Source organism: Crocodylus siamensis, chromosome 7 (assembly GCF_052110815.1).
Source record: "Crocodylus siamensis isolate JL-2025a chromosome 7, ASM5211081v1, whole genome shotgun sequence".
Taxonomy (NCBI): Eukaryota; Metazoa; Chordata; order Crocodylia; family Crocodylidae; genus Crocodylus; species Crocodylus siamensis.
The window spans coordinates 54,014,020-54,158,198 of record NC_143401.1 but is presented as its reverse complement, the minus strand read 5'-3'; the positions used below and the strand labels follow the sequence as shown (position 1 = coordinate 54,158,198).

The following is a 144,179-nucleotide window of genomic DNA, read 5'->3' as shown; positions in this document are numbered from 1 at the left end:
CGACATATCAGAGCAGGAACAGGGGAACAGTACTGTCCAGCAGAAGTAGACTGCACCAGAGGACCCCACCCAGGAATCTAACTGGACCTATGTGTGAAGTGTTAGATGGGTGGGGTTTGTGATGTGGAATGAAAGCTTTCTGGACCTTCATCACTGGGACAGTTATTACTTGGTACTGTGGGTTGGGCAAACTCCTGGTCTATTGATTTGTGCTGTTCATTTTCTGATATGTAATTACATGTTTATTTTACGTATCTTTTGATTGTTTTCTCCCTTTGTCCTCTGTGTGTGTGTACATTTACTTAGAGAGAGAGAACTCCTTTTTCTATTATAAAGCAGAGGAGAGAAAAAGGCTTTCACAAGAGTAGGAACAAAACACAACAGAAAGAGAATACAGAATAGGAACAAGAGAAATGGGAAGATAGAGATTACAAGCATTTGGCTTGACTTCTTACCTCATACAAGAGCATATTGTGGAGGGATATTTCTACTTGATTTCAACAACTTTAAGAGCCAGAGTGAACAAGTATCTCTTTCTAGCCATGGAATGTGGCTTGTAAGCAGGGCCACAGGTTTCCTTCGGGGTCACCAAGGTTTTGTGGAAGTTGGCCTCCTCACATAGGCTTTGGCTTTCAGATGTTTCAGAGTGCACTCAACCACCACGGACACTATCCCTTAGTTTAAACACTCTCTGGACAATGCTTAAATGTGGACTGCCATTAACAAGGCTCCCTCCCCGCACTTAGCTACTTGGCTAAACTGCCAGTGATCTTAATGAGTTGAGAAAAAATTGAAGCCTAATACAGCATAGCTTCCATCCTGGGTGTCCCCATTTCATGATCCTACCAATCTGCATTAATGAAAAGTCACCTCTGGTTACTTTTTGTTTTGTTTTGGCTCGTTGCCAAACATAGTAAAAATGACCACCCATGATTCACACAGCTGCACCTGAGAGGCAGGCTGTGTAAGACCCATGAATACATGTGATTTAGACTGCGGGTGTCAAAGAAATTGGCAGCCTTTTGGCAGCAAGGGCCAACACCAATGCTGGCACAGTACTGCTTGCTCCGTCACCACTGCTGTTGTTCACCCCTCACCCTGCTACCACCACATCCCGATCTGGTTTGTGGATCCAGCCCAGAGCACAGAGTAAGTTTGACACTACTGATATAGAGCAATGAAACCATATGGTCTTGTTTGTTCTACAGTAGGAATAAATGACTTGCCTACCTCTGGAATCCAGGAGGATGGAAAATAATGAGAACAGCAAGGTGCATTTTCTGCAAAACAAAGTACTGTACATGGGAGCCTTCCAGAGGTCACTAATAATCATGTGTTACATGTAATGAAATTTTACATCCTGATATTGCCAGGTCTAAGATGAAGATGCACATTAGGAAACAAAGACCAAACACCAGACAGGCACAGCCTGATCAAAACCAGATCCTGCTTCAGACTTTAAGCAGACGGGCAGTATTGAGCAGATGAGACACTTGTCCAATATGCTTCACTTGGTGGAGGATTTCTTTGAGCAGATGGTAGAACTTCACATATGTTTAGTATCCAGTCATACAGATTCCCACTGCTTCTGTGAGGAATGAGATGAGACTGTAGTCATCCACCCCTGTGAGATGAGTACAGTTGTGTCTTATTGTGTTTTCCTTGTACTGTCCCTTCAAGGCCAAAGCCCTCCTGTTCAGCACCGCAGGGTTCAGCTGCTTGGGGCAGTTTTGCAGCACTGGGGACTCCCTGCTGTCTGCCATGAGGAGCCAGAGGCACTCTTGGTTCCTCTCCCTCCACAGGACTCGACTGGGTCAAGTCAGAGGCAGAGCAAGTGTAAGTTCTACATACATCTACTGTGGGCAATTGTTACAATCCACCTTGGATATGATTCCAGAGAATTATAATAATAAATGTTAGTTCAACCCAGGAGTGTCCAGAGTGTTGTTGCTGGACTCACACCATATAATCTGGTGATGAGGATGGGATACTTTGCTGAAAAGACACCCCTACATTGTGAGGAAAACATTCTGAGACCAGGCTGTGTTTTGTGATCACAGGGAAGGTTTTTTTGTTCTTCTTTTCTCTCTATACGGCTGGTATTAGTTAAAATGGCTGCACTGGGGCATATAGAAGAATTTGATGTGAGCGAGCTGGCTTCTTGGGACTCTTATGCAGAAAGGCTATCCTATTACCTGGAAGCCAACAAAGTGGAAAAGCCAGACCAAAAGCATGTGATCCTCCTGACAGTCTGTGGTGCCAAAACATTTGTCATTGTTTGTTCCCTTACAGCACCTGTCTTACCAAACACTAAGTCCTATGCTGAACTAATTTCCCTGTTAAAGGCATATTTTTGCCCACAGTCTATTACCCTACAGAGATTTCATTTTTTTAAATGGGACCAAAAGGCCAATGAAGGCATAGCGGATTACCTGGCTGAGCTCCGTTGCCTTGCTGAATTTTGTGAGTTCGGTGATCTCCTGGATGGCCTGCTTCATGACTGTCTTCTCTGTGGGGTTCAAGATGAAGCAATCCAACGTTGCTTACTCTCTGAACCAAATTTGACCATGGCTACTGCACAAGAAAAAGCCTTGGCAGCTGACGCAGCATCCCATAATGTGAGAGAAATTCACCAGGTGTTCTCCAGCAATGTCCACTTACTCCAAAAAGATCAAGAATCAGATCATCACCAGCAAATTCAGCAGATTATACCATCATCAACAGCACCCCATAAACCAACTAATCCACAGACATGTTTGAGTTGTGGCGGCCAGCATAGACGAAGGCAGTGCAGTTTCAGGAATTTGGAGTGTCATGCCTGCAAGAAGACGGGCCACATAAAGAGGGCAAAATGGAAGTGGATTTGGGTTCAGGAGTATCCCTCATTGATGAAAACACATTCTTCCAGTTGTTTCAGCACTTTCTCCCCAAGTTATTGATACCTGGTTGCCTATATGACTACAATGGACAGATTGTGGAAACTTTGGGTAGCTGCAGTGTAGATGTCCAGTATGGATCTGTTAGACAGAGTCTACCCCTCATAGTCACTAAGGGTTCCCACAAAAATCTTCTGGGGAAAATTTGGTTCTCTCCAATGGGAATCAGTGTTCATGGCTTACATAGTCTCTGCACAGAAGATCTGGAAAGGTTTTCAAGAGAGTTTCAGGCCAATGGGCAAGCTGAGCGAATAGTGCAGACTACAAAAGATGTACTGAAAAGGATGGTTGTAGGAGACTGGTCTACCAGAGGGGCCAGATTTCTGTTTTCTTAATATGTAATTCCTTGCCCTACAACAGGGTCCAGCCCATTAGAGCTTCTTATAGGTTGTCATCTCAGGACATGTTTTGACCATATTAACCCAGACCTTCTGAACCATACAGTTCAGAAAAGAAAAGAAGCTGGACTCCACATTGGCATCCGGTACCTTACGCCTTTTCGTTCCACTGGAGACTGTTTTTGCTCAAAACTATGGGACAGGCCCACAGTGGATTCAGTCTAAAATTGTAAGCACCACAGGATGCGTATCATACACAGTCCAGACTGATGACAGGCAAGTTTGGAGACATCATGTGGACTGTGGCGGGCCAGTAGGGGGTGCTCCTGCGTTGAGCCATCCACCTCCCTGCGCCTGACCACCTTCCAGACTCCGAATGCCTCCCTAGGGGCGCCTTATGCTTGGCCGACCCCTCTCCCGGAGCACACTCGCTAGCCTGGGGATAACGTCGCTGCCACCACCCCGAGAAGGGACTGACTCGGCCCTGTGTCCTCGGGGAAACACAGGCCTAATAGTCCGACGGGTACTCGACCCAGTACAGGCACTTGGGCCACTTCCCCAAGTCAAGGGGGCAAAAAGTAAAGTCTCCCTTAGTCTGCAGACCTAAGGGGTCTCTTAGGCGTAATTTAGACCCACCCCTCAATAAGTCTCCCACACCAGTCAAAAAGGAGAACTTTATTGATTACAGGGGGGAGGGTAAACTAGGGTACAGGGTTGAGCAATATCTTAGAAATCCTAGAGAGCAAACAGTGTGGCTGAGGTAGCCTTTTGATTACGCATCTGTGTTACTGCCAGCTAGATATCTAATCCGATTGAGCAGCTTACTCACAAGCATCTTCCAGAGTTCTCCAGTTTCCCCTCTGGAGTCTTGGGGTGAGAGAGAGAGCTAGGTCCCGATGGCAAGGTTCCTCTGTCTCCCCTGCTTTGCTGCTGCTTCACCTCATGGCCGAAGAGGGAAGAGTGAGCCTCCTCCCCCTCCCACCCTATATAGCCCCTGTGACCTCATTCACCTGGGCCAGTGGAGGTCAGCCCCAGTTGGCTGTCAGCCAACCAATTCGAAATACATCACCTGTTACCGGGCAGATTCCAGCTCCCCAGGTAGAACCCCCCCCACCCAGGTAATTGATGCAAGTCACGTAGGCAGAGGGAGCAGGTTTCCCCCTCCCTCAGGAATGCAGCCAGCTCAGGTTACCTAAATAGACAGGTCAAGGGTGTGGTCCCCTCCGTGCTGGGCCCACCCTAATCAAATGGTTGCTGCTCAGAGATTTTAGTCACAGTGTCACAGGGCAGAGATTTTGGGGAGAAACAAGGTGGCTTTCCGCCACATGGACCAGCTGCATGGGCATTCTCCTACTGATAACCCTACACCTGAGCAATCTCCAAGCACCAATCCACCACCGACAGACATGGATTCATTGTGGAAGTGCCTGCCTGTTTCCACCAATGCAAACTCTTTTCCATCACCATCAGAAGGAAGCATCGCTGTCGAGTCTCCAGATAGGTTGACAGGGCCTTCATCTGCTGAACCCCTCACTGAGTCCGGTTGTACGGGAAGACCACTGCAGAAGCTGAGTCCTCCCAAACGGTTGGTTGACTATTATGTCTAGGGGGAAGGGGTGTTCTGTCTTATCGTGTTTTCCTTATTAAGGCCAAAGCCCTCGTTTTCAGCACTTCAGGGTTCATTTTGCTTTGTGGCAGTTTTGCAGCACTGGGGACTCCATTTTTTCTGCCATGAGGAATCAGAGGCATTTTTGGTTCCTCTCCCTCCACAGGACTGAACTGGGTCAAGTCAGAGACAGAGTAAGTATAAGTTCTGCATACATCTGCTGAGGGCAATTCTTAAGATCCACCCTGGATATGATTCGAGAGAGTTATAATAATAAATGACTATTTGTTCAACAACTAGTGTCCACAGTGTTGTTGCTGAACTCACAATATATCAAGTACCTCTTTGACCTATATGCATGGGACGAGCAGTAATTGTCTGAACATCAACAGCCACTGACCAATCAGGCAGGAAAGTCATTTTCCTGAGAATAATGAAAAACAAGTAAGAAGGACCTGACCTATTCCAAATCCAGGGCAATTTCCCTTCTATGCTCTCCCCTTCCCATGTTTTGAGCCGGCAGAACTGCAACAACTCAGTGCTGGCCAAGAGAAATAGTTGTACTGAAGGGGGCATGAGATCAATAAATGGGGTGCATATAGGCAGTTCTAAAACAAAGCGTGCAAAGCACTGATCACCACTACACTGCCACTCCATTTTATGGTGGATCCTAGTCCGAAACCCACATTTCAGAGGCTTCACAACTGCAGTTTTTGATAGCATGATACTGGTGCTCAGAGCAGCATTTTTACTTCATAAACTGTCCTTTGGAAAAAGATTGGCTTTGACAGATCATTTCTATAAGTCCTTTTTAACATGACACCTCTGTGTCCCTGCTAGTTTCCAGCTTGGAAGCCCGCAGAACCAACAGCAGAACTTGCAAGAGGGCACAAGCATGATTTGTATTCTTAGGTGTAGAAATCAGTCTCTGAAAACCCTTGCTCACATGAAAACCTAGCTAGAAGTGTTTTTTTTAACAATTCAACCTGTTCTAGTCCCAGAATACAGCCAAATCTGAATCTAGGGGACTAGGTACTCCTAATTATGAGCTGGAGGAACCTTTCAGGACAGCAAATTCTACAAAGGATGTTTTGGCAGTCCTTTGCTCTTTGACATTTGCAAGTACATCCTCAGTACACATTCAAAAGGCTAGAGAGTATTTAATGGTTCTCCTCTATCATGCAGAGACAGAGGTGGGTGAACCATATAGGTTCACCCACAGACCCTTTAACAAATTTCCCATCCACAGAACCTTTAACAAATTTTAGTACTGATCATCCCAGAGGTATTCTGTCATATGTACTTTCCTGCAGGGATTGGAAATACACAAGGTCTAAATGTCATGAGAGAGACTGTTCCCCCAATCTGCCTGACCAGTACCAACTTAGGGAATTAGCTGGAGTCACAGCAGACCCACTCTGTTTGAGCACTCGTTGTGCTCAGGACAGGTCCCAGAGGATTGGAAAAGGGTGAGTGTGGTCCCTATTTTCAAGAAGAGGAGGAAGGAGGAACCAGATAACTATAGGCCAGTTAGTCTCACCTCTATTCTTGGCAAGACCTTTGAGAAAATTGTTAGGGATCACATTTGATCAGCAGTGTGATGTAATAAGTAAAACTAACCACACCCTTTCTTGCATAAGAATATGCATCACAAACAGGTCCAGGGAGGTGATACTCCCCGTCTATGCAGCATTGGTCAGGCCACGCCTGGAGTACTGCATGCAGTTTTGGGCACTGTACTTCAGGAGGGATGTGGATGGCCTGGAGAGGGTTCAGAGAAGGGCAAATCGTTTGGTTAAAGGCCTACAGAAAAAACCCTATGTGGACTAACTGGGAGACCTGAACCTCCAAACTCATCGGGGTGAGGCAGCAAGAAATAGGGGATACAATGTTTACCAGGGCACCTGTTGAGGTAACTGGAAATAATGGCCACAAACTGGAAAGAAAGTAAATTAAGGTTGGACATCAGGAACAAATTCTTTACAGTGAGGGTTGTCAAAATATGGAATAAGCTTCTAAGGGAGGTGGTGCTGTCCCCTTTCTTAGAGGTGTTTAAAAGGAGATTGGACAGACACCTGGATGGGGTCATCTGACCCCTGCACTCATTTCTGCCCAGGGCAGGAGGTTGGACTTGATGATCTAATAGGTCCCTTCCAACCCTAACACCTATGAAACTATAAGTACAAATGCTGAAAAGCCCCCTTTGGCAGATTATTTTTTAAAGGTTTTAAGCCAGGTTTGGCTGACTGGCCATTCATGTCATATACCATCTCTATACCTATGAAATACTATTTATTTAATGGAGATGCCTCCTATTTAATACTGGTGTGAGTGACAGGACAACTAGGCTCAAGCTCAGAGAGCTTTGACAGTTTTCAAAATGACATCATGCATTTTAGGTACCATCCAAATCTGAATGCAAACTCTGAATATTAAGAGACTTCTCTAGTAAGCCTGGACAAGGCTCATGACATTCATATTCTCTCTGTCTGTGGATACTTATGTGGTGCACTTCTTTTGCATTACATTCTTGGGAGAAAAGAGCAGGGTATATTTCTTCTTAGTTAATTGCTAGAAATAGGCACTGCTCTGGGATCCCAGAAGCGATTGGTGATTTCCTTGATCTCTAAATCCTAGCAGATTCTCAGGAAAGGAGTTGTCTGCAACGTGTGAGAAGCTGTTTATATTCTGTCTGCATGTTCCTCAACAAAGTTCAGACACCATTCATTTAAATGCCTATCTCTGCTAGTTATTGATACACTTATTTGGGAGGTCTGGCATGAATGTAACAGGGGAGTCTGGCAAAATGTGTGAATGAGTGAAAATCCTCACAGAAAAATCAATGGAGATTTTCCAAGTCAAACAAGAAATATGATCGTTGCAAATGCTCCCTGCCTCTTTCTACCTAAAGTAGCTGGAAGGCTTATGCCTGCACCTTGGTCCAATTATGTAACCATTACTGATGCTTACAGCACTGGGAATAAGAGCTGAAGAACCGGGATCCTCTAAAGCACATTGTAGATAGTAAAAAAGGAGGATAGAGGGAAGTCACATACTCTCTATAGCTGGCTGGCTTTGAGAGTCAAGAAACCTTTTGCAGGAAGGAAAGTGTACATATTTTTGTTGAAGAATAATGCAGTGGAATCCCAGAGCCAACATCTAACAAAGTGCTGTGTGTATAACAGTTAGGGATGGCCGAAACAATGATTAAGAACATACCAGAATGATGTGCGTCTGAGGGCTAACCAGTGAGGGTTTTCGGAAATTGCTGTTACCAAATGGAAAGAAAAGGAAGAAAATTAATTTTCAAAAGGTTCAACACATCCTAGATTTTCAAATGGCTTTACCATGCCTCAGATTTTGCTTAGTTTGCCATATATCCAACACCAATCAATGTTTGAATTGATTTTGGTGGTGTGGGCAGTAGGGCTATGTGAAATTTCACTGGCTGTTTCATTTCAACACTGTTTCAACTCATTTTGAGCTTGAAACAATGAAATCAAAATGAAACAGAGGGCTTTGAAAGAGCCTAGACATGAAACGAGGCCAGTCGAAACATTTTGAAAGTTTCAAAATGTTTCGAGTTTCGAAGCAGCAGCCCAGCCAGGTGGTGGGAGGCAGGGGAGAGCCAGGGCTGGGCTCCCAGTGGCTCCACGCAGCCCCATGTGGCTCAGCCCAGTGAGGAGCACAGCCCTGGCTCTCCCCGCCTCCCACTGCTGGGCTGCGCTCCCTGGGGCTGGCGGAGCTGGTTGGAGTGCAGCACTAGCTCTGCCTGCCTCCTGGCACTGGGCTGCACTCTGGCTCCACCAGCCCCAGGGAGCTCAGCCCTGTGATGGGAAGCAAGCAGAGCCGGGGCTATGCTGCGCCTCCTGCCACTGGGCTGAGTTACACAGGACTGCAAGCCACTGGGAACCCAGCCCAGTGGAGGCGGGCACAGCCCCCCGGCTGTGCCCCACCCCTCTGCACTGGGCTTCAAGCAGCTGGGAACCAAGCCTGGTGCAGGTGGGCATGGCGCAGCCTCTGCGCTACGCCCTGCCTGCACCAGGCTTCAAGCCCCTGGGAACCCAGCCTGGGGGCAGCACCAAGCCTGCCTGCACCAGGCTGGGTTTCCAGCCACTTGAAGCCTGGTGCAGCTGCTTGAAGCCTGATTGCTTCAAGTTCCCAGACACCTGAAGCATGACCACAGCACTGGGGAGGGAAACTCAGCTAGGCTGAGTTCCTTTCCCCAGCCCAATCAAAACATTGAAACAGCATCAAAACAGTGAAACCAGTTGGACAAAATGGAATGGAACAGTGTTCATGAAACAAAACAAAACTCAAAACAAAACGCTGTTCCTTCCAAAGGGATGGCGACACGGGACGCTGCTGTTTCGCACAGCCCAAGTGGGCAGTAGTTAGCTCTTTATTCCCTCTTCCTTTACAATTCTCACTAAGGCTAGGTGGCAAAATGGAAAGCACATTATTAAATGAAGATTGAAATGATTTTTTATTATTATTAACTTATTACAGTAGTGTCTAAAAGTCTCAGTAAAAACTGAATCCTCACTGTATACATACATGATTAAAAACAGTCCTTGTCCCATGGTGGGATTTTACAAAGCACTTACAGAGCACTAAAAAGAGTTAGGGACACTAGTTGCTTTGCTCTTCAGAGGGACTTGTGCATTTGAAAATCCTATTCTGAAGAGACATGACAGAAAAAGTGAGAGCATGTTATAACTTTAGGAACCACCTAGTTCTAGCATGGGTGGTACTTACATGGCCAAAACCATGTATCCCTGAATAAGCAATTAAATGAAGCATTCCAGTCCTTTTTAAAAATAGAATGTCGTATTTCAGTCATAAATACAGGGTGAGTTATTGCTTGGGGTAAGTTGTAAGTTGTTTCTTAAATGTTTGTGTGTACAAACACACAACTGTGTGTGATGCAGAGTTCTCCCTAGTACTACCCAAATTGCCTTAGATGACAATAATTAAGCTGTAAATATGGGGGCACTTTTTCCCTCCATATGTTTTCACTTCAATCATACAACATAAATAGTCCCTGGCATCTGTGTTCAGTTGAGGGTAGGGAGAGATATAGGCTTGTGAGGAGAAAGAACAAACCTGGGAGCAAGTTCTTCCACCCCTTTTGAAAAAGTTATGAATGGAAAAGTTGGTGCTGCTCTACTTTTTATTAGGGCTGTGTGAAGCTTTGGTCCCTGATTCGATTTGGTGGAGATTCGGCCTGATTCAGTGACCGAATCTCTGAATCCAAATTGAATCAGAGGACCCTTTAATCTCTTTGAATCAAATCAGAACCCTCCTAATTGATTCAGAAAGATTCAGAGATTTGGACATAGAAACAGCTTTAAATGTTTTTTCTACATACCTCTAGGCAGCAGGGGCTTGTGATCGCTGTGATACTGGGGCACATGGAGTGTCCCACAGAAGCACGGGGGGCTGCCCAGTGCGCTTGGCAGAAGACCCAGAAGTGGACCAGAAGTACTTCCAGTCCGCTTCCTGGTTCACCGCTGAGCATATGGAGAGCCCCCCCCCCGCACTCCTATGGGATGCTCCATGTGCCCTAGCATTGCAGCAATCACAAGCCACACTGGTACCTTGAGGTATGTAGAAAAAACATTTAAAGCTGTGTCTGTGTCCGAATCTCTGATTCTTCGAATCAGCATCCAAACTTCAGATTTGGATTAGGCCAAATCGAATCAGGGACAATGATCTAAATCAACAAATCGAATCACTGCCTGTGATTTGGGTCAGATCTGAATCGAATAGGGCCTGCTTCACACAGCCCTACTTTATATTTCAGATTATATTTAGGAAGAACCATTCTGGGATTTAGATAGTAAGGATTCTGCTGAGTGATTAGCCATTGTGGCTAATTGTGGTTTAAGGAATGTACACAATCTATTAGGTGAGTTCACACTATCACAAGAATTTACCCATTCTGGGCTGGGCTAAACTGGTCAGTAGAGAAAGGAATTTTGTAGTGATGGATGCCGACTTCTGACTCTTCTGTTGCTGCCTGGTATTTTACTGGGTAAATGAATCCCAGAGACAATTCCATTTCTCCACAAAACTTTTGGATTGGAACCCTTTTCAATGGAAAAAAAATCTTGATGTTCTTCCCATTCACCATGGCAAAACTGAGATGGGGTCCAACCCTGAACAGCCATTGTTACCTTTAAGCAAATGGGATGCACATCAACAGAGACCTGCACTCTCACAGAGCCCCACAAAGATCATTTTTTTACAGGAACCAGGAGAATTTTAGCTCCAAGGGATTTCTTGTCAAACCAAACTGCCCAAGCTAATCCATGAGACTTGTTCTTTCAGTTCTCCATCAGGAAGCAAGCTTACCAATGTAGTTCACACACACAGCCTCTGTGCTTTCTTTACAAAGTTTTGTGTGAAGAACATGCATGGATCTGAAGCCATAAGGGGTTCATACAAAGTGGAGTAACCTGCTGAAGCATGCAGAACACCTCAAAGACACCTAGACTGGAGAAATGAAAAGCCACGAGAAAAGAAACACAATCATGTACAGCCTTAAAGTCCCAAACCTGCACACACTTTTGCATACCTAAAACATTAGGTATCAGTGATGACATTCTCTATTGTAGGAGAAATACCTTATCCTAATCTCAGGTCTTAGTAAATATGAAAATAAGGGTGTGATTTTCAAATACTTTATTTTAATGAAATGCAAACATTTTCTGTAACTTTTTTAGTCTTATGCCACTTTTAGTTTCCAGAAGTTTTTCAGTTCACTCTTAATACTTGGGAAATTAGCCCTTTATTGGCTCACCATTATATAGTATTTCAGTTCTGAGTGTACTATTCTGCATGGAAGGTAAAATAGAATGGTAAAGAAGAAAAAAGATATTGGGGAGAACCTGTGTATGAATGGCCCTTTATTACTCCATCTCCAGGCACAGAGATGGCTAACTGACAGATTTCGTCTTGAGCGTGACCTTTTGGCCTATTGTCATTGCCTGACTTTAAACTGGATTCCCTCTGCCACTGCTGTACAATGACAAGGACATGATTTCCTTAGATAAGCAATGCATGTCACTTGGGAATATGCTGCATACTGGATGTTTGTTAATTGTTAGGACATTAGCAGTAAATAGCATATTACAGAACAACACAACTGTTGAAAAACTCTTGCTTTTCACTGTGTGAAATTCTGTGGGCTGGGTTATGCAACAGGTCTGACTGCATGTGGTCCCATCTGGCCTTAAATTCTATAGAGCTATAAATCATGCTGAGAAATATTTCTAAGCCTATTTATAGCTTTCTAGGATTTTGTCACAGTTAATTTTTCCAGATCTTTTGCACTCCTAACCCTAACTCAGCTTCTGCTAATTTTGCAAACATATATAAAACTCCCTCCCCAAAACATAATTTTAACATAGTTCTCAGGATTTCTTTTTGTACATCAGTTGCCTCTATCCTCCACCAGCTCCAAAGAGTTAAAATAGAGCATCTATAAATGCAGCTGTTTTGTGTCATGAGCTGAAAGTTCAGTTTCACCAAGCCAGACTTCCATCTCTGTTGCTGGGCTCTTGCTCTACTTCCTTTGCAGCATTTTAATTTAAAGGCAGCTCTCACCTACCTTGCACTCACATAGCAGTGGGTGCCAAGGACTGCACAGGGTCAGGGAAATGGAGACTGAGGCTTATTCTCTTCATGAGTGTATTTTTCTGAATACCCTTCTTCCCTTAACACTAGACTCTCCTGCTGAACAGGACTGACATTTGCCAATCGGTCTTCTGCTGTCTCTAACAAAAGACACCTCTTTATTGCTTAATTTATGTTTTCCTTCTGTGTTTTGCAGTTCTTATTTTTTGTGTAATTGGCACATTCAGCTAAGATCACTCCTGAACCTGAAGAACATTTCCTTATCTTCACTATCAAATGTTCTTCACTGAAAAAATGAAAAGTCCCCCTCACTTAAAAAGTCCAAGTTCAGCAAGACCAAACAAACATCCAAACTGGGATCAATTGCCACGTTAATGAATATCTTGACTGACTTCAGTTGGACAGCCCTGCCTCTGAGAGGAAACTGGATTGGAGTTACTGCTTGAAGTGCCTCTCTCCAGATATACTTCACATGCGTGCTAACAAGGCTGGTGTGCAGGGATTAAACACAAATGCAAAATACAAAGAGAAGAAAAAAGGAGCCATGGGGTTAGAGAGAAAATAGACATTAGATGTGAGCTTAAGGCACAAAGTTGATATCTGGAACCACACTTTCCCTCAGCTTGGTAAGGGAAGGGACTTTAGAGGTGGGATTTGGGATGGACTAAAATAAAAACCACACCAAATTCTATTGTTGCCTTTCCACAATACTCTGAATACATTTAATTGTCCCCTCTCCTTTCCTTTGGGTGCCTTCTGCAAGATATCAGGTTTTCTCTTCAATATAATAACCCTTGCAACTGATCTGCTCATATTTTTTTTCATATCCTAGTTGGGACATATTAAACTAAAGCATGGCTTTCCTGCAAAACTGTTTTCCATAACTGCAGGCTATATTGCTTTGCACACATTGCTCTTCCCTGTATCCTTATCTCTCTTCCACATCTGCATTGTACCAAACACCAGTATCTATTTACATTTGGGGAGAGTTCCTGTTGTGCCATGAGCTCTTTGTTAACCCAAAGGGACAATAGCATTTTTAAAAGTATCTGCTAGCCCCAGTGGGAATGTCAGGCAGTAACCTGCTATTGAAGCCCTCGCCTGTATGGGTTAAATTTGAGCCAAGCCTTCCAACAAACAGACAAAAAGTGGGTAAAATAAGAGAAACAGCTGGGTCAGAAATAAGCAAAAAAGATCACAAAGACTAGGCCATCATTAGGGTGTCACCAAATTCAGTCTGTATGTGATAAATTGAGAAAATATTAAGAACTCTGGATAGAAGTGGGAAAGGAAATGAGAATGTTACTGATGTTTTCCTTTTAGCTGGTTTGACAAAAGCATTTCAAAACGTTAAATGGGACACACAAACCGAAAGACAGAAATCCACTGCAAATGAACCAAACAAAAGAAACTACCAGACATATGGACATAATTACCATAGGTGGAGAAAGGTCCACTGAAGGATGCATCTCTCTGCAGAATTAAGGTGGGAGGGATGAGATGAGATGAAGATGTTGTCTATAGAGCACATTCTTCTGCATGTGGTATTTATGTTCATACTGTTTTGTTTTTGTTTGCATTTTTTCCTGAACAGAGGGGTCTCTTCTGTTTCCAGATAAATAAGATTGAAAAGACATTCCCTCGGACCTAGATATACCCCTCTAGGCAATTTCCAAGCTCTTTGACTTCCAAAGCCTGATCTTGCTATTGATCACAATTCTTATTAACAGGAAGATCTCAAGTTTTGGTGTAATATTATGGCTGTACATAACTGGATAAATATGAGCCACAGATTACTTAAAATAATGTGAAATATTATTTGCTAAAGCAGCCAAAGCCCAGAGCACTACAGATCTATCCTGCTTCCTTAATCCATTTTTCCCAAATTTGCTGTGAACAGGTTTGTTAAGTTACTCAGGTTAAACCATGTTTTCAGGATTGAGTCCTACATTGAAAGTTGCTAGGTTTGTAAACCAACTAATTTATGCTGATCTCTGGTGACAATCCCCTTACTCATATTTGAAGCTAGTGTTGGAAAATTAGCTTGGAGATAGTTGTAGACTTATTAGGGAAGTTCCAAAAGGCTCAGAAAAACAGATGAGGATAAATCCCAAGTGGAATTTGTATAGCCCTGAAAGCAAGGGGGTCTGTGTTCTTGCCTTGCTTCCCAGTGGCTTTTATGGACCATGTATTTAATATTCATAGGAAAAACAACTGTGGGATAGTTTCTGCCTCGTCAGAACTAGCTTCAACCAATGAAATGAGGGTCTCTGCTCTTTCAGAGAAACAGCCATCTCATTGAGCTACATCCCTCCAGCCTGTTTTGCTTCTGGTCTTACCTTCTCCTCCTGACTGCCCAAAACACCAGCTTCAGGAGGAGGGCTGGAGCATACTCTGAGAAATGCCCAGTTCATGGCCTAGTGGTGAGAGCAGTTTGCTGGGAAACAGAAGTGGTATGCTCAGACCCCTCTGGGTGAGGGAGGACCTGGCACCTGGGTCTGTCTGTCTGCTGGTTCTGATACAGGTGTACTAGCCTCTGGACTAAGAGACGGGACAATCAGCATCCTTTCCCTCTGCTACTTGTGTTTTTTCATCACCTTGTTTCAAAACTTACCTGACATTCCATGTTTCTGGGTAAGTCTATTCTATCCTGGAGCCTTTGTGTCCATTGTGTAGCCTTCTAACCATGATCATGAATGTAGATGAAGGCAAGTGCAAATAAAATCCAACATCTCTGTAAGTGCCAAAACTTTCACTTATTTGTAGAGATGAAATAGAAGTTAGCTCATGACAGGCAAAGCATAGTCTGATTTTAGTGAAAATCTACCCCTTCATTCCCTAGGGATGAGGACACTGAGGGCATTTAATTATATGCAACATTATTATAAATACAAAGCCTGAGTCTCTTCTCGCATATGCTAGTATAATAAAAGAGTAAATCTTTTGAAGCCGATGATAAATCTGGCAAAAGTGAAAGCAGACTCAGACTTAGTAACCAATGAAGCCCTAAAAAATCATTCCAGAAACATCTGGCCTGATTTCATTGAAGTTCACAAATTCATGGTCATTGTTACAGTTCATTATTCAAGTGGTTAGTCACTGGCACATTTTGAATGCATAGGTATTTTAATTTGCAACAAAAACTGTATTGACAAAAATGGACTTATCTGCTCTCTGATATCTTTTCCACAAAGACAGCAACCCCCAAATCCAGATCCTCCATCGTGATTTTACAGAAAAACTTTTTAGACAGATTTAATGGAAAACAGGGCCAGAAGGAACTGTTAATTCACCTAATCTGTGCTTGTCTACTTCCTGGGCCATTAAGATTTATCCAATAACCCTATATCACTCCCCATAACTTAGTAATACCAAACATTTCAGTCTGCAAATTATAAACTATGATAGAGAATATGGTATACCAAGATAACATCACTGTCCACAGCCCATACCACAGCAGGGGATTGCCTTAGCCTTACAATATGGCTTTGTACCTTTCAGATTTCTATTCTACAGAGACAATAGCACAGGCTGTTGCTAGAGACAATGCCTCAGTGGGATCTGTAAAACCAGAACTACTGTCACACTACCAGGTGGTCCCAATTAATTCCACGGAGTCAGAATGCACTATGTAATCATGGAGTTAGTTTGCATGCAGTCAGCAAGTGGAAGTCACAGACTTCATGTATTTATTTCTAAATCAAAGTGAAGTTAACCAGCTCCAGAGACTCTGACAGCACTGATGTCTCCTCTAATGTATTACAAATGATTTTTATGACATATTATGCGTCTTTCTGTGTTAGACAGACGTTTTAATTAACAGTTTCTCCAGAAAGTATGATGGTATTAGCCTTCAGGTAACAGGATAAACTTAGGAGTAAATGCCAACATGTTTATTTTTTGTCCATCAAAAGACATTATATTGATGAAGAAATATGAAGTATTTAGCTAATAGGAGGCTTTTCAAAAGTTTCCCTTTTTTGGGTTTTTTTTTGTGCACAAAATGCCACTTGCAATTTCTCCTTGCTTTCTTAGGTAGCTGTTCTAAAACTTCTCTCCATATACAGTTCCTGGTGACCACACATTGTTTTCAGATACGTGACACACAGTTGCCATTGAAATTAATGATGGTTTGCATAAATATTGAAGGAACAAAACTGACTAGATGGCCAAAATGTTCAGAATAACCACAGGTTTGGGGTGCCTCTATTTTTAGGTCTCTAACCTGAGACACTCAAAAGTCTGTTTTTCAGAAGGGGCTGAATACCTAAAACTCTGGAGAAGTCAATGGAAACTTCCGAAAATCACAGTTATATTCCCTGTAAATGGACTAGCAGTGCTATTAACCACTCAAAACCACTTAAAGCTACTTGGCAAAAAAACCCATGAAGAACCTCTCCTTTCCATTTCCAAGTCATTCATGTTGATTTGGATGTGAATTTTGGCACAGGATTTTGCTTTGATTTGAAGTTGGTTTCTGGGACCCACTCAAATGCACCAGTGCCAGTAGGGTTATCCTTTCAGAGGCTTACAGTCCTTGGCTGAAAGTCTGATCTCATTTTACAGTTTTTACATGAGTAGCTAGGTAATTCCATTGACTTTGATCATATTACTCCTGCTTTACACTGACACAACAGAGCAAAATCAGGTCTGTGATGCTCTCAATCATTCTGAGATCATTTGTTTCCAAAATCTTTAATAAACTGAGGGGAGGTAGGAAAAGAGGGTGGAATCCAAAAGGAAGGGGAGTTCATCCACATTCCATGATGTCTGGGAATTCGTCCTGCAACAGAATGTAGGATGTCTGTAATTGTAATTTGAGACCAGTCAATCTGCATCTGGTGCCTGCAGCCCACAAATTTCAAGCTTTCCTGACATAGTCCCATCTCCTTTGAAAAGCAATTCACACAGTGGGAAGAGTCTGTCTGGGAAGTGGGGCTCTCCTGGGATGAGAAATATACATGATGGATTTGGATACTCTGTGGCTCATGCAAAGGAAGACATTGGTTACCTACCTCCTTGTTAAACCAGTCTTCATCCTTCCTAACTCTGAGACACACAACTGCTGCTCTAGCATCTATCCATACCTGAGCACTGGGGGCTGCTCTAAATTTCAGGAAGTCTAAGGATTTTACTGAATGCATGCCTCTTTTTGTTTCTGAATGGTTTTGCCAAACTCTGAGGCTTTTGTTGGTAGTGATGATCAGGGGAATCAAAAGGGTTATTTCTAAGGGATAAGACAAATAAAAGGAGGAACTAATTCCAAAACTATGCCCATAATTCAGACCAAACCAAAAATCCAATCCATTCTTTATGGTAAAATATGTGGCCTTTTTTATCAAATGAAATATAAATCTGCCATGCCTGATTTTGGTAAAAAGTAATTATGGTAAAGCTAGTTTCATATTTCTGATCCTGCCAAAACCAAGCTGAATTGGATGTCTTGAAAGAACGCCTCTACTTGAGATTTCCAGCCCATTATTTTCTCTGTGTGTGCATGTGGTGTGCTCACGTGCAGAAAGCTGCCATTACAGGGAAAATGTGGCAGAGGGGAAATACCTGGGTATAGGTGGCCATTGTGTTGTTTTAGTTGGTAGTAGGGCTAGAGGAATCCTGTGGGATTAGAAAGATTAGGAATCATCAAGATTAGTGAAAGAAATAGCAAATACATTTATTGAAGAGAGAAAGCAAAGAAAGAAACTGCCATCATGCTGCTTATGCATCTGTTTAAAGGGGGAAAATAATAGTTTTTGCCCTTCATTCATGTTGCTAAAAAGTGTAAGTCCTGTGTTTTTATTTTGAGATTTATTTATTTTTTTTGCTGCCACTATAGCCAGCCAGTGTTTGCAGGGGTGTTTTTTCTACTGGAACCAAAAAGCAAACCTGCATTTGATTTCAGATCCACCATCTTGCCATCTAGAGGACTTTTCTTATTCTTGTTCCTGCTCACTACTGCATTTTGAAAATCCTTCCTTCAACTCATGACAGGTAAATGAAAACAATGTTCCCAGGCCAGCACCCATGTCAGCATGCTTACACAGTCTTTGTTCCACCTCTCAAAGGGGAAGTCCACTCATGCAGGCACATGCGCTTGCAGCAGCTCAAATAGAAGCAGTGCAAATTTGAGCTGGGACTTTTTGCCTCCGTGCACATGCCTGGACATGCACTTTGGTATGGTGCAAGTTTTGCCACTTGGGGCAAAATAACCCTGCCTGGCTCCTGTCCCATCAGTATAAAAAGCTGCCCTGTCAAGTAGCTCATGGCTACCTGCCCTTCTGCACCTCCAGAACCTCCTCCTGAGGTTCTGGTTGAATTTCCCCACCCACCTTTTTGTTTTTGGTTACCCCATCCATGGCCCCATCAAGTCCCAGTACCTCCTGGTCAACCTCCTCCTGGCCCTGGCCAAGTGGGCCCTGTAGTTGGCCAGAAAGGAGGTTCTGGCTGAGAAGGTGCCCAGAGACTGTGGGACCACTTCCCTCTTTCTTGTCCGTGCATGCTTCTTGGCAGAGCACCAGTGGGCAGCATCCACCGATTCCTTGGATGCCTTTAAGGACCGGTGGATGCAGCCTGGGGGCCTCTGCTCGGTGTCCCCCTCAGTCACACTCATTTTCATGTTTTGACCCTTTGATCCTCACATCACTTCTGTCCTGTTGTTGTCCCAAGAGTTTTGTTGTATCATTCATCCATTATCCCCATACAGTAAGGGCTATTAGTTAGCAGGGTGGGCCTTAGGGCTCACAGAATTTGGATGACATAAATAGACAGGAGCTTCTGGGGGAGGAGCCTCTGGGAGGAAGTTGGCCATGCCCTTTCCTGTCCCAGGCTGTTGCTAACTTGGCCTCAGGAGCTTCTGGGGAGATGGCCAGGTACCTTCCTGCCTCTGACTACTGTTAGCAGCTAGCTTGTTCTCAAAGCTTTAAGGGGTAAGCTGGCCATGCTCCTTCCAACCTTGGGCTGCTGCTGCCATTGCTGCCCATGACCTGTGGGGGTGGTCCTCTGCTACATGCTGCTGCCCCCCTTCAGGGAGAGGCCCACTGTACTGCACCATGCCTCAGCTTCTGCACCCCTATTCCGGCCTGCTGCCCAACCCACCGCCAAGCTATGGTCAGGGGTCAGCCTGCAAATGGAGCCTGCGTTGCCTGCAGGCCCCTCCTCCACCATCGCTGCCAGAGCCTAAAGCTGCCTTGGTAGGCTGCCCCGCAACTTCACCTCCACTTTCACCTGAAGCACATCCTGAGTGGATGAACTGGATGGCTACTACTACTGCTGCTGCTACTGCTGCTGCTACCACTCAAGAGAGAGGGAGATTCCCTGCTGCACCACCTTGCACTACCCTCCACTGCACCTGCACTAGATTACCCCTTAATTGACTGATTGCTCCTGCATTCCCCTACAGCCTCACTGCATCTGATCCTGCTTTTTTTTCCTGCCTATTGCTCTGCTGCTGAGTGCCTGGCTGGAGGCCCAAGGGGTTCCTAGACTGATTTTCAACAAACAAAGTCCCTCCACTACTCCAGCCATCTTCTACATCTGCCTCTTTTACATCTTCCCTTATGTGTTTTTGCCCTTGTGTGGTAAGTCCTGTGATCCACACACCCTTTCCTGATGTTTGTTGTGTGGCTGAGTAAACCACCTCCCCCACATTCCCCAAGCATAGCCCTCCTGTTTTTTTTTCCTGTGGGGCTGTACCTCAGTGATCTTCAGCCCTCCCGCCCCATTTCCCCTACAACTCCAGTGTGCCCCTACTAGATTCACCAGCCCCACTGCATATTTTGGTTTTCTTTATTGTTTTCCCCTCCCTCATATGAAGCAATGGCAGGGCAGGAACCTTCTGGTGGGGCGGATGCCCCCACAGAGCTTTCTTCAGACCCCCCTATGGGGGCATATCCCAGCCAAGGCCCCCAAGGGGATGCATGCCCCTGCGGCCCCAACCCTGAAGGCAGAGTCCAACCAACCTCCTCCAAAGTAAAGAAGCCTGCAACCTCCACTGCAGTCGTAGGCAGGACTCCACCAGGTAGCCAAAAGAGCCAGGGGGTCTCCCCTGGCCAGATCCCACCCCCCGGAGGGGTTTCCAAGCCCCCTCCCCACCATCAGGGACCAAGGGCAAGGGCAGTGGGAAGGGGTTCTCTTCAGCCTCCTCCACAGCTGCGGCTGGGAAGGGCAAGGGCCCTGCTCCCAAGCCTAGACCACCAGGTCCTGAGGGGATCAGGTACACAACACCAGCCAGCACACCCACTCAGCCTGTCTCTCGCCCTAGTCCCAGCCCCACCAATGCAGCTCCCCAGTGGGGGAACTGAAGCTATGCACAAGTGGCTGTGGGATGACCCAAAGCTACAGAGCCTGGACACTCCACCACCAGCCCTTCCAACTCCAGTGGCGAGGCCCCCTTTCCATCACTCACCCACAGACATGGGGTGAAGTGCCAACTGCCCAAGTGGAAGAATCTGCACTTTGAAACCTGGGTGCAGGCCCTGCCTTGGGTAGTGGGGGCCCCCAAGATCATGGCGCCTTCCCAGTTTCATAGCAAGGGGATCTTTTTTCTTGCCTTGGAGGCCACCGCACAAAAGGCAGTGGAGAGGGGACTCATGGTGGAGGGCAAATACATCCCCCACAAGCCCCTAGAAGAACTGGGGACCAGGGTGGTCTTCATCTCCATTCCTCCCTATATCCCTAATTGGGTCCTGCTCCCCCAGCTCCAAACCCTGAGGAGAGTTCTCTCCCCAATGGTGGCCCTCTCGCTGGGGTGCCGAGATCCTGGCCTCTGCCATGTGTGCTCTTTTCATTGCCAGGTTATGATTCAGCTGACAGCAGAAACATGGCTGGAGGCAGAGGGGTGCCTCTTGATTCCTTTTCAGGGGGCCCAGGTATACTGGGGGACCTGCGATGCTTCCAGTGCCACGCCCTGGGGCACCTGCATCACAATTGCCCCATGGGCCAGGAGGAGGGGGCATCTGCAGGTCCCACTGGCAAGAGGGGTGCCCTTGCCACCAGTACCCTCCCCCAGCCACATCATCCAGCCCCTTCTGTGAGCTATGGGGACCCCGCTCCCAACCCAAGTTAGGTGGGGTCCCAGGGAGGGCAGCAGCAGCCAAGAGGAGAAAGGGAGTGGGGTCCCCCTGCCCCTAGTCATGCCCCCATTGTAGCTGCCCCAAGCCCAACCCTTACCATCTCCTACTGGGGCCTGTCTACCTGCGGACCACCCCATGGCTGAGTGGGAGCAGGTACCCTCTGGGTGCAAAGCCAAGAGGAAGGCACAGACACAGTTGGAGGCCCCTGATGTGGAGGACTCCTTCCTGCTTCCCAAGACCACCACACGGGGTGAAGGAGCAGCCCAGCTCTCATGGGCCTCCCTGGCTGTACCTGACACCCCACCCCCCAGAAAGCTCAAACAGGTGATCCCCATGGAGGAGGTGTTGGGGCTGCTGGACAGTCCCAAACAGGAGCCCATGAAGGCATCCCATCAGTCTGCTGGCCAGGGCCTACCTCCTGAGGCCATGGTTGCCACGGCTGAGGCTGACGCAAAGAAAGATCTGGCAGCGGAGCCCCCCCCCGATGATCTGGGGGAGACAGGGGCCCTGGGGCTCACCATAGTGAGTCCTGAGGAGGGAGGTCCCCTTTCCCAGGACCCTGAGGCAAACACTGAAGCCACCCTAGTGCCTGATGGGTCTCTTCCCTCCCCATCCTAGAACAACCTCTCTTCCAGCCTGCCCTTTGGTTCTGCACCAGAGGGGTCGGGTGGGGTCCCCTAATCAAAGAGCCAATCTTGTCAGGGACCTGGCACAGACCCCTTGGGGCTCCATCTCTACCCTACCATCTTGTGAAGGAGCCCCACCCCCACCCTTATCCCCACCCCATCCCAAGAGCTCTCCCAATCCCAACTGGAGTCTGGGGTCTTAGTGGACTGAGGGGTTCAGATGGTGCCCGGGACCAGGAGGAGGATGCCCAAGAACTGGCAGACTCCATGAAGCCTGCAGACCTCTTGGTCCCGGCAGTCCCCAGGGTGAGCTACTTGCATTTCTTGACTGTGACTTCACACAGTGTTCCACCAGCAAGGTACAGCTTCCCTTGGACCACTGGGGAAAATTTGACAGCCTTCTCACCACCGTGAGGGCACTGGCGGGCAAAGGCAAGGGACCCAAAAGGGGCCCTTTGACCCACATGACACTCCTATCCTGTTTTTACTTTTGTCGTCCCAAGAAATTAGTTGTATCTTTCACCCTTTGGCCTCACGAAGGGCTATTAGTTAGCTGGTGGGCCTTAAGGCCCACGTTAATATGGAAGATACAAATAGACAGGAGCTTCTGGGGCCTGGCCAATTGGTACCTGAGGTCACTATCCCTTTTGGTGGACTACTGCAGCAGCCCTGAAAGTTCCCTGCACCATCTACTGACTGCAGCAGTCTGGCAGTGGGGGCTGTTTACTGGCTGTGACCTGCTACATACCTGCCAGGCCCGAATGGGGACTGCACAGCCAATAGAAGCATCTGCCCCTCTGGGCCAGCTGCCAGCGGCCGTGATTGCAGAGCTGGCCTTTGTGTGGTACTACTGCCGTGCGTGCCCCTGCCCAGGCATCTGAACAGCTATCACCTGGAAGATGTTTCCAGTGTGGTAGCCTGCCTTGAACTGTCAAAGTATGTACTCCTGGCCCCAATTGACCAGGAGGTCCGCCACCTTGAGCTGAGTTTGAGGCAACAGCTCTGAGCAGGCTCCTCTGCCTGGGTCCTGTCATTTACCTCCCTAGCAGGAATTCTGGTGTTCCCTATTTGAAAAATGAAAAATCCCTGATAAAAAAATCCCAAAGTCACTTTGTAAAATACCCCAAAATCCATTTTCCTCCACAATTAAAATGAAAGACCACTATATATAGAGAGAGAGCGACAGAGACACACAGTGATCAGTTGGGCAAGGTTTTATTGATATATTTACAGTGTTAAAGCAATTTGGAAGCCTACCAGTGTCTATCATATAATAAAATGAATTCTAAATACCTTATTTTTTGCTGTTTGGCTTTGGTTTTCTTACCACAGAGCAGTTCATGAATGCCGTGTACCCCTGGAAGCTGGTGGGGCACAGCAACCACTTGCAGGTGGTGGTGTCGTGGCAGGGGCATGGCGGCAGTGAATGGGGAGCTCCCACAGGCACCTGTGGGGGTGAAGGCAGCGGGGCAGGCCAAACGGGGAGCTCCTGCAGGTGGCTGCAGCAGTGGTGGTGGTGGTGGGGGGTCTGAGTGCCAACTGGCAGTTGGCAACCACATGCAGATGCTTCTGGAATTGTCACCAATGATCAGCAATTTCATAGATTTCATAGATTTCATAGACATTAGGGCTGGAAGGGACCTCGGGAGATCATCGAGTCCAGCCCCCTGCCCAAAGGGCAGGAAGTCAGCTGGGGTCATAGGATCCCAGCAAGATAAGCATCCAATTTACTCTTGAAGGTGGTCAATGTAGGTGCTCGAACCACCTCCGATGGCAGACTGTTCCAGACCTTGGGGGCTCGGACAGTAAAGAAATTCTTCCTTATGTCCAGCCTGAAATGGTCTTGCAGGAGTTTGTGACCGTTCGACCTCGTCATCCCTTGGGGCGCTCTGGTGAACAGACGTTCCCCCAGATCCTGGTGGTCACCCCTGATAAACTTATAGGTGGCCATCAGATCACCCCTGAGCCTGCGCTTTTCCAGGCTAAAGAGTCTCGTGGCTCTCAGCCTGTCATCGTAAGATCTGTTTTCCTGACCTCTGATCATGCGTGTGGCTCTCCTCTGGACTCTCTCAAGCTTCTCCACATCCTTTTTGAATTGTGGAGCCCAAAACTGGACGCAGTACTCCAGCTGCGGCCTCACCAAGGCCGAGTACAAGGGGAGAATGACGTCCCAGAATTTGCTCGAGAAGCATCTATGGATGCACGCCAGCATTTTGGTCGCTTTACTAGCCGCAGCATCGCATTGGAGGCTCATGTTCATCTTGTGGTCAATGATGACCCCCAAGTCTTTTTCTTCTGTAGTGCTAACCAACGTAGCACTGCCGAGCCTATAAGGGTGCTGCAGGTTTTTCCTCCCAAGGTGGAGAACCTTGCATTTTTCGGTGTTAAACACCATCAGGTTCTCGTCCGCCCATTTGCTGAGCTTGTCCAGGTCAGCCTGGATCACCCGCCTATCTTCTGGCGTGGATGCTTTGCCCCAAAGTTTGGTGTCATCGGTGAACTTGGCCAGTCCACTCCTGACTCCAATGTCCACATCATTAATGAAGATGTTGAACAAGATGGGTCCCAGGACAGAGCCTTGAGGGACCCCACTGGTCACAGGGCACCACGATGAGTGACTGCCATCGATTACAACCCTCTGGGTCCGACCACAGAGCCAGCTTCCCAGCCAGCGGATCGTGGTGGAGCCAAGGCCACAACTGGACAGTTTGGCCAAGAGGTGATCGTGGGATACCAGATCAAAGGCTTTTTTGAAGTCAAGATATATGACATCAATCACTTCTCCCTTGTCCAGGTGATAGGTCACCTGGTCATAGAAGGAAATGAGATTGGTCAAACAAGAGCTACCCGCAACAAACCCGTGCTGGCTATCCCTTAGGATGTTAGCCTGGGCCAGTCCATCAAGGATGGCCTCCTTAATAAACTTTTCTAAGATCTTCCCCAGTGTAGAAGTCAGGCTAATGAGCCTGTAGTTAGCCAGATCCACTCTCCTCCCTTTTTTTGAAGATCGGCACCACATTGGCCTTCTTCCAGTCTTCGGGCACTACACCAGAGTGCCAGGAGTTTTCAAAGATCCGTGCCAGGGGCTGGACTATGACGCTCGCCAGCTCCTTGAGTACCCTGGGGTGCATATTTTCAGGGCCGGCTGACTTGAAGGTATCCAGCTTCTCAAGGTGTTCCTTCACGAGGTCAGCATTTATGGAGGGTAGGGGATCCCCATCACCCGGATCTCCCTGTCCCATAGCAGGCATGGGCGCCCCATGAGACTGATGAAAGACTGATGCAAAGTACCTATTTAATAGGTTGGCTTTTTCCTGGGCGTCAGTTGTCAGTTGCCCCAATGATCTGGGACTGCCTGCAGATACTGCCAGTGGTGTTGGTGGCAAGGGCGGGGGTATCGAGCAGTGACCACCAACAGGCGCCTCTGCTTTGGGCTACCATCCCCCTTGTTTTTTGCAGAGGGTGCACTGCCAAACTCAGGGGATGCACATGCACCCGTATGCACACCATACACATCGCCAGTGAAGCAGTTAGAACTCCCCTTGACTCCTTCACGACCCAGGATGTGGGGACAGCTGCCCCTGCAGCCATAGCTCCTGCCAGCAGGTTTCATCCTGTCTGGCAGCTGGGCATAGAGGGTGTGCTGGGAGGGGAAGTTAGGTTTGCAGAAGAGGGTGGGAAGAGGTATAGGGGGATGTGGATGGCTGTGGAGGGATGTTGGGGCCGATGGGGTGTTTAGCTAGGTATGGGTAGATCATGGGGGGACTGTAGGGCGGCAGCTCAGGAGGGGTGTGTCCCCTGCCCCTGAAGGGCACAGCCCCCCACAGCTCACAGACTGCTCCCCCACAGGGCCAGAGCCCCACAACAGGGGCTACAGCCCCCCCAACAGGGGCCATATAGCCCCTATATGAGCTACCACCCCCCCTGCAGGGCCCACATATCCTACCCCTGCTTGCTCCCTCAGTCCTCTGGATTCCTGCCCCACCCACCCCCATCCCCCTGCCAGCTCCTGCAGCTGTCCCCCCGCCACGGTTGGCTTCCAAGCCTGGCCCCACCATCCGCTTGCACTCCCAGCTCTGCGATGACTGCCCCACCCAGCCCCAGCCTCCGGCACTTAAAAAAAAACCAAAACGCACTCAATAGGAGTAGCAGCTCCTGTTGGGGCTCTGGGGCCACATGTCAGAGTTTCCCACCCAGGCCCCACTCCCTTATCACCCCCACCCCACTATATGGCCCTGCTGCTGATTGCCACCCTGCCTGGCCCCAGCAGTCCAGGACTTAAAAAAATACAAAAACAAAAAACAAACCCCACATTCACTGGCAGTAGCACCTGCCGTAGGGATCACTGGGACCTCGTGGCAGAGTCCACCTGCACAGTATGAAGCACTGGGGGAGAGTGGGAATTGAGCAGCAGGGACCAGCCCCGGCTGCCTGGCACCTGCACTGCCACTGCCCCATTGTGCAGGTATGGCCTGGTTGGCAGGGTGCCACGTGGTTCTGCACACTGTCGGGCAGCTGAGGTCACTGCAGCTATCATCCAGGACCCGGCACCACTAGGGTCCTCCCCACTTTTTTTGCTTAGGGTATTTTTTGGCTCCTGGATATCCAGGGATCTCATTTTGCCCACACAGGGAACGTTTTTTTGTTCCCGCACGTGCCTCTTGCAGCATCTCAAAGGACTTTGAGATGCTGCAAGAGGCACGTGTGTGCTCATCTGGACACAAGTAACCAAAGCCATTACAGTAAATATGAATTAAGCCAAAATTACAGAGGAATCTCCTATGCTAGCAGATCAGGATGAAAGTGAATGAAGTGACCTTTGTAAAGTTGCAGATAGATGCTAGCTTTTAATCAGTAACTGTGGCATCTCAACCCCGCTCTGGAGTAAACATTAGACCCTTGTTTGAGACATATCCATCTCCTGAGATTGTCATACTGAGGCTGCAAAGGATTTTCCATAAGTATTCCTTTGAAATGTAATCTTTTGTCCTGTTGAATAACTTATATTTATGTTGAATAACCTAGAAATAGTCCCACTGAAGTCAATGAGTCAAGTACTATATACCAGAAACAAGAGCATCAGAATCTAGCATAGTGGGAATACATGTAGACTGAGGAGTTATTGAGGTGAGTGAAAGCATCATACACTGATACTATACAAAATATCATATATTCACTTTGTTTTTCTTGTCCATTAAATATTTCTCAGTCTCTCCTGTTAAGCATCCACATGATTTGACACTATCCTGAATAGAACTTACTCTGCTGGGATCCAAGTAACTGGGCACATCTACACATGCCTGTGAGGGGTGCGGTTTGTCGACCGACCGTTTCACAGGGGACACCCGGTGGGAGGGGAATGTGTCATCCTCACTGCACCCATGCCAGTCTCGTCTGCCATGACTTTGATGGTAACTTGGGGTTCACAATATTGTGGCGCGTGCAGTTCGGAAACAGCACTCCGTCTCCGCTGAGTCCAGGGGTCCTGAGGGCTCCTCCTCCCCTACACCCTCGTCCGGTCCTCTGGGTAGCAGCCGCCCCTCGGCAGGCCACTCGTCAGGACGCTGGTCCCAAAAAGAATGCTCAAAAGGAAAACAAAGTACAGAGTCCAACACAAAGTTCCTCACAGGGATTCACGGGAGCTGGGGTTTGTTTGGCCCCTCGGCTATCCTCCCCGATATCCCTACCTGCAGCAGGGCTGACCCCCTTCCGGACTTCAGGCTGGGATCTTCCGCCCTCTCCCAGGGCCTCCTTCCACCCCTTTGTCCTCCCAAATTTCACAGGCGCAGTGACTTCCCCGCCTGTGGTTGCCCTTGTATTATAGTACTTACGATACCTGGCTCCTGCCGGGTGCTGTCGCTTCCCATGGCGCTAAGCCGCTTGAGTCTTCGCTGTCAGTTGGCCGGGCCTCCTCGCTGCACCAGGGCTTACTCCTGCCCTAGTAGGTCCTGCCGCATCTCCAGGCAGCTCGCACCCGCTCCAGGGTGCTTCTCCCGATGCTGGCTCTTCCCCAGCTCTCCTCCGGATCCGCCACTCCCAACTCCGGACCCGCCACTCCTGCCTCCGAATCCGCCGGGGCCCTCTCCGGACCCGCTGGGCTCTCTTTATCTGTCCGGGTAGGCCTCAAGCCAGGTGCTTCCGGGTTCCTGGAAGGGGGAAACTTAGGTGCTTGGTTTTCCGCCGGGACCCGGAAGTCGGGCCGGTCCCTGCCACCAGCGGCATCACCCTCGCCCCGCACCTTCTTCACCCCCTTACATATGCTAGGCGCTTCTTCACTCTGACCGTCACCTCCCCTGGCCTGCCCTTTCTGCAATGGGGGGCCTCCTTCTGTGGCTCTGGCTGCGGTCCCGTTCCCCCGTGCCTTGACAAGAAGTCTGCCACTGTGTTAGTACGCCCTGGTTTGTATCCAATCTGAAATTGGAACAGCTGAAGTGCCAGGGCCCACCTCATTATTCATGCATTTTCTGTTTTAGTGGAGTTAAGCCAGCATAGGGGAGCATGGTCCATTATTAACCAGAACTCTCGGCCTAACAGATAGTATTTAAAGTAGTCAATACCCCACTTTATAGCCAAACACTCCCTTTCAATGGTAGAATACCTTTGCTTGTGGTCGTTTAACTTACGACTAGCAAATGCCACTGGGCGTTCCGCTCCGTCCACCTCCTGGGTGAGGACTGCCCCCAGGGCATAGGCCAAAGCATCCGTCTGCAGAGTAAACGAGACATTGAAATTAGGCGTATGAAGAATGGCTTCCTGACATAGTGCTTTCTTAAGCTCTTCGAAAGCTCTATGTCTCTCCGGCGTCCATTTTACCTTGTGGGGCTCTTGGCCCCTGGTTGTCTCGACTAAGGGATTGGCAACCTCGGCAAACTGAGGAATAAATCAGCGATAATAACTGGCCAAACCGAGAAACGCCCGCATATGCTTCTTTGTCAGCGGCGCTTCATAGTTTCGGATGGCCTCCACTTTGTCTCTCAGTGGCTTCACCTGCCCATTGCCAACCAAGAAACCCAAGTACTTCGTCTCGCTTTTGCCCAGGGCACACTTCTTTGGGTTGGCCATCAGACCTTTTCGCCTCAGCTCTTGCAGAATCTCCCTTAAGGCCTTTACATGTTGCTCCCACGTCTGGGTGTATACAACGATGTCGTCTATATAGGCTGCCGCGTATTCCTGGTGGGGTGCGAGTACCCAGTCTATGAGTCTTTGAAACGTCGCTGCAGCGCCATTCAACCCGAAGGGCATCCTTTTAAACTCAAACAAACTCCACGACATGCCAAAAGCTGTTGTCACGGAGTCACGTAAGTGCCCCGTGACTGTGAGTATGATTGGCAGAGCTGCCAATCATCCAGGCAGCTCAGGTGCCGGTTACCAGGGCAACCAGGCAGGTCATGTGGCCAGAAGGGGGCAGGGCCAGGCCTTTATAAACAGCTTAGGCCGGAGCCTGCCTCACAGTTCCCTTCTGGCTGCCGCAGGAGCGGGAGCTCTGTGGCTGAGCTGAGTGGCCTGAGTTAGCGGTCACAACCTTACCACACTAACCGGCTGCGGTGATGCGGGGAACAAGATCGCCCTGAAGGGAGGTAGGACTGAGGGTCCTGGCGGGGCTTGGAGTTATGGTTAGGCGTACGGAGCCTCTGTGTTTATGTTACAGCCAGATGGCTTGAGCTTATGTTACAGTTTGCACCGGAGGACCGGGTGAGGCTGTAGGGGAGTGAGGAGGCCTCACGGGGGCTCCCCAGCAGCTTGGGGGTTCCCGGTGCCCAGTAGGGGCACAGTGCCAGCGGGGCACTATTGTCGGTGCCGGAGAGGCACCGTATTGTGCCAGGGAGGCGCGGTGTGTGGGGTGGCAGACCCCAGCCCATAAGGGCGGTGTTTTGCCCAGTGGGGCAACCGGACCCTGAGAAGGGTCAAGGAGACAGGCACGGCGGCGAGCGCCGTGCCCCGAGCGCGAGGCGCGCGGCATCAGCCCTAGAGAGGCAAGGCCCCAGAGCGGGGCAGAGATAGAGCGCGAGGCGCTAGGCGTCGGCCCTAGAGAGGGCAAGGCCCCAGAGCGGGGCAGAACGCGGCAGTAGTGAGCCGGCCCAAGGGCGCCGGTAGAGAGGGCGGCGAGAGCGAGCCGGCCCAAGGGTGCCGGTAGAGAGGGCGGCAGTAATGCTCTAGACCCAAGGGGCAGCCAGCGATTAGCTGGACACCGGCAAGAACCCGGCCCAGGGGGCGCCGGTATTAGGCGGCACTAGCGAGCCGGACCCAGGGGGCGCCAGCGATTAGCTGAACGCCAGCGAGACAGGCCCAGGGCGCAGGGAGCGGGCTGGAGATAGGAGCCCGGCCCAAGGGGGCGCCAGGTGGGCGAGGAGCCCCGGGGCCTGAGAGAGAACGAGGGCACCCAAGGGGCGAGGGACTATACAAATGTCCCCCAGAACAGCTGCGAGGCTTGGGGCGTGCTAAAGGGGAGGTTTGGAGGCATGCATAGCCCTTAAGGCGGGGCGCATATAGATACCCCATTCTGGAGTAGGGACAGGAACATCAGTACCGTCCACTAGGGAAACAGGCAGCCTCCCATACTACTTATTGATCATCAAAGTCGTGGCGGGCAAGATTCTGAGGGTGCTACGTTCACCCTAACATGACGGTAGGGGGCGTTAGGGAGTTCACGGCCATCCCTAGGCCCCGCTCCCTCACAGCTGTCTTTGGCTGATCTTCTGGCCGTAAGGGGATCTGCCAGTACCTCTCTGACAAATCTAAAGTGGAGATAAAGTTAGCTTGTCCTATCCACTCCACTAGTTCGTTCACCCGGGGCATGGGAAAGGCATCAAACTGTGTTATTGCGTTTAGCTTTCTAAAATCCACACACAGCTGCAAGCTGCCATCTGGCTTTGTTACTGCCACTAGCGGACTCCGCCAGGGGCTACGTGAGGGGGTAATGATCCCCTGCGCCAACATTCTTTCCAGTTCCTCCTTAATGGGTTGGCACTGGTAAAAGTGAATCCTCCGCCACCTCTCTCTTGCGACCTGGCCCCTTTTCCTCACGATAGCATGTTCAACTCCCTTCGCCTTCCCCGGGCTCTCTGTGAAGACATCTCTAAATTCATGGACCAATTCTTGCAGTTGTTGTTCCTGCCCATCCCTCAGTTGCCGATCCCCGGCACCGAAAACATCCCTCGGGTGGCCTGGCGACGGGTCCCGCCCTTGAGCTTCTTGTTCTTTGGCCTCCCAATCTGTCTCGAGCAGGAGCCCCTGGGGTTCCTGCCACTCCTTCAGTAGGTTGACTTGGAAAACCTGGGTCTTCTGACGTCTACCCTCCCTTCGGACTTCATAGTCCACTGGGCCCACTCGCCTCACCACCGTCACCGGTCCTTGCCACTGTGATTCAAACTTGCTATTGGCACAGGCAACATCACCAGCACTTTCTGACCTGGCTGTAATTCCCGCTCCTTCATCCCTCAGTCATACCGGTCCTTTTGTTGCCTCTGGGCCTCGGCCAGGTTATCGTGAGCCGTCTTCCGGGCCAGGCAGAGCCACTCCTGTAGGTCCTGTACGTATTCGGCCGCCTTATGGCCTACGCGACCATCATCCTCCCAGCCTTCCTGTACGATATCTAACAAGCTTCTGGGATGGTGCCCAAAGACCAGCTCGAATGGGGAGTAACCCGTAGAGGCCTGTGGGGCGTCTCGGACCGCAAATAAAAGTGGCGGCACTAACGAGTCCCATCTCTGGGGGTCATCCTGGGTGCAACGATGTAGCATCCCCTTTAGGGTAGCATTGAAACGCTCTACCAACCCGTTGGCCTGAGGGTGGTATACTGTCGTTTTGAGGTGGTGTATCCGCAACACTTTGCAAAGTGCCGCTACCACCACCAACATAAAGTTCCACCCCGATCAGTTATTATTTCCCTAGGGATTCCAAACTTGGTTACCCATTTCATAAGTTCTTCCGCGACCTTAACCCCCATCACCGCCCTCAAGGGTACGGCCTCTGGGAAGCGGGTGGCATAATCAATAAGCACCAGAATAAACTGGTGTCCCACCATGCTACGGGGTAATGGGCCCACTACATCTAAGGTGACCCTTGCAAATGGGTCCCGCACCACTGGCACCGACTGGAGGGGAGCCCAGGGGGGCTTGTTAGCGCTCACTTTTTGACATTTCTCACACGCTTTGCAGAAGTTTTCTACATCTTCATATAGATGGGGCCAGAAGCACCAACGCGTCAATCGAGCTTCCGTCTTACATTTTCCCAGGTGTCCCCCCATAGGATTCCCGTGTGCTAATCGCAATAGCTGGGCTCTATAGGAGCGGGGGATCAGGAGCTGCTCTACCTTCTCCTCCGCCCACTGACCCGGCTTAATGTAGTACAATAAACCCCGTCTCATTTCTACGTGGGGTCCCTTTGCTCGACTCACGCTGGGGCTTACCTGCAGCTGGGGCTGGGAGATCACCTCCTCTCTGAAGGGTTGCAGCTCTACATCCTCCTCTTGGGCCTCCCTGAACTGGTTGCTGCTGGCAAGATCTTCCAGCTTTTCATCACTTTCTCTCTTGACTTCCCCTCCGGCTAAACCCCCCAGGGGCTTATCCTGGGGCCGGAGTGTCACCAGGACCTCGAAGATCTCCAGCCAGTCCCTTCCCAATATCATTGGGTACAGTATCTCCTCGCTCAGGCCCACCGGCAGTCGCTGGGAGGTGCTTTGTACGCGTATGTCTAGGACCCTTCTTTCAAAATACGACCTCTGCTTGTGGAGACAAATGAGGTGAATTCCAGCGCATCGGGGGGCTTGCCTCCACTCAATCATAGACAGTCGGACCAGGGTCTGGGCACACCTGGTATCCACCATGGCCGTCAAGGGGCGTTGTCCCACCCAAGCTCGAACCTTGGGTAAAGGTTGGGGGGAAGTCCCCACCCCTGCGCAGACCCCACACTCCATGGGTTCCTCTCTCGTGAGCTCCCGCGCTCTCCCGGATCCATCAGGGTACTGTCTCCCTTTGGCGGGTTGATAGTCCGGGTTTACCGGACAAACCCTGGCCATCATGTCCTCTCCCTCCAAAGCGAAAACAAAAGAAATCCCTTCTTTCCAGTGTCCTTTCGTTTTTACCTCCCCTCCCCTTTTTGGGAGGGCCCTCTCGTCCCGACATACCACTGTCTAGGCACAGTCCCTTTTCATAGATTTCATAGACATTAGGGCTGGAAGGGACCTCGGGAGATCATCGAGTCCAGCCCCCTGCCCAAAGGGCAGGAAGTCAGCTGGGGTCATAAGATCCCAGCAAGATAAGCATCCAATTTACTCTTGAAGGTGTTCAATGTAGGTGCTTGAACCACCTCTGAGGTGCTCCTCCTCCCCTACACCCTCGTCCGGTCCTCTGGGTAGCGGCCACCCCTCGGCAGGCCACTCGTCAGGATGCTGGTCCCAAAAAGAATGCTCAAAAGGAAAACAAAGTACAGAGTCCAACACAAAGTTCCTCACAGGGATTCACGGGAGCCAGGGTTTGTTTGGCCCCTCGGCTATCCTCCCTGATATCCCTACCTGCAGCAGGGCTGACCCCCTTCCGGACTTCGGGCTGGGATCTTCCACCCTCTCCCAGGGCCTCCTTCCGCCCCTTAGTCCTCCCAAATTTCACAGGCGCAGTGACTTCCCCACCTGTGGTTGCCCTTGTATTATAGTATTTACGGTACCTGGCTCCTGCCGGGTGCCGTTGCTTCCCACGGCGCTAAGCCGCTCGAGTCTTCGCCATCAGTTGGCCGGGCCTCCTCGCCATGCCAGGGCTTACCCCTGCCCCAGTAGGTCCTGCCGTGTCTCCAGGCAGCTCGCACCCGCTCCAGGGTGCTTCTCCCGACGCCGGCTCTTCCCCAGCTCTCCTCTGGATCCGCCACTCCCAACTCCAGACCCACCGCTCCTGCCTCCGAATCCGCCGGGGCCCTCTCCGGACCCGCTGGGCTCTCTTTATCTGTCTGGGTAGGCCTTGAGCCGGGTGCTTCCGGGTTCCTGGAAGGGGGAAACTTAGGTGCTTGGTTTTCCGCCGGGACCCGGAAGTCGGGCCGGTCCCCATCGCCGCCAGCGTCGCCCTCACCGTGCACCTTCTTCATCCCCTTACAATGCCCTTATGCTGCTGTTGTGTTACTGTGTCAGCATTTAGTACTTCCTTTTGGATATTTCAATATGTAGAGTATCCAGGAATGTTCAGGAGCAGGTTGATTGATTTTAAATCTTCTGTGGAAACACGAAGAACATTAGACCAAAAAGAAGTACAATGACCAAAAAGAAGTACTAAATGATGGCACAGTAACAGCTTGTACTGCACCATGTGTGGTGGCCAGAACCAGAGGGGTTACTATCATGAGCAATAAATATATGCTTTTGGAGACATCCAGGCAATTGTCTAGCAGTTAAGATTAGCTAATGCAAAGCTTACGAGTTTGCAACCCGCAAGTGGAATTTGTCTGTCAAAGTGTTGAATGTAACTGTTTGCACTGATCAAGGGACTGACTGGGCCCCCAAAATAAGCAAAACTACAAGATTAGCTGATCTAACAGGTTTTTTTAAGGTCAGCCATAACAAGATCTGACCACCTATTATAATTAGCACATTCAAAGGAATCCAAGGAATAAGAAACCAAGGGGTTGAGCTTGGACAGAGTAATGCTAATTTCAGACCTCAAAGTAATATGGTGTAATTTGCTTATTGGGTGAATGCGAGTTCAGGCGGTAACCTTTCATGATAATTTCTAACATCTTTTAATCCCATTGGGTAACAGCTATAGGGCAAGATTGTGAGTGGCTCTAAAGCCAACAGATTAGCATAAGATAAGGTATAAAGGAACGTGCATGTCAAGTAACCAGTTTGAAGGACAGGACAGAAGGACCATCGCTGTACGAAGCCTGGACCCCAGACTCCCAGTGTGAGCAAGGACTGGATCCTGACCAAGGGACCTTGCCAGTGACCCCTGGACAGCATTGATTGGGAACACCTTACTTCGCTGGAACAACTTGGCGCGCACCTGGCATAGAAGGACTGTCAATAAGTTGCCAACCCCATGTGGGAACTCTGTCATTCTGTCTATCTGTTGTTATTATTTACTATTAGCTCTTTATTATTGTACTATTTGTTTGTCACTTTAACCTTTCTGTTAGCTGCTGTATGCTAAGCTATAGGTAAATTTGCCTTTACTTCACTCCCGACTCACCGCCTCGATCCTGAACCCAGCAGCCTAACAGCTGATACACTCACAGTGCCTAGCCAGCCTGTAACAACCATGCTGGTGGCACACAGTTATTTGTGCATGACTATATTGTCATCATAGCAGTGCACTATAATGAGGAAGCACATTGCCATGGTGATGTAGCTATGGCATCATAGTTTGCGACCACCAATGCTACATTACTGTAGTGCATTGCTGTGGTGACATAGCGTCATGTGTAGATGCACCCACTGGGTACTATATTATGACCAGTAATGAGGGACTATGTGCAACACTGAATGAAAACTCCTGGCACTCTGGTGTAGTGCCCGAAGACTGGAAGAAGGCCAATGTGGTGCCGATCTTCAAGAAAGGGAGGAGAGTGGATCCGGCTAACTACAGGCCCATTAGCCTGACTTCTATCCTGGGGAAGATCTTAGAAAAGTTTATTAAGGAGGCCATCCTTGAGGGACTGGCCCAGGCTAACATTCTAAGGGACAGCCAGCACGGGTTTGTTGCGGGTAGCTCTTGTTTGACCAATCTCATTTCATTCTATGACCAGGTGACCTATCACCTGGACAAGGGAGAAGAGATTGATGTCATATATCTTGACTTCAAAAAAGCTTTTGATCTGGTATCCCATGATCACCTCTTGGCCAAACTGGCCAGTTGTGGCCTTGGCTCCACCACGATCTGCTGGCTGGGAAATTGGCTTTGTGGTCGGACCCAGAGGGTTGTGATTGATGGCAGTCACTCATCATGGTGCCCTGTAACCAGTGGGGTCCCTCAAGGCTCTGTCCTGGGACCCATACTGTTCAACATCTTCATTAACGATGTGGACATTGGAGTTAGGAGTGGACTGGCCAAGTTCGCCGATGACACCAAACTTTGGGGCAAAGCATCCACGCCAGAAGATAGGCGGGTGATCCAGGATGACCTGGACAAGCTCAGCAAATGGGCAGACGAGAACCTGATGGTGTTTAACACTGAAAAATGCAAGGTTCTCCACCTTGGGAGGAAAAACCTGCAGCACCCTTATAGGCTCGGCAGTGCTACGTTGGTTAGCACTACAGAAGAAAAAGACTTGGGGGTCATCATTGACCACAAGATGAACATGAGCCTCCAATGCGATGCTGTGGCTAGTAAAGCGACCAAAATGCTGGCGTGCATCCATAGATGCTTCTCGAGCAAATCCCGGGACGTCGTTCTCCCCTTGTACTCGGCCTTGGTGAGGCCGCAGCTGGAGTACTGCGTCCAGTTTTGGGCTCCACAATTCAAAAAGGATGTGGAGAAGCTTGAGAGAGTCCAGAGGAGAGCCACGCGCATGATCAGAGGTCAGGAAAACAGATCTTATGATGACAGGCTGAGAGCTACGGGACTCTTTAGCCTGGAAAAGCGCAGGCTCAGGGGTGATCTGATGGCCACCTATAAGTTTATCAGGGGTGACCACCAGGATCTGGGGGAACGTCTGTTCACCAGAGTGCCCCAAGGGATGACGAGGTCGAACGGTCACAAACTCCTGCAAGACCATTTCAGGCTAGACATAAGGAAGAATTTCTTTACTGTCCAAGCCCCCAAGGTCTGGAACAGTCTGCCATTGGAGGTGGTTCAAGCACCTACATTGAACACCTTCAAGAGTAAATTGGATGCTTATCTTGCTGGGATCCTATGACCCCAGCTGACTTCCTGCCCTTTGGGCAGGGGGCTGGACTCGATGATCTCCCCAGGTCCCTTCCAGCCCTAATGTCTATGAAATCTATGAAATCCTAGCCCCATTGATAAAAAGCAGCAAACTTCTCATTGACTTCAGCTAGACCAGGATTTCATGCACTGAAAGGATTATAAAGCCAGCCTTCCTGAGGATCTAAGATCTCCAAGGAGGCTAATGTATTTTCACTGCTGGAAAACTCTTATTTTTCTCTTCTTTCTGTTTGCATAGATGATTGAAAATCAATTAACCTGTTCTTGGACATTGCTGGATATGCTACATATTGAAGTATTCACCCACCCAGTGTGAACCTGCTTATCAGATCAAACTGGTCTTATTTAAACTGTTTAGCTATAAAGCTCATTTTTAATACTTGTATAAATGACTAGATGGATGGCTGGCAGGATGAATGAACTAACAGAACAAACACATATGCATCTGATAGGAGAGCCATTCAAGTGCATTGGCTGCAAAATACAAATGCTGCATAATGCCTGTGTTAAAACTAACTAAACTTTGCTTGAGCCATTAGTGGCCCTAGGGATCTGGGTGGATTTTGATGACATCACTTTAGACTGCAAGACACAAAATACATGATTTATAATTCCTTCTTCCATTCTCACCCTAAAAGTCAGAAAATTCCTCAATATGGCAGTTACATTGCCCCATTCCTTACCATCGCACCCATTATTGTGCCTGTTTTTTTTTAACAAGGTAAATGAAGAATGCAATGGCTGGCAACAATCCTCAATTCCACATTTCCTATCATTGACTAATTAGAGATCTAATGGTATTAGACCAATAATTTCTTCTATATGCATCTTACCCATAATGCTGACTACTTGCTGTTATTTCCTGCAGTGTCTGGGAACAAGGAAACATTTCTTAAGAGGGCTGAGTCACCTCCCTCTTGTCTAATGTTAGCTACTCAGCTTAGATGAAGCTCTGTGAAGATATTCGTGCTTCTAAAAACAGGAGCCTCCATAAAGACAGAGTATGACCCTTCAAAGAAAACAAACTAGTAACAAGAAGCAGTGCCAACTGGGAGAGAGCCAAATGGAAGGAGTGAGTGGGTTGCAGGCAAAAAAGGAGAACCAGTCAGCAATTTAAACAACTAAATAAAATCAGATAGCTTTGAAGGGAAGATAACTCCCACTGCTTCTGTCTCATCATCTGAACAAAAGGATTTCATTCCTTCATATCACTGTTATAGGAGTTTCAGCACATTAGAGTTTTTTATGGTCACCCTTCAACAAAGCAGTGGCCCACGGATAACTTCAGTAGCAGGTGGCAGCTGAAAACAGCCTCTCTGATTTGTACGTTCCTCATGGTTCTCAAGCTCTGTGTGAAGTAGGACCTGCCCATGTGCGTCATACTGTCTGAAATGACAATTCCAGCCTTTGAATAGAGTAGAGCCAGGTCATTACACTAGTGCACAAGCAGTGGGGTACGCTTCCAAGTGCTACTTGATTTCCTTCTCTCATTTGCATATTCCAAGAAATCCAGAGAATTGTTATGGAAATTCCGTCCGAATGGCCTAACCTTGGCTCCTTTACACAAATATTTATGGATAGTGGTCTGTAAGTTCTACACCTAACTGTGATCCCTGTTGGAGCCAAATAGAAATTAAAAGATATACCACCAGTCAGTGGTCATCATTTGCATGGAATATATCAAAGCCCTCCCACCCCCCAGCTTTAGAGGCTCCCAGGGCCAATGTGATAAAGGCACACAAAGGAGTGACATAGCTAGGATCTCATCCAGCTGTCTTTCATAACCAAAGCCAAAAGACCAGATACCCGTTTCCAACTGGACCATCTGAGGGAAAGCTTTCAGCATCAGTCTGAAGTAGGGACTAGTCTCACACCTTTCGAGCTGAGCCATATCAATATCTCCTAACTACTCTGACTATATACCCTCTTGTAAAGCTAAATTTTTTTGCTAGCATAAAAAGACAGGGCATTTATACACGTGTTCTGGGAGTGGGCAGGGGCACTTCAATTAGAGCAGCTCCAAGAGTCTCACTTATTAAAGAGCCCACAGCGTCACATGTATCAGCATCTCCACACTGAAAAATGGTGGCGAGAGTGCTTTAACTGAAGTTAATTGAACAAGCGTTAGTTAAACCACCCCCATTACCATTTTTCAGCATGGGGACATTGATACATGTGATGCTAGAATCTGCTGGAGCATGGTAATTACCACAAAAAACAGACTCAGTTAATCAAGTCTGCTCTGACATGTTGTAATCACTAGAAACTTTCCATTCCAATCATTTTCTGGAGATAAGTGAAATAAGTCTGAATCCTAAAGGCTTTGAGTGCATATAGCTGAGCAGGAAAAGACTGGCAGATTTTCATACTTTTTCCATGGCAGGTATTGTAGTTATTCCTGGCCTTTGGGCCCAAGTCAAAAGCCAGTGAATCTAATGAGAAGTAATGTCTGTTCCATATCTACTCCACAGCCAAAGACAACCATTGTCCTGTTAATTGGTTACATGACCACAGTCATACTGTCACTTTTCTATCACCACAAAGAAATGAGGCTATTTTTGTTTTTTCTACTCTGTGTGGTAGACTTCTAAACATGATGTTGCCTGCACTTAAGACACCAAAGGGAGAAAGAAAGTGGGAGGGAGGTAAGCAGAGACACAAGCAACTATTGAAATACTTTCATTTTTTAAAGAATAATTAAGTAAAATGAGGACAGGGAAATGAAGTTGCAAGCAGGAAACCAAGCCTATTTTAAGTGTGGTGTAATGAACAGAAAATACCAATCCATGGAGCTCAGCATGGGGGTTCCAATCTCTGGCATAATGGAGCCATCAAAAATATTGTGTTTCTTGAAGTAACACCTCAAACCCAATTTACTAAAAAGGTGGAAGAAGCTGTTAAAGAGTACAAAGTCCCTTCATTTGCTGCTGCTTCTTGGGGAACCACATATGGTTAGTTCAATTTACACCTTTTTATCACTCCTGACTGTAGTTCATTGCCTTGCAGGAACATTCTCCCCAAGGCTGTAAAACCAAAATTACTGAAGAAAGCAGAACATGGAAATGTTCTGCTGGAGCCTGAAGGAGAATCATCGGTGTGATTGTTGCCAGGAGAAGTCAATGGATGCTGAGCTTGCTATTTAATGCTAAGTTTAGGGCAGCCTGTCATCAGAGTACTGGGCAGTGCAACACATGAAATTGCTCCACAATGCCAAAAAGGGAATATCATAATGTGACAAGATGTGCAAACTCTCCACCAGGCACAAAGGCTAGGGACAGAAATTACACATAAACTGGTATAAGTGATCAGAAACAGGTTCAAATCTGTAACACAACAGAAATTCACTGCATATAAACCACTTTAAAAATGGCTGAAACCAGTTTAAGATAAACTTGGATGGATGTAGTATCAGACTTAACTGATTTAGGTTAAAACAGTTTATTGAACTTGTGTCCCAGATCCTTCCCAGATTAAAATTCATGAGTAATCCCATGATGCTTTACACCTCCCCTGCAAACCACCCCTCCCCCCCAGGGTGGGAAGCTAGCCTTGACCCAAGCTGTCTGCTCCCAATGAGTTGGGAGACGTGCTCTAGCACCCTCCCCAGAATCAAAAGTGAATGCCTGTTCACTTGCTTATTGGTTCAATCTACACAGTTTAGACTAACCTGCAAAGATTGAATCGGTATTTTTGACTGTCTGTACTTAACCAAAGGAGTTAAAGAGCAGACAAAGGCTTACTTAGCCCCACCCTGCTACACCTGGGCTGTCTGTTAGGCCTGGGAGGTAAGCTTAAAAGAGGAGGAGCCCAAGAGCTGAGGGTTAGAAAGAATGAAGTGGCTGGGGTAAGCACTAGGTTAGACAGGGGCTCTACTCCTGCGTTCTTTATTAGAAGAGTTTAAGCCTGTTTTGACTAAAGCTCGGGAACCTGTAGTTAGCTGTGAGGGTAGAGTTTTTTGTAGCTGGAAGCTTCCCTATGAGGAAGGGGCTGAAAGCATAGATCAGTTAAACAAAATAATTCATTGTTTTGTGCTTCAGTTGGATTATAGGACTCAGTTGCCCTGGCCAAAGCTTGCACTTGATGTACTGATGGAGTGATAGGGGTGGTAGGCCAAGCCTTTTGTATAATGGGTATAATCTCAGGATCAGAAGTGGCTGCCTCTTTACAAAGAGGGGTTTGCATAGTAGGTTTGCACTTCTGCTATGATAACTGATGAAACATTCTTGATATTTAGATGTTCATAATAGGCTACATCCTCTAATAGCCAAATGAATTATTAGAAACTCTTACTTATTTCTTTCATAGATGAGTACAAAGAGTAGAAAAATGTGCCATGAAGTCCTGTCTCATCCAGTGAATCTGATGTGAGGAGTCAAAGAAATGCAAGATTTCTTTACCTTACAGCATTTGAATCCTATTGTTCCTATTTCCTTTGATTCCCACAGTGGTGGTCTGCCCCTGCAGTAAGTCCTGAGCCCCACATTGAATTGGTTGGGCTTTCTAGTTGGCTAGTAGAAGAAGGCAAAATGCATTAGAGTTGGTGGTAGAAGGCTATTCTTCTTCGTTACTTTCCTTGCTTACTCTTCCTGAAGGCAGATGGACCAAATGCCATTCTGTTATACCAAAGTTTGTGGCAGCTCTGCAGTGCTGTCTAGTTTTACTGATTTTTGCCATTGTCTTCAGAATTGTGGCTTACACTGTATTTCAAAGCTTAGTTGCTAACTGCAACAAGAAAACTTAGCTTTCATAATAAGAGCAGGGGTATGTACACAGAAGGGAGGAGGTAGTTTCCTATAAGCAGGACTACAGCATTTCTACCCATCACAAACATGCTCCTTTCTAAAAACTCTCCAGCCTTTTCTTCATCTCCCATATCCTGCTTCCTGCAGATGTAAGTCAGAAAAGCAAAATCGTATCACCTGTGCTGGTTGGCAGGAAGGTGTCAATAGCAAATGGGCCAGTTGTGCATTGGGAGAGAGTTGTCAGGCAAAGCATCATCACTGACAACTGAAAGTAGCACAGCTCTTCTTGATCTTCCTGGTCTAGCTTTGGTAATTCAGTCTGAGTCTGAGTGTGTCTCTGTAATAAGGATAGTCTCCAGGTAATTAAGAGGTGATGACTAATAATATAGTTGATTCCCCATTACCCAAAACCAAGCAAAAGAGAGAAATGACAGACTGCTTCTAGAGACTGTAATGAATTTATTATGCAGTCATAGGCAAACTAAAGGCTTTATGTAAAGTGCTTGAGGCTACAGGGTCTGTCTACAATCCTTCCATAATGGTGGTTTAGCAGTATGTTATTTAATATCAGATTTAGCTTCATTTCTTTCCTCATTCATTCTTTCTTAAGGCAGATGGGCCAGGTTTCCTTCTGTTATAGCAAAGCAATCCCAGTGCCTTTAGTATCACTGAGAAGAATATTTGCCTTTATGAATATAAACACAAGAGAAGTTTATATTTTCAACCATTTCAAATCTTACTTGGCCTTGCTGAAGTTAAACAAATGTTCGTATGTTCCCAAGGGGAATATACTTGCTATATGAATAAGCATGGGAAAAATATATTCAGCACAACTAAACAAAATGTTCAGAGGCCCTCCTTAACCCTTAGAAAGCATTGCAACATTTTAAGCAGTCTTTCAAGTAATCTTGAGTATCTGCTGGAACAGTTCAGTCAAACAGCTAGTTCCTACCCTACTCTCGCTCAGATACCTAGAATCTGGGTAGAGATCTATGAGCCCCAATTCCTTTGTCCAGTTTTCCAAGTCACTCCAGCCGTTCCACATCCCTCCTCTGCCAGGTCATGATTTGCACCATCTGGTCCAGTTCTCCCACCTACTCTAGTTCAGTTAACTGAGTTAAACAAGGCATTTTGAATTTAATTTCTGGTCCCATAGGATTAAGGCAAAAACACCTTTTGCACATTCAGCTATATCACCTGGAACTCTCTACATCACAACACTTTCTTGAAAACTGGGGGCTGGCAGGGAACAAGGGGATGTTTTCTTTTGTTGTAATTGTAACATTGTACTAATACTCTGGGCTGTAGGTCACAATGTTGCCCTGTGCTAGATGCTCTTCTCTAACACACAACCCAGCACACTTCTAAGCTTTGCCTTCTGGCAAACCTGGGCTGAATTTCAAGAAAACCTGGGCTGAGTTTCAAGTGATCCTGAGCCAATTTATAATTTATTATTTCAGTTTATTGTTTTGGGTCGAAACCATGAGAAACTCACTTAATTTTCCTTCAGCCTGAACCTAAGCAAATGTCAGACATTTTGGCTGAGTTTCATTTTCATTGTTTGCCTGAATTCAAAACATTAAAGCAGAACTCAGATGGAGGCAAAGGGGCTAAGCCCCGGTAAACCAAAACTGAGCAAAAAGTTTGCATGAATCCCAGCCTCTGAGTTTGTACGATTACTTACAACACAAGCAGACCCATGAAATTCAACAGAGGATCAGGTTCTGATACCCTTAAGCATTGTTTTACTCTGCAAATGTCTCCTTGACTTCAGGAGGCCTGCTTATGAAGTAGGATGGTGCCATACATGGAAACAGCAGCCAGAACTGGACCAATCACTTTTGCAGTATTATAGCTAAGAGAACTGCAGCATATGGATGAATTGTTTAACTGCCTTAACTGATCTCATATTCTCTGAACAGAGCAATAAACTGTTTATTTAGAAACCTAATCTGCTTGTATGCTGCCTGCAGAACTTCTAATGGGAGAACTTTCTGGAGTTTACTGTTGGGGGTAGCAATGACAAAAAGAGGTTTAAAATACCGGCATGAACTACAAACTAGATGTGCGACTTTACTACTCATTTTTAATGCATTTGAAGGGCATAACAGATATGTTAATAAGGAAAACATGCCTGTTAAATTCAAATCCAATCCAGATCTCCTGCTGATTCACACCAGCCCAAACATTTATGGAGAACAATACCTTATTTTGAAGCTTCTAATTGTAGGATTTTGGACGAGCAGATTACTTCTGCCAATAGAACTTACTTGTGACCACAGTGGCTAGAGGGTATAAAATGGGTTGGTTTCAGGGCAGAAGTATTACAAGCACCTATATTAGTCCATGATACTCATACTGAGGACTAGTTGTTTTGGCATACACATGCCAGTAGCTACAATGCAGAGGTACCTATACCATGTCACAGAACTGTTTAGAGAAAGAAAATGAAGGGCAAACATTTCAGTGCAGGAGAAATGAATGAAAACAGAATGTAAGTTCCTTAGCTGAAATTGTGACACCAGAGGTAGCACCCTACCCTGCCATCATTTGTGGGAAATGTTAAAGAGGGAAAATGCCTTCATAACAAAGCTGAAAGCATCACATCATGGGCAAGTTTGACTGTAAGAGTCCTGTTCTGCATATCCTTCCCTCCATGTTCAAGCTGTGATTACCAGTAGTGGCCAGGAAGAGATGAAGTGGCTTGCATATCAGAGCTAGGAGTTAAATGACAGAGGACTCTTCTCTACCTCATGAGATTGTCCTAGGTCACTAGGTTCAGTGGAACTTGGAAGGATCATCAGAATGGCATTCCCATATGGGAGGCCCAAGACATTAGATGTCAGACTGAGGAAAGGGGCACAGATATCCTCTGTGCCATTATTAGTTTTACCTTCTCTCCATTTCTTTTCACTGCATCATGGGCCCCTTAACAATCCCTGGCTCTAAATCTGTGTTGGTTGTTTTGGGAGCTGGGGTCAAAATTCATTATATCAGACCCTGAGGAGACGATGTCATTGTACAGATCCTGAAGGCCTTTCAGCAAAATGAATGCTCTGGCCCTGGTTCTGAAGTCCTTTTGGTGTGTGTACTGTAATAGAACTGCTCTCTAAGCAAGGTGGATATCATTACCTTAAAAATATCCTAAGTACAAATATTTCCTCCATTTTTTTATTGTCCTGTTTATAACCTAGTCTGTCCTGCAGGCAGACTGGAATTCACAGGTTCACACCTCATACTGGTTCAGGCCTGGGACTTTAATAATGAGCAAGTGCTGCTAGATGTTAGGCCACTTTGCAAACAGGATCTGTGTGTGGCCATGTTGTCAGATCAAAATAAGGACTCAAGCCCCTCACAATGGGCCAGACCTACAAACCCAGAGGTGAATGGCCCAAATATTACATTCCAAGCTCCTCATATGTTGGCTGAGCTCACTTGCACCTTTCTATTGCTGCCTGCTATGTTGTTAACCAAACATACAACAGAAAAGGAAAAAGACCTGTTTTATGTAACATATTTGCCAAGTTTGACTGCATGACCAGAACATATGGAAGAAGACTGAGCAATTTCTCTCAAGACCTGGCAATGCAGAGGATTAGTGAAAGAACCTATCTCCTCTGGAGACTTCTATTCAAATCCTATTTAATTTACAGAGAGATTCTGGCAGACTCATACTTGTTTGTCTGCATCACAAAAGAACGCCAGAATGTAGCATGACTGGTAGCCATGGAGTAAGAGGGGGAACAGTAGGTCAGCACAAAGGAAATGAGATGTGGCTGGGTGGGATATGAAGAATGGACCAGTGAGGTATGTTCAAAGTTTTCATTGGGAAGTATGGTAAGAATCATGCAAGGGACAGCTGACTAGCATCTTTGGCCAATACTATCAAAGAAGCACAAAAATTCACAAGCAAATGTAGATTACTTGCTATGTGTTGTGTCATTAAAACAAGAAAAGCAAGCAGCTCCCCATGAGCAAGCACAGTGTCTGTGCAACTTTTTTCTAAACCTGCAGCAGTTCTAAGAAAATTACTGCTGCCCTCTGCATGCAGGAAGGTGGCATTTAAAGAGGCAGTGTATAAAACTCATTCCACAGCAAATTTTTGCTTTCTTTTATTATAGGTTCAGTCTGGTTAGAAGTCTGCATTTAGACAGTGGCTGAAGGAATTTCTCCAAATTGGAGACCATTATCTTAAACAATCTCTTCAGTTTGCCTATTTGGAACAAACATGTTGCAGAGTTCCTCAGTAACCCTGGCAAGTGTGTCTGTAATGCACATTATTTCTGACCATCTGGAACAAGCATTAACCACAGTGAAGTAGATTTGCTTATTCTTTATTTCAAAATCAGTGTGTATCATTTGCCAACATAGTGGCTCATTGCGACTGACAACATGGAGCTGGTTCTGGCATTTCTGGTCAGCTACTATATAAAGGAGACATGCACAAAAACTAGAAGGTACCGTATTTCCATGGTGAACTTTTGAGGATGTTCTGGGTTTTACAAACTGAGATATTTGTCTTTAAAAAGTGTAAGTGTTTTCCGTCCTTTCCCTCATCCTTTTAGTAATCCTGAGGTGAGATTCTGCTACCATGCTCCTGTTGCTGAGCATATAAAAACCCAGTGCAGTGCTTCCCTTGGCCTTTTTTCTCCATCATGCCTATCAGTCCATTTTGTAGGCATATTATAAAATCTAAAAGCAATAATCCAGAATCATCAAATCTCAGTAGAAATTAATTTTTTAAAATTCCAAAGAATTAACTTTCAGAACATGCTCCTACTATTCATCACCTCCCTCAGTCTCCTATGACCCTGGATAAAGCCTGGAGAGAAAAAAAATGAGTTTTGCAGCATCTCCTAGAAGTCCACAAATCTGAGCACAAGGCCAGTTGATGTAAACGGCTATAACTCCACTCAAGTCCAAGGAGTTATGCTTATTTACCCAGGTTGAGTAAGGAAGTGCACAATTTTATGGGCAGAGAGAACTACATACTTCCATGTAAGTAAATGTACATGTTTCTTTCTCTCTCTCACCAGCATGGGTCACTTCAATTCCTACACAAGCTAGAGATGGAAAATGAAATCAACAGCCACTTGGTTGGTTCCTATATTTCCATGTAATTTGTCAGGATTTGATCACATAACTTTCATTAGCATGATTTAGCATCACCAAACAACACTCTGCCCCCAGTTGGGAAATTCTGAGGCTCAGTATGTAACAGATCTTTGCTGAAGCCCTCAAACATCGACAAACATTCTGCATTTCTTTGCCTAGTAAAGTCTTTTTGAACAGCAAGAGTCTTTCTAATTCAAAGAGTGGGTCTCATTTGTGAGCATGTTCCAAGGTAGAGATTAGGATTAGGACCAGTTCATGGGCCTTGACGGGAGATAACATGCAACTGACTGAGAAAAGGTCTAGAGCTAGGGACAGTTTTTGAGGCTAGGTAGCTTCATTGATCCTGTCTCTGGTTCAGGGTGGGTTCAGATTGTTGGCTCAGCCTATTGATGTATTGAAGTGGACTCACAGAAGCTCAGAGAAACCCTTTGTAAAGCTGTTGACAACACTAGGAAGTTCAGATGATTTCCCTACTTCTGATAAAGTCACCTCCTCTCTGAATACAAGGGCAGCAGTTTGCTCCTTTTTCACTTTGGAAAGGGCCAGACTGCACTGAAAAGCAGAGGGAAGGGGTTAAATGAAATATGCCATGAAGATGATCCCTTGATTTCCCTTCCCCCTCCCGACCCCTTCAAAATTTGTTTTGGAAAAAAAAGAAAAAAGAAAAATAGAAATATTTTAGCAAACTTTTTGGTAAATGTTTGCAGGCATTTGGGACCAGGAGAGTTGTTTGGGAGCTTTTCTGTCTCTTTCTAAATTTTCATTTCATATAATAAATGATCACTTTTCATGAAAAATCCATTATTTTAATTTTTTTGTCAAGAAAAACCTTTTAAACAACAAATAGAAGATGTTTGGGCCAGCTCTACTGAAATTGTTTTACCACATGTAAAATGGAGCATGCATCCTGCTGGCAGAGTTATTTCTCTGTGAAATTATCCCTCTGTTTTACTATCACTGAACAGGCTGCAAGTGTCATCTTTCCTCTGCTTTGCAGTCACTGCCAAGAGGGGGGTCTTGTCCTTGTTTGTTGACAGTCAGTAGGACACGTATAGCAAGACTAGTTCAGTATTAGTACAGCATGGCTCCAATGGAACTCCATTGCTTCCAACCTCCTGTCTGCCAACCCTATGAAGTAAGAAAGATATTGGGGTTGCCTATTAGCACCCTGATTAATTAAATGTAAAATCAATATACCTGGCTTCTGGAAATGGAGGGAGAAAAGGAAAACTGTATTAAAACAATGCAAGATTTTACATGACAGGTAACTTGTGTCTAGACTAAATCCAAGAGTTACCTTTGTAGATGTGCAGATGAACATACATGTATTCATGTACAGAAATGCATATATTCTCCCACAAACCCATTTTCACAGGAAATTAGGCATTACAACAGACACTTGGATATCTGTATGCAGACCCAATATGACTGCAAATACTACGGTATGTAAATGCACTATACATAAACATCTGTCCACATTTGCCCACTCACAGGGCATGTATGGACTTATACTAACATGTATCTGAAAGCTGTATTCTGCTACACATGCTGTCATGCATAAAAACATACATGAGTATCATTGCATAGATTCTATTAGCTAGGGCTCTCTCTCTTTTAGCATTGCCATAATATAGGGTTGAGGGTGTGGGAGCTGTGCGCCTAAAAATAGGCAGCAGGCTGACAGCTGATCTCAGCACAAAAGAAACTCCATATACTAAGAATTTCAGCGGCTGACAGACAGTGGATCAGTCCTGCTTTGTGCTCCCGTCCCTCTCCCAATGCATGACGCCTTCAGCATCCTCCCAGCAGAGCTCTCTGGAACCCACACAAACAAAGCAAGCCTCCCTTGGGTACATTTCACAGGAATTCTCTGCATTGGACTTGCAGAGAAAGCAAGAAAGAATTTTAAAAGGCAGAGCTAGTCTCAGGAGACTGGGCGCTCCAGCAACCTAGAATGGGCAGAGGGGAATTTTGGCTTTTTTTAGGGGTACTGATTTCAGGTGCATTGGCAGAGGCTCTAAGACTGAAATAGCAGGGAACTCTAAAGTTCAGACTAAGGTTCATTAGCACAGCTCTGTGGGGTATTTGGGACCAGAACAGCAGCTGATGCTGCAATTCAGGATCGAGGTGGCTTGGCAGAGAAGTTTAGGGAAACTTGTACAATGATTAAAACTCCCTGCCTGGTCATTCCAGCTCCATTCCTGCCTTCAGTTTGTACAAGATTTAAAAAGTTTTTGAAGTGCTTTGGACCTTTTGATCTTCACAACATTGATATTGGTTGTGCTCATTATAGAAATAAACGGTACTGAGGAGTTCAATGTTGGCAGCTCTCTGTCATGCTGACATGCAGGGAAGTGTGCAGGGGTGAGGTGGGGGCAAAGTGAGGGAGGGTCACATTGTAACTGCTCAGCATTCCACGGAGAATACGCGGTGCATAATGCTGCCTTTGCTAAGGAGAAGGCAGCAGGTTGTGGGGTGGGGTGGAGGAACGAGCTGGCAGATCCCAATAGAAACTATCCACTCTTTGGAGGGGTGGGCGGTTCTTGCCTTAAAAATGCAGACTTTTTTTTTTCTCCTTCACTTGTTCTATGTTGCTGTGATTTTACAGGGGTGACTTCATAGCAGCAGCACAAATTGCAATATGAGAGATATGCATGTTCAGGGAATTGAAACCTGAAGTTTCTCCTCCCCTGGATCCTGAGGCACAGCCTATGAAAGAAGCCCAGTCACCACAACTTGGTGAGGCACAGATCCCTCTGAAAGGCATGGGCCAAGAGTTGAGAAATGGAAACAGGTAGTCACCATAACATTAAGAAAATACCCTTAATATTTGAAAGGAATTGATTTCTATTAACCTTCCACTTCATGCATATTAAAATAAAGCTTTTGGCTCCTATGTCATATTTCCCAGTGAATAACTTGCTTCTATAGAGCAGCCTGTTGTTATCATAATATTATTAACATGGCAGTTTCAGCAATGCCTAATGAGGACACACTGAGAGCCCTAGAAAGTGGCATGTTGCTACCTATAACTCACATAGTGGCAAAGTAAGAGGAGCTTCATTCCATATAGTCATTTGATCCTTTACCTGTTGACATAGGTAGCAAACAAAGGTGCTGAAAATGGAAGTATTTCTACACTACAAAACCAAATAAAACTCTGAGTGTACAGAAACCACTTAAACAACTGGTAGATATTCAAGACTTCCAGTCAACACTGACTGATGATCATCTTTTTCTATATCAGTGCTTCTAGAGCCTCAAGCTCCTGCTTGAACCATTGCATTCTTCTTCGATGCCTCTACTTTGAAGCTATAATGAGAGTGGGGTGGCTTGTTACTCCAAGGGAACATACTGCAGTAATAATGGAGCAGCAGCATGATAGAGAGCAAAGCATGGAGAAATAAGCACTAGGAAAACCTAAAAATGTCTCCCCCTTTGAAGTGAAAGTGTTGGACATGGACGGACACAGGAGATCTAACAGATGATTTAGGAAGAAAATGACGACAAGGGGCAGCTTGTAGAATGTGAAGAAGCTAAAGGGTTGGTCATGTGGCAGAGCAGAGATTGAAGAGATTAGTATGGAATGGAAACCAACATATGGCAGGTGTAGCAATAAATTATCAGTGATGTAGCTCTGGAAGCTAACTGGGCACCTTTTTAGGATCTCTGCGAGGGCAGGGATTCTTAGTGGTAGAACAAAAATGAAGTCTTTTTTGTTCACAGTACAAATAGAGGCTGCACAAGAACACTAGTCTATAGATGGATATTTACTGTTTTGTCAGTATTCAAATACATGCAAGTGTGACCTGCTAAAGCAAAGTAGGAATGATCTGACATATGACACATTTTGGTGAAGGCAAACTGAAGAAGAGAAGTCATCTCTACATAAAGGGTGCATCTACATGAGACGCTGACTGTACTGTAGCCCAAAGCTACTGCACTGTTGTGTTAGGCTACTGCGCAGTCATATCAAAAAAGGCATTCACTGGTGCTACTGTGCAGAAACTTGGGTTACTGTACATTTATTTAGTACTTGTTTATAAAGTACTAAATAAATGCTCAGTAATGACTGTGCAGTAGCATCTCATGTAGACACACCCAGATAGATGTAAACCAGATTGGTAAGTGCTTCACTGAAGCATCACTTAGCTATGATTTCTGCTTCCTTATATCATCAATACAGATTAATTCTACCCTGAAGCAGACTTCTAACCTCCCTGTTTAGAAATAGAAGCTCTCCAAGCACTGCCAGTATCTCCTACTTCCTGGTTTCACCACTGTGTTACACTTTGCACTTCCTGGGTTTTAGGATGTGTAATTGATTGTATAGGAGGTTGGGGGGAGGGGAGGAGTGTAGAGTTGCAAGTGCTAGATTGAAAATAAAACTCTTTGTTGTCTATTTATGTCATACTCTCCAAAAGAAGCCTTCCTATCACTTGTCACTCTGTATCTTATCTTTTACTTTGTAAACTGTCTCCTTACTGCTGTGCATTACCCTCACACCCTTGTCAGACTGTCACCAGATAGACGGCCACATCATTTTGTGCCCCATTGTGAGCATTCAAAGAAGAATGAATCATTTAAGGAAAGCTTCAGGGATCTCATTAGTACAGCTTTAGATGACTTGAAGAAAACACACTCATTAGAATAAACAGTTGTGAAGCATTTTTTTCAGTTAATCTCCCTTGATATGAAATGACCAAATATGAAGTCCCTGGGAGCTGCCAAACTAATACCAGTAATAACTTGAGGAAGAGATGCAGCCTGTTTTGTGATGAAATACTAAATGGATAGAGGTCTCCTCAGTCTGGACCATTTTCACTCAAAGACCAAAGTACTCAAAACAATCATCCTTGACCATCAATATGCCAATGACTGCTCCATCCTTGCGCACACTTAAGAAAACCACTGGGCCACACTAGATCTTTTTGAGGAAGCCTACCCAATTTTGGGCCTCTCTCTCAAGATCAAGAAGACTAAAGTGCTCTAACAGGCTGCCCTGGACCATAAATATGACCCCCTTCCCTATTGAGGTAAAGACCCTGGAGGTAGCTGAGCCACTTTTCCTACCTTGGTAATCACCTGTCTCTGAGAGTAAACATTGATAAGGAGATTCAACACAGGATCCAGTGCACAAGCACCCCGGGAAGTTGCTTTGGCATGTCTTTATTTATCACAATCTCTAGAAAGACACCAAGATCCAAGTCTACAATGCAGTCATCATCCCCACCCTTCTCTATGGATGTGAAATACGAGTGACCTACCGTTGTCATCTCAATAGTCTGGATAGGTATTACCAACAATCCCTCTAGAAAATCCTTCTCGCCTAGTGTGCTGTGAGTTCAGCAACAACACTCTGGACACTCTTGTGTTGAACTAACAGTTATTTATTATTATAATTCTCTGGAACCATATGCAGGGTGGATCTTAAGAATTGCCCTTAGCAGATATATGCAGAACTTATACTTGTTCTGCCTCTGACTTGACCCAGTTCAGTCCTGTGGAGGGAGAGGAACCAAGAATGCCTCTGACTCCTCATGGCAGAAAAAATGGAGTCCCCAGTACTGCAAAACTGCTACAAAGCAAAACAAACCCTGAAGCGCTGAAAATGAGGACTTTGGCCTTAATACAAGGAAAACATGATAAGACAGAACACCCCTTCCCCCTAGACAGAATAGTCAACCAACCGTTTGGGAGGACTCAGCTTCTGCAATGGTCTTCCCGTACAACCGGACTCAGTGAGGGGTTCAGCAGATGAAGGCCCTGTCAACCTATCTGGAGGCTCGACAGCGATGCTTCTTTCTGATGGTGATGGAAAAGAGTTTGCATTGGTGGAAACAGGTAGGCACTTCCACAATGAATCCATGTCTGTCGGTGGTGGATTGGTGCTTGGAGATTGCTCAGGTGTAGGGTTATCAGTAGGAGAATGCCCATGCAGCTGGTCCACATGATGTCTCCAAACTTGTCTGTCATCAGTCTGGACTGTATATGATACGCATCCTGTGGCGCTTACAATTTTAGACTGAATCTACTGTGGGCTGTACCATAGTTTTGAGCAAAAACAGTCTCCAGTGGAACAAAAAGACATAAAGGTACCAGATGCCAATGTGGAGTCCAGCTACTTTTCTTTTCTGAACTGTACGTCTCTCACAAGGTCTGGGTTAACACGGTCAAGGCATGTCATGAGATGACATCCATAAGAAGCTGTAATGGGCTGGACTCTGTTGTAGGGCAAGGAATTACATGTTAAACAAATAGAAATCTGGCCCCTCTGGTAGGCCAGTCTCCTACAATCATCCTTTTCAGTGCATCTTTTGTAGTCTACACTATTCACTCAGCTTGCCCATTGGCCTGTGGCCTGTGAAGTTCAATGGTAACAGCTCAAATGAGGTCGCAGCTGGCAACATCTAGGAACTCTGCTGAGGTGACTGTACTGCCATTATCAGAAACAATAGTGTTGGGTACCCCATGGATTGCAAACAGCTGATGGAGAGTTGTTATTGAGGCAGTTGATGTAAAAGTTGAGACAGTAATCACTTCAAGCCATTTTGAGCATGAGTCAACAACAATTAAGAAGGTCTTACCTTGAAAAGGGCAGGCAAAATCAATGTGGATGCATGACCAGGGTTCCCTTGTATTCCCAAGGGAATACTGGTGTCTTCAGTGGACTATGATGGGTTGCTTGACAAATGCTGTACTCCCTCACAACCCTTTCTATGTCATTGTCCATACCTGTCCACCATACATAACTTCTAGCCAGTGCTTTCATCCTCACAATGCCTGGGTGTCCTGCATGCAGGGTTGTCAGTATGATTTGGTGTCCTACTTCTGGAATTATGACACAATTGCCTCACAGAAGGCGACCCTTGGAGGCAGACAGCTCATGCCGATGTGATGAAAATGGTCTGAATTCCTCAGCCAGTTTCTCTGCAGGCCAGCCCCTCCACACCCAGTTGAGGATACGGGTAGTCTGAACAGCAGCCTGATCAGCCTGAAGAGGGGCTTCTAGCGTGGATTCCAGCAAGAGGACTTCCACTGGTGGAGGAGTAGCACAATCAGGTATTTGTAGTCGTAGGCAGCTCAGTGCATCAGCATTTGCAATCATTTTCCCAGGCTTGTACATGAGCGTACAGTCATGTGTGTTTAGAATGATTCTCCAGTGCTGCATACGTCAAGACAAAAATAAGAGGAGTTGGTTTGTCCATAGTAAAAATTCCAAGAAGGTGTTTGTGGTCCATTTGGGTTTTGAATTTGCAGCCATAAACGTAACTTTGACATTTTTTAACTCCTGTAATGATTGCCAATGCTCCTTTATCAATCTGTGCATAGTTCCTCTCTATCCAGTAAGCAATGAAGGGGCTCTGCAATGATGGCTTTGTCTTTCAAGAAGATGTGATAAAAATTGAGATGTCCTAGGAATACTTGAAGATCCTGTCTGTATTTTGGTATAGGGACATCATGTATTGCTTTTACCATGTCTTCAGCTGGGTGAATGCCAGAAGCATCAATTTGATATCCCAGAAAGTTGATACTGGAAACTCCCAGTAGACATTTCTCTCTTTTTACATACCAGCTTGTGACGGGACGCGACCTAGGGGTGCCGCGAACTCCCCTAGCACCCTCTACCTACAGTGCCAAATCGGGTTCAAAGCACCCTCGCTATCTTGCCTGCCATGTCTTTGATGGTAATATTGTTAAAGGGAGGCTGCCTTTCTACCGTCTTTGGCACGGTGCCTTGAGATGTCCCAGTCCATGCCCTGCCTTCAGTGACACGGTACACCCTAACCTCTGGGGCCTGTCTCCCATGCTCCCGCCCTCGCACTGTGGCCTGTCTCCATGATTCCATGCCCACACTGGGCTCCTCACAATCGAGGCTCAGGTGGCTGTAACTGTGCCTGGCCTCTAGACCCTCTTTCCGGGTCTTGCACCCCACTGGGGCTTCTCACCTGAGCCCACACTGGGGCTTTTTACGTGCGATGCTGCCCACACCAGGGCCGGGGTCAATACACCCCCAAAACATGGCACCCTCTCCGGCACCAGGAACCCCCACGCTACTGGGGAGCTCCTATGAGGCCTCCTCCAACCCCTACAGCCTCACCCGGTCCTCCAGTCTTACGCAACTACAAAACAGAAAACTCACACTCCTGTGTTACAACATAAAATTCTAAGCCAACTGGCTAACCTTCATTCATATCCCTACTAGGGTTTCCTCCACCCTGTATCCTCATGCAGAAACTGCTCAGACCATCAGGCTGCTCTGCTTACTCCAACAGAGCTCCACCTTCCTCAACTGCCAGAAGGGAACTGACTTCCAGTCTCAGCCTGGCTTGTTTATATAGGCCAGGTCCTGCCCCCTTCCCATCAGCTGACCAAACTGGTTGTCTTGGCAACCCACACCTGTGCTGCCCTGGTGACTGGCAGCTGAGCCCATACTACTGTTTGTCAGTAGCAGGCACCTTAGTGCCCTGCTACATGCCTCCCCCACTCAGGTTTTGAACTCACCGAGCTGAGTTTTCAGTCTTATTCATGTCACCATCAGTCATCCATCTTTCAGGCCCAGGTTCTTGTTCTCCGGTCTTCTCCACCTCACATTGGCGGAGGTTTTGAGGCGCCTCCTGCTCACATTTTACCCAAGGCACAACATGTGAGATTTCTTGGGATTTGTCCCTGCCGCAGGCAGTCCCCCCACATTAGCCAAACCTTGGTAAAACTGCCTTCTCTGACCATCAAGACCCGGCCTACCCCCTAGGGGTTTCTTCCTCTTGTTCTTTTTGCCTGTCTTTGTTCTGTCCCCACATCTCCTGGTCTTCCCTTCTGAAGCCGTCATGGGGTCTGCCACCTCTCTATAGACCCTTGGAGATCCTGGATCCTTCCCCAGATCTCCCACTGCCCGTCTAGTGCTTTCTGGGCATACTCTTTCCTCCAGAATTCTACTTTCCCCTGCCCCGTAGACTCTCCTCAGGGTCCCTTATAGATTTTTACATAGGCTACCCCTCCTACCTTCTCTTCAATGATATCCCTCAACGACCACCATCTGACCAGCCTGGGGATGTTGTTTATATAAATCTCTGGTCTTTTCGTCCTGCTTTGGCTCCCCTTTTGGTAATGGCTTTTTATCCCTTGGCTCCTGCCCCTTGGTACCCTTTCTTCTACTGGACTCCACTTGTTCCCTTCTTGTCGGGTATACCTTAGATCTTTGCTGCATTGGGTCCCTGGCCACTTGCATTGCGTCTTGGCTAATTATGCGAGCAGTTTCACCCCCTGTGGGAACCAGTGCATTCTCTCCCTTTTCTTGAGGCAGGAGTAGCTCCCTCAGCTGATGTCTCAGCTGGTTCATTTCCGTGACATTCCACCTCTGCCACTGTTCCCATCTCTGGTCCCACTCTGTTTAGGAATGTTAACAGAGCCTCTTTATGTAGGGTCCCTGGTTCTTTCCCCACAGGTCTCTTTTCCCCTGTCTCGCTCTCTTGCGGCCCTGATCTCAACTCCTCCCTAGAGTCCTCTGGGCCAAGGTCACTGGGGACTTGCTCTGGCCCAAAATCTGTCCTAATCCCAGGCCGGGTGTTCCCCAACTGCACCTCTACCACCTTCAGGGATTCTTTCAGTGCTTCTCTATCTTGACGTTCTGTTTTACCTGCCCCCTTGTAATCTGCTAACTGGTTTACAAGACCCTCCAGCCTATCCTGGACTCTCTCAAGGGTCTACATCTGTTCTGTCTGGCGTTCCTTTTCCTCCGTTACAGTCTGCAACTGAGCCTGCAGTTGCTCGGTCTCCTGCTCTCCTTCGAGGGGCAACCCTTGCTCACAGACCATCCTACAATCATTCATAAATCCTTGCCCTTTCCCCAACTCCTGGTTGGGCTCCTGATCAGTTTCGACTGACCAGGTTAGGGCTCTCTATCCTCTTGTCCTTTATTCATTCTGTTCAGCTCCTCTGCATGCAAATTCCTCTGCCTCTCCGTCCTCTAGTTGGGCCCCTGCCTGCTTCGGGGACTTTGTGAGTATTTCCCCCAGGTCTTGTGTCTTTGCAGCCATCCGGTCAATTGCCTCCCGCAGTATCCCAATTTCAGTTTCCAACCTCTGGATCTCTCTCTGACTATTCTGCACTTCTGTTTGTAATCATTCCTTTCCCCTGTTCATCTCTACCCCCTTAGCCTGGCTATCTGCTAAGCGGATTTCGAGTGTTCGCACTTGGTGCGCCAACTTATCTCTTTCACTCTCCACCTTCTGCAACCGGGTGCGTATCTTCTCCTTTTCCTTCCCTAAGTCCTTTAGATCTCCCTCCAGAGATAGTCGCTGCTTTTTCAGCAGTTCAGAGTTTGCTTGGAATATCTTAACCTGTTCTACCTCCTGCAGGATCAGCTTATCCATCTCTGCAGTTTGGGCGTCACTTTCCCGCAGTTTGTCCTGCAATTCCCGTGCCAAGTCCTCTGCCTGGCTACCTCTCTGTTGCCAACTCTCTAATTTCTTCTGTAATTCCCTTACCCGATCTTCTCTTTCACACGCTCGGTCCTCTGCATTCACTCTTCAAGATGTTTCTATCTCTAGCTCCCATTCTAGCCGGTCTGTTTCATCCTCTAGTTCCTCTTTCTTTGTTCAGCGAATTGGCCAGCTCTCCGACCTCCCCTATTCCTTGCCTGCATCGTCTTTATCTAGGCCCTACCCTTCCTGGGTCGGCCTCAGTTTTTGTCCTCACAAAAAAAAATCTGAGCAGTGAGTATAAACCCTTTGGACCCACTTACTGAGTCGTGGTCCCACTGCCCTACTATCGAACCATCCATCACTAATTATAGCCCCTGGGTTCTTGCTGTCACTCCTTATTCAATGCACGGCTGAGCGTTTCCCGGCCAATGCACCACTGTGGCAAGGATGGGACCTAGGGGTGCCGTGAACTCCCCTAGCTACCGTGCCAAATTGGTTTCAATTGCACCCTCACTATCTCACCCACCACATCTTTGATGGTAATATTGTTAAAGGGAGGCTGCCTTTTTACCCTCTTTGGCACGGTGCCTTGATGTATCTTGGCTCTGTCTAGTTGGCCAGTGCACTCCAACCTCTGGGGCTACACGTGAGTCCTACAGTACACCCGTAACCTCTGGGGTCCCCGGGCTCGTCTGCGTTGCCCCCTGCGCCCTGCACTGGGCGCCCCCCTCGTCTTCCGCGATCGAGGCTCAGGTCGCCCGCAACCGTGCCTGGCCTCCCTGACCCTCTTTCGGTCTTGCGCCGCCACTGGGGCCTTGCTCACCTGATCCCCGCCCACACTGGGGCTTTTTATACGCGATGCTACCCACAATGGAGGCTTAGGTGGCCAATAGCCATGCCTGGCCCAAAATGTAGCGCTCCTTCTCTGGTGCCAGGAACCCCCACGTTACTGGGGCTTCTCACAGTCGAGTCTTCACAACCCCTTATAGCCGTCACCCGGTCCTCCAGTCCCCTTAAACAACAAGACAACAGAAAACTTCACACTCCTGTGCTTCCCACATATAAATTCTCAAGCCAAACTGTAGCTGTGCCTGGCCTTCAGACATATCACTACTAGGGTTTCCTCCACCCAGTATCCTCATGCAGAAACTGCTCAGCCCATCCAGGCTTCTTTGCTCCAACAGAGCTCCAACTTCCTCAACTGCCAGAAGGGAACTGACCTCTGGCCTCAGCCTGGCTTGTTTATACAGGCCAGGTGCCCCCTTCTGGTTAGCTGACCAAACTGGTCGTCTCAGCAACCCACACCTGTGCTGCCCTGGTGACTGGCAGCTGAGCCCATGCTACTGTTTGTCAGTAGCAGGCACCTTAGTGCCCTGCTACACAGCTTTATCAAACCTCTGTAAAACTTCTCTGAGTCTCTCAGTGAGTTTTTCTCTAGATGACCCCATGATCAAGACATCATCAAAGCATGGAACAACTTCAGGAATTCCTGCTAGCATTTTCTCCATGAACCGCTGGAAAATTCCTGGTGCCGCAGAAATTCCAAACTGGAGGCACCTGACACTGAACACTCCCCGGTGTGTAATTATTGTTTGGGCCTCAGCAGCCTTGTTGTCCACTATCAATTGCTGATAGGCTTGAGCAAGGTCAAGTTTGGCAAATCCTTCCCTCCTGCACGAACAGACAGTAACTGGTTAATGGCAGGCACTGGGTGTGGGTCCTGCTTAAGTGCTTTATTAACAGTGCACTTGTAATGCCCACAGATACAAACACTGCCATTAGGTTTTAAAACAAGAACAATTGGTGTGGCTCTGTTTGTATGTATAATTGGCTGGAGGACGCCTTGCAATAAGCCAATCTAATTCTGCATCAATTTTCAGCTGAGGTTCAAAAGGTACATTCCAAGCTTTCATAAAGATAGGGCCTATCACAGGGTTCATTTGGAACATCACAGGTGGACCAGAGTTAGTTCCTAATTCCTCAGAGAATACCTGGGGAAACTCCCTTGCAAGCCTTTCCAAACTTTCTGTGCAGAGACTGTGTATGTCTAGAATACTGATTCCCAATAGTGAAACCAATTTCTCCACAAAAGACTTTTGTGGGAGCCCTTAGTGACAATGAGGGGTAGACACTGTCTGACAGATCCATACTGGATATCTACACTAGAGCTACCCAAAGTTTACACAATCTGTCCATTGCAGTCACACAGGCAATCAGGTTTCAATAACTTGGGAAGAGGGTACTGAAACAACTGGAAGAATGTGTTTTCATCAATGAGGGATACTCCCGAACCCAAGTCCACTTCCATTTTGAACTTCTTTCCATTTATTACTAGATTTGCAATCATCTCAGAACCTTGAGTTTCAACAACACCAACTTTTTGAATCAAATATAGTTTTTGTACCTCACATTCTGGGGCGGACTCTAATCTGTGAGTGGTTTGCGAGTGAATACATTTGCCACAGCCTTTTGTCTCCTGGAACTGGCCTTCAAGCAGCACACCCTCTTTATGTGGCCCCTCTTCCTGCAGGCATGGCACTCTGAATTCCTAAACCTGCACTGCCTTTGTCTTTGTTGGCCGCCAGAACTCAAACATGTCTGTGGATTAATTGGTTGATGGGGTGTTATTGGTGAGGGTATAATTGGCTGAATTTGCTGGTGATGATCTGATTCTTGATCTTTTTGGAGTAAGTGGACTTTGCTGGAGAACACCTGGCAAATTTCTCTCACATTATGGGATGCTGCTTCAGTTGCCAAGGCTTTATCTTGTGCAGTAGCCAAGGTCAAATTTGGTTCAGAGAGCAGGCGATGTTGGATTGCTTCATCTTGAACCCCACAAATAAGACGGTCGCAAAGCAGGCCATCCAGGACATCACCAATCTCACAAAATTTGGCAAGGTGATGGAGCTCAGCCAGGTAATCTGCTATGCCTTCATTGGCCTTTTGGTCCCATTTAAAAAAATAAAATCTATGTGGGGTAACAGATGGGCTTGGGCAAAAATCTGCCTTTACCAGAGCAATTAGTTCAGCATAAGACCTAGTGTTTGGTAAAGCAGGTGCTGTGGGGATTTGGCACAACAGACTGTCAGGAAGATCACGTATTTCTGCCCTGGGTTTTCCACTTTGTTGACTTCCAGGAAACAGGATAACCTTTCCACATAAAAGTCCCAAGAAGCCAGCTGGCTCACATCAAATTCTAATATTATAAAAGCCTAAGTCTGTCTGTCTATCCATAATGCTTTATTTGTGCTATGATTGGCTGTCTAGGGCAGCCAGTCAGAGTGCCCTACACAGAGAGGGACAGTGGGGAATGAGGGGATGGAGGGAAGGGAGCGGGGGAAAGCCAGTCCCCCTCCCCTGCTCCTTGAAGGCAGAGGGGGATGACAGGAACTGGAGCACCTCCATAATAGAGGTGATGGAGTGGGGGGACAAGGCCAGCATTGTTGGCCTCGCCCCCCCAGGTCTGCTACTTGGAACCAGGGGCTGGCACCACCCCCCCAACAACAGCTGGCAGGGAGCGGGGGTGGCAGGGAACAAGGAAGAGAGGGGAGCAGGAAGGGGAGGTGGGGTTACTGGTGGCTGAGCCCTGCTGCCACCACAAACACTGCCGCAGTCACAGGCCATGGGCCCAGCTCCAGCCTGAAGCAGCAGGAGGAGGCAGGGAGTGGCCCTAGCCCCGTCCCTAAGTGGCAGGGGGGAGGCGGGGAATGGCCCTGCCCCTGGCCCTGGCCCTGTTCCCGACCTGAAGTGGTGGTGGGGGGGAATGGCCCTGGCCCCAACCCTGACCCAAAATGGTGGGGGGGAGGGGACCTGGCCCTAGCCTAAAGTGTGTGGGGGAGGGAACAGCCCTGGCCCTGGCCCCAACCTGAAACAGCAGGGGGGAATGGCCCTGGCCCCAACCCTGACCCAAAACAGTGGGGGCAAGTGGGGGAATGGCCCCAGCCCAAGCCCAAAGTGGCAGGGGGAAGCAGAGAGTGGCCCTAGCACCAGCCCGAAGTAGCTGGGGGGGGATAGCCCTGACCCTGTCCCACATACTGGGGGGGCTGGTGCCTGGGGGCAGGGGGCAGCAGGTTGGGAGTGTGGAACACTGGGTCAGGACCAGCTATCGATGTTCACAAATGGGTCCTGGTCCAAAAAAGGTTGAAATCTATGTAAAGGTGTAGCTGTTTCTTATAGAAACTGCTGCTTTCTTCCCTCTCTTTCTCTTTCTCACTCTCTATCTCCATAAATGTCTGAAGATTGATCTTTTCCCACATCCAGTGAATCTTCAGAGGTACCAAACCCAGAAAAACTGAAATTAAGTTTTGGATCAGGATGGAAAACCTTCTCATTAGAAAGTCTCTTTATCCACCCCATCCTTCAGACAGGTAAACTAATTAAGGGACAATAAGAGCCTGAAGGGTAAAAGGTCAAAAACCACAGCTCCCTAGAATCTTTTATAGAGGTCATCAGAAGGTGATCTGATTTCTTTACACTATCACATGTCACTTAACACAGGATATGGCCAGTTTGCAGTAATATAAGTTATAATTTAGAGACACTCCTTTACTTAGAAGTCTACAGAACCTGAAAATTGGGAGATGGTCCCTCAGTTAGAGCCAGGCAAAGGATCTGCAGAGTTGCTTACTGCTCAACAAATAATGTTGCTTAGTTCTTCTCATTGGGTGCATCTACACATGCAAATGCTGCAGGATGGGTTTACTGTAGAGTAATCCCACCCTGGGCAGGCATCTACACATATGGGGATTCAGGAGCAGATTTCCTGCTCCTGGCAGCAGTCTGCTCCTACCCCCTCCAGCCCTGCACCAGCCCCCTGCAGCAGCCAGGGGGAGCTCTGGGCTCCCCCTGGGTGCTGATCCAGGGGCTGGCAGGGAGCATAGGGCTGGGAGACTGCTGTCTCCTGGCAGGGGCCAGGAGATTGCTCTCTGCCCCCGCTCCCAGGAACTACTTGCTGCCAAGGCAGTGGCAGAGCCTGGACAGGGACAATGTCCCCCTACCCCAGCAGCAGAGAGCTTCTGCCCCCAGCTCCTCAACTGAGGGGCAGGGGGCTTGGAAAGAGCTTCAGGGAAGGGGCAGGTCCCAGCCCCCTGCCCCTATCCCCCAGTGGGGCAGCTAGCAGTGAACCCCTGGCTGGGCAAGGATTCCACCAGCCCCGCCAGGGGATCAGGGCAGGGCGCTGGGACCTGCCCCACCCCTACAGCTCTTTCCAAGCCCCACACCTCGATTGCCCAACACAGCACAGAAATGGGGAAAATCTGTGGGGCTGGGAGCTGCCCCTGACTGGGACAGTTCCCAGCCAGCCCCAGGCTGCGTGGGGAAGTTTGCAGGTGCAGCCTGGAGCTACCTGGGGACTGCCTGAAATGAGACAGTCCCCAGTCACCTCCAGGATGTTCATCCAGGCTTCACCATGCAGCCCAAGGCTGGCTGGGTACTGTCCCCATTCAGGAAGCTCCCAGCCCCTACTCCATGATTGCAGAGTAGAGGCTGGGAGCTCCCTGCTGCCAGGATAGGGGGACATTGTCCCTGCCCAGGTTCCAGTGGCAGAGCCTGGCTCAGCAGCAGACAGCTCCCAGGAGCAGGAAGCAATCTCCCACCCCTACTCCCCAGCTGACCTGAAGTAAATTTGCTCCCTGTCAGCTGTCTATATGTGCTGTACTGTGCAGTAATTACTCAGCAGTTAATTTGCTACTTGCATTTGCTGATTTGATAGTAGAGGGCTCTTCAGATATCAACACATTTGATAATGGAGGACTCTTCAGTTTTTGTAGACAAAAAGTCTAACAAGACCCAGTGAGTGGAATTTAAAGCTAAACAGAATCAGAGAAGAAGTAAAATACAGATTAACAGTGAAGGAAAGTAGCCATTGGGTGCCTAAAACTACCATGAGGCAACCAAATCACACTGTATCTCATGCCTGTTTCAAATAGGAAGTTGTAGAAAAATCATCTGTTGTCTCAACATGGTAGTATGATACAACCCCTTCTACACTCAGCCCCCTGTCTTGGGTAGTAGAGGGGCCATGAGTGAATCTGTAAGGACTCCCCTGAATTTGCAGGTCAAGAAAGCTTTTACTTTACCCCGTGACAGATTTGGGCTGCCAAGTGCCAGGTGCAGGCTCCCTTGACTTTTTCACCCTGTCCATTCTGTCCTCATCCCATAAGTACAGATTAGATTCCATATATACACAGAGCAAACTGATCTACAGGGTTGGTTTATGAACAATAGTTAGTGGCCTGCATATTTTTGTGCAACCCAGGGAGACACCCAGCTGTCTTTTGAAGCTTCTCACAAAGATTTTAGGCCAGCCTATGTCAGCTGGGGTTCTCCATGACTCTCCTCCTGTCTCACATTGCAGAGTCATCTGGCTTAGGAGTAGTGGGAGGAGAAGCAGGCTGCTGGTGCAAAAAGAGCAGTAGCAGGTGTCCTTTTTGACATGTTTATTGGGCTGCTAGTTATACTTTCAGGCAGAGTGGAGAGAGGGTGAGGAATGGGAACAGAGAAGGGGATTAGACAGAGAGAGAATAAAGGCCTGAGGAACAGAAGGTAAAAACTATGGGGTGGAAGGAGTGATAAAAAAGGAAAAACACTTTGGAGTGAGGAAAATGAGCCCATGGAAAGATGGAAAGAGGCAAGTAGACTGAGGAAGAGAATATGAGAGAGGAAGCAGAAAGAAATAAGACTGAGTGAAGTAAAGACTCAGTGTGAGGAGGAGATAGAGAAGTCATGCATGACTTTTCTTATCTGCAGCTGTAGTTTTAGTGGCATTGCTCCAGACAGAATTCCCTTCCTCCCTTCATCTTCCAAACAAATGCAAATTATAAAGTCTATAGCAAAAATACCAGCCTTTCCAAATGACCTCTCAAAAAGCCAAAAACTAGGCACAGGGTTTCAGGGCTTCTGAGAAAAAACTCCAGAAGAGCAGCTCCTGCCTTACCAATTTTGCTCCCAGCTGTGAATAACTTTCTCCACAGATTCACTTGTGGTTTTATAACTTCCTTTACATTTGCATTCTTTTTTAATCTGAAAAAGCAACATCCTCTGAATCCCACTTAAATGTAGACTCTGGGCACAGTTCTTCTTATCTCTACAAGCTCCTCTCAAGACCAGAGATAAAATAAGCAGGAGAAACTCCTGCCTTTTTTTACTATTGTACAGCTCAGAGTATAATGATATTCCAGGGGCGTAAGATGTGTTGTCCCTTTAAGGACTGACTAGGTATGTGACTGCAGCTGTGGGAAAGCCACCCACCTGCCTGCCCCTACCCTTCTGAAATGCTAGGGGACAGGTGCAGAGACACAAAATATCTCCAAGGGATGGTTGAGGCTTTCTGGCATGCTCCACCTTGGACTTCCAAAGGGCAGCTGAGACTTGATGGACTATGGACTTAACAAAGTGTTCCCTAGCAAAGAAGGCATGTTTAGGGAGCCAGTGTTAGCCAATCTCAGATCACAATTTGAATATCTTCAGCTTTGGCTGAGACTGGAACTGAGACCCAGACAGCATGTCTACACATGCATTTACTGTGCAGTAACTTACTGCACAGTAAGTGGTTTTTACACCGGTGTCTACATGTGATGGCATTAAAGCACAGTAACACTGTGTGTGGACTGACTTGGGACTAAAGTTAGTCCCAAGTCAGTACACACATACAGGGTTACTGCACAGTAAGGCATCTACATATGCCTTACTGTACAGTAACTACTCAGGTGTAACCTGGTTGTGCTTGAACCCAGCTCGGCATAAGTCACCATACTTACTACACAGTACGGACATGCATGTGTAGACATGCACTTGTACTGCGCAGTAATTTTTGGTTACTGCACAGTAACCTAAGTTACCATGCGGTAGCTGTGCATGTGTAGATGTACCCAGTCTTCACCAGGTTGCTCTTAGTAGCAGGCTAAACTCAAATTCCCTACCACTATGGACATGTTTGAAACCTAAAACTGAATTTGGATAAGGCAATGCCATGTATAACAGTATGGACAAATGAGCCAAAGAACACAAACCAAACAGCAACATTCTCTTTTCTATCCCCAACACTGTTCTTCTCATTTGCTGTTCTGCTCTAATTTAGGAGAAAGTGAGTGTCTCAGATTGGCAGCAATAGGAGCAAATTCAAAGGTAAGTAGGGTGGAATACATCAGACCTCTTGTTGTAAGCTGGCCTCTTTCAGCTACTCAAGCCCATTCTGCCCATCTATGAGAGAGGCTGAGTAAATGTCACATACCACAAGCTTCTGGGAGCAGGGAGAGGAAATAGGAATGGGCAAGAAGAAGGGAATACTTTAATTTACACTTTTAGTCCTAGCCACCCAGAGCCTAACTGAAAGGATTGAAAGTGAATTGAAAGACTCATTCAGGGAGCTCTGTGCAATCAGACCTTATATCCCCTTCACTTAGGCAGAAGAGAGAAGGTAGCCCTAAAATATTCTAAATTAGGTTAAGGGAGTCTATACTGGTGAAAACTGGCACCACTCAGGACATCGCCTATGACTTGGCTCCAAAGCATTGACTCTCCAGAGAATAAGGTTGCTCTTCCAATGGCAAGGTGGAAGGGCAAAATTGTTGAGAGGAGAAATTCTGAGTTGGTAAGGAAGCAAAACAAGTAAAAGACCAGATTTACACTGAGGCTGGCCAAACTAATTCCTCCTCGGCTCTTGAAAAATATCTGCCAAATTTTACCAGCTGTCTCTAGCACTGAAGACCAATGCATGAAATCCACAAGACTGGAGCTTTGACAGCCAGCCATGTTTGAGTTTATCCATCTCCTTTCCAAATGTTCCAGGCCTGACCTGCATTACTTAATATAGCAAAATATTCCACAGTTCTCTGCCTTCCTGTTTGAAGCCTTCTAGTAATGAAAAACATCTGTGGAGAGGGAGGAAAAGCAGAGTCACCTATAAGGCAAATGAAAAAGAAGCAGTCATTCACTACTTAAAGCCATCTGGCAGGCATGTGCAGTTGGGATTTCAGTAACTGATTCTTCAGGACAGCAGGAAGGACAAAGCCTGAGAAGGGTTGCAGGACTGAGTTATAAAAGAAAGGAGATGAATAAAAATTCATTGAAGACAATAAAGTAAATGGGTGAGATCTCAGTTTTGGCTCAGGCTGAGAAGGGCAGTGCTGTGGCTGAGTTTACCTTTCAGACAGCAGAGGACAAGGGAAACCCCTATCTTTATGAAAATATGCAACTGGGCTACCTTTATAGACCCACAGAGTCACCCTAACTCATAGGAGCAACCACCTGGCAGAGTCTGGGACTGACTTCAGAGTAACATACTACTCCACTGGTGTGAGGGCAACAGGATCTGGGCCCCTGGTGTTTTGTTTTTGTGTGCTACCTCCTTTTTTTATTCAAAGAATCTGAAAATGTAGAGTATAGAAGCCTGACAACAAGAGATTCCCTACCCCTTTTTTCCTTTTCCATTTGAAACCTTTCTTCCCTTGCCCCCTTTCAAAAAGAGAGATTTTCAACACCATTGTTTCTATCCTGTCAAGATGGCTTGTACCTTGGACTAACCTGTTCCTACATGAACTAACCAGACTTCTGTCCCTGAAGCAAAGGAGCCACAGAGAAGTAATTGCAATACTCTGAGCCCAATGCCTTCCCTCTACTGCTGCTGGTTCAAGCACATCCAGGTGCTGTCCTCTTCACAGGGCTGAGCAAAACATTATCTTAAAAACTTTATTTTTCATAAAAATCCCTGCCATCAGCCTTGTCGTCCTGAGGGAAACTCCAACATACCAATGTGTGCAGAAAACAGAAGTAAAAAATAGTTAAATGTAACAGATTTTGCATTCCTGCTTCCAGTGAATTACGTAAGCAAGAGTTAAGGGAAAGTGTGAGTTTTAAAATTGCACAGAGCATCTTGAAAATATTGTTTCAGGGTGACTGTTTTCTTTTCTTGTCTTTCTTTGTGTGCATCCAGCATTATCAGCCACACCAGGACAAATCTATGTGGGAACAGTGTTTGATAAGTAATTACTGTCTCAAAATCTGAGCCAGCAGGCACAAAACCATAAATAATAACACAACCAATCTCATAGGTCCTATAAAATAATTACTTTTAAAAAAGCCTGCTTTATCTGAAGATGGAGATATTTTAAACTGATGGAGGATCCATCATTCTGATTGTTACACTTCAGTGGCTTTACTCCTGAATTACAAACAGTATGAATTAGATCAGAGTCTACAGGAGATTTCAGTCTTGATTTCAATGGTTTTAAGGTGTGACAAATATTGGCTCACAATCTATTAGGCAATGTTCCTTTAAGATCTGAGTTCTATTATAAGACATTCAGACTGCTCACCACCACTAAACACAGTTCAGTTTTCAGCTCCTTATTTAGCAAAGACAGCATCCCTGAGAAAAGAAAATTCCTGATGCCATAAGGAGCCTGATGACAGAAAATTAAAATAAATATTAACAGTTTCAAAAGTAAGTGGAAATGATAGACAATCCAGTGAAGAACATATGCCGCACTTCTGTGCTCCTCGGGTGTTCCTGGGTGCGCTGCTGCCTGACAACCCTTCTGGTCCCAGCACCACTTAGCTTTGTGGTAGTCAGTCAGACCTTCAGAACACATGCGAAGGCACTCTGCATGCTTGTGCACGCGTGGGCTTTTAACTTCAAATCAGTTTAGTGCTGTAAAGTATAGGCAGCAGTGGCACACTCTTCTCTCTTCGCGTTGCCCTGCCAATGTATCCCAATCCTGGCTTTTGTCTACGGTTCAGAAACTATTTCAACAATTTTGTTGGCTATCAAGGCTGCCAAGGAGTACCACATGTCACAGTGTTTTACAGAAGTGGTTTGCTACCAGGAACTGGACTGAGATGACCATGTTTGGTCACCAAACAGCTGTCAACTAGCAACTGTCTGTGGTCACTACAGACTAGGTTCCTGACCTAGTAAGTGGTTGCCAGCAAGTTCACCCCCACTGAAGTCAGCAGTGCCCTATAGGGAGTCATGGTAAAGAACACCAGCTCTAAATTGTGAGTTTGAGATTAAAAGCTGTCTTTGAATTGGGAAGTGGTAGAGAGGCATTCAGTGGAGAGGCACAACAGTGTGACCATCTGTACAAATACAGTGTATACTAGGACCCTGATCCAGAGCGACAAAAGTCCTAGAGCCTCTTGGAGCTATTCTCATGTTGTTCATAAACTACTGTCAGAACCAGAGTGACTAATAAGAATGAAATGAAAACTTTCCTTGCTTCTGTGCCAACAGATTACTTCATGTCTTGAAGAGAGATATAGTTGCCATAGAATATCAGCGGGCCTTTCTGACACACAGTAGATTTTCTTTATTTCTTTCTGGAATATATCAGTGCTGCTTGTGTTCCATTGGAAGATGCTCACTGGAACAGAAATTTGACTCTGCTTATCCTTTGAGTTGTCCTAAATCCTGAATTCTCCACACTCCCATAAAAATGATGCGAAGGGATACAACCTGTCCACATCTGCCATCTTGTAGCACTGCTGAGACTAATATTTAGACAGGTGTCAGGTACTGGCTCCTGGACATGTTCTGATCTGACTTAGCTCCTAATAATATTTTTTCACCTCTGTCAAGAACTGTATCTATCTTCTCATTTTACAGACATATGGTCCTTTTTAAAAAGTCAGTGTATATTCATCTCCCAACCCCAGCTAGTAATTTAGGCCAGGTACAGCCATTAGTTTTACCAGCATAAGTGACTGGAAACTGGTCTATTCCCCATAACAGAACAAGTCTGGCACACAGAGACTGGTTTTAAAATGGTAGAACCCAGTCTAAGATTTGCCCCACACCAGCAAGGACAAATGTATGTTCTGTTTCCTACTGATCTAAACTATTCTGCTTACAGAAAACAATGTAACTTAGATTGATTCTGCTTTGGGTTTTTTTAATGTCTATACCTAGCCTTTAAGGCTAAACGTTTAAAGTAGTTTAGGGCCTTAAAGACCCAGATAAACATCTAGAGGGATTTTCCAACATTACTAACTCAATGCCCATTGGATGGAATAACTTTCCACTGGAAAATCTTGACTTAATGTAACAAAATACTTGCCCCTATGGAGCAAAAATTTGCAGTATAAATGGGGTTTTTATCATCAAGCTACTCCAGGTGATAAAATATTACAGAACAATCATCCCAGTGAATTGGATCCCAGCGGGACAAAGGTCAATTGCACAAGTTTTACCACCCAAGGAATGTTGGACTGAAAGGGACCTCCTGGATCACTGAGGCAAACCATAGTATCTAACCCTGTCCATTTAAAATAGAGCTTGGTCAGTTTATGAAAATTTATTTGCCTCTTTCCCCCTGTGCTTGGAAACCCTTTGGCTAAAATGCAATCACTCACACAGCTCCTAGGAAGCAATTTTGAAAAAGAAAGAAAGAAACATTCTCAAAGCTAGTCACAACATTCAACATGGGCATCTCTATTTCCTTGTTGAATGATGTGACTAGCTTTGAGAATGATGCCCTTTCACACAGGTATGTGGGAGGCAGGGGAGGAGGATCATTCCCTGCAGAACTAGAAAAGCAAAAGCTCCTCTTTGGGAAGGGGTTCCATACTCATTGCCCAACACATATCAGAAGAGTGGGTCCTGCATACATGGAGCACTCAAGCAGAAATCCAAGCTGCATCCCCAGTCGGGAGCAGATCTGCAACCTGCCTGTTATATTTGATCCTGCTTAGGAAGAGGGTTTGATCTTTAGCAAACAGCAGAGGAATGTAAATCCCAGCAAGAGAGTGTCCTGTACTGGGAAGGGGAAGCAGCTGGGGGACCAGTATTGCCTTAATGGGGACTGTGCCTAATATTTTCCTATGGGGCCATCCTGTGTAGGGGGAGCAGAGCCAGAGTTGGAGCAGGGCATGTAGATCTCTGCCACTTGTCAGGCCACTTCTGCTTAGGAAGTGCACCATAAGCCACCACTACAGAAGGAACAAAAATAAGCCTAGGCCAAATGAACTAGTAAAACTGCACTTTCCTGGATCCTTCCCCAAAAGGGAGCCAGTGGCTCAACCCAAACCACATGCCAGTTGGAAGGGGAGCACCTGCACTCCAAAAAAGGAAGAGTTATACTAATGGGTGCACAGAACCACCCTAAAGTGCTCCAACAAAGCCCATTTCTTATACAGGGAATCTCCCACCCAATAAGTGGTCCTCAAACCCCAGCTGGTAGAGAAGATACCATGGCACTGCAGGATCTTATACCTGTGTAGGTAGCATAGCTCTGTATCAGTGCATACGTGTGTGTGTGTGTGTGTGTGTGTCCATGTACTTGCACATAAACACACACAAGCACGTACCACATTAAAACAAGTAGAATAACATGACTCTGCTCTGTTTTTAGATGGTTCAGGGTGGTACTTTTTGTGAGAACTTGCCCTGGTATTTTGGCCATGTGAAAATTTCCAGAAGATATTGAAAGAAGATTGCATTTCTGCATTGAGATTTGACAATTCCCTACTCCATTTCAATGCTGGTTTAATGATCAGAAGTAGGATCATACTCTTTAATATTTAAATAATACAGTTAAAGCTCAAACAGAAAAGCTTTTTTTCTCCCCCTTCTGATTGTTAAACCAGTATCCTCGCCGGAAGGAACATGGTTTACGATCTCTGTCTTTGGGCCTCCCCCACTTCTTGTACCACAGATGATGTCACCTTCCATTAAGATGGTCAGTGCTGACAGGAGGCTGGAAATTATCAGCATAACTGTAAAGCTTTCATTTTAAATATAACTCAAGTGTGTCTACCGCGTGAGTGGCCGAAGTGTACCAAGTGATCTGGGGAAAATCCGCAGTGGTTTATTGTATAATTCCATGAGTTTCTTAATGATTTCCATTGGCATATGTGCACACACTCACATGTAAATAGTCTTTATGTTAAAAAAAATAAGGACTTCAGGATACAAAGATCTCCCAAACAAAATTAAAAAACATGGGCCAGTAGAGTCACACCAGGGACAAATTTGGCTCTGGCAGCAAAATGGCTCACAATTTGGTATTTCTTAGCTAAATAATTAGGTAGATTTGCCAAGTCTTTCCAGCCTGAGCTGTGCAAGATCTTCCTACAGAGAACCCAAAGATCCACTTGTTTGCAGTGGTTTGGATGACACTAAAAAGGCTTGGTGACAGCATTTGGATCAGCTTGTAAGGGGACAGCTGAGGATTCTCATTACTGCTTGCGTGCACTGTCGTGGTGGATTGTGTAAGTCAGTGTGTACGAGTGTCACTGCATTATTTATATCCCTTTATTATGCTTTAAACTCCCATGGTGCCATTGTGGAGAAACAGGTGCAAAGCCGACTGTGAAACAGTGGCCAAGAATGTTCCCCCCCTGAGCCAAAAGCTGAGACAGGGATGATCTGAGAGACAGAGTCCCAGTTCTCTGAAGTGACAGGTTACTGATGGGACTAGAACAGACAAAAGCTTCACAGAACTGCAGGGACAGGATGACTTACTTGTGGTTTGGACTGTGTGCATGGTGGGGGTGGGGGCAGAAGCTGCAGGAATCTGCAGCAAATACATAACATGCACACACATACATGCATGCACACACACACAGGGTCAACTTTTTATAGTACTGAGGGAAGAAAAATGGAGCTGAATCCTTTTCATCAACACAGAGTACTTAACTCCTAGCTAAAATGCTGGACAGAATGAGGAAGGCATGAGCCCGATGAACTAGGATACCTGTGCATACAGAGCTACATATGGCAGCATCAGCCTACCTCTGCAGCCGCCCAATTGTTCTGGTCATGCTGTATGACAAAAATAAACACCCCAAACTAGTTTTTTAGGTTCATTTACAATGAGCAAAGAAAGCAGTATGTGTTGTAGACAGGTGCCTAAAAAAGGAGAGATTTGCTTCAGTCCCTAACCCCAGTCATTCTACATGATGGCAGGAGAGGGAAAGTACTGCTCAGAATACCAAGCAGCAGTACTTGCAACTGATTAAGGAACACTGTGCAGAGGCACAAAGGGAGACTCATCAAGTCCTCCATGGCCAGCAGGCTGACAGTGAGATGAAACCTGGAACAAAAGCAGATTAGGAAAAACCAAAAAAGTCTTTGTGGTACACTCCACTGACCCATAATGGCTGATCTGGGAATGTTGTTGATGGAACCAAGTGGTGATCCATGCCCCAATTTCAAGGGAAAATTGAGAGAATATCAGTAGTCCCTCTGGAGTGCATAGGATCCCACCTGGTAAATGAGGGGGGGGGGAAATGGGATCATTTTCAATATGGATTTTTTATAATGCTTAGCATTTATTTATCCCTGCTCCCTGTTGTCAGTGGGAATTTTACCACAGATTTCAGTTACAAAATTAGACCAACAATGAGCATGCCTGAAAACCCCACTCTCAAAGTATGGTAAGGACTGTTTTTTGCTCAAATATCAGCACTTCATGAAAGTGTTAAATGTCCACTGAAGGGATGACCAAACTTGAGAAACCAGTTAGGTTCTCTACAGGTCAAACAATTATACTGGAAAACTCAAGTATGTTTAAAATCAGTTTGAACTATTTCACTTATCCATACATCTTTTGGGGACTGTTTCGTGCAGTGAGTTTTTGTTCTGTTTTGTTCTTTGTTTGGCCTGGAGCCAGGTACCAGGAAGTATAATGCCACAAATGCCACTCTTTGTTTTCATCCCGCGTCATCTTAATAAAAGGTTGGTGAGTAGATTTTGTACCTAAGTTTTTGGATTCTTACAAGAATTATATATTTTAACGGACACATAAAAAACTAGAACTCTTGGTTCCAAAATGATACCTTTTATTAGACCAACTGGAAAATGGCAAGAAAATTGTTAAAATATTTAAACAGGTCATTTAAGAGACAGAAAACAAGCTACTGGAAACTATTCTTACTGAAGTTGTATCGTGTCATGACCTACTTTTTTTTAGGTGGCATGGGGTGCACAGGATCACAAGTAGCCATGGATGAACCAAACAAAGTTCTGTTTAGGGAGCATGACCAAAGTATTTGCAGAAGTTGAATCCTAAAATATTATCCCAGGTAACTAAAATTCTATCTCTGGGCAAAGACAGGCTTTGGCACTTCTAGGTTTATATAACCTTCTTGACTGCTTGAAGAACTATTCCCAATATTATGTAGGTCTACAGTAAATCATAGTGACATCATCCAAGATGGGAAGGATGCCATGCAGGAACTACTTTTGTTATTCCATCACTAATGTGTAAAGAGTCCTGGGAGGCCAGTAGCAGGAGCACTATTCATACTGATTAGACTGTTATTGGCTCCACTGTGTAAACTCAGAGTGACTACTTCAGCTAACTGAAACATAACCTGCAAAACAGCCAGGGAGAGGGAAGCCTCTTTGGCTACTTTGGCAAATAAATCATTGTTACCATTCATCTGCCACTATGGGGAACATGGTCCTAACTAAAGCTAACTTCCTGATGCTGCTCAGAGTGAGGACAGTGTTTCTAATTTGGCTCAGGGTTACAGTTTGACATGCCTACAGAAAGGGTTTTGTTTTACATATTGTTTTAGGATTATGTCTCCTACCCTACTTCCCAGATTTCAACCACAGGAGTAATTTGCTGAGATACATTTGTGGTTTATACAGTAAAATGTTTTAGAGTCTGGTTATAAAGAGAAGGACTCTTGAGAAGAAAGATCTGTGTCTGTCTCATTCAAGGTCACTTGAAAGCTCCTTACTTTCCTTCTTTCCTTTGATGAAGGTAGCTTGGAGCAAGCTGGTTTGCTTCTGGGATAGAAAATTCAGCTGGGAAATCTCCTTTTACAAACAGGAACCTCAGATTTCTCAGCTCAAGAGAAGACCTGATGTTTGGAAGAAGTGCTGCCTTGGAATGGATGTTTTTTTATGTTCCCATCCCTAGGCAAGGTGTCATCATGGCTCTCAAACATCAGTTCCACATTGCTGTGATCAGATGGTATATGGCCAGGCATATTGCTGTTAGTTATTTCATTCATGGTCTAATCTCACAATGAGACAAAGAGGTAGAGAAGGAAGCAAAGAGAGGTATTTTATAACCCCAATAATGCCTCCGACATAAATGACACCTTTCCTAGAGCATAGTGTTGCCTCTGGAAATTCTGCTGGCAGTACAGGTTTCAGAGTAAGTCCTGCAGCTGATATACCTGTGTTATTTACAGCGCCCATGTGATATACCCAAACATGGTCAGTCAAATGCGGACCTGATGAAACGGCAATTACATCTGTTAAGCAGGGATGAATTTGGCCTACTATTTCCTGTGGCAAGATTCCTGGAGAATGCAAGAGGTGAAACTGTTAGCTAAAGAACTGTTCATTGGTGTCAAAATAAAACAGCCTTTCTACAGAAGGCTTGTTTTGTAACCCAAATGTGTTTAATTGTTGGTAAATAATGAAGTAACAAACTTTAAAGCCTTTATGTGCGTGTCCACACATGCAGGCATGTGCGTTTGCAGCAGCTCAAATAGAAGTGGTGCAAATTGGAGCCAGGGCTTTTTGCATCAGTGCACATGCCCAGACATGCACTTTGGTGTAGGGCAAAACATGCCACTTGAGGCAAAACAACCCTGCCTGGTTCCTCCTGGATCTTCAGACAGGGGGAGCTAGAGCCCAGGACTAGCACCTGTGCTGGCCCCAGCAGTATAAAAAGCTGCTCTGTGTTGGTCCCAGCAATATAAAAAGCTGCCCTGGCAAGTAGCTCAGGGTTACTGGCTCTCAGGAGCTTCGGGGGTGACTTGCCATCTGATCCAGGAGGTGAAATCTGCCCTACCTCCTGACGCCCTTGTCCTTGTTGACCAGGTCCTGCATGATAGCAGTCCCCACCCTCCCGTGTCCTCCAGCCCACTGGAGTTTGTCGTGGGGCCAGCGCTTCGCCAGCCCTCACGGTGCTCCCCACTCTACCACCTGAGCTGGCTGAAGGACACCAGACCAATCCGCTTCTCCACCATGCATCGCCACCACCTCTACATGTTCATGTGCCACACTGTCCCTGCCACCCTCACATCCCACCCATACTTGACAAGGGCATGGCTGGGACACCCCAGTGGCTGAACCTATACTCCGCCCTCATCCCATGAGCCACTGACAACCTCAGCTGGCAGCTCCTCCATGGAGCCATCGCCACGGGCATGTATGTGGTGAGCTTCACAGAACCCTGGTCTCCTGCCGAGCTGCAGCCCCTCTATCTCCACCTCCAGAACCTCTTCCTGAGGTTCTGGTTCAATTTCACCCTCTAGGTTTTTGTTTTTGGTCACCCCATCTGGGACCCCACCAAGTCCCAGGACCTCCTGGTCAACCTCCTCCTGGCCCTGGCCAAGTGGGCCCTGTACTTGACCAGGAAGGAGGCTCTGGCCAGGAAGGTGCCCGGAGACTGTGGAGCCACTTTTTTCTCACTTGTCTGTGCACGTTTTGGGGCAAAACATCAGTGGACAGTATCCACCGGCTTCTTGGATGCCTTTGAGGACTGGTGGGTATGGCCTGGGGGGCTCTGCTTGGTGTCCCCCTCAGACACACTCATTTTCATGTTTTGACCCTTTGACCCTCATGTCACTCCTGTCCTGTTTTTTGCCTTTGTTGTTCCAAGAATTCTGTTGTATCTTTCACCCATTGGCCCCACACAGTAGGGGTTATTAGTTAGCCAGGTGGGCGCTAGAGCCCACAATACTTGAAGGATATAAATAGACAGGAGCTTCTGGGCCCCGGCCAATTGGTACCTGGGAACACTACCCCTCTTGCCAGCTGGGCTGCTGAAGCAGTCCTGAGAGTTCCCTGAACCTTCTGGCAGTCTGGCAGTAGGGGCTGCTGACTGGCTGAGACCTGCTGCCACCTGCAACATCATGTGGCCCCAAGGCTGCATGCCTGCCAGACCTGGATGGAGACTACAAAGCCAGTAGAGGCACCTGCCCCTCTGGGCCAGCTGCCAATGGGCTGTGGCTACACAGTTGCCTTTGTGCAACACTACTGCCATGTGTGTCCTTGCCCAACCATCTGGGCAGCTATCACCTGGAAGATGTTCCCATGTAGTGGCCTGCTTTGAACTGTCAAAGCATGTCCTCCTGGCCTCAAGTGGCCAGGAGGTCAGCCACCTCCAGCTGGATCCCAGGTGCCATCCCTGAGCAGGCTTCTCTGCCTGGGTCCCTCCACTTGCCTCCCTAGCAGGAATTCTGGTTTTCCCTATTTAAAACCTGCAAAATATCTGAAAAGAAATCCCAAATTCACTCTTTAAAACATCTAAAAATCCATGTTCCTCCACAATTAAAACAGAAGACCACTACACACACACACAGATTTACAATTGTAAAGCAACTTGAAAGTCTACAAGTGCCTCCACCAAAATAATAAAATAAATTCTAATTATCTATACAGTTTGGCATTAACTTTGGGCTTTTCTGTCATCCCTTTTGCCTATTATGATTAACAGTCCAAACTAGAATAAAATAACTGCATTGCTTTAGTTCTGGCAAATTCTAATACCTTCATGGCTTGATGAATTCCCTTGTAGGGTTGACTACTCATACAGCTTTCCCATTGCTCTGTTTTTTTCTCTGAGTTTTATGGTACAGAGAGTGACTCAAGCCAAATCAGAACAAAAGTAATGTAAATGCACCTATATTTGAGACTCAACTTAATCAGGAATTTGGAGTGTTGCTCTGACAGCGATAAATGTTGGAACATTATTCACCAGCTTTGTTCCTGTGATTTTATTAAAACCTATTTACTTACTTTAACAGTGGGCACGTCTACACAAGACAGTCATGGTGCAGTAGCCTAATAATACTGTGCAGTAGCACATCACAGCACAAGCAGTGCCAATATGCTACTGGCACAGTATTATTCGGCTACTGTGCAGTAGTGTCGCTAAAAAGGCATTTGCTGGTGCTACTGTTTAGTAACATAGGTTACTGAGCATTGATTTAGTACTTGATTATAAAAGTACTAAACTTAATGTACAGTAACTATTGTGCATTAATGAACATGTAGATGTGCCCAGCGTGTACAAAAATTGCTCTAAGAGGTGTCCTTTATTAAAGGGGAAAATCATATTTTTTTAAATAGGTAGTATAGACTTTTATAAAATGGAGATTTTGGTTTATATTTGAAGTCTGGCTATTTCTCATGCATGCAAAACATTTTGATTGGATATTAGTATACTATATATCTAACCAAGGCTAGAATAAACTCAGAGAGCACTGTGGCAACTGGTAGTCAGAAACAGAACTAAAGGTGACCAGCAATTCATAAGGGTTATAAACTGATACTTCATTTAAAGGCAATGAACCTTGAACACAGGGTCTTTTATTAAAAGAGTTCCTTCTTTTTTTTCCCCTTTTCCTCAGCAGTCATGGAACAGACGCAATTAGCATTTGGCAGCATCCCCTGGAGTGGAACACCTCATAAATCTCATTCTCCAAAAGCTGAGACAACACACGTCTCTTACTCCACACTTCTCCCCAGGAAAGTAAGTGGGCATTGTTCAGTATCCAGACTCAGGTATACAATGTCCCATCAGGAGCATCTGCATAGAAATATGAAAGTATGTGTTTTGGGAGAAACTAGTGTGACAGAGTACGGGGAGATGAGGTGATAGAAAATAGGGAGGTTTCCTCTACACCAGCCTCATGGGAGTATTGCTTCCAATGTCTATACTTCCTGCTCAGAAGACTAACAATACACTTTATTACACATGAAATCAAAATACCTGGATTTGGTTCATCTCAAATGTTTTTCCTGACTCTACTTTTCTTTCCTGCCCTCAATCATATCCCCTGCTGTTTTGTCATCTCCTTGGAAAGAGGACCATCAAGTGACGGCATCAGGAGGTGACAGAGTCTGAATTGTTTTATAAGTACTGCCGAAAAGTAACCAAATTGTATGTTCAGGGTGTGAGTTGATTACTTCAGGAGCCAGGAAGCAGCCTTCAGTTTTGCAGTATTTCCAGGGTACATAGTAGGTTTTGCCTCTTCCCTTGAAAATCTCATTGAAACCTTGATGTCTTCCTGTACTGATGGTTTACTCAGGGATGATCCTGCCTTGTGCAGGGGGCTGAACTAGATGACCTTTGTGAGGTCCCTTCCAGCCCCACTTTCCTGTGAGCCTATGAAACATAAATGTATTGTTTGTTGCTAGATGACAGATACTGAGAGAGGCTCTGGCAGATCAGACCTCTCTGGGGTGCAGTCTGCCTTTTACTCTAGGACTGTGCAATGAAACCCCAATCTTGATTGCTATAATAATTGCAACTAATAAAATAGCAACTTATGCCAGGTATAACTCTGTGGAGAGCTGTGGTATTGTCAGGCATTTTTTTTTTTTTTTGCGGTGGGGGGCAGGAAATGGTTGTGGAGACTTTAAACAGGAAGTCAGTTTGTGTTCTGTGCGTACAAGTGCCATGTGAAAAAGAATGGCTTTTGGCAACTCCCATCATTATTCAGATTCTTATCTTGACCCCTTTTCCATGATATCAACAGTACCGACTCGCTGCAAGGCCTATAGCAGCATTCTGTTGTGGAAGTTTTCTCTTGTTGATGTCTTTGCAGGATGAGGGGTAAAGTCACCTTTCTGGTTGCTACATTTAAAGGCACGTTTGAAGCATAAGGCAAGATTCCCAACATGTCCCTCCTGTTTCCAGAGAAGGAATATTATTGTAGACCCTGACCTCCAGGTCCTGTGGTCTGTCTGGTGCTTCTTTCTCATCCTTCACCTGCATGATCAAACTGCTTCTCTTGGTGTTCTGGTTATTTGCTTGACTTGCCTCTTCATTCATGTTAGGAAAGGATGGGAAAGCCAGGACCTAGGAGGCTGAGTGTACTCAGATATCAGAGTGCATCAGCCATGACCCTGTGTTTGACTTTTGTCTCGCTCTGTTATCTCAGGGTATGCAACAGTGGACAGTGACAATAGAGCATCCTCTGATGGGAAGGAGGGAGGCTGAAGGGATGTACTCCCACGTGTTTCCCTTGAGTTCAGTAGTGAAATCTCATTCGGAGCCTTGCTGCTCCCCTGAGCAAAGGGAAAAGGCTCCAGGGCACAGAAGGCTCCTGACAGTACAGTCACCAGATGGCATAAAGGCTGTATAGATCTGTGCATGTTAGTCACTAAAAACTCAATAGTATACTTCCCCATGGAAGCCTTAAAGTCATGGTTGATCTCCTTTCTTTCACAGTCCTGCCCTTGCACCCTGACAAACAAGCAGGTCAGGTCCTCCTTCTTCTCTTTCTTAAAGATGGGCATTATATTTGCCCTATTCCAATCATCTGGGACCTCTCCCAAGCACCATGAGTTTTCAAAGATAAAGGCCAGAGGCTCTGCAGTCACATCAGCCAACTCCCTCAGCACTTTTGGGTGCATCCCAGCTGGCCCCATGGACTTACACACATCTAGCTTTTCTAAATAGTCCCTAACCTGTTCTCTCACCACTGTTGGCTGCTCACCTTCTCCCCAGACTGTGCTGCCCAGTGCAGTAGTCTGGGAGCTGACCTCGCCTGTGAAGACTGAGGTGAAAAAGGCACTGAGTACTTCAGCCTTTTCTGTATCATGTGTCACTAGGCTGCCTCCACCATTTGGTAAGGGACCTGCACTTTCCCTGATCCTCCTCTTGTTGCTGACATACTTAGAAACCTTTCTTGTTAGCCTTCACATCCCTTGCTAATTGCAACTCTAGTTGTGCTTTGGCCTTCCTGATTTCATCCCTGCATGCCCAAACAATACTATTATACTCCTCCCCAGTTGTCTGCCAAGTTTCCACTTCGTGTCAGCTTCCTTTCTGTGTGTGGTACTTTTATGAGGCTTGTATCCACTTTAAGATGATTCTGGATATGCACCACCCACAGTACATTGGTTTACCCCTGGCAGGAAGCACTGGCATTTCTTGGAAGCCCAGCCTCTGAGACCACAGACCAGTCTTAATTCTGTTCTAGTCCTGAATTAACAATCAAAAGAATTATGGTAACAACTAAATGCAGAAGTAATAATCTTTTAAAGGACAAAGATTATTTTGACCTTCAGACCCACACTGAAACCTCAAATGGTGGCTGTTAATATCAGGGGTGGATCCATCTAGCAAAGGTGGATGGGGGAGCAGCAACCTGTGCTGCAAGGATGGCTGCACCCTCCTCCCAGCTTCCCCCAACCAGTGTGGGCAGACTGGGCTCTGGGAGCCTCCAGGGACTTTTTAAATACCCAAAAGCTAAGAATGCCCCCCACATTCCCCTCCAAGCTGAGAAGCACAATCTCCCCTCCCCTCCCCATCTTGCCCATCTTCTCCTGCTAACTGCTTCTGCTTTCCCTGCTTTCCCTTTGAAGTCCAGCTCCCAGGCAGCCTGACTGTGGTGGGCAGAAACAGCTCTGAAGCTCCTGGGATAAGAGCTCCCCTGCTCCCAGGACAGCAGAGAAAGCAGCAGCAGTAGGCAGGGTGGGTGAGAAGAGGAAGAGAAGAGCCTCTGAGCACTGAAGGAAAGGGAGAGGAGATTCTCACCTGCTTTGGGAATTTATTTTTTAGAAGTTCCCAGAGGCTTCCATGGCAGGGTCCAATCTGAAAGGGGGTGCAGCTATGCCACTACAACCCCTCTGCATCCTCCCTGGTTAATAATTACTCTTCAATGGTAAGAGGCTCCTCCAGGGATAGGCTCTGCAATGCCATTGAATGGATGCATCTAGAATTAGAACACATTTGGTGCTGGGGGGCTCTTGGCATTCTGGAAAAGTTCAAAATATTCTCCCACAGTAGGGATTTTAAGTAGTTTAGGTTCAAGCATTTAGATAAAAAGGAAATGGCGTCTAAGCATCTCAGCCACTGACCCGATTAGACAATAGGGCATGGTGCTGATGCCATCTACAGGAAATATCCTCTCTTGGGAGAGATGAACAGTAGCATCTCTGTCATTGTCTAGTTAGAGGGCAGGGAGGGAATGGTGATAGTGCCACCTGCAGGAAGTGAGCCCTCAGTGGAAGAGTTGGACCATACCATTTTTGCCACCATCCAAATAAGAAAGCAAAGCATTATGCTGTTGTCATCTAAAGACCTGGGCTTTAGCATCTCCTGGAATCACACGCTGCCTGTTAGTGACCAGAAAAAACCTACATTTATGTAGGTGTATGAATTTTGAAAATTTAACTGAAACCAAAGTTTCTACTGCATGTCCCAAATTCCACCATCAGCTGCTGCTATGCCAACCAGCTGTCCCTCTCACACCTTCCAACACTGACCTGATGAGAAGAAAAAAACCCTGTCTGTTGCCCTGCACTTCCCTGATAAGTCATGCTGTAAGTTCCAGGGCTACAGCCCCCACAGCTCCGGCCATTACCTTTTCTATACAGGCTTGAGCATTCTTGGTTGAGAAATTCTGGCATATGAGCATGACAGATAATTCAGTGACTCTCTGACATTGCCTTGCTTGAGTGGCTTTTGTTGGAGAGCTTCGCCAGTCTGCATTGTCTTGTGTCTGAGCTTAGACAGTGATAAAAACTAAGCAGAGTGCTGTAAAGTCCAGCCTTCATCCTAAAATAAACCCCCAACCTCTGACTGAGGTCAGAATCCATCTCTGAGTCAATGTTCTCCAATGAAGTTGCCCAGATCTTTTGAGTGGTGCTGAACTTAGCTGCCACTATATGATCTCTTTCGTGTGGCTATCACCATCTTAAGCTAAATATCAGCTAATGCCCAAGCTCAAACCCAGGTCTCTGTGAGACTGGCTATTCTCGCAAGCAAATTCTCTCCTACCCCAGTGCCCTACAAAGAGAAGCTCCTTACTTTGTTTTCCACTCCCTTATTTAAACATGACTTTATCCCTACTTTCTCCTCAAAGACTCTGCCTTTCTAACAAGAATATCCTTTTCTTCAGTGGAAGGATTTGGGCAAATTTTACAGCTGACAGCACAGGTTTGTGTATCTATATAACATCTGGCTTGACAAGGGCAGACCTCCGTCCTGCCTGTCCCTGCTACAGGAAAAATGCTTCCTCTCCCCCTGTATAAGTCCCTAGGGATCCCAAAGGTCGGAGGCTGGATGGAGATGTATGAGTTTCTTCCCCTAAAAGACTTCTCCAGATGGATGTCTTGAGCTGGATTTTTTTTCCAGGTGAAAGGATAAGGAAGGGGGAGTGCAGGGAGGGTAGGGAAGTTGGATGAGGTTGATGCTGTAGGTCACATTTTTCATTTTGCTCTGAATGTCAAACTGAAGAACTGGTGAGGTGGTCTAGCCACTCTGGTGCCTGGTCTGCTCTTCAGATGTCCTTGGAAGTTTAATCATAACCACTAGCTTTGAGCTAGGGAAAACTTTACATGGGAAACTAGTTGAACCTTTATGTAGATTTCAATCCTGAGCCAATTTGGGAGTGCCAGGGTTGAAATGGACCTCTCCTTGGCCTAGGACAGCCACCGTATGGCACAGCTTTCCCAACAACAGGACTTTGTCATATTATCGGTACTTCTCACCCCTGAACTGACTGAAATTATCAGGATCTGCTAACAAACCTTCAGACATAAGCTAAATAAATCCCTATCCCTCATTAGAACCTGGGGTCCTACTGGACTCCAATTCATTCATGTTACTTTCCTACACAAATCCACCTCTAAGTACACAGAAGCACACGCCTCTATGCTACAAACCTGGTGCAACTTGAACTGGTGCAACTTTGTTGAGGTCAGTGGTGCTACCCCACTTAATAGCAGCTGAGGGTCTGAGTCAACATCAACTTTCTGAATAACAAATCCCATGAGAGCTCCTCAGATGCAATGCACTGGAATTCTTTGTGTTTTCCGCACCTACCCTGCATTGCTCTCACCTTGCTTCCCCTTTGTGTCATCTTGTGTTTCTTTATGTGTAATCAAAGAAAAATGTAAAGGAGTGACTTTTCTTTGCCCAAGACTTTCCTCACTAGATAGAGCTAGTTTTTCTTGTACAAGGGCATTTCAGTATAGAAGATCTTAAAATGAAGCACAGAGCTTCTTGTAATTAGAGTCAACATCTCCTTATAGAATAGTGGCTTTAAAAATATTCAAGGGTGTAATGAGAAAAGAATCTCAAATATTATCCTCTACACTTCCCCAGCATACCAATCCTCTGTCTCTGAATGCTCACCCGATCTGCACTTGGGTAAATGTAATCCAGGGGCCAGTATTCAGGGACCCCAGGAATCATGGAGATATTTTACACTATATTTAAAGTAAAGTAAGACTCTCCAGGGATTTCCTAGCAAGTTAAATGCTGGTATTATATGACCCCATCTTTCAGCTCCCAGCATGCGAAGTTAACCCTATTTGGTCAGATCATAAAACTGATTACTGGGATATGACAGGTAAAAAGAAAGAAAGAAATGGTCTGAAAAAGCAAGAAAGGCAAATAGAGAGGCCACTGTAAAACTGCAACCTAAACCAGAATTCCCTAGTGGGGCTGAAAAAAGTTCTGGAAGCCCTGTTACCAATGCTTTAAAATAAATTGGTGATCAGATGCCACAGATGTAAACAATTTCCATTCAGAAATATTCTCATTTCCTTAGGCAGGGAGTGGGGAATGCACTCATGGCCCATCTATTTTTCTGGAAGAGAAATTGTATATCTTTCCCCCTGTGTTGGGGGCACATCTTGCTAATAACCCATTAGATGCATAACAGAATATATTTCAAGAATTTCCCAAATGGGCAAGGGCTTTGTGCTTTTTGAACTTCATGGCCGAATACTGGATGCTTTAAGCTAGTTATTTAGCTTCAGACAGGTACTAATTGGCAGTGGAATAAAATAAATGGTTGATCAATACATGTCTGTAAAGTGCTCCAAAGATTGAAAGGGCTGTAGTTGTTCTAAATTCAAACAAGGGAAAAACAAACAGTTGTCATTAATTAGACTGAATGACTAGATTTTACTTCTGGAAACTAAGGGTGAATGGCTAGACAGAAGAGTGACACCTGCACTTAGCACAGGCCACCTGATGGCATGGGTTCAGAGCTGTAGAGTGCCCCACGCATACACACCATATCTTCTGACAGGAAGAGGAAATGCCACACATTTTCCAGCCACTTGTACCTGAGCCAAGTCTAAATGCCACCCCTAAAAATACAGCATGAAAGCTGAGGCATGTTAACAACCTTCCCCTCTATACCCCTCAGCCATTGCCATCAGTTTATTTTTGAATGAGGACACTGCTCAAGAGTAACTTGACTCTGTTGCAGAAGCCTGATCCCCTTTCTTTCATGTCTTCTTTCACTGGTGTTGTCTAGCTCCCTGAGATGGAGAGGTAGCAAGCTTGCTGTGTAGAAGGATCAGTGTCATCAGTTCAAAGGCAGGAGGAAAATATAGGCCACTATATATGGAGGGAGGTCCAATTGGAAAAAGGACTGTGGAGGTTATTGAGATACATATGATACAATGTAATAGTATTCTGCATTGATGGCTCTAAACCAGTGATTCTCAACCAGGGTGCCACGGCACCCTGGTGTGTCTTGAGAACTTTGTATGGCACCTTGCAGCACCCTTGAAATGTTAATACTGTTACATGTGCAAATGTCATTCACAAGATAAACCCATAGATTTCAAACTGGAATTCATAGAGTTAGAAAGATTCTGACCTGTTGTGGTCATTCTGAGTTCTTTACAATGGTAGAATTGCTCTACTATTTTTCTATAGTCAAAAAATGAGTGCAAGGTAAGAGCTGGCATTTTCTGAGGGGTGCCTAGAATCTCTCAAAGGCGCCTTGAGTCTAAGAAGATTGAGTATGACTGCTGTAGAATATTTACATATAGGAACAGAGGAGGGTTCTGACCTTGGCAGGAAGTGAAAGAATAGCAGCCTCAAAGCCCAGGCTTGGCCAGTAGAGCTAATTGAGTAATGACCTCTCTGAATCAGTCTTGCTGTTCCCCTGCCAAATAAACCTAAACCTGCTTTAAGACTAGTATGCAACTTCTCAGTACGTTTGGTCATTTTCCAAGGCAAAGTGCCTTTTAAAAAAAATGTACCCTTGTACCACAAGAGGGGGCTCTATGCCTCCAAACTAGGCAGCTGGCCAATCAGCCAGAGTGATGAATTTCCTGGGAGATGCTGGGGATGAGAGCAAGGCTTTCCCAGATGACAGTACTACAAAATGCCCTAATGAAGCAAAATATAATGATTTTGTCAAACTCTCTTTCCTTTCTCAAAAGATTGAGAGATCATCTGAAGTGACACAGCCCCAACTTGCTATTTCTATCAATTTTCTTGCCAGAATGACTCATATAATCTATTTTAACTGATTGTATAATACATGAACTGCATATAATCTATTTTAATGCTGCTGTTTCAGATGGTCCACATGTTAATAGCACCATAAATGTAACATTTTCCAGGCCCCAAAGTAGCTGGAAGTGATGCTAGCCACATCACTCTTGTGTGCCATTGGCTACAGAAGCTGGCATGTTTTGCTCATGCTGGCCTGATGGAGGGGACCATGACTGATAGCAGCATAACATGTATGGGAAGGGTCATGCATTAGCTGAGGCTTTTTAGTACTTGTATATAATAGTGAATTCAGGACAGAGGTGAGGCTGCTATTCTGATTCTTTACAATTGACTTTTGTCTGTAGTACTGTAGGTATGAATGGTTCATGCCTGCAGATGGCCAAAGCACTACTGCTGTGAAAGGCCCCTTCTGGATTCTTGAAGGGACATTCCTTTCTGGAGAAAGTTATCACCTCACTTAAAAATGACAAAGGCAGGATGTGAGGAAAATAACACCCCATAAAGGAAAGGGAGGAATCATTCACAAAGCTAGATTTTGGGGATGCCACAGGGGCACGGCATACCTTGTGCTACATGTATAATTTATTGCTAGTCCAAAATTCCATAGCATTAATGATTTTTTTTGGGAAACTTATTGAAATGTCTGATGAAATAGAGGGAAAAGGGTCTGTATTTCTACCTGTAGATACTTATCAAAAATCTAAAATTTTGGATGAAAAACGTTCTTGAATTTCACAGGATTTTTTGTAGCCTTTGCTGAGGGAGACTGATATACAGTTATATCCATTGGCCCAGAGCCCTTAACAAGGCTCTACATGGATAATACCAGATCAAATGAAGGTGACCACAGCACACAGAAAGGATTTAGCCAAACTGGGTTGATCCGGAGTTTCAGGGAGCCAGCACAGCCCAGGAAACCAACAGATTCTTTCTTTTAAATGTGTATGGAAATAGCTTTGACACCAGTGTCCCTTTTCTTTTTAATGTGCTGCCAAAGAATATGGTTCTAATTTCTTTCTTTGTTGAGAGAAGACAAGTTGAAAACAGGTCTCATGGCAACTCACAGCAGCATAGCCACCCCACTGGGCAGAGATATAAGGGGGATTTTTCTGCCTTGGGCTCTCTTCCCTCAGCCACGACATTAGCAGGTGGATTTCTGGGCAGCTGTCACTGGCGCAAGCAGCAGTGGGATTCCAGAGGAGGGGGCACTCATGCTCCCTTCCAGGCCTCCAGCTCCTCTCAGCTGTGATGCTTTCTCCAGGGGCAGCTCAAGTAACTGTCACAGGGAAATTCACTTCCTTTAAAATCTCTCTGATCCCATCTTTGCCGCTTACAACACACTTCCCTGTTACCACGCTGCTGCTCCCTCCCACCCCACCCACCCCTAATAGTCATGGTTTTTTTCTCTTTATACTCATGGGTAGACAGAAGAGCTATGCATTCAAAACCAAGTGGTGCTGCTGTTTGTGAGTTAATGTACTTTCTAAACTCTAATCTTCCCAACATCCCTTCCTGTGGTAAAGGAAGGGCAGCCACTGCTTTTCAAGATGTCTTTGTCCACTAAAATTGCTACCGCCATAACCACATGATATGAGCCCAGATCCCCTCCAGGGCATTGCAGTCTTCTACTAGTAAGGTCAGTGAGTTGGACTTTGCAATCCTTATTTTTTATATTAAATAATATTACCATTCATCAAAAATCAAAGTCACGGTTTCCCCCTGCCTGCTGCTTCTTGACTGGTAAATCCCAATCTTTGTCCTGTTTGAGTAATATGATGGGAAGAAGCATCAGAGGCACCATATATTTGTATTGTAAGCACACTATGCCTGTGTGGAATAGGTGTTACTTTTGTACCAGGAAGTGAGCGCTGACTGCAGGAGTTGAAAGGGCTCTCCACATTGCAGGGTTCTGAAGGTGCTTTGGGCTAGGGACAGACATTCAAAAGGCCAGAGCCTGAACTGATTCAACCTTTGCAGGTTAGTCTAACTGCCTAAGATGAACCAGTTTGTAACAGGACAAACATTTGTTCTGGACTGAGGCAGTCAGGCACATGCCTGTAGTTAGTTGTTCAGGCCAGGAGCTGGGAGACACTAAAGCAGGCCATCAGCTGCACAGAAGCTGTGGGGGCACACATGGCCAGTCCAGGCTGAACTGGCCAGGGAGGGGTTTTATTCCCCCTCTCTATTCCACTGGCAGGGTCTGTTACCAGATTTTCCTGTCACTGTGGGGTGCGCTTATTTAGTAGGGGTACATTTCTGAGGTCTCTGTAATTCTGTCAATGTGCTGCTTGTGTCACTTGTGTTTCTGTATGGAGCTCTCTCCCTTCTGCAAGTTCTCACCCCCAATGGAGCTACCTTGCAGGATTTAGTTGCAGTGGGGCTGGGCTCCTCCAACCACCAAATCAGTCAAACACATATACGCGCATGCGCGCACACACCCACACGTGCACACACACACGCACACGCACACACAGATTAATAGGGCAGGCCTGAGCCAGGCTGGGTTACCTGCATGTACAAGCTGACCCCTTCGTATGCCGCAGACTCAGTTCATCAGAGCAACAATAAAATTCAGTCAGACACATGCACACAAGCTAATAGAGTATGTCTGAGTGGGCCAGGGTATTCAGCATTGACAGTTTGACACCCTCATATGCTTCAAACTCAGCTCATCAGAACAACAATAAAATGCAGTTAGACATAAACACACCAGTTAACAAAACAGGTGACTCCACGCTTCCAGCCGATACCCTTATATGCCTTGAACTGAGTTCATCCCCCCTTCCCAATCTCTTGTCACAAGGCTCCTAGTAGTAAGTCCCTTGATGAGCAGAACCCACAGTAGTTTTGGGCATTGCAGGGATCTTTGGCTTTGGTAAAAGAAGCGTTACTGCAGAGCAAATGGGGAGGCCAAAGGGAAGGAAGAGTAAATGAAGTTCAGAGAGCGAGAGTATAGCAACCAGCTTGACCATAAAAGTTCTTTATTGCCAGGTATATGAACTTATGATGATACCAGTAGTAATAGCCATAGAAGAGAGACAAACAAACAAAGCAGTTACAATATTACATGGATTCAGTTGGGTATTTGGGGAAGTCTAGCTCAAGTTTGATCAAGAAAAGTCAGGGTTGAAAAGCTGTGCCTGCAATAAGCGAGCAAAAGTCAGGTTCCTGGAGTCAGAGAGAGAGAGAATTGGGATCTTACCACTCAGCGAAGCTTGAACCAGTCAAGGTTCCCAGATGTTTGTTGGAGCTTGCAGACAGGCAGAGCCCTCAGCACAAGCAGTGAAGGTAGTTCAGGCAGGAAAGGAGAAGGTGAAGTCTCAGTGGAATTGGTTTAGATCCAAGCACCAGAACAGAAACTTGAGCTTGAGTAGGGGTTTTGGTAGGGGGCTAACAATGGAACAGTAGGTTTGTTAATGGGTAAACAATGGCTCGTATGCTGGATAATAGGAACTGATCACCCCTGGCTATGGGTGGCATTACTGTAAGGAAGCTCACAATGTGAACAGGCAGACTCAGTGGTTTGGGTACCAATAAAAGAGTCATTACTAGCATTGGTCTGATAAATGCTGAGCTGGGTGTGTGCAGATGTAGGCTGATTAGCATTTGGAGCAGGAATCCCCCATCATGCAGTGCTCCCCTGCTTCTCTGGTCCCAGAATTCAGTGCGGTCCTTGCCTTGGAATCTCTGTTCTCCACCCTGAATGCTAATGAAGATGTATGCCTGTCCCATCTCCCATGTAATTGAGTTGCCATCCAGTTCCATCTCCACTGTAAATGAGATGAGGGGTGCTGCTACTCTCCTATCACCCTTGTCTGGAGGGCTTTAAATGTGTCTGCCTCTGCATCTTCATTACCTTTTGTAAGTCCTTCCTCTAATCAGTTCTTGTTCGGGCAGAGGTGGGGAAGGAGTGAGTCATTTGAGAGTCAGACAGGCTGCGTAGTGTGCCAGGGTTTCCTAAGAACACAGATATGACAGGTAATAGGACCCAAGCCAGGTCTGGTGGGCACTCCCCACCTCACTGCTGCAGCACTGGGCACCACGGACCCTGAGGCAGAGCAGAGCAGGGAGGAAAGTTACTCTCCCTTCTACTAAGCCAGGTCTGCCCAGCCTCGCTGCCACACTCCCTTCCCCCTCAAGGAGCCCTACCTGGCCATACCCCCACCCCACTACTACAGCAGCAGTGGGCAGGGCACTGGCAATGTGTAGGGGGGTGAGCACGGATACACATGCACCCCCTGAGATTGGTGGTGCACCCCCTGAAAGAAGCACTGCCGATGCTGCCAGCGATGCCTGCGGATGATCGTGGTCACTGCTCACCACCCCGCTCGCCGCTGACACGGCTGGCAGCATCTGTGGGCGGTCGCTGATTTCCAGTTGCTGCCACCAGTGCTGCTAGCGGTGTCTGTGGGTGGTTGCCAACTGCTGGTCAGCACCCGCCACCCCCACCCCTCACCGCCGACACCACTGCTACTGCCTGTGCAAGCTTACTGCCACCACACCCCTGCTACCACCACTGCCACCACCACCTGTGGGCAGTCACTGAGCTCCTCCAGCTTCTGGGGGCACACATTATTCATGGGGCAGGGCCCTTGTTGGGGGCAGCATTCCCTGTCATGTCAGGGAGCTCCTGGCAGGGGCATTGCACTGCCAGGCTGGCAGATCTGCAGCAGCACTGGGGTCCAGAGCGGGCCAGAGCCCTGCAAGCCCCCCACAGCACTGTCACGCTCCCCAGCAGCTCTGCTGACCCTGCAGAGTGGCCCCACAGGAAGCATATTCAGCTGCTGGCCTGGAGCACAGAGCAGTGGCTACACTGGGGCCAGGCAGACCCCGCTGCAATGCCGGCGGCCACTCTGTGTTTGGAGCAAGCCTCCTTCAGGCAGGAGAAGACTCATTCAGATGCTTCCCGGCACAGCCGCAACTGCCTCTTGGCCTGTCCTCAGGTCCAGTGGCTGAATAAGCCTCCTCCTGTCAGAAGGGGGCTGGCCCAGCACAGAGTGGTGGCTGTGCCTGTGCCAGGAAGACCCCAATGCGATGTCAGCAGCCAGCATCCAAATAAGCCTCCTCCTGCCCAGAGGAGGCTTGCCCCAAGCACAGAGAGGCTGCCAGCATTGCAGCAGGGTCTGCCCAGCACGGCTGCAGCTGCCACTCTGTGCTCTGGGCTAGCGTCCAAATAAGCCTTCTTCTGCCAGGAGTGGGCTGGCCCGAGCACAGAGCAGTGGCAGTGACTGGTCCAGGCAGACCTCACTGTGGTACCAGGGCCACTCTGTGCTTGGGGCAAGCCCCCTGTGGGCAGGTGGAGGCTTATTCAAATGCTGTCTGCTGGCACCTCATCAGGGTCTGCCTGGCCCAGCAGCAAATGCCACTAGGCCTGTGGTCAGGGCCAGTGGCTGAATAAGCCTTCTCCTGCCCAGAAGGGGATTACCCCAAGCCAAGACTGAGTGGAGAGGGCCGGATCCCACCCCTTCCCAGCAGCTGGAGCAGCAAGTGATGATGGCAGTCAGCTTCTCCGAGCACGAGCCCCTTCCCTGTGGGAGCTACTCTATGTGACTGGCAGAGCTGCTGGAGAATACAGCAGTGCTGCGAGGGGCTTGCAGGGCTCTGGCCTGCTCTGGATCCCAGTGTTGTTGCAGCTCTGTTGGCCCTGCAGCACAGCACCCCCACTGGGAAGGGGTTCACTCCCCCACATTATGACAGGGGCTGATGTCCCCAACAAGAGCCCTGTCCCCTGCTACTGCAGGGACAGGGCAGAGGTGGGGGAATAGAGCGGGCAGAACTGGCTCAGTAGAAGAAAGACTAACTCTCCTCCCTACCCCACTCTGCCTCAGAGGCCATGGTGCCCACTGCTGCAGCAGTGAGGGGGCAGTGCCCAACAGACCCAGCTCAAGTCCCTGCTGGTGCGATAGAAAGAGAGAATTAAACCCCTCCCTGGCCAGACCCCTGCCCTGCCTGTCCCTGCTCTGGCTGGAGGAGCAGAGGGGAGGGGCCAGCTTGGCTGGGCTGGAGCAGAGAGTCCAGCCCAGAGAGCATGCCGGGATGCTGGGGGTCTCTGGTTTATCTTATGTAACCCTGGGTTAATGCTTCTTTGACACACATTACACTACGGGAAGGTATACAAATTACCCACAATAACTTAGGAAACAATAAATAAATACATTGATACTTCAACTAATTCATAGATTTCATAGACATTAGGGCTGGAAGGGACCTCGGAAGATCATCGAGTCCAGCCCCCTGCCCAAAGGGCAGGAAGTCAGCTGGGGTCATAGGATCCCAGCAAGATAAGCATCCAATTTACTCTTGAAGGTGTTCAATGTAGGCGCTTGAACCACCTCCGCTGGCAGACTGTTCCAGACCTTGGGGGCTCGGACAGTAAAGAAATTCTTCCTTATGTCCAGCCTGAAACGGTCTTGCAGGAGTTTGTGACTGTTCGACCTCTTCATCCCATGGGGCGCTCTGGTGAACAAACGTTCCCCCAGATCCTGGTGGTCACCCCTGATAAACTTATAGGTGGCCATCAGAACACCCCTGAGCCTGCGCTTTTCCAGGCTAAAGAGTCCCATGGCTCTCAGCCTGTCATCGTAAGATCTGTTTTCCTGACCTCTGATCATGCGCGTGGCTCTCCTCTGGACTCTCTCAAGCTTCTCCACATCCTTTTTGAATTGTGGAGCCCAAAACTGGACGCGATACTCCAACTGCGGCCTCACTAAGGCCGAGTACAAGGGGAGAATGACGTCCCGGGATTTGCTCAAGAAGCATCTATGGATGCGCGCCAGCATTTTGGTCACTTTACTAGCCGCAGCATCGCATTGGAGGCTCATGTTCATCTTGTGGTCAATGATGACCCCCAAGTCTTTTTCTTCTGTAGTGCTAACCAACGTAGCACTGCCGAGCCTATAAGGGTGCTGCAGGTTTTTCCTCCCAAGGTGGAGAACCTTGCATTTTTCGGTGTTAAACACCATCAGGTTCTCGTCTGCCCACTTGCTGAGCTTGTCCAGGTCATCCTGGATCACCCGCCTATCTTCTGGCGTGGATGCTTTGCCCCAAAGTTTGGTGTCATCGGCAAACTTGGCCAGTCCACTCCTGACTCCAATGTCCACATCGTTAATGAATATGTTGAACAGTATGGGTCCCAGGACAGAGCCTTGAGGGACCCCACTGGTCACAGGGCACCATGATGAGTGACTGCCATCAATCACAACCCTCTGGGTCCGACCACGAAGCCAATTTCCCAGCCAGCGGATCGTGGTGGAGCCAAAGCCACAACTGGGCAGTTTGGCCAAGAGGTGATCATGGGATACCAGATCAAAAGCTTTTTTGAAGTCAAGATATATGACATCAATCTCTTCTCCCTTGTCCAGGTGATAGGTCACCTGGTCATAGAAGGAAATGAGATTGGTCAAACAAGACCTACCCGCAACAAACCCATGCTGGCTGTCCCTTAGAATGTTAGCCTGGGCCAGTCCCTCAAAGATGGCCTCCTTAATAAACTTTTCTAAGATCTTCCCCAGGATAGAAGTCAGGCTAATGGGCCTGTAGTTAGCCGGATCCACTCTCCTCCCTTTCTTGAAGATCGGCACCACATTGGCCTTCTTCCAGTCTTCGGGCACTACACCAGAGCGCCAGGAGTTTTCAAAGATCTGTGCCAGGGGCTGGGCTATGACGCTCGCCAGCTCCTTGAGTACCCTGGGGTGCAGATTGTCCGGGCCGGCTGACTTGAAGGTATCCAGCTTCTCAAGGTGTTCCTTCACGAGGTCAGCATTGATGGAGGGTAGGGAATCCCCCTCACCCAGACTTCCCTGTCCCATAGCAGGCATGGGCATCCCGTGTGACTGATGAAAGACTGACGCAAAGTACCTATTTAATAGGTTGGCTTTTTCCTGGGCGTCAGTTGTCAGTTGCCCCATCTGGTTTAGCAGGGGTCCAACATTGCCCTTGCTTTTCCTCCGGCTCCCCACATATCTGAAAAAGGACTTTTTGTTGTCCTTGATGCCTGAAGCTAGTTGGAGTTCAGTTGCAGCCTTGGCTTTCCTAGTTTGGTCCCTGCAGGACCGGACCAGCGCGGAGTAATCCTCCTTGGAGGTGAATCCCGTCCTCCATCCTTTGTAGGCTTTCCTTTTTAGCCACAGTAGGTCCGCTAGGTCTCTGGAGAGCCAGGGGGGCTGCTGTGCCTTCTTGCTGCCTTTCCTCTGTGTTGGAATAGATTTAGCTTGTGCACTGAGGATCGCTTCCTTGAGAAGCAACCACTCTTCTTGAACTCCCAACTCCCTGGGGTCATGGTCCCTGAGGGCCTGACTGACTAGCCTCTTGAGCTTGTCAAAGTCGGCTTTTCTGAAGTCAAGGACTTCTGTGTTGCTGACTGACTTGCCAGCTTTACGCCGGATGGTGAAGGTGATCAGCTCGTGGTCGCTGTCACCCAACTTCCCATCAATCACTAGGTAGCCGATTAGGTCGTCCCCCGTAGCCAGTACCAGGTCAAGCAGTGCTTTGCCTCTCGTTGGCCCATGGACTTCTTGAGTCAGGTAGAGGTCATCCACGCACGAAAGAAAGCTTTGCGCCCGCTCAGATTTAGCTGAGTGATCTTCCCATGAGATGTCCGGGTAATTGAAGTCACCCATGACAACCAAGGTCCTGGAGCAAGCTGCCTCAGTCAGTTCCTGGGCGAACTCCTGGTCAAGCTCGGGACTTTGAGTGGGAGGTCTGTAGTAGACTCCCACCGTTGTGTCCCCTGTGCCGAATTCCCCACGAATTTTTACCCAGAGGGTCTCTAGCTGTCCATGCCGGTCGCCAACATCAGCTTGCAGGGACATGTAGCTTTCCTTCACATAGAGAGCTACACCCCCGCCCCTTTTGTCAACACGATCCCTCCTGTACAGGGTATAGCCCTCTATACCCGTGGTCCAGTCATGGGTGGAGTCCCACCAGGTCTCCGTTATCCCAGTGACATCATATTTCTTTGCACAGTCTATAACTTGTACACTGTGTACTGAGGACCCTGTGTGCACTGTCCCTGGCGGGGTGTCTCAGAAAACAGGACTGTGTCTGTGCCCTGCACAGGAGCCATAAGTGGTCCCTGCTGCTGGCGTCCCTCTCCAAGCTCCAGAGGTCACTTCGCAGTAGGTGGTGGCTCCTCCCCTGCAGTCCCTGCAAGAGAGCTGATTCCTGCCCACACCCCCATCCCTGGCACAGCAGGGAGCAATGTCTGAGCTGCAGATTGTAAGTTTCCCCTGCCCAACACAGCCTCACAACACCCGGCAAATGCAGCCCCACCTTGGGCCCTGCCTGGTCTTGGGCTTCTGGTGGCTGGAGCAGACCCTGCCCCTCTAGCCCAGAGCGCCCTCCAGCACCTGAGCCTGCTCTTTCCTAATGCCTTCTCACTCAAGGGGAAACATCAGGGCAGACTCCAGCAGTCTTCCCCTGGCCTTTATAGTTTCATAGTTTCTAGGGTCAGAAGGTACCTGAGCAGATCATCTAGTCCGACCCCCTGCCATAGCAGGAAAGAGTACCGGGGTCAAACGACCCCAGCAAGATGTTCATCTAACCTCCTCTTAAACACCCCCAGGGTAGGAGCCTGCACCACTTCTCTTGGAAGTTGGTTCGAGAACCTAGCCGCCCTGACCGTGAAGTAGCACCTCCTGATATCTAACCTAAACCTACCCTCTGCCAGCTTGTGACCGTTATTCCTGGTCACTCCTGGCGGTGCTCGGGGGAACAGTGACTTCCCCAATGCCTCCTGATCCCCCCTGACTAGTTTATAACAGGACACAAGATCCCCTCTCAGCCTTCTCTTTTGGAGGCTGAACAGGTTCAGGTCCCGTAGCCTCTCCTCATAGGGCCTGCCCTGTTGCCCCCTGATCATACGAGTGGCCCTCCTCTGGACCCTCTCCATGCTGTCGACATCCCTCTTGAAGTGTGGCGCCCAGAACTGGACGCAGTACTCCAGCTGCAGCCTGACCAGTGCCGCATAGAGGGGGAGGATCACCTCCTTGGACCTGCTTGAGATGCATCTGTGTCTGTGCCTTGTGTCCCCCTCCCCTGCTGTGCTCACCCACCCACACAGGGGCTTTTAGAAGGGTCTTCCCAGGCTTGGAGTCTCCTGCCCTGGCAGGGCTAAGAGGGAAAGGGAGGGAGAATGGACACACTATAGCACTCTCCATGCAGCCTCTTGCTGCTACTTCTGCAGGGCTCTTGGAGGGCCGGCCCTGGGGAGATCCTTTCTTTGGTCTCCAGCCTGTCTCTCACACCCTCTCTCTCCCCTTTGTTCTCCTACCCAGGAAAAACTGCTCCCCTCTTTTAAACAAGCCTCTCAGCCTATCCCAGACCAAGGCTCTTCCCGGGCTTTTACTAAGGTCTGTCATTCAAACCCTGCTGGGGTTACAACCCCCCATTTCCAAGAGGGCTACCTCCAAAGCAGCTTCACTGGCAAGGCAAACGGTGTCCGTGCTGAGACAAACTCTGTCTCTTCACATTCTGTCCCCCTGCAGAGTAGCCCTTCCTATTCCTTCAGGTGGGTCCATTTTTAATGCTGCTACACTTAAACCAGCAAAGGGTCTGGGACAGACATTGCGTAAACTGGTTATAGCCACTCAGTTAAGTTATCTCAAACCAGTTTCAGCCATTTTCAAACTGGTTTATGTGCACTGAACATCTGTTCTGTTACAGATTTAAACCAGTTTCTGATCATTTAAACTGGTTTATGTGTAATGTCTGTCCCTAGCATTCCAGAACAATGAGCTACACTGCAATTAGCTGTAGGGTCCCTTCTGTATAGTGCTAGAGATAGGTAAAGTAGGCATGTAAGAGCTGAGTGGAAGTAGCCTTGCTTTAATGAGAGGAGATATGGTCCAGGAAGGGATATACATAAATGGACAGACTGTGCATTAAAGATCCCCTGCAGTACATGCACTTCATGGGTGCAGAGGGTACTCAATTATCAGGTCCTCCAAGGAGCACTGTTCTGTAACTGCATGCATACTTTATAGATTATAGTACCTGAAGCTTTAATACTACCTCTGTGGTGGGCCAGTAGGGCTGAGCCACCCACTTCACTGTACCCAACCACCTTCCAGGCTCCAAGTGCCTACCTGGGGTGCCTCACATCTGGCCGACCCTCTTCCTGGAGCACACCCACTAGCCTGGGGCCATTACTGCCACCACCCAGGGATGGGCTTGATCCTGGCACTGTGCCCCCTGGGAAACACAGGCCTAGTAGCCCTCGAGAGTACTCGACTCACTTCAAGAACTTGGGGTGCTTCTGTTAGCCGGAAGCACAAATAGTGGTCTCCCTTAGTCAGCCGAACCAAGGGGACCCCAAGGCATAATATAGACCCATTCCCAATAAGTCTCCCACACTTGGTACAAAGGAGAACTTTATTGCTTACAAGGAGTAGGGATGGAATAGGGTACAGAGTTGAGTACTATCAGAGAAATCCCAAAGAGCATACAGGGTGGCTGGGATAGCCTTTGGTCACATCTGAGTTACTGCAAGCTATGTATCTAGTTAGATCTCAGGTAGCTTACTCACAAGTATCATCCAGAGGCAGAAAGGGATTCCCCCTGAAGGCAGGCAGTTCCTTGATCATGAGTTTCCAAAGAGAGCAAGTTTCAGATGGTCTAGCTCTTCTCCCTGAGTTTTCATCATGGCTACCCCCTCTCCTCCTGGGCAGTCCTTAACTTATATAGCCCTTATGACCTCATTTACCTGGTCCAATGGAGACGAGCACCTGTTGGCTGCCAGCCAACCAATTTGAAATGCATCACTGGTTGCTGGGGAGACTGGCAGTCTCTAGCCCACTAGGGAGTCCAAGCCCCTCACCCAGGTATGCCAGTCATGTAGGCAGAGGGAGCAGGTTTCCCCCGTCCCTCAGGAATGTATCCAACTCAGGTTAGCTAAAAAGCCCATATTAACCAAATTGTCACAGAGAAAAGTTTTTGGGAAGAGACAGAGGTAGCCTTCTGCCACAATCTCCACACAACACATCCCAACACATGTTCCTATACGCTAAACCCATAGTATTGTAAAAGAGATCATGGTCCCCAGGTCCAACCATCAAGAGTATTGTTTTCATATAGATCTTACTCCTCCCATACAAAAAGAGAGGGTTTTGGCAGCTATCTAGGACCTATTGCCCTTTCAAGATGTTTTTAAACATTCCCAGAAGCATTGGGTGTTGGCTACAGCCAAGGCTGGGGATTTTGACTGGGTCGTGCCAATGCTCCTGCTGGGACCAAAGTCACAGGTTCCTGGCTGGATGGTCTTGCCCCTCCCTCACTCAGGGTCAGACCAATCACCATATTTGGGGTGAGGAAAGAATTTTACCCCATGAACAGACTGGCATGAACTGTGGAGGGTTTTGTCTTCCTCTGTACCAGGCCAGGGAGGGTGGGGCATAGCTCTCTACTGGGGCTTCTTGAATATATACTGACAACATTTTATAGAAGCAGGACATTGGCTGCCATGGTTCTCCTGCTTTACCTGTGGCAGGTTAGGGTGTTAGGTCTGTGTTGTGTCAGGGTTGACAGTAGTCTTATGTAGAGTTTAGATTATGGTTTGTATGGGATGGTCTGGATAAGGATGATCCTGCCTCAGGCAGGGGGTTGGACTGGATGCCCTCTAGAGGTTGCTTCCAGACCTACTTCTCTATGACTTTCTATGGCTTTATGTAGAGGTTCACAGTATGGGTGGGCAAGGGGTTGGAGCAGAAATAGGGGGTTCTCATTGTTTCCTCATCAGGACCAAAGACCTTACAAGAGAAAGACATTACAGCCTGGGGCAGGGCTGTGAACCCAGGATCCTACCATATCAAATCCTTGGATCAGGCATAGCTGAGCTGACTCCCTTCAAGCTGTGCTTTTTTTTTGAGAGGAAGAGTAACTGGAGAGCACCAGGCTTCCATGCAAATCTTGCGGAGCTTTCGTGTAGATGTATTTCCACTGCTTTACATGGAGGAGACCTACAGGCATTGCAGGGTTCAAGAGAGGGAGATTTCTTAAGTTACTATGTGAGGGATCCAGAAAGATGAGAAAGACAACTTCCAACCCCTAAAGGAAGGATGTAGGCCAGGGGAACCGCCATCGAGAAAACGTCACAGAAATTTCCTACATCTGAGCTGACCCGTCAGCTGGCCCTTAGCTATTAGAAAGGGGGCCACTTTGTGTCATCCAGACCAAGGCCTTTTGATTCAGGGTTGCTTACTACTGAACTTTCCTGAGTATTCAAAATAACAGTTTTTAAAAAATAGTTCCTGATCAAGGTGTTTTTGGGTTTTTTTACTATTGCTTCTGCCCATGTAAATGGGGCAGAATACATGCACTCCTCTGAATTTCAGAGTGGCATCAGATTTGCCTCAGAATTATCCCTGTCTGGAAGGATTTCCAGGTGGCACAGGGCTGTCATATCCATTCCTATGTGACCTTCCCTCCACCCCCACTGCTTTCAGACTGGATACATCATGGGAAAGAAAAGGGGCTGTGGCTGCACTAGTATAATGGGGGGATGGAGGGACACAGTCCAATCAGCAGCCCTGGCGGAGGGGGAGAGGAGGTTTACAAAAATAACTCCCAGTGTAGTGGTAGCCATTTCTCTGCTTGGTGAGCAATAGCTGGAGAAGAAGTGTCTTGGGAGCCAGTATGTCTTGGAGCAGCCTTGAGAACTGAGGTGGAGAAGCTTGAGAGAGTCCAGAAAAGAGCCACGCACATGATCAGAGGGCAAGAGAACAGGCCTTATGAAGAGAGGCTGAGAGCCATGACTCTTCATCCCGGAAAACCGCAGGGTCAGGGATGACCTGGTGGCAGCCTATAAGTATATAGGGAGTGTGCATCAGGATCTGGGAGAACACCTGTTCACCAGAGCACCCCAAGGGATGACAAGGTCCAAAGGTCACAAACTCCTCCAAGACCATTTTAGGTTGGACATAAGGAAAAACTTCTTTACTGTCTGAGCCTCCCCCCAGAGGTGGTGCAAGCACCTTCTCTGGACTCTTTTAAGAAACGTCTGGATGCTTATCTTGCTGGGATCCTTTCATCCTAGCTGACTTCCTGCCCCTGGGGCAGGGGGCTGGACTCGATCTTCTGAGGTCCCTTCCAGCCCTAAAGTCTATGAAATCTATGAATAACAAAGGCTTGGTGCCACTATTATACTACACCCTGAGTTGATAAAAAGCAGGGCCAGGCTGTGGGATCTGGCTCAAAGGAATTACTCCAGTGCAAATCCACTGTGGGTTCAGAATTCAGCCAACTCCAAAGTACCCAATGCTCAGTTTCATCTGATCGTTCTTTTAGACAGCGCCGAGCAAGTCCTCTCTGTCCTGAATATCTAAACCCTTCAGAACCTGTTACTGCCCTTCAGTTATCAGACTTTAAACCTTAGGCATTTTAACCATATTCAATGCAGTTCTTTTAATCATACCTCAGAAATCAATCTCTCTCATGATGTAAATGGTTTTGTTGCTATTCTTGAGTTTCCCTCTATGTATAAGAATCTCTCTAATCATGGCATGCCCAAGGGTACATGTATTTTGGCCCCAATTCATTAAAGCATTTAAGTCATCGCACCAAAATCAATGAACTAGAGAATATGCTTAAATGCATTTTTAAATGAGGATAGACCACTGAACTGGGGCCTGTTCTAGGTACTATATAAGGGCAGAATGACCTTCAGAGACTGAGGCTTGATGGCTTTGTTCACAAAGCCATATGTTACTATTTCCTACAGCCACATCTTATTGCAGGTTCATATTTCACTCTGTCCCTATTACCTCCACAGTATTTGGAGTGTTACTATTTTATTAGTTATTCCCTCTTATTGAATATGTTTCAAATTATTTTCCTCCAAGTGTATTGCCTCTTGTTTTAGTATGGTCCCATTTTGATATTTTTTCCCATAATGCTATCCTTTCTCTACATGGTATCTTTGTATATTTGTCTATCCTCCTGAGTTTCTGTAAACCCTCCAAATTTACCATGATTTTTAAATTTAGTTAACATGCTCTGTTACTTTTTCAGATAGTAGGATGTCAAATAAAATTAGCCATAACACTGATTCCTGCAGCAGCTCAATGGAAACCTTACCCCTACAATGTAAAACATTATCTTTCATTAACAGTATTTATCATTGCTCTATGGTTCTTTGTTATTTTTAATCCATGCAATGGTGTTCCTATCCATGCTAATTTGAATGAATTTTTTCAGGAAACATTTTATAAAACATGTATCCAGCTATAATTCATCCACTCTGCTCCCTTTAACCACTAACCAGATGCCAGTGTGTCCAGAGTTTTCATTTTTAAATCCTTGCAATTTATGATTTATTTTCCACTATCCTTCTCATACTTGCAACACTGTAAGATACCATTACTTTGGGATCTGGAGCTTGGTATTACACTTGAATAAACAGCATATGATACCAGTTTTTGCATTCATACTCAACACAGGTGTGTAGGACAACATCATTGTACCCTGTGATTGCTACATCTGAACTATGTATTCTTATATAATATTTCTTTAGGGACCAAAGTCTGACCCATTTTTGCATAACTAACCTGTGCTTAGTGTCACCCCATTACTCTCAATCTATTTTAGATTATAGCATTGTAGTGATTGGACACACACACAGTCATCTGTAGCGGTGTGTCTCTACTATATTAAAAATGTTAATGTTCAAGTTACAAAGTTCAAGGTACAACAAAATACAGAGGACCTGAGTGAGGGGCTACATAGTAGACAGTGGGGGTAGGGGTGGGAACATTACTAAGTTAACATATCAAAATATGCAGTCAACTAGGCCTGGGGGTGAGGAGGTAGAAAGGGGGGAAGGGGTAGGGGGGAACATGACATTTATGAAGTCAGAAATACATCTGAGACCCCACACAATAATGCTGCATTTGGCTTTGGAGGTGGTTTACAAAACATACATGCTCAGTTACAGATAACAGGATGTGGGATACAATTGTGGGGGTTGGGAAGAGTCCAGAATTGATAAAGTCATCTGAGTTTCATAGTTTCATAGTTGGTAGGGTCAGAAGGGAGTTCATTAGGTGTAGTGGCAGTTACCTCCCCCATGTCACTTCCATTTGTTGGTCTGGAATGGGGTCTGCATACTATGTGCTCTATGTAGATGCCCCTAAACCAGCAGATGGTGTCAGACATGAGGAGGCGCTGCATCAGCTTGGCGTAGTGGTGAGATATGAGGTAGGCATGCAGGACACACTCGCTGCTGGGGTGCCATGCTCTGAGTGCCCCGACGATCAGCGCCTTGACCACCACATCATATCCCTAGCTCCTCAAGGCATTCACCAGTGGCTGCATTTGATCTTAGCCCAAGAGGCCCACACACACTGAGTCACAGTAGAGGTCTGTCTGTACTGTACAGCCCTAGGCTATCTGACACTGGAAATAAGGCAAAGCTAGTTATGTACAGTCTCTCTCTATATATTTTCAGGTGTGATATATTTCTGCATATGTTATCCTTTTCCAGCTGAACTTTAAATCCCAAGAGAGTGGCCTTTTTTTTTTAATGAAAATGCAACAGCAGAGTCCTCCTGCTAGCATTTAGATTGGTTGATGGAGGTTATCTCAACACTAGGTTAAATTATTTCCCCTGGTGTTGATCCAGGCAGCTGTTTGAAAAATCCATTCAGCAACTAGGAAAAAGACCATGAAAATCAGAAATGCTTTGCCAGGATTAAACCCTTATTTATATGCCACATAAAACACATGCAGAGATGTATCAACTCTAGAGTTAAGCTGTCATCCAGGTAGTCACAGTTTAGCCTTTTGAAAGCTCCAGCATGACAAATGTATGAACATATTCCAGATTCAGGTGTTTTATAGTATATATTGTGGATGGCTATATAGGCACTTTGGAGACAGTGCAGAGCTGCAGCACTCCACTGGGTGTTCACAAAGATTCTTTACCTTGTGAAACACTGTCTCTCTTGGCCATGTGGGGGAGTGGACAGTCTCTCCACCCAGCACTCTTGCCAGCTCAGCCTGCAGAAGGGTATGATCTCTACGTGTCTTCAAAAACTCCAAGTGCGGGATGTTAGTGTCCAGCCCCTGTACACACAAGATGCAAATGAGGGAGGCTCTCTGTTCTCTCACTCATTCTCCACACCAGAAACAATCTTGCCTAAAGCAAACGATAGGAAAAACCAGCCATCATTTCCATAGAATAAACTGCCCTTTCCTGCAGGACCCTGGTTCTCATTAGATTTGGCACATTAACTGGAACTATGATGGGGCTTTCTTTATGCCTATGTCCTATCACAGCTCACAGAGTTCCAGAACCAATTTCCATTCTGTGAAGTCAGTTCCTCTCCAAGAGGCCAGACCTCTGGTGCTCTGCTACTGCCTATGCCTGTAGTGGCTTCTTCCCACTTCAGGGACACTATTTTACAGTGCTGGTAAATACAGAATGCAAAATCATTCTGGAACCAGATGTAGCCTAAGCAGCTTATTGGGTGCCTCCTGAAACTCATTAAAGAACTCGAAGCTTTCTGAAATAGAGTCTTCCTACACAAAGGACAGCTATCTAGCTGAGTCTACTGCAGCCTTTGAAAGCTCTCAGGATGAGAATGAAGACCTCATTGCACAGAATCAGTGGAGTGATATTTGTTTGAGGGGTGTTTATCGACATGGGCCTTTCCATTTCCTCATGCCAATGGGCAGTTGCTACAAAGTAACATTATCAGATTTGGTTAGAAGGTAGAGCCTAAACTGTTGAGTAGTTTCCAACCAGCAGCTACACTAGTAACAATATAAAGAATTATTAAGATGTTCTATAGTAAATCCCAGAAACTTCATGTAGGAAAGGTGAAGTCATTCAGCTGGGTGCTCTTCAGTCACACAATAGAAGATTCCTCTGCTTGTGGTTGACACAAGTCAACCCTGTGACTTCCATCATATTTCAGTGATTCTCAGCCAGTTTAATGCCAAGGCAGATTCAATAGAAGTTTAAGTTTATGTCCATACAGAGACCTTTTACATATAACTGATCCACAAAGTGACCATACCACCTTTTGGTTGTAATTGTTGTGCTCCTATCCTATTCTGCCCAATCCCATCGTTTCTTGGTGTCACTTGTATGCTGCCTTCTGCAAGCTCCTCAGAGCAATGTCTTTTTGTCTGTCTGGGAGGCACTGTAGAAATTTTCTAACAAGATCATAGATAACACTGTAGAAATCAACTACAAAGCAAGACTCAGCATTTCACGAACACAGCCTGATAAGACTCTGGGATGACTAAACCTTAGTCGTCTTAAAGTCTGAAGCAATCAAGGATTAGCTGGCGTTTCAAAAACAAGCACGTAGCCAAAAACCTGTTTGAACCAATTAAGGGTCTCTCAAACTGACCTGATATCTTGTTTTCTTTCACAGTGGAAAATTCCCACCTGCGCGCGCATCTTGTCTGTAAACTATAAAATGCCTCTAACAGTTTTATTCGGGGCCTCTAAGTTCACTCAGGGTGCCCAGCATGCTGAATAAATTTTGAGACAGACAGCGACTCTGTGTCTTTGGGAATAGCTCCGCAACGGGTCACGAACTCCTCAGCAATTTTGGCGACCATGAAGGGACCCCTTGTGTGCTGACCTGGCTGCTCATCGCCCAGACCAGCCTTCCCAGCCGGCATAAGTGAGTTTGTCACCATTCGGAGGGCTCGGTCCGGGCGTCGGGTAAGTGGGACCTGCCATGAGGGGTAGCTGTTCCCAGGAATTTATAGACCAGAGCGCTTAAGTCTCGGGAGGATGGGACAATCAGCTTCAAACGTCCCACCGGGATCTCTTTTAGGGAGACTTCTCCAGGTTTAGGGAGAAGGGAATCTGCCAGTGCAGTCTGGCATGGGCAGAAAGCGCGCTTGTATTTTGTGTACACAGGAGTGGCCTGTCTTAACTCAACAAACTGCTCCAGATAAACGGTGGCTGAAATTTGGCTCATTTGATCGGTCTTGTTTGGCATTCCTTCAAATGGAATTAGTAGCTTTAAAACTCAGCAGATGGATTATTGGTACCTGTGGGCTGAACTGGCCGAAAAAACCCCAAAACCGGATCTTTACTCTACCACTCCACCTCCTTATGATCCTCCAATTTCAGTCTCTGTGGAGTCTGAAGATGACCCTGAGCCTCTCTACCCTGCTCTCCCTGTCCCCGGTCAACCCCTGGCCCCTGACGAGAGCACTGCAGCTCCCGTGGCGTCAGCACCGGCTCCGAGCTCCGGGCTCCCTGCCTCCAGAGGCTTTTCTTCGGTCTGGACCCAGAGCCGGGGTCCTGTGGGGGAGGCATTTCCACCCAGCCAGGGGAAGGAACACCCGAATGCGGTGGTACAGGTTCCTTTGTGAACCTACCCGGTCCCGTTTGTGGATGGCGGGGGCAGCTTCCATGTTCACCCTACTCTAATTCATGTGCTTTTCACCCGAGGGGACCTCCTCATTTTGCAACAACAAACCCCCTCTTTTCGGGAAAAGCCTGATGAAGTAGGACGGACTATTCGGTGCATAGTCCATATTTATGACCCTTCTTGGTCAGACATGCAGGAACTCATGGATACCCTGCTGACCCCAGACGAGCGGGCTAAAGTTTTAGACTGTGCCAGGGCTGTTGCCTCAGCAGCAAACAGAGATCCTTGGCCTTCTAATGAACCTAATTGGGATTACAACACCCCCGGGGGAAGGGCATCCCTGAGGGAAGCCCAGAATGATTTACTAGCAGGCTTTGATGAAGCGAGTAAAAAGCCTGTGAATTGGGGAAAATTCCATGCATGCAAACAGGGACCCGAGGAACATCCGGATGCCTTCTTTACCTGTTTGTGTGAGGCAGCCAAGACATATATTCATCTTGATGTAGATAAACCAGAGCATGTGCCTTCGCTGGTATCAGCCTTTGTAAACCAGAGTGCTCCTGAGATTAAGGAGCATTTCTGCAGGTATACTCCAGGGTGGGAAGCAAAGAGTATGTTAGAGATAAGAAACATAGCAAGCTACGTGTTTGATGGGAGAAAGGAGAGGGAAAGAAAGAAGGAGAGAAAGGAAGATTTTAAGCTAGTAGCTGCAATGGTTGAGGGAACGATGCACAGAATGTCAGGAAGAGGATGGAACAGGGGAAGGGGCCAGGGCGGGTTTCAACGAAGGGGATTAGGTCAGAGAAACCAGGGCGAGGGGTGGCCCGCAGTTCAAAGGGCCAGCGAAGTACGTTACCACTGTAAACAACCTGGACACTTCAAATGAGTGTCCCCAGAGGAAGAGGATGAACATCGGAGCCATCTCAGAATGGAGGCCCTCTCCGGACCAGTGACGCGAGGAGCCGGTGTCAAAAACTACTCACAGGAAAGGAGGACTCAATAACCCGATTGACCACCCTCACCCAGTCTGCCCTGCAGTAGCTATAAATTGCAATGAGAGCGACCCTGTTGCCTCAATTCAGGTAGGAGAGCAACGATATCATTGTTTAATTGACACCGGCGCTACTATGTCTATGTTATCTACAACTCCTGAGCGTGCAGGTCTAATTGAGGAAGGAACTGAGAATGTGATGGGAGTGTGGAGGGAATTGTTCAAAACTAGCAGATGTGCCCCTACTTGAGTCCAAGTGGGACCCTTGTCGTGTGAACACTCCTTTTTGTTGTCTGCCCGTGCTCCTATGAATTTATTAGGACGGGACTTACTGTGTAAGCTGAGGGCCACTCTACGCTGTAGTCCGGAGGGAATAACTTTAGAATTACCAATTGACAAACTGCCTTATTTCGCCGGGGCATTGGCCTCGGGTGGGGGGGGAAAAGGGAAATTTACTGGTGGAACTACAATGATTGCCAGCCACACTGTGGGGCTGGGAGTCCACCGATGTAGGACTGCTGAAGTCTGCCACTCCGGTTGTTATTCAAACCAAGGGGGGAGTCCCGCCTTGCGTGCCTCAGTACCCGCTGAATAAAGAAGCAGAAGAAGGTTTGCAGCCCCTTATAGATGAATACATCAGGAAAAGGATTTTAGTGGAGTGTCAGTCTCCTTGCAATACCCCCATGTTACCAGTCAGGAAACCTAAATTAGGAAAGGATGGCAAGCCTGTTTATCGTTTTGTGCAAGACTTACATGCTATAAATGATTATGTGATTCCCAGAGCTGCCGTAGTTCCTAACCCTGCCACTATTGTTACCTCCATCCCATGGTGGGCCACTCGATTCACAGTAATTGATTTGTGTGCTGCCTTCTTTTCAATCCCAGTTGCAGCCCAGTCTCAATACCTTTTTGCCTTCACTTGGAAGAGAAAACAACATTTAACCTAGACACAACTTCCCCAAGGATACACCGAGAGTCCTATTATCTTCAGCCAAATCCTGACGAGAGACTTACAAAGTATCATACTTACCTCGGATACAGTGCTTGTACAGTATGTAGATGACCTACTACTAGCATCACGGACTCAGGTAAGCTGCCGGACGGATACTTTAGGACTATTAGAAGGATTAGCTGAAGGAGGACATAAAGCATCCCCAGGAAAATTACAATATTGCCAAAAGAAGGTTACATACCTGGGGCATGTGATCTCAGAGGGACTGCGGAAATTGTCTGAGGAAAGGGTAAAGGCTATAAAAGACTTGCCAAAGCCCACCACTAAGAGGCATATGCGAGCCTTTTTAGGATGCGACTGCCAAATCTGCTGCTCAGCAACCCCTAAGTCTCAACGCCCTTGTTCCTGTGTGGGAGACACCCAGAGCCTTGGAAGGATATGAGCAAGCGTGCAAAGGAGAAGAAGACGACTGGAAACATCTCTATGGGGCTTATTCAAAAGATGGACTGTGGTACACTAGCGATGACCACCCCATCTTGCCTAAAACATTACAGCAGCCCCTGTGCCAAATAGTCCATGGGCAAGGTCATTATGGGGCAACTGCCATAGCTGAAACCATTCTCCGAGTTTGGTTTGCCCCTGGAATCCATGCAGGGGCTAAACTAGTGACCAGCGGCTGCCCCACTTGCCCAGCGTTCAACTCTGGCCCAGAGAGAAAAGCCCCACCTGGGGGCCGACCTTGGGCATATCAACCATTTGAGAGACTGCAAATAGACTTCATCGAACTTTCCCGGTGCCGAGGATACAGATATGCCTTAGTAGTGCGAGATCAGCTCACCCATTGGGTGGAGGCGTTTCCTGCCACCCATGCCTCTCATCAGCAAGTCGCTCATGCACTTCTAAAGGACATTATTCCGTGGTTTGGTATACCTCAAGTAATTGACTCAGATCAAGGAGGTCACTTCACCTCCCAGGTCTTACAAACAATATACACACAGTTGGGAATCACTAGGCAGCTTCAAACCCCTTATCACCCTCAGTCATCCAGAGGGGTGGAAAGGGCAAATCGGATTCTAAAAACCCTTCTAGGCAAAGTGTGTTTGGAAACTCAGCTTAAGTGGCCCGAGGCATTGCCCCTTGCACTGTTTGCCATGCGAAACGCTCCTAGAGCTGATGTTAAGATATCTCCCTATGAGCTTTTGTTCAGTCATCCACCCCCCATTACCCGTGGTTTCCTTCCTCCAGCTACAGGATTGCTAGTGGGGGATGAGAATATAACCCATTATGTGATTTCTTTGCAGAAGCAGCTTTCTTCTTTACAGTGCCGTGCTGTCGTTCAGCAACCTGTACCCTTTGATTGCGAGATACACCCCTTCAGTCCCGGTAACTACATGTGGGTCCGTGTTCCGCGATGGAAAAGTTGCCTAGAGCCAATGTGGGAAGGACCATACCAAGTCCTACTAACCACCCACTCCACAATCAAAATCGCCGAAAGGAATTCGTGGATCCATCACACACACGTGAAACCTGCAGTGTTTACCCCAACAGAACCTCATCGTGTACCTCCCGTTTGGCTGCAAAGATCCAACAATCAATGGACAATATATGCCAAATATAGTAGAAAGTGATCCCGGCCTTTGAAGGCCAGGATCAAAGGGGGGAATTCTAGAAATTTTCTAACAAGATCATAGATAACACTGTAGAAATCAACTACAAAGCAAGACTCGGCATTTCACGAACACAGCCTGATAAGACTCTGGAATGACTAAACCTTAGTCATCTTAAAGTCTGAAGAAATCAAGGATTAGTTAGCGTTTCAAAAACAAGCATGTAGCCAAAAACCTGTTTGAACCAATTAAGGGTCTCTCAAACTGACCTGATATCTTGTTTTCTTTCACAGTGGAAAATTCCCACCTGCGCGCACATCTTTTCTGTAAACTATAAAATGCCTCTAACAGTTTTATTCAGGGCCTCTGAGTTCGCTCAGGGTACCCAGCATGCTGAATAAATTTTGAGACAGACAGCGACTCTGTCTTTGGGAATAGCTCCACAAGGGGTCACGAACTCCTCAACAGCACCTCACACCTTTCAGTGCTTGGAAAACTGTATCCATAACCATTGTGTACCAAATACATATACATTGAGAAGCTACCTGAGCTTTAAGAAATGTTGTACAGTATTTTTTCTTCTGGTCTAAAAATGTTATGTACTGTTGCTGCACGCTATTAAGCAGCAGCCACATTCCACCACCAAAGTGGCTGTAATTCAAGGATAGATGGAGGTAATTGGGTATTTATGAACCTACATATACATAGAAAGCACAGACAGAGGGGCCCAGTCTGCATTCCAGGATCTGCCAGAAAAGGTATGTTGGCCTGGGTTGTGTAAAGACTTCAGCCCATAACCAACACTGCTTTAGTGGCAGAACCCTCAATGTGGGCATAGCTCTGCCACCTGCAGAACATTTTAGTCAACAAAGTTTCTACCATTTATGGGAGCTGGTGTAACTCTGGTAGCAGAGGTGTGTTTAGACTAGGAGGCCGAAGTGTCATAGGGCTACTGCTGTAGTTAAAACGGCAGCACCCCACATAGTGCAGCTAAGCTCCAGGGTACAAAGATGTTGCTAATGAACGTTGGGATCTTTCCAAAAATGTAGGGAAACCACAACAGTCCTGATTTGGCAGCCCTCCTGCTAGTCAACCCAATGAAGGCCTCAGTGGTAGTCAGCACAGAGTAAACATCAGGGAGACAGATACAAATTCTTACTTTTATGCAGCTCTTTTGCATAGATGTTTCTTAAAAAATGGGTTCCTGAGACAGCTATGCCCTGATGTCTATTTAGAGTATACTAACTGACTTTATTTAATGAAGTGTTTAGGGATCTTCTCTTAAAGTCTGTCCCATACCCTGCCTGCTCACTGCAGACCCAGCTCAGAATACCACCTGATGTCTGCAAGAAGAAGAAAACAATAGGCTTCTGTGAATATGAGTTTAACGTATGGTATGGGGGCTTAGGGGCTACCAGCAGCCCATGTGCAGCTGCCATGGATGCAAAGAGAAGACCAGAAGCTTGAGGGAAAATTAATGATGATGAGGGGACTCCATCACTCTGCACACTGGGCTAGCAGATTAATGCCTCCTAGATGAGAAGAACATAATGGAGAAGCTCAGGCTGAGATGGGAAGAGGCTGAAAAGAGAGCACCATAAATAAACCAGGGAAACTAAAAAGAGAAAGAAGGCTAGCATAGATAAATAAATACCTGTTCTCAGACAGGAAGAGAGAGCAAAAATGTACAAGTCTGGGGGAGGTGAGGGAACGTCTGGAAGCACAGGGTAATGTGGCATGGGATGCACACCAGATATTTGGGAATCCTGCCAGTGTTGTAGAGTGTGCAGGAAGAACATGCAGCTAGGACACAAGTCAGTGCAGCACATGCATCTGCTAGGGAAGTCAGGTAATAACTGCAACTCATTATTCTTGGGGAGATAGTGCTCAGCACAGATACTGGCCTACTCTTTAGAGTATGGTGGGCTATGGTCCTTTTGATAGGTAATTTCTCAGTCAGTCAACAGTGGCAACGAGAATGCAGCCCCAGTATGCCTCTTGAGGTAAGCTTCAGAAGCATAAGATACTGCTTGTGACAGAACAGGAGGACTCAGTATTGATTGACACCACTTGTCTCTTCTGTGAATTTCTTTCTTCCTGCAACACCTCTCTCCTCCAGTGAAGGTTCTGAGTTGCTGAAGCATATACCAGACCCTGAGCTAGCACTAATGATTAATGAATCCCAAATAGTTTGAATTGTCTCTCTAATCATATGTTAAAATAAATGACCAAGGACTAAATATCTTAAGAGCTTGTTTGAGATTGGTCAATCCTACAGTCTCCATTTTAGGCCTAAATTATGCTTCTCACTAGCACAGATGAGTCAGAAGGGATATAACAAGCAGAGCCCTTTTTCCTCATGAACACTCAGTTATTTAGGATCAGCCATATCATGACTTCTAGCTTTAAAGGATACAAAGGCAGGGACTGATCCCGCCAACATAGCCAACATTCCCCATATAGTAGTTTTCTGAGCAAGATGAGGTTGAAGCAATATCCACGACCCCTCTACACATAGAATGGCTGAATAAGGACTTAGCTAACTTAGGTCCTTGCTCCACCTTTTAGTGATCTATCTATCAGGGTGTCTTGAGAGAAGTCCAAAGACAAGATGCAGTCCTCAGGTGAAGCCAAGGCCTGAATATGGCCCTTATTCTTCAAGCTCAGAATAAGTGTTACCCCTCTCACTCTGTCACCTTCACCACCATCCTTAAATGTGAACACAGTGGGTGAAATCTTGGTCTCACTGAAGTCAAGGTGAATCTACACTGACTGTACTGAGGCCAGGCTTCTAACCTGTATCTTTTATTTTACAAGGGAGAGACAGAAAGGAGAACTGCAACTTCCATGTTATTTCCATGGCAGGGCACAAGAGAACCCAGTAAGTCCAGTATGTTGTCACTAGCAGCTGCCATCAGGCACTGAGAAGAGCAGGGACTTTGGAACAAAATAAGATGTTCTCCATTGTGGCTGAGGAGTGCTGGTCCATAACTTTACCATGGCTAGAGTTCAAGACCATCCAAGATTCACGCCCCATCCCCACCTCCAAATAATTTACACTTCCCCTATAGAAGCTTGATTAGGAGCTGCAGCTACTGTGAGAGCTGCAGACTAAATGGATCATATCTCATAGCACATCTCTGCCTTAACACATCTCAGAGGGAAGATGGTAAGCAGAGATTCTTCAGAGTTAGAAATAAACAATTGCTGCAGCATTTCTATAGCCTGATATTTTCCCCCCAAGAGCTTTAGATTTCAACAGGTTAATCTGTGATGTGCCCAAACCTCCCCTACTTTTCCCATGTCACCTTTATTCAAAGAAAAGAAATCCTCATAAAGAAATACAGACCTTAAACCTTTTCCTAGATGTTCATATCCACCAGACACTGATGAATAATAGATTTTTTCCAGCATCTTTCTCTCTCCATTGTCTCCCATCTGCTTCTTTCAGTCGTTATTCCTCTCTGGTCTAAATAAGCCATTTATAGTTTTGTTGTGGTTTCCTCTCCCTCTCTCTTTTGCTGTTTTTTTACCCAAAGGGCTGTGATTTACTGCAGTGTTAACAAATGTCAGCGCTTGGGAGCACTGTAGGAATAGCACGCTGGCAGCCTGCCTGGACAAACACACTAAAAGTCAATCCTGGCTTGGATACTTGAGGAATTAGTGTCCATACAAAGATACATTAAATACAGAGAGAAAGATGTAGATTTTTACAAGTGAGGCTTGAAAGGTTCCTTGGGGCTGTTTAACATATGTCGCTTTTGCTGCTGAATTCAACACTGCACCTGCTGTTCCTGTTCATTGAAAGCCAAACCGCTGCTTCTACTCCTCGGGCTCTTCCTCCTCCTCCTCCTCCTAACTTCCATTTGGGGAGATGCACAGAATTCCACAGAACTGTTCCCTGGACAGTTTGAGCTGCACTTGGAGGCGGCCTGCCTGGAAGGCAGCTTTCCATCAGCTAAAGATTAAATAGTTTTGCTTAACAGCATCATTCCATCACACTGGCACATGCCATTACTGCTCACAACAACCTAAGGACCACTGCAGGCTCTATCATCCAAAAGTGGTCACCATGGTGGATATGTGTTTTAAATGGCTATGATTTAATCCTGGTCTCTCAAAAGAGAACTCCCATGATGGGAGAAAACACATCTCATGCTTTGCCATGTCCCCATAGACAGAGATTTCCAGTTTAATGCTGTAGTTCTTCTTGACTGACTTCTAACATCTGAAAGCAAGATTTATAAACCTGCATAAGGGTACACGGCTTTTCTGTTGCTGTCAACAGGGTCTCGAAAACCCATTAGACACCTGCCAGGGGTTGCTAGATTTTTGGTTCAAGCACACCTTGTTAACTATACTAAGATATACAAGGTAGTTGGTACTCTATGGTCAAATAAAACTAGAGGCCAAAGCACGAAGATTCTAGGAATAGGTAGATTTAGGCTGAGGCTTAACATTATTTGAGACATTATTAAAGATGACTGAAGGGGGTGAGGTTGTTTTTACACACACTGGCGAGTCTACATGAGATGTTACTTCACCATAGAGATGAGCTACAGCAACATATCTCATCACTGCGGCAATGTAGCATCAGCAGGCACAAACCGTGATGTCACTGCTACTGCTCAGTATTCATTGCTACTGTGCAATAAGGTCGGAAATGACTCATGCAGCACTGGGACTGCACAGTACTGGCTATTATTATGCAGTAATTTAGTACTTGCTAAAACAAGTACTAAATGGCTGCACAGTAACAACTGCAGTTGGGCACATGTGTAGATATGGCCTGTGTGCAGGATTTATATGGAGCAAGGTGGAACACTACTAGCTGACACTCTGTTGTGGTACACTGAAGTTTAAGTGCAGTCAGACTCGAGGAGAATTGCTGCTTCCTGTCTCTCAGGGTCACGAAGGCAACAGTTGCACACTAGCTTCTGTGCAGGACTCAGATGATGACGAAGTGATGTCTGGCAGTCTGCAAGGCAAGCCAATAGGATCTGGTAGTGTTATACAAGAGGCTGAACAAGAGAAGCAGAAGGTGTTGTAGGTCAAGACTGAGATGCATTGGCAGAGCAGGGTGTTGGAAAAAAATGGCTCAGGACCTATATGGGAGCCATGCACACAGAGACAGAGAAAATAAACTAGGAAAACATAGGCTTCAATAAAAAGTTTTTTAAAAAATGTACAGTATTTCCTCCACTGCAGTTATCCTCCTCCCAGCCCTTCATTATCTGGAACATTTCTTCCAGACAGGATTAAATGTTTGTCCATCCCACACAGCCCTGCTGTTCTGCTATGTTCTGGTATTGTCATTTGCAGATATCCCAAATGGTAAATTATGCAACAATGTGTGCATGCATGTAAAGGTTAATCTCTCCTCAGACACTTTCTGCTGTCCAGGTTCCTCTGGTGCTGTCGTCCTGCAGGCACTGAGGAAGGCTGCCTTTTGCCAACCAAATCATTCTCAGATTGATAGAGAACGTCCAAGCAATGTTCCCGCTCCGTTGCCAAAAAAAAAAAAAAAAAAAAAAGTGGAACAAGAAAAACCATCAAGTCTTGAAAAAGCTCTGGGGAGCCTAGCAAAGCAACATTTCTTTCCCGAGTTCCCATGAACATGCTGGGTTAGTGCGTGGATATCTTCAAAAAGAAGTCACAATGCAGAGAATCCTGAGTGCAAGTTACACTGAGATTCTCTGCAAGTGTTGTGTATCAGGCAGAGAGAATGAATCTTAGTTGGTATGTAACTTTGCAACTCAAGAAGAATCTCCATTTATTAACCAGCTTTGTCATAACAGCATTATCATTTACCTTCATATCTTGCTTTAAACTCATACATTTTCATACCTTTAGTAAGGTGTGGGCTCCAACACTGAATAAAGGACAGAGGACACAAACATTACACTTAAAAAGAAATGTTTAGATTAATTTAACTTAGGAGGATCAGGTTATGAGAAAAACATTTTCCAAAGCAGCAGAGTAGTCTTCTTTTGGAAAAAAAAATATTCCAAAAGGTGCCATAGTTCTAATTTTATCTGGAATGATGGTAGGCTGAGGAATTAATTGCTGTTACAACCTTTGTGTGGAGCAGCTGCTATCAGTATATAAGGCTGTGGGGTTTGTCTGCAGAGTCCATTATAGAAGGCCAGGATTGCAGATTGCAGAGAGCAGATCAGACTGTGGAAGGCTACAGCCTATAACAATGTCTCATGACTGTGCCATGAAATGTTTAAATAAAATAATGACCCTGTGGAATACAAGCTGCCCATGGGCCATCAGGAATGGCTAAGATTGCAGCTGCACTGATACTACTTCTACGTGAGTCTCTCTAGCTGTTCTATGTCTTGGCATTAGCAGCTTTGGTCTGTTACCACCTTCTAAGGTTCTTTTTGTGCAAGAGTGCTGTTCTCAAGTGTTAGCAAGAAAAACAAGAGCAGAGACAGTTTGCACTTGGCTAGACAACCTAGCCACCTGCCTAGACGTAACAAGAGAATGGTTCGTTGTGACCACATTGTTCTTGTGCCCAACAGGAATCATCTGTCTGTCTGATAGATTTTCCGCCCAGACAAGGAAAACCTCAAGAACTGAAAGTGCATTTGGGTACAAGGAACAGAGCCACTGAGCACTAGAATCAGACTCAGGCATCAAGAGACTTTGCATCCATTTTTCATGAGCAAGGACAGGGAATAAGGTGATGTCTCTTTTCCAGAGACACATAAAACCAGATCCTCCAGCATGTCACATGGTGGCATGATATGGTCATAAAATTAGTTTAACCAGCCCAAGGACAGCCACTCCTAGCTGCAGATGATCCTCCAGTGGAGAAGAGTAGATAAAGGATTCTTATGCCATGCACCCTCCCTTCTGCTGGCTTTACACAGGGAAAAAGGTATAATCAGGAATAGAGAGATCAAGATTGGGGTCCCAGCAGCAGCATCTGGCCTTGATATTCATTATAGTGGATTGGCCCTTGTTTAGCACGTGCTATTTGAAATGAAAATAGTCAAATTATTGTTGATGGACACAATATTAAAAACATTGCCATTGCTATAGAAGCGTCTTAATAATAGCAGCCATATAGCAATCATTTGTTAATTCACAGTATTTCTCTCTCTCACAGTACTTTAGGTGTAAAATTCACTTGGTTTAGTTAATGCAAAAATCAGTGACAAGAAAGAACAGATATTTTGCCAACTTAAAAGGACACAAATCAGGTAGAATAAATTATTTGTTCCAAATTCTAAGAGTGCAGCCCAGGATGGAGATTTTAAAAGCTATTTAATGAAAAAGACATGTTAATATTTAAATTTACTATGGTGATCTAAAAACAATTAAAGGAGTCTGGTTTCTACATCTAAACTGAGGATGACACAGGATATGAAGATAAATTGCTCCACCCTGCAGGTATAACGTTAGTAGCACCATCTAGGGACTTTCCAGTACACTTCAGTTTCCCAGCAAAGCCACAGAGAAGCTGGACGGTTGACTACTGTTCTGAGACACGGTCCAAGATTCCAGTTGTCCAAACCCCTGTCTGACAATCTGCTATTCCTACTAAGGCCTGTAGCCATGCTATTCTGCTGTTCCTAAGGTGGCCAGTAAGTCTCAAGGCAGAAGTAACTGACTGCAATGGGAATGCTTCAAGTAGTTTTCTTAACAAACAGGAAGTTTCTGTTAATCCACAGATTGCAGGAAAAGACTTTACAGCATGTCTTTCTTTGTGTATAAAGGCCAATACAATTTAAAAGAATAGCCATTAACAGAACAAACCTGTTAAAAGAAAAAATGCATTTTCTATGCACTAAACCCAAAGAGAAGCAAAAACAATGCTCCCAAATTTATACACACACTGCTAAAGGATAAATGAGTTGCTAAGTGCAGAAACTTCCAGTGCACTTGAAAGAAAAATGTGATAGAAAAATGGAGCTGGTGAAAGAATCATTCTGCTTACATGTGCACACTTTTCAATACACTAAGGCATGGCATATAGCAGAAAACAAGTGAGCCCCCTGGAATCCTACTGAAAGGGAATGACCTGTCAAGCAGGATTTTTTATGTTTGCAGGAAAATTGCTGCAGCTCTGCATGGGAATCCCTTATTTTCTTACTTTTTCTTTCCATTGATATATAATTCCAGATGGTCTTTTAGAACCTGGAGATGTTCTTTGCTTCAACCTACAGATCACTTATTTGAGGAAAACCTGGTTGACCCTATGTCTTATTCCCCTCAGCAGAGCATCATCCTTCGCACGTAATGAGGATTTAGGTGGTTTTTACAACCTAAAAGTTATCATGATGATTCAGCGTTCAATACCCAGCAACTCCTGTTCCAGGTGTTCTCAGCTCTTGAGTACTGAGACCTTCTGAAAATGTGGCCCAATAAGCAACTGCAGATCCTTCACCATACCTCTTCTCCCATACTTCAGCAATCCCTGATCTTGCTCCAAAGTCTTGACCCAATGAACTAGAACCTTTAAGAACCACGACAAGGTTCTTGGTTTGAGTGAACAATGGCAGTCTCTCTGTTGACTTTGATAGGGTCAGGGTTTCACCTACAGTAAGTCCAGAAGATCTGAGAGACTGTAAAATAGCACAATTTATACCAGTGTACATTTCCAGGGTTTCCCTGTGATGCAACAAAAGAGTTAAAATAGTTTTTTTTTTTCTTACTATACTGTAGTATTTTAAACTGACTTTCCAGCAATCCATTTCCATGCTGGCTGGCTCGCCTCACAAGAACTATTAGATTTGGAAGGGGTCCTATTAGATACTTCCAAGTTCAAGCGGGCAGTTCTTCACAAAACTTATTTCATCACTCTGGAGTTTTCCCCATACAGCTCTGCTTATTATGATGTCCCATCCCCAATCATATAAACTGTAGGAGTGGGAGGGGAAAGGCTAGAACATATCTTTTTGCCCTGGAGAGACAGAACTTCATAGTTTTTGTTATGTTCCAACCTCAAAATACTAGGAATGGGACTTTTGAACTATTAAAAAAAAAAATGGAATTTCTCACTGAATTTGAATGAGAGTTGGCTACCTAACTCCCTCAGGCATCCTTAAATGTCCCAGTTTCAATGCATTTCCTTTGTACAAGGATGTCTGTCTGCCTTCCTCCTTTACCCTTTTGTCAAAACAGTGCCACCATGCAGACAATCACTTTGTCTTGTAGAAGCCTGACTTGTCTATTTCAAAAACCCAGATCATCCTATTAATTGCTGCATCAGCAGCCTCCGCTCAGTGAAGAAGCATGAAAGGAGATCTGGAAGTCTGACTCTTTCCTTCCTCAGGAGCAGGGTGGAGGTGTAAGTTTGGATAATGAGCCTTTAATGGTATGATGGCAGATCCAGCTGTACTAAGTGATGGCTGTGGAGGTGATGTCTGGCTTTTCTGCAGCTGGGGGGTGGAGGGCTGGGAGGGGCAGGTAAGGTCTTTGCAAATCATCAATATGTTTTAGCTACCTTTGCAGTCAGCAAGACAATGTGTCATCCTCTTGCCTCCTCCTTCCCTCACACGCCAGGAAATATGTTCTAAGGATAAACATTCCCCCCACCCCCCAATGACTATTCCACACGTGGCCTTTAAGTGCTGAAAAGCAGCTCCTCCTTCAGGCTACTGCTGACAGCTCAGGGGGGCTTTTAATCTCTGAAACAGTCATGGTGTAGGAGGGGAGAGATCCATATGGAACAGATTTTAGGAGCTAGGTCAGAGGCTGAATATACCTCCATGCACAGGGGAACAAGAGAGCTCTCTGGTTTCTCAATGAAGGTCACAACATTTTCCAGCTAGGATGGAAAACAGTATGGGACAACAAGTGCTTAAAATTATTTTAAACTACTCCTCATAGAACAGCAGCAAGCAGGTGATAAACAGTCAAAGGTCCACTCAAGCCTAGCAGCCCACTGGACTGGTGAATTTAAAACACAAGGTTTTGTGTATGGGGGGTGGGGGGGGCAGAGGGGAAGAGCAGTGGATATGATATACCTTGACTTTACCAAGGCTTTTGACACTGTTTTTAACTTAGTAATGAGAATGTTATGGGAGACAGACTAGGTGAGAGCACTGTAAAGTGGATACATACCTGGTTGGATCATTATGCTAAACAGGTAGTCATCAATGGGTCAATGTTTAGATAGGAGGAGGTACTGAGGAGGGTTCCTCAGGGTTCTGTTCAGGGTCTGGTATTGTTTAATATCTTCATTACTGATTTGGAAGATAGGATTGATGGTATGCTTACCAATGTTGCAGATGACACCAATAGACACTCTGTACAGTAGAGCTAGGATCCAGAATTACCTTAGTAAACTAAAGAAACGGTCTGAAACCAATCAAATAAAATTTGATAAGAAGAAATGCAAAGTCCAGTACTTGAAATAGAATAGTTGCACGCACAAATACAGACTGGGAAATGACTTGCTAGGCTTCAGTACTGCAGAAGTGACCTGGGGGAGTTGCAGTGGACAATAATGTGATTATGAGCCAAAAGTGTGCTCTTGGTATAAAAAGACCAAGTTGTATTAACAAGAGCATCACTTGTAAATCAAGAGACGTGACTCTCTGCTCCATTGAGCACTGGTGAGGCCTCACGTGGAGTACTATGTCCAGTTTTGGGCACCTCACTTCAAGAAAGATGTGGACAAATTAGAAAGAATCCAGTGAGACTGATAAAAATTATTAAAGGCCTGGGAAATATAACATGAGAAAAGACTCAAAAGAACTAGGATTGTTTAGTCTGGAAAAAAGAAGACTTAGAGGGAATTTGATAACAGTCTGCAAATACATGAAAGGTGGTTATGAGGAAGATGGCAATCTAGTCTTTCTGGCTGCAGGGGATAGGATGAGGAGTAATGGTCCTGAATTGGATCAAGGGACATTTAGGTTGGATATTAGGGAGAACTTTCTCACTGTGAGAGTGCTTAAGTATTGGAACAGGCTTCTCAGAGAGGTTGTCATCTCTATCCTTGGCCATTTTTAAGAGCAGGTTAGGCAAACAATTGACTGGTATGGTTTAGCCCGGGATTGAACCTGCCTTAATGACTTCCTATGGTCCCTTCCAACCATATTGTTCTATGATTCTCTGAATGACCAGGAACTCATTAGCAGCTGGATCTACTTAGGGGGCAGGGCATGAGTCTTCAGTAAGACTCTTGCTACAACCTTTGGAGTTGTAGCAAGATTTAACTATTCAACCAACTGCACCTTGTTTCTAGGTGGTAGCATTGGGAAACTGAAGCAACATTTTTTTGGACAGATCAACAATAGGTTTTTATTATTTCACTCCCAAGCTACAACAGACTCAATAGCCCAGGTCATTAGTCCCAATTTCATTGTGTCTTCACCTGTCATTGAACTTTTTAGGCCTTAGAGAAGAACTATTTCCATATGATTCAACACGGATTTCCCTAAATATAGAAAATATTCCACGTGCTTGACATAAAATATGTATATCTGCTATCTAAAATCTTGTTATAGTTATCTTCACTCCAGATACAGTATGATATAATGTCACTTAAAAGCTCCGCAGGAAAAAAACCAGGAGCAATGGTCATAAACTCCTAGAAGAAAGTTTCAGACTGGATATAAGGAAACATGTCTTCATGGTTCGTGTGACCAGACTCTGGAATAGATTCCCAGCATAGGGTGGTGCAGGCACCTCCCCTGGAGATCTTCACATGGAGACTGGACACACACCTTGCTGGGGTTATTTGACCCCAGCAGCTTTTCCTGCCCAGAGCAGAGAGACTGGACCTGATGATCTCATGAGGTCGCTTCCAGCCCTAAAGTTCTGTGAATTACTCAAGTTTTCAAGGTTAATAAAAAGATTAGCTTTCTCATACAAAGGCAAACATATGCTCACAAAAGCATACCCACACATTCATCTTAATGAACTCTACATATATGTTCATGTACAGGTATATTGCTGACACAGAAGTATCCCTTTCATCTCACTTTAGATCTGTCCCAAATAAGAACATGTAAGATAGCTCATTCTAGCCAATGCATTCTATAATTAGTGTCTTATTGCTTCCTTTTTTTATAGTAAATGTAGATAAGCTTCTGCCTGTGTTGTTTTGATTTTGCACCTATCCTTAGGGGTGAAAGTTAATATATTGACTGCACTGAGGTACTGCTCAAATTTGAAACACCTATGCTAAGAGATATCACCTGAGTGACCAAACAAATTATTCCTAGAAATTGTTTCCTGTTACTGCTCAGGTCAGATTAAGAAGCAAAAAGCCAAAAAAAAAAAAAAAAAAAAAAATCAATGGATATGTAGTGTATGTTGAGGAAATAACTTGCTTTATTTACAAAACCAGTAATTAAATTCCTTAGTCATAGCTTTACTAACAGTAGGGATTGCTCAATGTGGTTGCATGTACAAACATTAAAAAGACTTCCCACATGTGAAGGAGCACAAATCCATGGTTAAGCACAGGGTCCAGAGTCAGAAGATCTGAATTTTATTCTCTGTCCTGCTGTATCATGTTAAGTGGGTCAGACTAAACCTCTCAAAATAATCCACTAATTTGACATACCTTGTGTGAAAGAGTAAATGCAGATGCGGTGAAAAGAGGCAGAGAATGCCACTTCCAGAGCCATTACCATATTAGGATGGAAGCTCCGAGAGTGGAACAAAGAGAGGAGATGGGAGCTTCAGCAAAAAGGAGAGATGGGCTAAAAGAGAAAAAGAGGGAGAAAGAGGATCCCCAGGGGATAGGAAGCTTACCTCAAGACTTCTCACAATGCCAGAAAGAGCAGAGCTCCAAGGAAGAGGGGCAGATCCCCAAGGAGACAAACCGTGTGTGGCAGGGCACTGTTTGTGCCTGCCACTTTAAGGGCCAGAAGCCAGCAGCCAGCAGGTGCCTGATGAGGGCAGCCATTTTAGATTCAGGGCTGCCCATATAAATAGGGCATTTTGCTGCTGGGAGATGAGGCAACAATATTGCCTGGTTGGAGGGTTGCTGGTATCACCTGGAGGTAAGGGAGGAGCTGTAAGGGATGGTCAGGAGGCTCCTTGTCCTGGGAATGACCTAAAACTGCACCCTGGTGGGAGTGGGTGGCCTGGTGGGGCTCCCAGTGGCATGGGAGCCCCCAGGAAATGCCAGGCCAGTTACCACCCTGGTGAAAGGTGGGTCAGGGCACCTTAGCCCCTAGCTTCCACAACTGGGTAAGTTACCCCTTTTTGCAAGGTTTGGAAGGTGGACCCCAGAGGAAGAGTGTGAAGCCATGGACTCATGAACCTGTCTGACATTTTCCCCCCAACTGGTCAATGCTGGGGCCAGGACTGGAAGGGTCAAAGGGCCAAGGGGTCTGCCACGAGGAATGCTCAAGAGCTGAGGGCCTGGGGTTCTGACTGGCCTGGAGGTGGGCCAGGGCTAGTATCCAAAGGTCCTGGGGGGACCACACCTGAAAGGGGGAAGCAGCTCAGGGTGCTATGTTGATTGAAGGTGGATTAGGCTGCTGGAATGGAAGGATCACAGAGGGGTTCAACAGTAGGATTCTGGGGCCCAGTGAGGGGCTGGTGATTGTGAGAACTATGGATGCCATCTGCAAGGCTTGGGCTGTGATGTAGGGGAGGAACAGAGCCACAGATAGCACCCCTTGGCATTAGGGCAAGAAATGGGCAGCCTCCCACTTGATTAACATCTGTTAAATAATTAACAACAAGCTGTGGTGGATGAGAAGGTGGGAGGTTAACCCAGAAACAGGTGGGCAGACCACTGTGAAATCGGCCCAGAGCAGCCCCCGTTACACCGCAGGACGTGTCTGGCTGCTGACCTGGCAAGTAAACCAAGAAAAGAAGAGAGTGAACTTTGACCCACTCTCTCAAGCATGGAGATGGCATCTGGTTGTACATCAAGAGGATTCAAGGCTTCAGCCACATGCAGGATAAAAGGCAGAAATATATAACAACAAAATATAGGGAAAGTATACAGCAGAATTTGAAGATAAAAGCCTGCACAAAAAGAAAGATAGGAAGAGACTTTGTTTTCTAATACTAAGTTCAGTTCAACCAAATTGATAGCGGTTACATAAGAACATTACATAGGTAGAGTTACAAAGTTGATATTTCTGATAAGGCTAAAGAAAGGAGAAAAAAAATGGAAAAGGATACAAAAAGACAACTTCTGCCTAAAAGTAAAGAAAGTTTGTATTGAATAATAAAAGATAAAAATAAAGATGAACATAGAATCATAGAAGTAGGGTTGGAAGGGACCTTGTAGATCTTCAAGCCCAACCCCCTGCCTGGGCAGGAGAAAAACTGGCCTCAAATGACTCCAGCCAGGTAGGCATCAAGCCTCCTCTTAAAGACCCCCAGAGTAGGAGCTAGCACCACTTCCCTTGGAAGCTGGTTCCAGCTCCTAGCCGCCCTAACTATGAAGTAGTTCTTGTGGATGTCTAATCTAAACCTACTCTCCAATAATTTGTGTCCATTATTCCTTGTTATGCCAAGAGGTGCTAGGGGAAACAGCGTCTCCCCCAAACCCTTCTGGTCCCCGCCCTAGTGAGTTTATAGACAATCATCAGGTCCCCCCTCAGCCTGCTCTTGTGAAGGCTGAACAGGTTTAGGTCCTGCAGTCTTTCATTGTAGGGTCTGCCCTGTTGTCCCCCGGATCATGCAAGTGGCCCTCCTCTGGACCCTCTCAATGTTGTCCACATCCCTCCTGAAGTGGGGTGCACAGAACTGGATGCAGTACTCCAGCTGTGGCCTGACCAGCATCGCACAGAGGGGGAGGATCACCTAAGTGTTAATCTGAATCAGACTGTGAATATATTTATATCAGTGAGTGCGGGTAGTTAGTCGAGAAAGCGAGTGAGGTATTTCTCCATAATACTGGGACCCCTAATAGAGGCACAAAACCCCCAAAAAACAATCCCCCCACAAAAACGAACTATATATAATAACCCTCTTGGCTAGTAACATCATAAATTAGAACATATAATAATAACATCCAAGACATGGCAGGCAGGAAAGTCGGGGGGCCTATAGTTCTTTGGGAAATTATAAATGGGTATGAAGAGACATGCTAAGCATCACCATCACACCTTGGTATTTAATGAGTGTGTATGTATGTATGCGTGTGTGTGTGTGCGCTTGCACACTCCTAAACTGAGTCAGTTTGGGATGATTGTACTGGGTTCTGAGCAACCAAAGCTATCCTTCAGCTGGAGTAGTATGTTTGACACCTCTGACAGTTAAGCAGCATGTGCTCCAGGTTGCAAGGCCTCTTTTAAAAGATTTCACCTTAACCTCATTGTGCTTCAATTTCCTCCCCTATAAAATAGGGATCATAAAGCCTGTTTAAAAAAAAAAAATCATAATAATAAAAAGCTGTGAGGTTTCTGTTGGTAAAGCATGCGGGAATCTGGGCTGGCTTGCTATATTTAATATAAATACACAGTAATATATTATATATTTCCTGGTAATGAGACACAGGTTTACACTGTGTAATGCCTAGGCAGAACATAAATGACCCTGTGACACTCTTGACTGGCTGCTTCTATAATATTGGAAGGCTCTGTGTGAGAGGAATTTAAATCATGTAATAAAGATGAAGCTATTTCTTATTAAAGGGGTTTTAGCCACTGACATCAGCTGCAGGATTTGTCTGATTCAAGGGCACTGTTTAGGATCCTCATTTCTTCACAAAGCCTCTGAACTTCCCTCTTCTCCCATCCCTACCGAGTCACCCATTCCCTGAATTGAAATGGTTTAGCATTCCTGGTAGCTGAGGCAGAGGATAATTCTCAGCAAAGTTAATTCCATTTAAGACCCTCCTGCTTTCACCATGTGCTGGAAGGGCCAACAGTTCGGGTGTTGTGAGAATGTCAAATACTCACCAACGTACTTTCACACTTGGACCAGCAGAGGCCTTCTGTACTAACAATGGAATTTAGTCCTTTAACCCTAAAATGACTACCTTATCTCTCACACTTCCAGGACCACCTGGGATTTGTTTATTCCACAGATTTCCCTATGAATACAGAATTTCTCCCTGAGGTTTCACTAATTTTGTATGTCCTCTGGACAGATTTTGCAACCAGGTGGAATTAACTGTAGTTTGGTAAATTCAATGTCTATTTTTACTCTGTCTTGGGTTTCCCTGTGTTTCAATACCAGTAGACATTTAAACTTGATTTGAACTGAGGCTAAATGGAGAGCTCTTTCTGAGAAGGTAAGAGAAATTTGTTACTGATTTTTGTCTGACACCCAGCTCTGTCTCCTTTCATGCCCTTCCTCTTGGACCTTTTCCTGTACTTCCTGCATCCATGAATGTGGTCATCTTTGACTGATATATCTCCTTGCCTTCCCGTTGTAACCCAGGCAGTACTCCAAGAGGTACCCCCTCTCCGTTGAAGGGATCAAAGCAGGTGCACAAGCACTGTGGAGGTGTAGGGACTCTCCTCCCCCTATAGACCAGAGCCAGACCACCAATGGGGACTTGACCATATGCCTGTTATGTTCCTAGTATTAAAAGGTATAAATCAGAGGGTTTCGTGAACACTACAATGCCCCAAGGGGGGCAGGATTCAACAAAGGTTAGACGCTTACAATCATTGACAAAAAACAGGGTTATCAAAATATAAAACACAGACAGCAGAACAAACATTATGGGTTGGTGAAATATAAAAAAAGGCACCCCCGCTGGGGGTCTTGACCTTCCCAGAGCCCCAGCCTCACGTTGAGCTGCCTGGTTTCTGATTGGAGCAGCTGGAAGCAGAGCTGGGAACCTCTCAGATTGCTGCTCAGATCCTTGCTGGAGTGGAGGGAAGCCTCTCCTGCTGGCTGCAGCCTCTTGTAGGGGATCCTGGAGTCCAGTGGGGAGCCTCTCCTGCCAGCCGCACGCCGCACTGCTGAGGGTCCCACTGCTGCCTGCAGGTCCTGCTCTTTCAGGATCTTCTGGGGCACTGCTCCTACCCTGCTGGCTCAGCTCTTGCCAACTCTGTGAAGCTCTTTCCTTGTCCCTCAATGGTCTCTCCTGAGTCAGCCCATGCTGCCTGTTTTATCCCCCTCCAAGTGACCCAAGGGGCCATTGAGGGGACACGGGGCCTGAGTCTCTGGGACCTGATTGGTGCAGAAAGGGAATCCCAAGGCCTCCAATCATCTCTTGCCCTTTCAAACCCACTGGGCTAGGTCACTGCCAACCAGCCCGTCACGCCATATTTCCTTTAGATTCTAGAAAATTGCAGATCTTCATATTACTGCCTTCAAGCCACTGCATTCAGCTCACCTGTAATTCATGGGAGTTTCCTGATTTACCTCAGAATTTTAGAAACGCTTGCAACCATATTGGGTGAATATATCCTCTGTATTTTTAAGAGACATCCCTCAGTTTGTACATAAAGGCCCATATCCCATTTTAGTGTAGAACTTGTGTCCTATGTTTTGACAAAGAATCACATATTATGATGCTGTTCAGGGGTATGACGCTGTTCTACATAAGATTTTCTGCCATGATTAAAGCAAAGGGGGAGTTGGTTTGTTAAAAATAAACTTTGTCCCATATTTGTTCAGTTTGCTGTTGTTCTTGGCTTATTTGTAAACTCACCCCACAGGCACTTCCTCTTACATTCTCTTTATGCCAATTGCTGTTATTTTGAAATCTGCCTCTCTGCTCCCCTGAGGTGGCACTTTGCACCACTGATCAAGATTGATAGTAGCAGATGTGGTGGGAGGCAGCAAAGGGAGGAGCCTCTCCTGGCAAGAAGATCCGAAGAAAGAGAGTAAATTCCATGAAGTAAAGAGCAGATAGGCAGGGACATCCTGGGTTAGGAGCACATGGCTCCTGTATGCCTTCTATAGCTATGGAGATATCTCAGCTTATTTAGCTCTGGCCTCATTTACACCTGTTTCTGAAGCTTTTTTTCAATCTGACTCCTTCCATGTGATCAGGTATTTAGCAGAATTTACAGATGTGTTGGAATCTGACACAGCCATGCCATGAGTGCTTCTGCTACAGCCTTGTACTCCCAACTTCTGGGCTTCCAGCCACTTGCCCCAGTGTCCACACCACCAGCACATAGTATCTGACTCTTTATAATTCCCCAACTGCTCTCTGCAGCTCCATCTAATTCTAAATCTCAGGTAAGAACACACAATGCTGTTTCTCCCTCTGGCCCATTCCAAACTCTCAGTGTTCAAAGATTTATAATGTAACTTTACATTTCTATTCCGCCCCATGCAATATGTTTAGATAGAGCTGGTATAGTAAAAACACAAATAAAGCACCAGACCGCGTCCAGAATGGGCCGTATTCGAACCGGATTTGGATTCAGCCTGAATCAGGGACAGTGATTCCATTAGTTGACTCAGATCACTGTCCCTGATTCAATTTGGCCAAACCTGAATCTGAAGATTCGATGCTCATTCAGACACGGATACAGCTTTAAATGTTTTTTCTACATACCTTGAGGTACCAGTGCAGCTTGTGATCACTGCAATGCTGGGGCAAATGAAGCATCCCACAGCAGTGCAGGGGTGCCCTCCACATGCTCAGCAGCTAACTTGGAAGTGGACCAGAAGTACTTACAGTCCACTACTGCCCCCCTCCCCACTGCGTCCCCTCTGCTTGGCAATCAGCTGTGGGGGGACTTCAGGTGCCCCCCCCAGACCCAGGAGGCACCAGTTGAGCTAGGGGGATGTGGGGGGGAGGGGAGGTAGTGTGCTCCCTGGCAGACCCAGAAGTGGACCAGAAGTGCTTCTGGTCAATTTCTGGGTGTGCTGCTGAGTGCACTAGGGAGCCCCCTACACTCCTGTGGGACGCTCCATGTGCCCAGCATCGCAGCATTCACATGCCACCTGGTACCTAGAGGTATGTAGAAAAAACATTTAAAGCTGTCTCTATGTCGGAATCACCAAATCTTTCTGAATTGATTTGGAGGGTTCCGTTCAGCCACCGAATCTCTGCTGAATCAAATCAGAGACCAAAGCTTCGCATGAAGCTTCACACAGCCATGCCAGACAGTACCTGGTTCCCATCCTGTACAGCCTTACAAGGCCACTCACCATTTCAGTCTGTTCCTTTGGGCCCAATCATGCCAACCCTTACTTCACATGCTTAATATTATGCTCTGTCCCCATACCATTGAATGGGATGTAAGCATGTGCTTAGAATTAAAAACTTTGCTGAATCAGGGCTCACATTCTGATGAGTAATTGTAATTCTAGTTATTTCACTGCTGATGTAGCACACCAGGACCTTATCTAAGAATAACATACTGTGTGAAGCCCAGACACTTTGAGGTTAACAATAACATTTCCACTGATTTCAACCAGGACAGGATTTCACCCATTCTCCTCAAATTGCTAAAGTAATTGTTGTACTGTACTGTGCTGTATTATACAAGGGCCTGATCCCACTCCCATTTACATTTTGCCATTAACTGAAGTGAGAGTAAGGACAGACCCCAAATATGGGACTTTTGTTTCTCCATTGTCAGATATTTAACACATTTCATAAATGAAATACTTTTGCAATGTGAGCGTGTATGAAAGGTAATTTGAAGCAGAACCAAACCAGTCAATTGTCACAATAAATTTTGAAGTAAATTCTAAGATTCAGTGAATGAAATGCATCTCCTGCATAAGTTTGCTGAAGTCAGTAGACTTATACCTGGGATGCATTTCTCCCAGTGTCTTGTAAAATGAATATACATGCTGCATATTCTGTCATGTATTTTTTACATATCATGAAACTTGGCCAGTTTTTCAGTGTTTTAAAAAGTGCTACATATGTCAATATGTTTTATGTAACATGCCATGCAGCAAATATATGGAAAGTTGCTCTATTTTTCCATATGACATTGCCTAGTTATGAATGGATTCCTATTTTGCTATTATTATAGAATGAAGGAGGCTGTTTCAAGCTCCATGACACTTCATAACAGGAATTTTATTGGACACCATTCCTATGATATCAAGCAACTTTAAAGACAGGCTTCAATTTTCAGTGTCTTTTTTCCTTTTAAAATTAAAATATCTTTAAAGCAACAAACCAGTATTAAATGAAAAAGAAGTAAGGGAAAATTTAAGTAATTAATAAAAATATTGGAATATATAGGGCCCTTTCAAATGTCATTTCCAGTATATTTCCATATGGAAAAGAACAATGCTTCAATATTAATCATAATAATAAAAGCTTTGCATCCCCTTTCAAGATTAACAATGCACATTTCTTAGCCTGTGGAGACATGCTGAAATACCTCCATATGGGCACAATGTAAAGATTGCATTAAGAGAGATTACTTTTTAGACATGTAGTCCAGCTTTATATGAGATACTCAGACTGTAGTGATTTTCTTCAAAAAGGTCAGTTAGGTTGTCATTCTCTTTACTAGTCTCTAGAGTCTCACAGAACAATATCCTTACAATTTGTTCCTAGTGGAAACATTTTGTTTCTGTTGAAAAAAGCAAAAATATTGGAGGCATATTGGCCAGAGTTGATACAAGAAACTATAAGAGGGTTTTTCAGTAACTATCTTAACATATCTGATCTAACAGAAGTGTGTTCCTTTGGAACATCGTTTCAAGCGTATCACTATTTTACATCCTGCCTGTACCCAGGGTAGGGCCAGCTGTGGTGTTGAGGTTCCTGGGCCAACTGCTCCTCCCTTGTACTTTGGTTTAATGTGTCACCAGGTACCCAGAGCCTCCTGCCTGGAGTGGGTTGCTCTATACTTGCCTACCACATCTTGATCATCAGAAGTTACTGATAGGAAGGGAGGTTCCTCCAGAAGTAGGGGGATTCTCCACCCTCGGGCTGGCTGGATACTGGGATGGGTGACTTAAGGCTCCAGCCTCCCTATCCCCTGTCCACTCACCAACCTGGTCTAGTCTCAGCTGCCATGATGTAACAGGCTGCTGCACAAAATGTCCTAGCTCATTTCCACAACTGCCTGAAGGACGACACTTACATCCAAACACTTCCAAAGTCTGTGATGCCTGGGTGTCACCCCTAGGTGTCTTAACACTCAACCGTTCCCCTTGGTAGTGCTGGGAGCAGCCAGGCAGGGCCTTCGTGCACCAGATCTCACACTCAGATTAAATCAAGGCCACTTGAGCCTTATTGCCAGGCCTCCGTGGATCATACCAGGACTCCCCCATGTTGGCTCTCCCTTTTTACAAAACAAAAATAAAAGAAACTGCAGAGTACTTCAGGTATGGCGCTGCATGTGGGAAAGGGTTCACACATCTGGTACCCAGGCTCAGTCTTGAGGTGGGTCCCACCAATCTGATGAACGCCTTGTGCCTCCTGTCTTCAGGGGCAGGAACCCTTCTGAGTTCCCTCCAGTCTGGCTCAGTGGCAGCTCTCCGGCATCCTTGTTGGACCCCACCAGGTCAATGGAGGAGCTTCTTGTTGCCCATGCGGCAACTGCTCCCTCCTTGGCAGCTGCTGCTACACACCAAAGCTCCAGATACGTTTTTTATGGCATCATCCTTGGCCCACCCTCCCAAGCACAGGGAGACCATGCTTTTAAAACGGCATGGCAGAGACGCACACACCTCCACTTCTGGGGCTCGGCTGGCTGCAGGTGAGTTGAACTGACCCACAGCCTTTTCCAGGTCATTATCCCCTGTTGACTGGGGGCTGTCCCCACTCCCAGGGCACCCAGGGGCCTCATTGCCCCATGCAGCAACACATCCTCCACATTAAGCTTCTTAGGTGTACGCCTTCCCTCTGGTTATCTTCATTACCTGAGTTTATACCGTTGTCCTGTGGCTGCTGGTCTTTGTTCAGGTTGACCTCTTCATTCCCACACCTGGATAGAAAATCAGACCTCGTATTGTTTTTTCCTGGTCTGTGCACAATAGTAAACTTATACAGCTGCAATGCCAATGCCCACCAAGTAATATGAGCATTATTAGCCTGCGTGCAGCTGAGCCATCATAAAGGGGTATGGTCTGTCACCAGTTTGAACTCACACCCCATCAAATATTAATGAAAATATCTAATGACCCAATTGATAGCCAGGCATTCCCTCTCTGTGGTCCCATACCTGGTTCCAGCAGGTAGTAGCTTATGACCAGGGATCCAGGTTTTCCATTTCCCATGGAAAAATGGAAAAAACCACGCATTTCCTAGTTTTCTCAGAGAAAACACAGATTTTCTCTTTTAGCAGAGAAACCCATGGATTTTCCCCTTTTGCAAAGAGTTCTGCAAGCTGGTTGAGTTCCAGCCTGCAAGAGCTATTTGCAAAAAGGGGGGGAAAGCCCCAACCCTGCCCAGAGGGGCAGGGGGAGGGGCAGAACCTGCAGCTTTTAGTCAGTTGCAAGGCCTAGGTCAGGCTCACTTTTCTCCTGGAGACTGTGAACCAGTAAGTGGGGCTTTCAGGGAGCTGGGGGGTTGCAGGGCAGGGCTGGGGTGGAAGCTGGTTGGGAGCTGAGGGAGCAAGGAGGTGTTGGGGAAATACACAGAGTGCCTGGTCAGCACCTCCATGTGCAGCTTCCCTTAAGGGCTGCTAGAGCCACTTAGTTTTCACGTGCCCCTGGCCGGGCACTCCAGCTGTGAGCGGGGATATGTGGAGCCAGCTGAGCACTCCGGCTGCTAGTGGGGAGGTATTGGGGAAATACATGAAGTGCCCAACCAGCTCCACATCTCTCTGCTCATGCCAGAGTGCCCAGCCAAGGGCAGGTGAAACTGAAGTGGCTCTAGCAGCCCTTAAGGGATGCCACACATGGAAGCACCAGCTGGGAGCAGGCAGATGTGGAGCCAGCTGGGCACTCAGTATTGTTCAGTCTAAGAGGGCAAGGGGAACCCACGCCCCCAGATCTGTATGGGGGGCAGGCTGTAGGCTTGAGCTCCTTCCCTGCTTCCCTCCTGTGGGGCTGCTGTAGCCCCACAGGCAAGACCCAGCATCGCTGGGAACAGCGGGGCTGTGCTGGGATCTCCTTGCCCCCACTCCCCTGCCACACTTCCTGCATTCCAGCCACATGGGAATCTCCTAGCAGCTGCTCACTCCACACTGCCCCAGCAATGCACCTCCTGCATGCAAGGTTGCACTGAAGCAGTATGGAGCTCCACCACAGAGCAGCGGCAGGTGCAGGAGGCACGGTGAGGGAGTCAAGGAGATCCTGGCGCAGCTCCACTGTTCCCAGCCATGCTGGGTCTTGCCTGCAGGGCTACAGCAGCCCTGCAGGAGGGAAGCAGTGGGGAAGCTCAAGCCCACACCCTGCCCCCCATACAGATCTGGGGGTGTGGGTCCCACAGCCTCTGAGAGCCAGCCCTATCCCTGCCCGAGTCAGTAGCAGGCAGCAGCAGCAGGGGAGCCAGCTCCATGCTTCTGCTGCAACTGCCTTCTGTTGAGGGCAGGGAGCAATCGACCTGGGTCCCTGGTCCCATAGCCCTGACAGCTGGGGTCCCCTTCTGGCAGAGCAAGGGGGTGGGGGCTGTGTGTGGGGGGCAAGGGGCATGAGAAGGGCTGGGGGGCTGTTGTGAGGGCACAGAGGGGCACCAGCAGGGCCAGGGGGGGCTGTGGGGGGAAGAGAGGGGCACCAGCAGGGCCAGGGGGGCTGTGGGGGGCCTTTTATAATGGATTTTGGGGTTTTTATCAGAGAATTTGCAGGTTTTTATCAGAGAATTTGCATTTTTTGATCACGGAAACCCAGGATCCCTGCTTATGACTCATGTAGGCCACAAGTCTTTCAAGGCCTTGGTCACATTGAGTCAATACTGCTCTTATAGCAGTGTCAGAGGCATCCATCTGTTAAAAAAAAAAAAGTCTATTAAAATCAGGGGCGTGTATCACTATATCCTGGCACAGGGCGGCCTTCAGTTGGTCAAAGCTGTGTGCCATATCCAGTGTCCATGTCAGCATCTTAGTGCTGCCTCTCTTCAGGACATCTGATAATGGAGTAGCTAGGTCAGCAAAGTGTGGCACAAATCATCCATAGTAATTTACCAGCCCAAGGAATGACTGCATCCATTCATGGTTCTTTGGGGGCACAAATCCTTGGATAGCCAATATTTTGTGCATCAGAAGTTTAATAACCCCTTTGCCTACCTGGATACCCAAGTACTTGGTTTGTCATTTCCCAAGCACACACTTTTGGGGGTTTGCCATCATTCTTAGCTCCTATAGTTCCTCAAGTATGGCCTTCATGGCCCATAAGCGTTGCTTCCATGTCCTCATAAATATCACAACATCATCGATGTATGCCACTGCATACTTAGCATGGGGCACCAGTATGTGATCCATGATTCTTTGGAATGTGGCCACAGATCCATGTAAGTCAAATGGCATCCAGATAAATTCATAGAGCCCCCAAGAGGTCCCAAACTCTGTTTTGGCCTGGTAACAGCTGGCAGTTGATAGAGATCTGCCAGTACCCCTTTGACATATCTAATGTGGATATGTAGCGCGCCCCATCAATGTGCTCCACTAGCTCTACTCCACTGTGAAAAGTGGTTTGTAAATTCCCTTTGAGGATCAGGCCTGAGAGACTGGAGACAGATAGTTGGATGTTCTCACCTTTGATAGATTTTCAGTGTGCACTCATTCTGGTGTGCAGTTGTTGCTTGGTGTCTCCTATGTATTTTCCATCAGGACATTTGGTGCCCTGATGGAGATAATTATTGTGAAGATATCTCCATACTGGAGATACTGTTGGCAGGTTTTGCATGTCTTATCATGGCATGGTCTGGATCCATTCGGTATGTTTTGGGCTGTAGGAAGTTGGTTTCTGGTGATGAGGTTAGTAATGTTCAGTGCTACTTTGACTTTACAAACCGCTTTTCACAGATGAGCCTATGAACTGCACTTAGCAATCTCCTAGGTACAGAAACTCATGGACTCAATACAGGCATTGGAATAATGACACACTACAACCTGCCAGACAACTAACTTCCCAGGTACCTCTCCACTTTTACCTGCTGCATCCCCCTTTCTCCCTATCCTAGCCTGTCTCTTACCCCCTGACGCCCCCATTTCCATTTTCACTGACTAGCTTTCTTCCTTGCATAGCATGCCAGCCTCTGGCTTCTTTACTATTTCTTCCATCCAGGAAGAGCACACACACAAACTGCAGGTGCTTCCTCAGCCTGACAAAGGGTTTCCAACCCAGAAGCTTGCTAAGATACATTTCTCCAACTATTCATTGGCCTACTAAAAGATATCAGATTGATCCAAAGAAACTTGTCTGCCATGTCTGTAAACCAACATGGCTACAACCTACACCCCTAGCACCTGTCAGCTGACCAAAAGGAGGCAGAGCCCTGGAAACATCTAAGCCCCAGGGCTGGGGCTGGCAAGGAGAGTTCTCTGGCAACTGCTGGAGAAGAAGCTCCCGCAGGAAAGCAAAGAAAGGCTCTGTGATAGTTTGGCTGCCTGAGATGCTAGTCTACTGTACTGCTTACCTGTTGTTATTTAAAGTGGTGGACTGAGATGAGGCTGTAGGGGAAAAGGAGGCCTCATTGGGGCACACTACCATGTTGTGTAGAGGCTCCAGCACCAGTGAGGGGCATAGAGAGCCCAGCGACAATAGAAGGTAGACTGAGACCAAGACCTCTTTACAGGGGTGATATCGATATACTATCTGCAAGGCATGGAGTGCAGTAAGGGATGGTTGGAGCCATGCATCTAGCCCATAAGGCTTAGGGTGTCTCCTTGAGGCACCTACTTAGAGCAGGTCCCAGCAAGGGGTCTAAGAACCTACAGGGTTTAGTGGGATCCATTAGGACCATGACTGAGCTGAAGCTCAAGGGCAGCCTCCCTTTCTATTATAGTTTCCAACAAAACGTTGTGGAAGGCAAGAAGAGAAGGCACCCACAGGGCAGAACTGGCATGCTCACAGGGCCTTAGGAGTATTTCAGCCATCTCTAGGGATCCTACACTGTGGCAAAGTACAGTTTCCCAGAAACCCCTGCACCTATCTCCTTGAAACTTGGCAGGATTCATGGCCTCAGCAGGGGCTACCAGGCCTGCTGTTTTCACCCCACTCTACCTTAACACACATACACATCACAAGTTTTGCTTGTCAGCAGCTTGAGGTGCAGTTTCCCAGAAATCCTTATACCTACCTCCTTCAAACCCGGCAGTCTTCATGGCCTCAGCAGGGGCTACCAACCCTGCAATTTTCATCAGAGTCAGGCAAGAAATGACAAAGTTATAGGCATTCTAGTCATTCCCCATTGTAGCCTATGGCTGAAACAGCGTCAAAGCAGTGTCAAAACTCAAAACAGTTTCAGCTGAAATGAAATGAAACAGCAATTTGAAACACTGTAACAACTCACTGTCCCATCAAAATGCTGAATCTGAAACTGAAATGAAACACAGGCATTTCACAGAGCCCTAATAATGAACTTGCTGACAGATGTTGGCAGCAACACCAACAATTTTTGTCCAACCTCAAACCATCTAAGTTTGGCACTAGCATCATGCACCTTCCTCTGTTCCTGCTGGGCTGCCCGAAGGTTTTCATTGGCTACCCTTTATGTGCATGAATATGTTCTTGGAACTCCCTTCTATACCCTTCAGCCGCCATATTCTTTTCCATAGTCCTAGGCTGTGTCCTGAGCCTTGCCAATCACTAGGGCACCGAGCCAGCTTGTCCAGTATGCATGCTCGAGACCCATTTGCATGGCCATCCTTTCAAAGACTTCAATGTGAGCCTCTGGATCGTCGTCACATGTCGTCTTCAGCACTTGCATAGTTTTATAGTTTCTAGGGTCGGAAGGGACTTGAGCAGATCATCGAGTCCGACCCCCTGCCACTTTGAAGAATGAAAGAATGTTCGAGGCAGCAGGAATGGCTGCAACAAACTGCTGCTGTTGTACCTCTAGGACAACAGGGGGATTCCTTGTTGGAATGGATTCTTTATAGAATGGAGGCCAAGTCTCTCAGTTGGACAAAACAATACGGCAAAACTCTTATTAGTTCAGTCCTGCTTTCTCCTTATTGTGTTTGATTTTCCTCTCGTTTGATTTTGGATGCTTTTCACAAAGGCTTATTGACTTAGGATTGGACTGGAGGAGTTTTCTATTTACCTTCTCTGCCTGAAGATGAGACTGATCTTTTCCTTTCCTGCCAAACCTTCTTCTCTCACTGAACACAATACTCCAGATATGGCCTCACCAGTGCTGAATACAGGGGAATAATCACTTCTCTTGACCTACTGGTAACACACCTACCAATGCAACTCAGTATGCCATTAGCCACCTACAAGGGTACACTGCTGGCTCATATTCAGCGTATTGTCCACTGTAACCCCCAGGTCCTTTCCTGCAGAGTTGCTGCCCAGCCAATCAGCCCCCAGCCTGTACTGGTGCATGGGATTGTTCCATCCTAAGTGCAGAACTTTCACCTTGTCCTTATTGAACTTCATGAGATTCCTTTTGACCCAATCCTCCAATTTATCTAGGTTACTTTGAATCCTATCCCTACCCTTTAGCATCCCTACTACTCCCCCCTGCTTGGTATCATCTGCAGCCTTGCTGAGGGTGCACTCTATGCCATCTTCCAGGTCATTGATGAAGACATTGAACAAACTCAGCCCGAGGACCAACCCCTGAGGCACTCCACCTGATACCAGCTGCCAACTAGACATCAAACCATTGATTACTACTCTTTGAGTCCAATGCTCCAGCCAGTTTTCTATCCACCTTACAGTCCATTCATCCATACTTCCTTAGCTTGTCCATGAGAATGCTGTGGGAGACCGTATTAAAAGTCTTGCTAAAATCAAGGTACACCACATCCTCCAGTCTCCCTGTATTCACAGAGCCAGTCACCTCATCATAGAAGGCAAACAGGTTGGTCAGGCATCACTTGCCCCTAGTGAATCCAGGCTGACTGTTCCTAATCAACTTTTTCTCCTCCAAGTTCTTAGAAATGGATTCTTTGAGGATCTGCTCCATGATTTTTCCAGGGACTGAGGTGAGACTGACTGGTCTTTAATTCCCTGGATCCTCATTTACCCCTTCTTAAATATGGGCACTAGTTTGCTCTTTTCCAAACATCTGGGACCTTTCCTGATTGCCATGAGTTTTCAAAGATGATGTCCAATGGCTCTGCAATCACATCAGCCAACTCCCTCAGCATGCTTGGGTGCTTCCCATCTGCCCCCATGGACTTGTACATGTCCAGTTTTTCTAAGTAGTCCCTAACCTGTTCTTTCACCACTGTTGACTGCTTACCTCCTTCCCAAACAGTGCTGCCTGGTGCAGTAGTCTGGGAGCTGGCCTTACCTGTGAAGATTGAGGCAAAAAAGGCATTAAGCACTTCAGCCTCTTCTACATCCTCTCTCACAAGGTTTCTTCCCCCATTCAGTAAGGGACCCACACTTGCCTTTAAGTAAGGGTCCCTGATCCTCTTCTTGCTCCCAACATCCTTGTAGAAACCCTTCTTGTTACCCTTCACATCCGTTGCTAGCTGCAACTCCAGTTGTGCTTTGGCCTTCCTGACTTCATCCCTGCCTGTCCAAGCGATGCTCTTATATTCTTCCCTAGTTATTTGTCCAAGTTTCCACTTCTTATAAGCTTCCTTTTTGTGAATTAGTTTACTAAAGAGTTCCCTGCTAAGCCAAGCTGGTCTTCTGTCATACTCGCTAGTCTTCCTGCATATTGAGATGGTTTGTTCCTGCACTCAGTGCATCGCATTGCAGTGATAGTTCAAATTGTTTCCCTGCCTCTCCCAAATCCCACCCAGCTGTAAACAAACAGATATTGCTTGACCAACGAGGTATGTTTCACACTGGTTTTTGAGTCACTTCACTGACAGACTTGGAGAAACACATTCTACACTAGGGGACCTTCCACTGAAAACAACTAACCACTAACCTTCACCAGGTCCACCTGTCTTGCAAAAGATTTATCCATTGTATAAAATATCTCTTTTCTGTATAAAGAAAGATCTCATTGGTGTTTAGGTTGCAGAAGGCAGCCACATCCCAGACCTTGGATATCTTTTGAAACAATGGGACTAGCTTTAGTCCCCTGCCACCTGACTGCTTTGCACTGCAGAGTCAAATCAAACAGCCAGAAAGAGACCTGTCCTAGCAGTACAGTTGTTGATTCCCCAGGCATCCACCAATCCACAGCTAAAACAAATGTTATGTGGTTTGTTAGCTAAGGATATGGTCCTTGTTTTCTGAAGCTCTCCTGCTCAGGGACAGCACAGTGACATGATCATCAATGAATCATTTACCACCTGGTCTGTATGCCTTTAATAACTAATATCCTGCAGAAGCACCTGTTGCATGAATAATCCAGTACCTCTGGCATATATTCTTTTACTCCAGCCCAAGGGTGCTCAGCCTCCAGCCCATGTGCAGATCTGGCCCACAGGGCTCCATAGGTCCAGCAATTTGGTGGTGGGGGTGTGGTGGCAGCAATAATTGCCACTCTCCTGCTGCCTAATTTCCAGACTACAGGGAGCCCAGCAGGCCAGATAACATGGCCTTGCATGGTAAATCAGGCTGGCGCACAGGGTCAGGCTAGTGTGTGGCCAAATCCAGACATCCAGGGGATCCAGCCCACAGACCAACTCCATGTCGTTCATCTACCCACACAGCTGGAAGGTTAGGCACCACTGCTCTAGCCTGTGCAGTGTCATGAAAATAATTCTGTCCTTGACTGCTGTTTTATGCACACCACCTCCCTCTTTCTCACATCTGATGGGTTTCATTGGAGAAATCTTCAGGGATATAGAGCTTTTTTTGAAAGGCCAAGTATGATTTTGAGTGTCTTTAAAATGCTCTGGAGGTACATCTCTTTGGTAGATGTAGACAGGAAAGGAGCTCATGAAAGTGGATGTTCCCTACTTCCAGCCATGAATACCTTTTTTAGGAATTCAAAGATCAACTAAGGTGTTGAGTGACTTGAACTCAGTTGGAGTTGAGGTCACTCATCACATTGAAGGCAGCACTCAGCATCTCTCAGGATCAGATCCTAAGGCTAAGTCCAGACAGTCAAAAAGCCTGAGGCTGAATCAATTCAAATTAGGCAGCTTCTTCTAAGCAACGTAGGTTGAACCAATAAGCAACTGAACTGACTTTTGGTTTTTAATTGGAAAAGGCAAGGGAAGGTTTGCAGTGACCCAGTCCAGTTGGCAGGGGGTGCTAGAGCTCATCTCCCAGCCTGCTGGCCATTGCCAGCCCAGTCAAGTGTCCCCAAACTCCTACTGTCACCCCACAAGGGGGTTAAGGAGCCCCCTGTCTGTGTGCCGGCCTACCTTGGGGCAGCCTCCCCATCAGAAGGTTTCCCCCAGCCTGGGTTCCCCAGCCCAAGCAGCCCTGGAGAGCTGAAGGGAATTCCTCCCTCCCCCTTCCCAGATGCTGATTGTTTCATCCACAGGAGCAAGGGAGAAGCAGTCCTCTTTGCCAGGTGCCTGCCCCTGGAGCCCAGCATGGGGGCACTGGGGAGCTCCCACCTTGGAGAATTTCCCTCCACTCCCTGAAGCTGTCTGAGACTCACAGAGGCTAAGGCAAGGTTCAGGAGGGGAGGAATTCTCTAAGATCCCTGGGGTTGCCCTGGGCTGGGGTGAGGGGAAGCCCCACAAGGCAGAAGCTCCCTGGTGCCCCCACACTGGGCTGCATGGGCAGGCACCTGGCCTGGAGGACTCCTTCCTCCCTTTTGTGTCAGCCAATCAGCAGCTGGGAAGGGAGAGGAGGGAGGGCAGAGGGCTGCCAGGGTCTGAAAAGCCTGCACCACAGGGGCTTTCCCTCCCCACACATTCTGTATAGACCCTGGCTAGTGGGAACTGGGGGTCTGTTCCCCTGCCCCACTGTCCCTATGGGCTGACAGACGTGGGCAGGAAGCAGGCTAAGGGGCAGAGGGGTGATGCAGTCCCTGTTCCACTGGAGCAGGCAGCATAGCCCAGGGCTGCAAAGCATCCTGGGATGCTGGGGGACTGAGAATTAACTTGAACAAGGAAGGGATCTGGGATAGAAGTTCCACAAACTGGTTTGACCTAAATCAGTTAAGTCTGATACTATATCCAGCTAGGTTTATCTTAAGCCAGTTTTGGTCATTTTAAAGCACTTGGTGTGAACTGAACTTGTGTCCTGTTACAGGTTTAAACCAGTTTCCATTCACTTAAACTTATTTATATGTAACTTCTAGGAGTTACAGCTCTGTCTGCAAGTGAGTGTGTATATTACAATACAGGAAGAGGGATGAATTCAAGGAAATTATTGCCACCTTAGGCCTTTCCTTTCTTCCAAGACTCCCACCAGTGTCTCTCCAGCTATTCATTTATAGCCCTGTCAGGAGAATCAGAGGATTAATCAGGAATCAAAATGAAAGAAGTGAAGCAAGAGGCAAATCAGAACCTTCAGTAATCCAACAATAAATTTTGGGGTGCTTGGACCAACTTTTCAAACTACAGATATCCCATTTTTATGCAGCTCTTCTGCAGCTTCTGCTGATTTTAGTTCCTACAGATGCTGGATAATTATTGTAGGCCTCCTGAAGAAGTTATTAACAATGATAAAGCAATTTCCATTCAACTTTTACTAATTTATAGGTGAAAAAATTACAGTCAAATTTGAAATAATCTGGTAAATTTTTTCCCTATTGGTCACGCTGCATTAATGCTGGATGGTGGGAATTTGTTTGTGGTGTGACACTGAGCCCCTATTTTGCCAAGAGTTTCAAATTATGTCCCCTGCCAGAAATAAGACTGATGCCAGTAGGAGGGAAGACTCAGAAAGTCTCAGTCAGCTATTTAAAGAATCAGTTTCAGAAGCAATCTGTGATTTATAAATGGCAAGAAACCTTCTTTTCTTATGAAATGTTATAATTTTATGAAAAGCTGCAGTAGGGGATAGCTTTCTTTTAAAGAGCACTTGATCAAAAAATGAAAGGAAGCATATGTCTGGAGGGGAAAAATCTTTGCTGAGAATAGTTGAAGATACAATCAACTAAGTTCTTCTTAAGGAAGAAAAGGCTCTTAAAATACCATAGGTACAAAGCATCATTTCAGAACATGAAGAATCCTATATTAAGGTTAAAATAAAATAAAAAGCCTAGAAAGTGGTAGTAAGGTTTCCAAAAATAACTTTAACTCTGACCTTGTACGTACCTAGTATTTAGATGTAGAAATAAAGGTTTAACTATTATTATTGCTACTATTTATAGAATGTCACAGAAGAATTGTGTATACCATTCAAAATGTATATAGTGCCTATAACTGTCCTATGGTGTATTTTCTTTGCACTTTCAAGAGAGAGTTGGGGAAGTGCTTTATTGTGAAATATGTTATGAGAGAGATTGTAGGAGCCTAGAGCTATTAGCTACACTGAACATTGGATTTAAATGTTGTCTTCCAGAATGGATTCATGAGAAAAAAGGAAGATATCAATGACTTGTTTTCAAAGCATGGGTGGTTGAAGTGGAGAAGGGACTATTTTGGGGTCAGTGACCCATATGTGGTAGTTGTGAGGAAGCCTCTATGTCTGTACTTACAGAACAACAAAAAAGAATTAGTGACATATGTGCTAGAATGCATAGTTATTTGCCATATTGGCACAGCAAACATTGTATCATTTAAAATTGGTCCAAAGAGTTTGGATGTAATGCTTCTTCATTCCAAAAATGTTGTTTCTTCTAAATTGAAATGTTTTGTGGAAATGGGTTATTTTAACACAAAAATCATTGGTGAAGGGAGAGAAAAGGATCCCCACTGGGAACAACCAGTTTCCCATTGGCGGGGTCATTCATCTAATCTGCCTGAATCAAATTTATAACACATAGCTATCAGAAAGCATAGATGAGTGTTCCGACCACAAGGCTTTGCTATTCCATTTGAGGGTGTATATGTCCCTTCTCGCTCCCTGCCCTCTACATCTGCACCTTAGTTGTATGTTGGTTCAAAGTGAAGGTTATTTATGGAAATGTAGCAATGAGTTTCTAGATGTTTTCTCCTGCATCAAAGAGTCTCATTTTCATTCCGCTGTGGAATGAAAACAAATTTTGAAACCTCAGTAGTTTTTACAGTACAAAAATCTTGTTTTCTGGCCAGCATTAGCACCCATCTATGACTACAGTGATTAGGTCGAAAAGGTTGTTTGCAAGTACATTGGGGGAGGGGGGTGACAAGTTCCTGATGGAAGAGCTATGGCAAGTCAGACCATTAGTCCACTAAGCAGGGTAGCCTATCTCCAATAGCAGCCAGAACCAGTCCTGGCATGAGGAAGGCATTCTGGGAGTAGGAAGACCCAAAGAGAAGGCGTGGATAGACCATGCTGCTCTCCAGTTATTTCTACCTGGCTTGGTATCTCCTGAGCATGTTGCCAACAGATGTAAGTTAAAGGGGCTCTCAAACTGACATGATCCCTGGGCCAGGGCCAGAGAAGAGAACACGAGAGCCACAAGGGACTCCCCAGAACTCTTTTCCCCTGTCCTAAATATAAACTCAGATACAAACTTAAATAGGGCTGCCGTATAAACCCATTGTGTTCTCATTGCATTAACCTAATCTCAGGCTGTTCCTACAGAGCAGCAGAGTCAGATTATCAGGTCATGTCTCACAGTTTTAAGTGCTGATCCATGATAGGGAACAGCAGAACCCCTATAAACACCAGGCCTGTTTAGCATTGTCTGCAGGAACTGACACGTCAGTAATGTGCACATGTACAGTAAAAACAGTGGCACTGTGCAAGGAGATCAGAGCTTCCAGGTTTTAGTTCCCTCATGAAAGCCTTCTACTAAAGCATAGGCCAGAATTTACCATGCCAGTTCAGAGGGTCAGAAGAATTTCTCTCTGTGACTGAATTGGGACATATATTTGTTTCAGAATCTCCTGCTGGTTGAGGCCAGTTTGTCGACAAGTGACTTCCTTCATGAAAGCAGGAACAGTTGTAGCAATAGCCCTGGTATATAGAACCCATAAATTGTTTTCCATTCAGTGTTAATATGAACAGGAAACTACAGTTCTATATTTTATAGTGTTCCTTTCAATGTTCTTAACTCACCTGTTTAATAATAAAACTATGTTTTTTCCTTTTTAAAAAGTATGTTTTCATTGCATCGTTCCATAACCCCTCTTTATTTTATATTTAGAGCAGAAGTGGTTGTTTTAGGCCCAATGTTTACTTCACATTTTTTATTAAAACAAGATAACATTGTGACTTTTAACTGAGCAATTTAGCTGAGATTTTCAACACTTTTCAAGGATTTTAGATACCCAGTGCCCATTTAAAATGAATGGAGGTTGGCTGTCCAGGTCAGGCAGACTTTCTGAAAATCCCTACTTGGTAAGGAAATGATCTTTTCAGAAAGAATGTATCTAACAGTAAAAGATTAAGAAGTATTATTTTCAACTGAAAACTCCTGAGCCAGATCTGGCCTTCCTACATATTATTCACATAGCTCTTACTGACTTCTGTGGGTCTTCAGTGTTTTCATCTGAAGAAAGAATTTTTCATTTGAAAATATAAATCTAAAATGGTAAATATCTGTGTTAACCTTATGAATGTTTACAAGAGAAGATACTGTTTTGTTTTCTGATGGTTTATAGTTTATATGCTCCACTCCGTGATTTCTTTCTTTCTGATGTACTTTGTTGCTCTTGTAAAAATGTACAAAGTAGAGAATTTTTTTTCATGGTGTTTTTCTTTTATGTTCTTCTGGTATTTTCCAGCTGGCCTCCTACATGTGTGTGGTATAAACTGGTATCACTTCATTGACTTCTTAGGATTAACAATATGAGCTGCATGATTCTGCTCTCAGGTAGGCAGCTGCCCTCCCAATGACTCTGGGAAAATGACTTTGTTCCTCTCCATCTCTGTTGCCACCTTGTACCAAGACTTAACTCTTTGGGCTTGCTGAAGATTGCCTTACTGGATATTTGTGTGATGGCCATAACCATGACCAACACACTGAGGCCTGAACTAAGAACTTTCTGATATGAAAGCAGGGTCTCCACAGCATGAACTAAGGAGCCAGCTGCTGTAGCTTGGAGACACAGGAGACTGTCATCTTCCATAGATTGACTAGGCCCACAGAGGATGTTTAACACATAGTGAGGGGATGGTTATATTCTACAGGGCCTAGTACAGCAGGGTGTTAAGTTCAGGGCTTCTGAGAGCTACATTAACACTGCAATGAAATAACCACCTGAGGATCTGCCATCTTGGTTTCTTCTTTTTTTCCTTTGTACAAGTCCTCTCTCATTTTAGTAAGGCAACAGGATAAAGATGGACTACTCTAAATGATTTAACTTTGCTGCTTCACTCTTCAGTAGCTTTTTGCTGAAATTACTTCCACTGCATGTCTAGGGCCAAACCTCAGCTATCTAGCAATGCAGGGCCTCTAGTTCAACATGTGCAGTTTTTACATGTAAATGAAGAAATCAAATAGTTGTATGTATAAAACAGCAAATAGTTGTATGTATAAAATAGTAAAATCAGTATTCAAAAAATGAGACTAAATTGGTCCCAACTGTAGCTCTACCCCTACTACAGCTCTGGGACCCTCTATGATTAATGCAATTAACACTACCACTGCCCCCCACCCACCAAATTTCTGGATTCATGAGGAGCAGTGCAGGCTGAATGACATAGCTCCACACACCAGATCAGGCCCACAGACCAACTCCACACTGCTCATCCTGCCCAAAAGCTGAAGGGTTGGGCACCACTTTCTAACTGAGGTAATTCACAGCAGCCCTTACGCAGTTGTAATTTACACACAGGGCTAGTATGGCCTTGGTGATTCCCCAAAACACTGGGGCTCCGATCTGCTGCAAGCCGTCTTGTTCCATTCCCAAGCCAAGATTGCTTTCACACCAGTTTGGGCAATTTTTTTGTCCC

General features: G+C 46.4%; 1 long non-coding RNA gene across 1 annotated transcript; it reads right to left on the bottom strand.

The window, feature by feature from the left end:
- Positions 1–27,551: 27,551 nt before the first annotated feature.
- On the bottom strand, positions 27,552–130,151 carry LOC149859814 (uncharacterized). The gene is made up of 4 exons (XR_016443417.1): positions 130,128–130,151; positions 28,839–28,920; positions 28,052–28,361; positions 27,552–27,797 (listed from the first exon to the last, which is right to left on the bottom strand). It is a non-coding gene; the product is annotated as an uncharacterized LOC149859814 (long non-coding RNA).
- Between the last annotated feature and the right edge of the window lie 14,028 nt (positions 130,152–144,179).